Source organism: Phyllopteryx taeniolatus, chromosome 14, assembly GCF_024500385.1.
Source record: "Phyllopteryx taeniolatus isolate TA_2022b chromosome 14, UOR_Ptae_1.2, whole genome shotgun sequence".
NCBI classification, from domain to species: Eukaryota; Metazoa; Chordata; class Actinopteri; order Syngnathiformes; family Syngnathidae; genus Phyllopteryx; species Phyllopteryx taeniolatus.
The window spans coordinates 7,478,986-7,581,095 of record NC_084515.1 but is presented as its reverse complement, the minus strand read 5'-3'; the positions used below and the strand labels follow the sequence as shown (position 1 = coordinate 7,581,095).

The following is a 102,110-nucleotide window of genomic DNA, read 5'->3' as shown; positions in this document are numbered from 1 at the left end:
TTATATGTGCCCTGCGATTGGCTGGCGACCAGTTCAGGGTGTACCCCGCCTCTCACCCGAAGATAGCTGGGATAGGCTCCAACACGCCCGCGACCCTAGTGAGGATAAGCGCTACAGAAAATGAATGGATGGATAGATTTATTCAATGTGGGGGGAAAAAACACCAAAGAGGCCTATCCATCCATTTTCTTCCATTTATCCCGCATAGGGCCTTGGGCAAGCAGCCTGTAATTTAAATATTATAAGAAAAATGCACTGACCTCTAATAAATTTATGTACTCTCTGCAGTTGAGAAAATTCACACCCCTAACCAATACATAAGGAAATATATTATTTACTATGTCAAAATAACTGCTCTGAAAAGGTTAATTAAGAATAATTGAGTCCTAAATCTTTTGCACATTATTGTAAATACATGCACAGCCTTATTTATTTAAATAGGTAAATGCTATTTTGCCACGCAAATAAATGTTGCTGTCCGTCCGGTGATGCCGTGCACGTACTTTGCATGTCCGCGGGGATGCTGTTAGTCGCTCCCCTGTGTAATCCACGTGGGGTCAGCTCAGCGGGGGTAGATGAGAGGTGAAAGGTCACATGACCCCGGAAAAAATATCACAAGAGCCCAAAGCAAGGACGCCAGGATAACAGAAGAGGGAATGGTTATTGGACAACTCATCATTTTTATTGCCGCCTATACACGCAGGAAATCTTTGGCCACATCAGGTGGGTCCGACTCAGGGCTGGGGAGTATACATTGGCAAGAGTCTTGTAATATTTCTTTCATTAATTAAGCTATTAATGCATTTATTTAATTGAAACATATATTGATTTTATTGTAAATAAATATTACATGTACAGTATATGTAAAATAAAAAAATACTTGTAAAAATGTAAATAAATGTAAAGAATATACAACCCAAATTCCAATGAAGTTGGGACGTTGTGTTAAACATAAATAAAAACAGAATACAATGATTTGCAAATCATGTTCAACCTATATTTAATTGAATACACTACAAAGACAAGATATTGAATGTTCAAACTGATCAACTTCAATCTTTTTAGCAAATAATCATTAACTTAGAATTTTATGCCTGCAAAACATTCCAAAAAAGCTGGGACAGGGTCATGTTTACCACTGTATTACATCACCGTTTCTTTTAACAACATTCAATAAACGTTTGGGAACTGAGGACACTAATTGTTGAAGCTTTGTAGGTGGAATTATTTTCCATCCTTGCTTGATGTACAGTTTCAGCTGTTCAACAGTCCGGGGTCTCTGTTGTCGTATTTTACGCTTCATAATGCGCCACACATTTTCAATGGGAGACAGGTCTGGACTGCAGGCAGGGCAGTCTAGTACCCGCAGTCTTTTACGATGAAGCCACGCTGTCGTAACACGTGCCGAATGTGGTTTGGCATTGTCTTGCTGAAATAAGCAGGGGCATCCGTGAAAAAGACGTTGCTTGGATGGCAGCATATGTTTCTCCAAAACCTGTATGTACCTTTCAGCATTAATGGTGCCTTCACAGATGTGTAAGTTACCCATGCCATTGGCACTAACACAGCCCCATACCATCACAGATGCTGGCTTTTGAACTTTGTGTCCATAACAGTCCGGATGGTTCTTTTCCTCTTTGGCCCGGAGGACACGACGTCCGCAATTTCCAAAAACAATTTCAAATGTAGACTCGTCGGACCACAGAACACTTTTCCACTTTGCATCAGTCCATTTTAGATGAGCTCGGGCCCAGAGAAGCCGGCAGTGTTTCTCGGTGTTGTTGATAAATGGCTTTTGCTTTGCATAGTAGAGTTTTAAGTTGCACTTACAGATGTAGCGCTGAACTGTATTTGCTGACATTGGTTTTCTGAAGTGTTCCTGAGCCCACGTGGTGATATCCTTTACACATTGATGTCGGTTTTTGATGCAGTGAGGGATCGAAGGTCACGGGCATTCAATGTTGGTTTTCGGCCTTGCCGCTTACATGCAGTGATTTCTCCAGATTCTCTGAACCTTTTGATGAGATTATGGACCGTAGATGATGAAATCCCTAAATTAGTTGCAATTGTACGTTGAGGAACATTGCCCTTAAACTGTTCGACTATTTTCTCACGCATTTGTTCACAAAGAGGTGAACCTCGCCCCATCTTTGCTTGTGAATGACTGAGCAATTCAGGGAAGCTCCTTTTATACCCAATCATGGCACCCACCTGTTCCCAATTAGCCTGTTCACCTGTGGGATGTTCCACACAGGTGTTTGATGAGCATTCCTCAACTTTCTCAGTCTTTTTTGCCACCTGTCCCAGCTTTTTGGAACGTATTGCAGCCATAAAATCCTCAGTTCATGATTATTTGCTAAAAACAATAGTTTATCAGTTTGAATGTTAAATATCTTGTCTTTGTAGTGTATTCAATTAAATATAGGTTGAACATGATTTGCAAATCATTGTATTCTGTTTTTATTTATGTTTAACACAACGTCCCAACTTCATTGGAATTGGGGTTGTATATATCGATGGCAGTTTGGCAAATAGTAATCAGTTCTTCAAAAAAAGAGGCTTCAAACTGTTTATTACCACTCCCAGTTGAAATTTACTGTCAATCCAAACATAAAACAAAGAGAATTACACATTGGGTCTTCAAAACAGCCACATAGCTTTGCCAGTGCTAAAAAAAATAATGACAACAAAACGCTGTGGTTTTATAACCCTTTAAGCAACAGATATATGAGCACAACAACAACAACAAATGCTATTTTTCCACTGTCTAAAGTAGTTTAAATCAATCTTTTAAATTGTTAAATTCTTAATTATGCAATCAGATCTCTTTGCTTCATGAAAATGTATTTCACAATTAATTGTATCGTGCATTTGTACATTTTATTTCATGGGGATGCACATGGCACAGATTCAGTGGTTTGGCCCATCCGTGTAGAGCCAATGGTGGAACTTCTCCTGCCATAAATCTCAGCTGAATGGGAGATTTGATGGCTAAGCTCTATATTGTAATTCTGTACATGTCTACTGTAGTTATCAGAACTGGGGAAAGCTGTGTTAAAAAGGTAAATGAGTGGAACGATGACCTCTTCGTTCGCTCCTCCATCCCTCAGCCTGCCCACCATTACCTCATTTTCCTCTCACTTCTCCTCCTCCTGCCTCTCTCCTTCCCATGTCCTTGTCTCCCATGTGCCACTATCCATCCCCTCACCCCAGCAACACCAACACCCACCATGCCTCCCTTTACCTGCTTTGCTCATGGAGCCCTGCCCCCACCTATTGTCTTCTCTGCCACGCAGTCCCTCAAATTAATGTAGCGATATTGACAAGTCACTGGCCTAGTAAGCATTGATCATCAGGAGGGAGAGAGAAAACGTGCTAGGGGTGAGGCCCAAGTGCCCCTCACAGGCGGAACGCTTTCCACACTGTCAGTCTGCCATTTAAACGACTGTAATCATCCAGAAGAAGACGACACTCCATCAGTTGATTTAGCGCTGTTAGATTCTCCTCCCTGATTCGGAGAGCGGTGGCGATGAAGGCGGGGGAAATGACAAAAGCACACCTTCAGCATGAATTAGGCGCCCAAGTATTGCACTCGGGCAGCCTTTGTGCTCCACTCCATCCAGTGTAAACAGGTTAAGGTGCTGCTAACAATGTGCAAAGGCGCCAGTTGTTCAATACGCCAATTACATAGATGAGGGTATGGAAAGGGCAAATGATAGCCAATCAGCGAAGTGCTTTTACTGTCTTCGCGCAAGAGCTGACCCCGTGACCCTGTTCCCTGACCCTCGGGCCAAAGGTTAGAGGTCAGAGGACAGTGCCACGTGCTGGCCGGAGAGCGCTGCCATGGTTACAGCTCGGCCCGAACAAAATCGTCAAGGTTTAGGGATCAAGAGAAGAAAGATCATTGACACTGCACCGACCAGTGATGCTACACTACCCAGTTCAAATTCATTACTGAATATTTGGAACTTTTTTCTGTATTTTTATTTTATTTTTTATTTCATGCTACTTCATTTTACCGCAAATATGCTACACTTTTATCCAATGGATTACGATTAGACATCCTTACACAATGCCATTATAATTAAAGCCCACTTGTGGTGGACTCAATTTGGTGCATCTCAATAAATGAGAATATAGTAAAAGGGAAAACATTTGTTTCATTAGTTCAGTTCAAAAACTAAATCTCATATCGTATATTCTTTAGCTCCATTACACACAGAGTGAAATGTTTTGATTTTATATGTTTAATTTGGATTATATATTAAAGCTAATGAAAACCCCAAAATCACGATCTCAAGAAATTAGAATATTACATAAGACACAATCAAAAAATGTTTGTATAGAAATTAGTTGGGAATTGGTCTTCTGAGAGTCTTCTGCAAATATAAAAGAAATAAAGAGTTTGACTTGTTGAATTGAACTCCAAAATTGATTCTAAATTGACCACCAAACACATTCCCACTTTGAAATTAAGGATTTCCTGATAATAATGATAATTTTAAAAAAATCTCTGGTTTGATATTCTATTCCCCCCCCCCCTCCCACCCCCCACATTTCCTACGCCATATTTTGCAATAATATATCGTTAACTAAAAACTGACATGTTTCAACATTAAAGCTGTGCTGCAGAATTAATACAGCATGTTTTAAATGAGTATACATTTATAATACAAAACAGTAAATGTAGATAAAACATAATACTTTTAAGGCCATATTTGAGCACAGCTATGCCAATTAATTTTAGCTTTTTGTGGTATTTTCAGAATTTAGCACCAATTTTTAACCCATGTAAAATGTCTTAGAGGGTCTCTAAAGCCCTCTAAAAAATAAAATGTGCATACAGTATATTCAGTCATACTGATAGCACCACCTTGTGGTGGTTGCACAATTGTTTGGTGAAGGGAGTTATTTCTATTTCTGTGTTTACTTATATTATTATGAGTGTGATTAATGCGGTATTTTCAACAACATAGCCATTCATCAATTTTCTATAATAGCGCATGTCCTCGTGCAGGTAGCGGGTGAGCTGGAGCCTATCCTAGCTGACTTTGGCTGAGAGGCGCAGTTATTCACACATATTCATTTTAATTTCATTTGTAATGTATTATCTGACATATAACCCCATTGAGCGTCAGCCTCACAGTTCTGAGGAGCCGGGTTCAATCCCCGGCCCAGCCTGTGTGGATTTTGCATGTTCTCCCCGTTCCTGCGTGGGTTTTCTCCGGGCACTCCGGTTTCCTCCCACATCCCAAAAACATGCATTAATTGGAGACTCTAAATTGCCCGTAGGTGTGACTGTGAGTGTGAATGGTTGTTTGTTTGTATGTGCCCGGCGATTGGCTGGCAACCAGTTCAGGGTGTACCCCGCCTCCTTCCCGATGATAGCTGGGATAGGCTACAGTACGCCCACGACCCTAGTGAGGAGAAGCGGTTCAGAAAATGGATGGATGGATAACCCCTCAAGGGGAATTATGCTGCTGAATATATTTGGTGTTAGACACCACACACCATGAGCTCACACGCCTTACAGCTCCTTTAGCCTGTGTCTTTGTACAGTTGTTTGAAAGTACTGTTTTACATTTGTAGCGGACATGCCACGCAAAAGATGCCACCCGGCACCCCAGCCTCACACTGCCGCCGCTCCCCGCCGACGTAGACTCCAGAGTCACACGCAGAAACTAAACGGATTAACATAAAAAAATATCTTCAACAAGACACAGACATTTACTTTGCCATGCCGATTAATATTTTAAGAAATTTACATGAATGCCACTAGTGACTGTATTGCTGCAAACTTGAATGTCTAACGTCAAATCTGTTGTTAACTGAACCAGATGAAATGTTTCACCCCACACCACAAATGTCACATGAAAATAGTAATGTTCTCCACACCACACAACATTTGAAACATTCATTACAGGTACGAAAGAGGATGCGCGTGGACCAATGCAGGGTGAGGAAATGGTCTCGTTATCTTAAATCCAATAATTAATATTTTTATTCCACTGGTTTTAAACCACAAAATAATCCTAGAATGGACAAATAACACCAAAGGGCAGTCCAGCCCCTCGGTGTTTGCGAAGGTGTAAGAAAAGGGGTGGGGGGGGGTAAAATCCACCTTTATGACCCGCTCCGGCCGTAAAAGGGGCCGGAGCTGAGAAGTTGAAGAGTTGAGAAGTTTTTGGAGTCTCGGTGGAGAAGTCTTCCTTTGGTCACACCGACCAACTCGCCGACACCGGGCCAGGCAGGACCCCCACCTCACTGAGGTGGCAAGGACACATCGGACGATCCCCGGCTGCAGCGCTTCCTGCAAGCGCTCCAAGCCACCCTGCTTGGGGGCCCGAACTCAGTCTGAGGGTACGGAGGCGGACGCAACACGCCCGCTCCGAACATTACCCGAGAGACGTCCTGCCTGAGAACTTGTTGGCCTCCTGCTTCTCCGCCCTTTTTTTTCCTCTTCCTCCCATCGAATCCACCTGTTCCCAGTGTGGACCGGGCCGACCGAACACTCGGGAGCCTGACTCGCCTGCCTCAAACGTGTTCCCTACACGTAAGTCCAACATTGCGGTCTACTAAAAGTACGGATTAGTGCCTATTTGGGTTTATATTTGTCATGGTCTGTGTTTTGGTTTGGGTTATATTTAGTTTTGTTCAATGTTTTCCTGTGTTCCATGTTTGTCGTGTGCTCATTAGGTTGTTGTGTCCACCTGTTCTCGTCTACTTTGTGTCGACCAATCAGCTCTCTCTAGCCACTTGTGTCTTGTCCAGGTGTTCCTCGTTGTCTCGTCAATTTGTTTGTATTTAGTTCCCTGGTTTCTTTCAGTTCTTGTCGGTTCATTGTCGTTGTCACATGTCTTGCCATGTCATAGTCGCCAGTTGTTTAGTCACCAGTTGTTTTAATCATTGTGATTAAAAATTATTATTTTGAGATTCCTGCACTCCTGCCTTGCCTCCCTGCTTCCCTGCAATTGGGTCCACCATGTTCTTGCCTTACGTTCCTCGCCTTCGCCCTAACCACGTACGTGACAATATTAACGAGACCAGGAGCCCTCAGCTATACGCATTCACTACATTCTGCTCATCTCACGTCACAAATCACTTCCTTTGCCAATGTTCGTAGATTGTTTTGTGTATTTCTGTGTTTTATCCTGTAGAAACCCCTTTTTATTATTAAAATTTCTATAAAATTCACCACTTGCATTGATTATGTGTGTGTTGGGGCTCGGAACGAAACCTCTAGAAAGTCTAGAACTCAAAGTTCCTAAAATGTAGCCACCTTCCGATAAGAGACTAATTATAAAGGTTTGTCGTCATTTCGCCTCAAGTTAAACTTGTAAAAATATGACATTGTGCCCCTCATATATATCAAATATCTTGATTTATAACGCTGTAATTTAAAATTACGATAACCCGGAAGTGACGCAGGCGCCGCTTCCAACTCATCGTTTCCTTCTAAATTAAGCACAATTTTTACCAATACCATAAACGCTACACATTGTATTACAGGTTTCTCAACTATCTTAACTGTCTTTCCACTCAGGTTTCCCCTTGGGACAATAGATTACAGTGGTGCCTTGACTTGTGTGTTGAATTTGTCCCATGACCACGCTCGATAACTCGAAAACACTCGTATCTTAAATCATCTTTCCCAATTGAAATGCATGGTACGCCATGAACTCATACCAACCCAACAAAAATACACTGACAATTATTTTGTAATGGGTTTTAATAATAAAAATAACACTCTACAGTATTGTACTTTATAAAAATATATAGAATGCAAAGAATTAAACAGAGTGTGCGCTTCATGCTTCAAAGCCCATTGACATTGTGCTCCTTCTGGTGTGGTGTGTGCACCTTGGCCACCAGGGGGAAGTATAATACAGACATAAATAATACATGAAGAAGAGTTTCACAACTAATTGACTCAGTATACTGCAGTAATAGTCTACGTTTTTTTTTTTTTTTTGTAGGTGATAACGAACATAGCTCGTAAGTATTGATACATTGCCTCTCTTCATGTGTTACTATGCCGTTTGTGTTCAAAAAGCCATTGTGTACAGGGGTATATCTACCGCAACATTGATGCTAGTTTTGTTATCCTGTCTATACCAATTTGCATTGTATGTTAGCATTAAGCTAGCATACGTTCGTAAATTATGTTACATACCAGGGTTTGGAATTAGCTTAGATGTAGCGAGAATGTATACATATTCTTTAATAAGATGATGTTATATTATTGCTAACTGTAATTGTTATATGAATAAGTTATTACAGGAAAATCCATTGTACCCTGTAAGACATTATGTGTGTACTAGCATATGATTTTTTTTCAAATATTATTGATACATTGATAATGAAATTGAGATTGTGGTAGGGTCAGATACATTTGTACTTTTTTCTATTCCTTTTTGAGCATGTAAATGATTAATTAGGTATGTATAAGCAGGTAATTCCTTTTGTTTTGTGTTGCTTTTTGTCTTTTCTTTGACTAGGTACTGATTTTTGTTGTTGTTTTCATTTGTGTTTTTGTTGTTTTTATTTCCATAAATTTGCTTTGTACTTTTTTACATATAGTAATTGTTTTATTTTTATAAATGTCCAATATACAGCTCTGGTAAATCGCATATTTAGACATCATTTATCTTTATCAGTGGTGAAACTAAATCGTGCTCTGAAGGAGGAAGAATTCAAGATGAGGTTTTATGGGAAGATTTGGGGTTTCTAGAGGATGTCTTATTTTATAACTCCATTTCACACCATGCCTATCTTTGCATGACCTTTATTTATTTTCATTGACAAATAAACTTAGTTATTCCTCCAGGGCACAGGTGCCAAACTGGTGGCATCATTTTATGTGGCCCGCGAAAGCAAATCATATGTGTCGACATTGGTGTCTTTACTTGTATAATGTAGAGCTATTGCAAGCATTTTGTAACCAATCACCTTGTTTTAAATAAATGTATTAATAGTTGACATTTTTTTATTGGCTTCTGATTTTAAAACTAGTTATCCTTCAATCTGTTGTGTATATGTCATTATATGAGACAATATTTTATATGGGTTCACAGTCATAATGGAAGGCATAATTACAATGTGGCCCGCGACAAAAATGAGTTGGGCGCCCCTGCTCTCGGGGATATGTCATTTGAGCTTTAGTTTTAGCACCTTAGCTGTCTATTTTTTCTTTAGCCTTCATTCCTCTTGTATATTTTTACAGCTCTCAAATAAGTCACCCAACCAGCAGCGAGAACCGCAGCTCCTATCAATGTTGAACTCTTGAGCTCTTTGAACTCTCCTTATCGTCCCGTTGCATGCTGACTGAATAGGTCAATATGCAGTACAGTAAAAAAAAAAAAAAAAAAAAAAAGGGAAAAAAAGTACTGCAGTGGTAAAAGCTGAACTCAAGTTTTGCCACTTCTTGCAGGGGAGCGCAGCCTCTGCCTGGAGATCCTGCAAGCACTTTTTGTCTCATTCAAAAATGTCTTCTGAAACGTGTAAAGATTTCGACCGGGCAATGGTTTTCCTGGGAGACTACGGCCGCTTCCAAATTCAAATTATGGTTTTGCTGAGTTTAACGGCAATTCCGTGCGGCTACATGGGAGTGCTGGCTGTGTTCGTCGCGGACACGCCGGCTCACCGCTGCAGGACCTGGCTCAACTCTACGCTTCGCGACCCTCACGGCGTGGATTCTTTCCACGGGACCGGACCCGACAGCTGTTATCGGTACAAGGTGGACACCAACCGGAGCGAGCCGGGCGAACCGAGCAACGGCACGGATCGATGCGTGGATGGATGGCTCTTCAGCACGGAGAGATACACCATCGTGTCTGAGGTAAACGCGCAATGCATAAGACATCATGTAGAATATGTCATATAATAAATATATGCGCACGCAGCGCCGTCAAGTTATCAAAGAGTGCAAAGTGTCTCTTTTGGCGCCGGTTGCCCAAGTATTTCCATTGTCTTCCAATCTGTGAATGCGCTGACGAGTGACGAATTATTCGGAAGAATGGCCATGTTTGAGAGCCACGACCGTGATCGATCATTGTTAGTGAGGGGCACAGTTTGTTTCAGAGATTAGAGGGGGGGGGGGGAGATTAGCCAAGTGAGGCTATACTCAAATCTTGATTGTATAGTACTAAAATTAAGAAGTAGAATTGTTTTTTAATTTTCTTTCTTCTTCTTCTTCCTTAGTTTTTTCATATTAGATGAAGAATCTTTGAACGCCAGAGGCGGCGGTTTTTAGGTCTGCACAAGAGACAACGTATTCACCACAAATCTTTTTTTTCCAAAAAGTCTCTTAAGTAAGGCTTTATATGGGGAATATCTTGCTTCGCCGAATCCGCTGTTGCTCCCTGGTTCACTTCCTATCATTGCTGTCCCTGTTTTCTTTTCGCCTAAAACAATCACTCTGTTTTTTTTGTGCCAATTTTGCCCTTTCCCGACCAAACACGTCAAACACCAGACAATCTTATGTCTTAAAAGATTATCCGATAAAATTAGGTCTGACGTGTGTCAAGAATGTATTCGTCACAATTTTAGGGTCCGAATCATTTCGGGGCCGACGATCTTAAATAATAAACGCGTTCAATATTTACAACTAAAAGTCTTCATGTGTGTGGGGGAAAGCCGACTTCTCCTGAGTCATGACGCGGTGAATTGTGACAATCAAGCGCCCTGACTCAACAACAGTAAAAGACCGTACGTTAAAAACAAGCATGTTTTACACAATGTCACAGAAGAAGTGTGTGGTGTTCTTTGTGGAGATTATCAGAGCGCACCACACACACACACACACGCACACACACGCACAATACACACAGTCACGCAATATGGGCAAAACTGTTAAATGTCAGATTTTTTTAATCTTCATGTGTAGGGTCTGTCACAGATGAATAATCTTTTAAGATTCGAAAATCCTTACTTGTGTACTAGGCTTTCAATTCATCTCAATTCATCAAGATCTCAAACCCTGTTGATTTGACCGCTCTCTAATTAAGTGTTGTTGTTCTTGTTGTTGTTTTTTCTCTAACTCTTATCATCTCTCAGCATTCATAGGAAGTTTCGAAAGGAATCACAAGTATTTTTATCGTGATAACATCTAACAACCTTGCTTGTCATCCTGTGATTCACAGTGGGAGCTGGTGTGTGAAAATGCATGGAAGGTTCCCTTCTCTACTTCTATGTTCTTTGTCGGAGTCCTGTTTGGATCCCTCGTCGGTGGTCAACTCTCAGACCGGCAAGTTTTGCTGCATTGTGACATTTTAGCTTAAATCGCAATTTGAAATTGAACTAACTTTTGTTTATCTCACAATGCATATAAATCATTGAGTTTATAAACTGTTCCTAGCCCCCCACCCCCAAAAAAGAGGTGGCGGACTCAAGGCACATGACTTGACTCAAGTCTGACTTGTGAATTTTAGGACTTTTTTGATTATATTTTAAAGGTTTGACTTGACTTTGACTTTGGTATTCATGAGACGTGACTTAAGTGGAGTACACACATAACGACAATCAAGACAAACTGAGCCTTTTTCCACCCTTGAGATCAAAGTCGCTAAAGGCCGCAATTCTCCGATGTCTCTGAAAGATTTTCCTGACTGATTATCATGTCATGTGGGGTGTATTAAGAGTGATTTTTCTTTCCTAATCTGCTCTTGGAGTCATAGCTCATTGAATCAATGTTGCTGATGATGGTCTGCAGCTAAAATCCTAGTTGCTTGCACGTAATTGCTTCAAAGGTTTCCACACAGGTGAAGGAATATGTGAGGAATTGCAGCAAATATTTGATGGCTACCAGATCTAGAGAAAAGTAGACATCATCATCTGTGACAATGTTGCCAACATGAAAAAAATATTCACTACATGTTCACCAGGACATGGAGATGAGGAAGGTGATCTCGATGATTGTGATGTTTGGAATGACCTTGCTTTTGAAGATCGGGAGAAGGAAGACAATTCCTTCAATGCAAAAACCAAAACCAGACTCTTCAATTTGTGATAGGAGATGATGAATCAATTCAGCTCTTGCCAAAGCCTCTTAGTTTAGCTCCTTGTGCTATACTGTATAAGCGCATCTTCAAAAGAGTAACATGAAGACAGTGTGAGGTTTTAACTTGTGTTACAACACGCTGCAATTCTACATGGAGACAACTTACGAGGTCTCACAAATGTTCCAAGAATGGTGCCACAAATGATAGCTTTCAAAACCAAATGACAAACTACAAAGTTTTCTCCTTCGAAGTAACCCCACGCAGTCTAATGCACTTCTCTGCCACACCTTCATGCACTCTAAGAAGAATTCTTCCTGGATCATCCGCACCTCCATCATCACTGCCATCTTGATGTCGTCCACGTCTCCCAAACAGGTCCCCTTGATGTGACCCACTTGAGCTTGGGAAAGAGTTCGGATGAGTAGGGAGGCTGCCCCAGCATGGCGATGTGCTTCTTGGCCAGGAGCTGTCAGATGCTCTCCTCTTCTAGAATGAAGGAAACCCTGTAGGATCTGTAGGACGTGCTGGTTGATCATCGGGCTCATGTTGAAGAGAAACTCTTAGTTTAGGTTTGAAGTACACAATATCTTTTGTGACACCAAGCCTGAAACTTTTATGACACACCTCGTCCATTTGTGCTCAAATGCTATCACCTCAACCTGTCTGCAGTTCTTGAAAATGTGGGGAGGGCGATACAAAGAGAAGACATTCACTGCTCGAGATTAGAGTCAGATCAGGAAACTAGTGGATGTCCTTAGTCTTTTTGAAGCCACAGACCCAGGGCCGACTCGCGCATTTGGAGAAATAGGCAATTGCTAAAAGGCGCCGTGGCTTCAGGGGGCACCTCAAAATCTGAAAAAAGTACACCTTTAATATATAACGCGATCTGTAATGGTATTAAAAGTAGTTATTACTCTTAGCATGTACAATGAAAATTCAAAATGAATATTACTACAAATGACAATATTTGAGAGAGTCACTGATGGTGTAGTGGTACACTCGCCTGACTTTGGTGTGGGCAGCGTGGGTTCAGTTCCCACTCAGTGACGGTGTGAATGTGAGTAAGAATGGTTGTCTGTGTCTATATGTCTCCTGCGACTGACCGGTTCAGGGTGTGGTCTGCCTTTCGCCCAAAGTCCGCTGGGATAGGCTCCGGTGCCCCGTGACCCTAACCAGGATAAATGGTGTTGAAAATGGATGGATGGATATTCAAGAGAGTGCTCCATCCATCCATTTTCCAAAAAAGTCTTTGTTTTGAGTCATGCACGCTGCACACCTGGCAACTCACCACTACGCAATGATGAGTGCAGATTGCCCACCTCGTGAAGCACATGCAGTGGAGGGTGGAGATCCTAAAATGATTGCATTTGAATTGAGTTTTTGATCAAATCAGGAAAATGAGAATGAAAACATGCAGCTCAAAAACAAGAGGCACTCCAACTCCAAATGTATCATCATCCATCACTCTGAAACTGCAGATGCAAGTAAGCTGCGCTAACTTCACCATTTAGCTATTTGGTTGCTGATCAAACAATCCTCATTTCAGTTATGCAGTGAATTGACAAGACATTAAGATAGACAATTGAACGTGTAAACGATCCAATTAAAGAATAAGTTTGTGAATGTATTAGCATAGACGTATCCGTAGACACAACATTGGTCGGTCGCTATGCTATGTGATATTTATGCTATGTTTGTTTTGACGAATTCGCCAGTAAACTAATGCAAGGTAATGGACGAAACTTCATAACGCGACAACATACAAAAGGGCACAAATAATATATGTAATTTTAAAATCTATTTATTATATAAGTTTACTCCCTATAAAGAATATTTCCATATTTATCATCACAGTGACAGCATTACTACACTGGTAGTTGCAAACACTCATGCAAATGTTAGAATTTTTTTTTTTTTCTAAAAAAGTACACTGAAGATTTTATTTCTTATTCATCTTTCCTATCTAGGCGGCATGGTGAACGAGTGTTTAGCACATCTGCCTTACAGTTCTGAGGACCGGGGTTCAATCCCCGGCCCCGGCTGTGTGGAGTTAGCATGAAGTGATGTCAGCCCCAAGTGTGAATGTTTTTAAGTTCAGGTTAAAAACTCTTTCTTTTTTCTCATGCTTTTTAGAGCATTTCCACTTTTACAAGATATTTCTTGCACTTTACACTGTTTTCTCTTTATTCTAAATGTTTCTTAGCTGTTTTTTTCTCTGTTTTTAAATGATTTTAATCATGTAAAGCATGTTGAGTTACCTTGTGTATGAAAGGCGCTATATAAATAAATATGTTTTGCTTTGCTTTGCTAAAACATTATTTGAAACCTCCATCCATTTTCTCAGCCGCTTCTCCTCACTAGGGTCGCAGGCGTGCTGGAGCCTATCCCAGCTGTCATCGGGCAGGAGGGGTGGTACACCCTGAACTGGTTGCCAGCCAATCGCAGGGCACATACAAACAAACAACCATCCGCACTCACATTCACACCTACAAGCAATTTAGAGTCACCAATTAATGCATGTTTTTGGGATGTGGGAGGAAACCAGAGTGCCCGGAGAAAACCCACGCAGGCACGGGGAGAACATGCAAACTCCACACAGGCGGGACTGGGGATTGAACCCGGGTCCTCAGAACTGTGAGGCTGACGCTCTAACCAGTCGTCCACCGTGCCGGCTATTTGAAAAATGCTGAAAACAATTTGTATCTCTTATATAATAATAATGAATTAGAGTGCATGGTATTTTCATATTTATATGTTGTGTCATGTTTGTTGACTTTGTGTACAGGTTTGGAAGAAAGCGAGTGCTTTTTTTCTCCATTGCCTTACAGTCTGTCACCACCTTGATCCAGGCCACCTCTGTCAACTGGGTCATGTTCTGTGCTCTTAACTGCCTGAGAGGAGTGGGCCATGTGTCCACCTACATTTCATCACTGGTTCTGGGTAAGACGAGGCATCTGTGGTGCACACAACATCCGGCTTTTCTCTCTCTGCCTGTGATAGTTAACGTTATATCAGTGGTGGGTCGTCGAGGTCGGAATGGCCTTCCTTGCTGGCCTAAGCCCTATCAGAAGCATTGACCCATATTTACAACTTAAATTGTTCCATAAAATTGTATTTTGTTTTGTTCCCAGCAGTTTATTCTTTTATTTGTAGCATTTCTCTTGGCTGCACTGCTTCCAGTATTTTGTATGTGGATGATAGATTTTTTGGGTCCAATCAGATGTCTGATTCTGTGTTGCCATGTCAACCTAATCTGCCCAGTGCCTTCAGAATCAGTAGTGCTGGCCCGTCTAACTTAAACCATTACCAATGGGACTGTTTCTTAAACCAATCTGATTTCGAATTCGGCAGACTGGGCCAACTAGCTGGCTCACAATAGCATCAACATTTTTCCATCCTCTGACTTATTAGTCAGACCAAGCAGTTTACTGGAATGTAAACAAATGAACTAATATGATACAGCTCAAATTTAATAAAAGTTAAATACATCCATTCATCCATTTTCTGAGCCGCTTCTCCTCACTAGGGTCGCGGGCGTGCTGGAGCCTATCCCAGCTGTCATCGGGCAGGAGGCGGGGTACACCCTGAACTGGTTGCCAGCCAATCGCAGGGCACATACAAACAAACAACCATCCGCACTCACATTCACACCTATAGGCAATTTAGAGTCTCCAATTAATGCATGTTTTTGGGATGTGGGAGGAAACCGGAGTGCCCGGAGAAAACCCACGCAGGTACGGGGAGAACATGCAAACTCCACACAGGCGGGGCCGGGGATTGAACCCGTCAGCCTCAGAACTGTGAGGCTGACGCTCTAACCAGTCTAACCGTGCCGCCCAAGTTAAATACATATTTGTGTTAAATGTGAAAGAGATATTGTATACTTGCTGTTTACATGTAAATGTGCTTTTATAATGATAATAAAGTATGTTCTTCTTATAAACTTTGCTCTAATCCTTTCCTGGTTTTAAGTAATTCATAATACCAAGGGAAAAGCCACAAAAACACTTAAATGTAATGAAAATTCATTCGGATTTAGCAATTTCATGAAGCATCAGCCTGCTCTTCAAAAGTATTGGTATTGGTATCGGCAATCCAGGCTTTGTATTTGATACCAAATCTTGCAGTACCGCATACCACGAGTGTCTTCCCTTCTGTCTAATATTAAATAAGTACTGCACTTGGCTGCTTTACTTTTTTGTTTTGTTTTGCTTTTGTTTCACGTACTCTTTTTACCTATCAGGAGTGTCTTGATTGTGCTTAAAGAGCCATTTAATTCCTCACAATAGGCTGGAAAGAGCAATTAACTAGATGTTACTTCTAAGGGTTTACTTTCAATGTTTAGTTAAAAAAAATGTCAAGGGATTGTCAGGGACTCATGTTCCATCTTTCTATCTTTGTCAGGGTCTGAGATGCTGTGTGAGTCTGCCAGAATAACTTACTCTCTACTGGGCCAATGTCTTGCTTTTAGCATCGGGTATGCCCTGTTGCCACTCTTTGCCTACTTCATTCGAGGCTGGAGGCTATTGCTGGTTGCTTGCGCTATCCCAGGCCTCCTCTTCATTCCTACTTGGAGGTAATATGCTGACAATAATAAGTATCCAAACTTTGGTTTGATCTTACATGCACAATACTACTACTACTACTACTACTAACAATAATAATAATAATAATAAATAATGATAATAATAATAATAATAATAATAATAACAATAGCATTGTTAAATTATTATATGGCGGTGCCTTGAGATATGAGCTTAATTCAGTCGACTTCCTCGCTCTTAAATAAAAAAAATTTGTATCCCGAATAATCTTTCCCCATTGAAATGAATGGAAATCCCATTATTCCGTTGCAGCCTCCCTCAAAAAAAAAAAACAATTATTGTAATGTGTTTTTTAATCAGTAAAATAACAGTATATTATTGTACTTAATAAAAACATGTAGTAATTGCATAATTAAATAGAATGTAAAGAATTAAACAGTTTGGGCATTATACTTAATTACATAAATGCAGCTCCTTCTGGGGGGTGCGACTTGGCCACCGTAGGTCGTAAAATACAGTCATGCAGACACAAACGAAGAAGACTTTCACATCTACTCTATGTGACTCAGTAGCTGCCGTAAAATAATTCACTATTTGCCAAAGTGCTACTCATTGTGAACTGAGTTGAGTTCACTACCACCATTAAGTACTCGTATCTCAAGTTTGCATGCCGTATTGAAAAAAAAACGTCATCATTCTGGTCACTTGTATCTCAAGGCACCACTGTAATTCAAAGGGTTGTGTGCAGCTAGACAGGGCTTCATTTTCCTTTCCTTGGACTGTATAAATTCAATGATTCATACGGCACACTAAATAATCCAAATTCGCTTAATTGGTCTGAAAATGATTATTCATGCACTCGAAATAATGTATTTTTGTTCACCTTTTTATGCCAGGGACATACTGTATAGTGACAGTCAGAACAATAAGTCCGCTTCCATTAAATGGCAGATGTCCAAGTAACCTGTGTATCCACCTGTTTCCATCCATACATCTGTATAATAGCTTTGTGTTCAACAAAAGGGACCCAGATTTTACACTGTGTAAGTGAATTTGCAACTAAATTGAGAGGTGATAGAATTATTTCAGTATTTATACTTTTTGCCATAAGATTTTGATAATGTAGAGGTACATCTTAATAAATTAGAATAGTGTCAAAAGCTTAATTTAGTTAGGTAGTTCAAGTAAAAAAGTGAGACTCATATGATAGAGATGCACTACACACTCACAGAGTGAAGTATTTCATGATTTTTTGATGTCTAATTTTGATGATTATAGTTTACAAGCAAACGAAAACCCCCAATCTACCATCTCTAGAAACTAGAATATTACGTAATAAACAATCAAGAAACAATGAAAATTTGTTTTATGTACAATGTAGGTAGGAATTTGCACTGTATTTTCACAAATGTTTCATGAATCTATATATGAATACTGAAATAAACTGACTTGTATACCTTATTGTAATTTGTTGAGATGTACCAGTAATATATGTGCTGCAGCTCAAAAAAGAAACACTGTATTAATTTGTATTAGCCATTCCAGTTCTGCTATTTACATTATGCAAAACGATGTGTTCAATCACCTTCAGGGTTATTCCTGAGTCACCTCGCTGGCTTTTGCAGAGAGGCCGGGTGAAGGAGGCTGACATGGTTATGCGGCAAGCTGCCAAAATGAACAGAATCCAGGCATCTGAAATCATGTTTAGCCCTGGTGAGGGCTCGGAATTACTGGTGTGTATAATTTTCATTCTCAAGCGCTGTCTTTATGAATGAAATAGGCACCAAAGCGGCACATTCGTGCTTGATAATGAGATATTGCTCCATATGAAAAATGACTGCTCTGTGTCTTTTTATGGCATGTGTGTGATCCAGCAAAAACCAAGTGAAGATAAGCAGATGTATACATTTATGGACCTGATAAGCACCGCTAACCTGAGGAACATTACAGGTCTTGGTGTTTTTATATGGTAATTTAAAACTTCCATACCCTTTTCAATTTTGTTTTAAAATATTTCCAACCATTACTTATTTGTATGATGAATAGATAGAAGCCCTCTTCACTGTTAAAGAATCAATAGTTTTTATATATGGACCGGCCATAACATTAGGTACACTTGCAAACAGGTACAATAAGAGCGGCAACAAATGTTCTGCCTTGACAAAGATAATAATGCTCAGTTTTGATTTACAATGCAAGATGGTTAGTAATTTAACAATATGATTATTGGTGGTTGTAGTTGTAGTTTGCAGTGTTGTAGAACATTGCATTATAATCACAGCCGTTTCTAATAGTTTGGTTAAGCCAAATGCCACAACAACCACAATAATAACCATCTTGTTAAATGATTATCTCTCATCATAAGTGAACATTATTGTCTTTGTAAAGGTGGAAAGTTTGATTCCACCATTTAGACCTCTGTAAGGGACTATTAAAATGTTGTACCGAATCCTAAAATGAACAGGGAGCCTGTGGCCAAAATGTTCTGGCTGGTCGGTCGGTACATGGGCATATTTATGTAAAATAACACATCTGTAAAATTGTCTCTTGTATCCTCATCCTGTCTTGCCTCTGTATTTCTGCAGGTTGACAATCATCATGGTGTTTTATGGGCTGTCTCTCAATACGAGTAACCTGAAAGGCAACATTTACCTTAACTGCCTCATTTCAGCAGCCACTGATACAGTGGCAAATGTTTCCACTTGGCTCTTGATTAACAGAGTTCCACGGCCCGCACTGCTCTTCTTCACACTGATGTTCTCTGGAATAACACTCCTTGTCGTTAAGATTGTCCCGGGGGGTTTGTATTTCATATAAACGTTGTGCAATCCTTTTGATGATATAATACTGTTTGCAAAGCTGGGTGTTGTTTGTTCCTTTTGTTTGCTCTTTTTCTGCAGACATGAATACCACATTTCAGGTTTTGGTTCTCGTAGGGAAGTTAGGTGTGTCTGTGGCTTACAGCTTTACCTTTGTGTTTTTCACCGAGCTGTACCCCACCGTGGTCAGGAACACAGGCTTGGGTATTTTGTCCACAGCAGGATGCATAGGCACCATCGTCTGTCCTTATGTCATCTACATAGGCAAGTGTCTCTTTCAGTTCCCTTGCATTGTAGAAAATAGTAATAACAGTGCATACAAAACTTGAATACGTCCCTAAATTGTCCAAACCACCGCAGAAACAAGAGATTTAAAAGAAGGGCAACATTTAATTTATGATGTAGAATTAAAAAGACAGAGTGTTAACGTTACTGTTACGGTACAATCTTTGTTTGACAGTGGTGCCATGTACCATACTTAAAGTCCCCGTAAATTAAAAATAAATGTCTTCTAAATTTGACACACCACAGAGAAGAGTGTCGTTGACAACACTGCCAAATTTGAATGATTTAAAAAAATCGGCAAGTATATACAATCAGACTTCAAAATGGTGAAAAAATCAAGCCGTTCCCCCCGTCTCAAGCGCTGTGGGCAGAACTCACAGCTGGCAACGAGGCGCTCTAAAGCGGCCATGGGTTGGACTCCGCCAAGGCTGCCCTTTGTCACCGATTCTGTTCATAACTTTTCTGGACAGAATTTCAAGGCACAGCCGAGGCGTAGAGGGGGTCCGGTTTGGTGGCCTCAGTATTACATCTCTGCGTTTTGCAGATGATGTGGTTCTGTTGGCTTCATCAAGCCATGATCTCCAACTCTCACTGGAGCAGTTCGCAACCGAGTGTGAAGCGGCTGGGATGAGAATCAGAACCTCCAAATCTAAGACCATGGTCCTCAGTCGGAAAAGGGTGGCCTGCCCTCTCCAGGTCAGGGATGAAATCCTGCCCCTAGTGGCGGAGTTCAAGTATCTTGGGGTCTTGTTCACGAGTGAGGGAAGAATGGAACGGGAGATCGACAGGCGGATCGGTGCAGCGTCTGCAGTGATGCGGACTTTGTATCGGTCCGTTGTGGTAAAGAAGGAGCTAAGCCGAAAGGCGACGCTCTCAATTTACCGGTCGATCTACGTTCCTACCCTCACCTATGGTCACGAGCTGTGGCTCGTGACCGAAAGAACAAGATCCCGGATACAAGCGGCCGAAATGAGTTCCTCCGCAGGGTGTCCGGGATCTCCCTAAGAGATAGGGTGAGAAGTTCGGTCATCCGGGAGGATCTCAGAGTAGAGTCGCTGCTCCTCCACATTGAGAGGAGCCAGATGAGGTGGCTGGGGCATCTGATTCGGATGCCTCCTGGACGCCTCTCCTGGTGAGGTGTTCCGGGCATGTCCCACCGGGAGGAGACCCCAAGGACAACCCAGGACACGCTGGAGAGACTATATCTTTCGGCTGGCCTGGGAACGCCTCGGGATCCCCCCGGAAGAGCTGGATGAAATGGCTGGGGAGAGGGACGTCTGGGCGTCCTTGCTAAAGCTACTCCCCCCACGACCCGACCTCGGATAAGCGGTAGAAAATGGATGGATTGAGGAAGTAGGTACAGGAGTTGAAGGAGTACTTTCATTTGTGTTTTTACACAAGTATCTGTACTTCTATTTAAGCAGAGAGTGTATTTTGCCACACAAAACAATGCGCTATCCTTCAAGAGATCTAAGTAATGTTTATGTAATGTCTAATGTTTATACTAATCCACCACATCGTAGCACATCGTAGCACATGCTTCATGTTGTTTATCCTAATATTGTATGTTATTCATCATAAAACAATGGTGTGCTTTTTGTTTTCCTTTCTTTTTTCATTTACAGGGATTTACAGCAAGATTCTCCCTTATATTATTTTTGGTTCAGTCAGCATCATAGCTGCTATTTTGAGTTTGTTGCTTCCAGACACAAGAAACTGCAAAATTCCTGATCTTATCAGTGAAACCAAACCTATTCAATGGTATGTTGCTGCCTCTGTTATATGAATACTGATTAACAGAAATACATGTCCCCTCTTGCCGCAGCAATGTAGGAGTTTCCAGTAGTATAACTTTGTGCCACTAAGACAAACATTGAGACGTAAAGGGCCTTGCCAAATTGGTTTGTGGTCTTGGTTACACGGGATTTATTAAAATCTTGTCAAATATACATAAATGATCATAACGATTCTCTCTTTTTTCATTCAAAGCTATTGCACGCCAAAGAAATGCCCTTGCCTGCAACCCTCCAAGCAACAGGCCGCTAAGAGTGATGCAACAGCGCCCTCTGTTGACATTTAAGTTATATCAATATTACCAATAAAAAAGTTGTGTTTACACTCCATTGTCTTTAACACATTAAATTTTTTTTTATCAAAGTCGTTGTATAATGTGTGGATTAAATGTTACTTATTTTATTTATGTTGCTTACTACACCTGAATTTTGGGTTTCGGTTTTATTTTTTATTTTTTTGGTTTGTTTTTTGTTTTTTTGTCGTTGTTGTTTATTGTACAATGGAAACACCCCGAAGATCTGGAGTTCTTCGGGGTTTGAAATATTGTGGCCGACTGGTTAGACTGCCTCATAGTTCTGAGGATCCGAGTTCAAATCCGGCCTCGCGTTTGCATGTTCTCCCCATGCCTGCGTGGGTTTTCTCCGGGTATTCCGGTTTCCTCCCACATTCCAAAAACATGCAAGGTAGGTTAATTGAATACTCTAAATTGCCCATAGGTGTGAGTGTGAATGATTGTTTGTCTATATGTATGGAATCAGATCTGGCCAAAAAGAATCACACAAAACGTATTCAAAACAAAACAAAACTTGTTCAAAACAAAACAAAGTATCTAACAAAACTTCTTGAATTACAAGCAACAAATAAGACATTGAGATAACGTAACCCAAGCAACAACAAAAATAATGTTAATACTTCCATGAAAAGGCGGCACGGTGGCCGACTGGTTAGAGCGTCAGCCTCACAGTTCTGAGGTGCGGGGTTCAATCCCCGTCCCCGCCTGTGTGGAGTTTGCATGTTCTCCCCGTGCCTGCGTGGGTTTTCTCCGGGCACTCCGGTTTCCTCCCACATCCCAAAAACATGCATTAATTGGAGACTCTAAATTGCCCGTAGGCATGACTGTGAGTGTGAATGGTTGTTAGTTTCTATGTGCCCTGCGATTGGCTGGCAACCAGTTCAGGGTGTACCCCGCCTTCTGCCCGATGACAGCTGGGATAGGCTCCAGCACGCCCGCGACCCTAGTGAGGAGAAGCGGCTCAGAAAATGGATGGATGGACTTCCATGAAAATATTTTTTGCTTGCGATGACGATATTCGCGTGTACGCTCCCTGAATTTTTGCTCACGTTTCAATCTTTGCGCGTACGTTGCCTGACTTTCTCCGTTTCCTTTTTGGCATAAACCCCATGGGTGGGCGGGCTTTATGAGGAATGCGTCCTCGTTGGCTAATTTGTTTTGAGTGACAGCGAATGCCCCGAATGTTCTTCTTTTTTTTTTTTTCTTGTCTCACTCAGCAGAGCCAGCGACAAGAAAGCGAGATTCCATTTTCGAACACCTTAAGGAAGCGTAAGTATCTAACATGTTGTCAATGCTGTACTAGAAAGAAGTGATGTTGTAACATTATGCTAGTAACATGTCAGAAGCGCACAGCCACAGTTTATCAACAATTTAGCAGCTAATAACAGTTAGCTATATTGCTAACGTTAGCTACCATACTGACTCGCCTGCACTGTATACAATATGGTCATTGGCCATATTTCTTTCTCAATTTATGATGACCTGAGAATTACATTACTGAATAAAATAAAACACTTATGACCAGTACGGCTTAAAGACTGACTTAGCATAAAAGGGAAGCACAAATCCTAAATAACTTGATTATATACAATATCTACTTATATAGTTATCCAGTCTTTCTTACTAGGTGTTGACAAAATGCTAATAATTAAATATTAAGACAGTTTTCCTTTCCAAAATCTCATGGTTTATTTCAATATTAAGTTTCTATTCATTTAAAATGTTTTCCCCTCTGAAATAATTTAGTGTGTGCAGCAAACAACTCTAATGCATGGATAAATCTTGGTCAACTAAGACGTCCATCAACCTACTGTTAAGTAAAATCACATCTGTTTCTTTTATGTGTCCCACAGTCTTAATTTAAAATTTCTCCACATGTAACAGCTGAAGATGATGTATTCAATGTCCCTAGAGTGATAAAGTGGTTGACTGGACAGTAACACCAGCATCTTCTAAATGCAGACTGACAAACTTTTAGAATAACTGTCTACTTTGACCGTTAATCCAACAATAAAGTCACAATACATTGTGTTTGTTATATATTCAATTGCAAAATAAAAAACGTTATCCAACGCATGCAAGTTCATGTCAAGCTAGACACGATTATGACCATCCAGACAGGAAGTCAGACAAGAAAATACACAGAGCTTTGAGTCAATTTTAACGTAAAATGTATAAATTGCTATTTAATTAGCATCACTTACCATATCAAAACAGGTACAGAATGAACAACAAATTAGCTTTGGAAAAATTACCTTGAAAGAAAATCTTGAACATTTATACTACTTGAAACTTAATACTGGATCATGTACACATATACCTTATTGAAAAAAACAACAACACATTTCCCAATTCTACAATTTTAATATTTCATTTTGTCTTTACTCAGTCTTCGCATAAGATCGGTCAATGTGATGGGATTTATGAATCCATGAAGGACATTGTCGACACCACCAGCCCATCATCTGGGTCAGCATCAGCGCTGTGATCCTGGAGAAGTTGCTCCATTGACTAAAAGGTTAATTAGATTAGACCAATGAAAACTGTTCAAATAAACCAAGGCTTGAAGCCGGGACCATTCACTATGAATTGTTTGGACATATAGTGGACTGTTTGCTAATTCTCACAGGAGAAGCAACTGACTGGGGAAGACTACACTGGAAGCGAGCCCAAGACGGAAGTTAAAGGAGAGTACAGTGTAGGCTTGGGAATTATCCATTTTTAATACCTTCTTATCTTTTCCTCATTTTACCACAGCATACTACTCCTGTTCCTAATAGTAATCATTTACAAAATAAACACACACATATACAGTATACATACATGTACATATTTCCTTCAAAACTAAAGTATTTCAGAGGGCAAAACATTTGATAGGAATCCAAACTTAATATTGAAATAAACCCTAAGATTATAGACAGGAAAACTGTCTGTGATTTTTTTTTTTTTTATTATTATTTTTTTTTTTGTCAACACTGAGTAAGAAAGACTGGCTTTCCAAGTATATATTGTAAATAATCAAGCTTTTGCAATTTATTATTGTTTATTAATTATTGTAATTAATAAATTATATATATATATATATAATTTATTATTATTTAGGATTAGTGCTTCCCTTTTATGCTAAGTCTGTCTTTAAACAGTACTGATTATGTTTAATTTTATTCAGTTATGAAATTCTCAGGCGGCACGGTGGACGAATGGTTAGAGTGCCTGCGTGGGGTTTTCTCCGGACACTACGGTTCCCAAAAACCGGCATGATAGGTTGATTGACAACTCTAAATTGCCCATAGGTGTGAATGTGAGTGCGAATGGTTGTTTGTTTGTATGTGCCCTGCAATTGGCTGGCAACCAGTTCAGGGTGTACCCCGCCTCCTGCCCGATGATAGCTGGGATAGGCTCCAGCACGCCCGGCGACCCTAGTGAGGTGAAGCAGCTCAGAAAATGGATGGATGAAATTCTCAGGTCATCATACACTGAGAAAGAAATGTGGCCAGTGGCCATATACAGTACGGACGAGTCAGCATGGTAGTTAACGTTAGCAATAAAGCTAACGGTTCCTAAAGTTTATTGAAAATTTAATCTTGCTTTCTTGTTGCTGGCTCTGCGGAGTGTGACACGAAAAAAAGATCACATCCGGGGACATTATATGGCACTCAAAACAAATGAGCCAATGAGGACGCCTTCCTCATAAAGCCCGCCCATCCGTGGGGTTTGTACCAAAAAGTAAACGCAGAAAGTCAGGCAACGATTGGAACGTGAGCAAAAAGTTTGTTTGTTTGTTAGTTTTTGTTTTTTTTTATGTGATTTTATAAATTTGGTTTGATTACTTTTGGGACAAATCTGATTGGCTGGCAACTAGTTCAGGGTGTACCCGAAGATAGCTGGGATAGGCTCCAGGACGCCCGCGACCCTCGTGAGTATAACCAGTACTGAAAATGAATGGATGGATTTTGCCGCGTTATAGATCTGCATTACCGACGTGTAGACTGAACGGTGCAGCATTGAGCCATCACTTCCTCTTCATCATTATGAGGAAGACTCACCTACCACCAAGGAGAAAGGTCAAGTATTTAAACATACAAAACACCTTCCATTACATCATAACGTTTGTCTTCCTATTTTATTATTTAGCACATGAACGTCATTGTAATTTGTAAGGCACTCCTTGTTCATTAACATGTAAAAATAAACAAAAATATTTGTACCCTGTTTCCTACAGTGAACCTTTGACGTTATTGTTAAATACCACTAAATGCACAGCAGTCTGACTTTTCTTCCTCTTCCGGGGATGACCAGTTGAGGAAGACTGACAATAGTTATTCTGGAGCATGAAAAATGACAATGCACATGGTATTCTGTGCAGGCAGTTGGATGGAATTTTACCCACACCGACACTGATCCCCCCCAGCCCCACCTCGCAAAAAGAAAACAAATAAATAATAACAAAACAACACCAAAAACTACCACTACCACACGCAATGAATGTTATGAAAGTAATTCCCAACCAATGAGCTGTGAAAGATCATCAGGTGTGCCATGAGAAAGTAGCCAATTTCTCTTAATTGGTCAGAAAATTCGTATTTATTCACTATAAATACTGTAGAAAGATCTTTGTTCATCTTTTTGTTTATCTTTTTCTTTTTATCTCTGTTCATCAGACAGAACAATTTAATGCCCGTCCACTAGATGGCAGAAAGTAGCAGTAACTTGTGCATCCACTTTTTTGCCATTGACACATCAGAATAATAGCTTTGTGTTCAACTAAATATAGGCCCAGATTTCACACAAGTAAATATGTGAGTAAACTGAGACAAAAACACCATTATTCCAGTATGTATACAGTACTTTTTGTGACATCTTTGTTTGGAGCAGTGCGATGAGATTTTTCTAATGTAAAAGATGTGCCTTGGCTCAATAAAAGTTGGGAATCACTGCTGCAAAGTTGCCATGCCCAACGGCAAAGTTTAAATATGGCAGGCAAGCGTGAAATAAAATCTTTTGTGTGCTGCCTTTTTCTGAAAATGTGTCTGCGCGTGAGTTCAGAATTTTGCTGTATTGTGACATAACAGTGATACTACTCAACATAATACTCGCCCTCACACCTTGTTTCTCCACCAATGACTTGGCAGCTAGGCTGGATGAAGATCCGCTATTTTTATGCGACAGACAGACTACACGAAAATGTCAAGGCCAAAAGGGACACAACGTTAATTTCTGATAAACGGTGATTGATCTGTGAAGTTATGGATGCTGTAGTGGTGAGAAGGGGTAGTTGTGTCATGAGCCACATACACAGAGCCTCACTCTAACTGGCTAGTAAAACTTGGTGATGAAGCGCAGTAGACTCAGGGCTCAAGAAGTAGCACTACCTCTTATTGTTATGGTAACAATAGTCAGATTCAGTGTTGGCCCACCAGTAGAGGGGGGAAATGTGAGCAGTGTATGAATCAGGACCTCCCCCTCAAAAGCAGCTGGTGATGAAGTGATGAACCTAAAATCCATGTTTTTTGTGAGAAGAAGCCAAAGTTCCACGCAAACATGGGTAGAACATGCAAACTCAGGAACACAGGAAGGCTAATGCCCAAATTCAAACCCCAAACTTCAGAACGCTGAGGCAGATGTACTAACCACAAGCTCACCATGCTGCTCCTGCTCCACCTAATAGTGTCCATGACATTTGCCATGCAGGTGTACCCTTTACAAGGTCTATCTTTCTTTTGAATGAAGACTGCAATGTTTTCTTATGCTTAAAGGTGAAAATTATGCTTTCAGTCATGCCCATTTGAACAGAGAGGGAGACCAGATTAGTGCAAATCTCTTTCCAATACTTGATAATCAATGAGCGCAAAGCACTGCTTCAAAACTTGACAGTCAGAGTAATGAAAAGAAATTTCTCACACACACAAAGAAGGCCTTGAGCCGCAACAAAGACACACAGTGTTGCAGTGTGGCGGCTATCTGAGCAATGTTGACGCATAGGGAGGGGGGTTGACTACTGCAGCAGAAAAACAGCTTCGTCTGCATTCATTAATATGCAAATATGCAAATTAGAGGGTAATTAAGATTGGGCGTTCGTCAGTGGCTCTTTGATTGCTAATGAATTGCAAACTACAGGGAGGGGAGCAGGGCGATGATAAGCTAAAAAAAAAAAAAAAAAAAAGAACAAGCGGATGCAGTGCCTTTTTTTCCTCACTCGTCACAACAGAATCTTTTGTCTCAACTGAACAAACAAACGACACAAGTAGTCAAATGATTCCTAAAACATACTTTGTTGAAAACGTATTCAGGAGAGAGGTGTTATGGGTTTGTGCCAAGACAATTAAGCCTGTACACACTGACAATAAAAACCTCGAGGCACCACAGGAAGGTGGAGTGGCTCATTAGAAGCGATGTAGCTGACCCCTGTGGCGAGGGATGTTCAGGTACATTGGCAGGAGGTTTGTGTAGCTCAGACTAGCTTCTTTTTCGTGCTGTTCACACAAACACGGGGCCTAAAGTTCACACATGAGCACACGCACACTGCTGTTATTGCTCTTGGGTTTGTGCCTTGACATTTGTACACTTTGTGCAGACTCAGACAATGTGAAATAAAAACATTGCGCAGAACGGAGGAGGCTAGAGTCGTGTCATTCCCAAATCAGGGTTGTAAGTACCATTGGTAGGAAGTAAGTAAATATAAATTCCAGGGACGGTTTCTGATATGGGCAAGATGGGCAGCCGCCTGGGACGGCATTCTCTGGGGGGCGACACTCTAGCCACCCTTCCCATGATGATCGGCTGGGAGTTGCGCAATTTTGTAGCGTCGCACAGGGTGCATAATTTGGGCACCTTATTATTTCAAGCAGCAACGCACCGGCAGCTAACTGGACTGGCCCTGAAACAAAAAATGTGCCCTTTTTGCTGCAGGCCATTTTTTTTCTTCAGTCATCAATATTATGATATTGAAAAATTACCCATTCTGTCGTCAAGAGCATTTATTTGAGTCCTTGGGAGAATTGTACATATACTCCCGCCTTGCCACCAGCCCACCTCCTTTTGATAGGGGTGTGTTGACTTTTGTATCCCCTGTAGCACCCCCTTCACCTCCTTTGTTAATAGTTGTATTATTGACTGTGTTGATTGTGTTAACTACACAAAATACACAAGTTAAATACATACTACTGTTTTTTCTTAATTGTGTTAATAATTCTGGTGCTCTTTTTTTGGCTTGAGCTCTTGCCCCCAAAAATCTCTGCCAGGGTGTACTCTCGCCCAAAGTCAGCTGGGATAGGCCCCCGTTCACCCACAGGCCTTTTGAGGATAAGTGGTGTAGAAGATGGATAGAAGTGCAGGAGTTGAATCAGTACTTTTACCAGTCTCTTTTGACACAAGTATCCATACTTCTACTTAAATATAGCGCGTGAGCACTTTTGCCACCTCTGGAAATCACCTGCCAACCGTAGCATGATGTCTTACTTGTATTTGAGTGCATTTCATGTGTGTTAAGACAGCTGTTATGACAAAATATAGTAGATATTCTTTTATTATATCATCACACAGTTTCTGTGTAATTTTTATTACTTCAATAGTTCTTTGTTCTTGGACTTTCAAATGTACCTAGTAGTTTAATTGTTTTGGGGTTTTTTTTCCCCTTCCCTCATCCTGTCTCTGTGGCTCTACAAGCCTCCCTTTTCTCTCAAGGTCAAGATAACTGTGAATAGGCCTTTCTTCCTTGACTCCCTCCCATTTTAGTTTAAATGTGCGTTTGTTCTTCCGTGTTCTTCAGAGTTGGGGAGAGGCGCGAAGCAAACTGCGAGTTCCTCTCTGACTGAAGATTTCATTAAAATGGCAAAAGACAAGATTGTTTCCTGATTTATTTCCAAAACACAGCGCTGTATTTTTTTTTCCACAGGAAACAGGAAACCACAAGTCATAACAGGATGCCCTTGGTTTCCATACTGTACCTGATGCGTGGGTAGCTGCATGGGGGTAACCCATTTACAAACTCATGGTGCTTGTGTAAGATGAGGCCGTGAATGTGAACTTGTGGGTGGAGTGTGGTGTTAGGAAAATGGAGTTCCACCCTACACATCGATTTTTTTTTTTTGTCTTCAATGTATGTGTGTGCGTGTCTCACTCACTGCACACTACAACATATAATTTGTCCTAGTTTCCGAAAGGCAGCAAACCAAGTGTCGTTTGATGTCTGTGTAGTGCGGCAATATCATCACCTCAAATGCAAACACACGCTCTGTGTTTCCCCCAAGTGCACTGTGGGAGCTGCACCGAGAATCTGTAACATGAGACACGTTTTGTCATACTGACGTTGATCAGCTCACGTCAAATTCCTGTTGAAAATATGTCTAAGGGTTAGTATATTGCCCTCATTCTCTTTATGCAATTAAATGCACCTACTGTAACTTTAAGAGGACCAGTTGTGTGTATGCCTGCTTCATGTACTTGGTTATGAAATTATTTTAGTTCTAAATAATATAACTTCAGTTTAGGACCACAATTAATGTCTTACAGGTGTGCATGTGCACAACAAGTGTCGAGCATGTGTGTGTGTTATGTTAGTGCGTGGACGGCTGAGTTTTCTCGTAAAAGGCCAGCGCAGATGTTGCGGTCGTTTCACCGCAAACCAGTTGAGGTTTTCTCTTTTCACAAGTCTCAACACAAATGGTGACATTAAGTGCAGGTCTTGTTGATGCACAAACTACATACTATTTAATTATGTTATTACTATATGTTTGTATATACTACAATAGTATACAATGTTCCGACACTGCAAAAACTGGGTTTAAAAAAGAAAGAAAGAAAAAAGTAATGACATTAGGAGTATACAACTTAATTTCTTTTTGTACAAGTATCTGTACATCTACTTAGGTACTGAGTGTGAGTACTTTTGTCACCTCTGCTGTTCATTATCATTATGTTCTTTGCTGATTGGTTGGGGGGAAAGCGCATGGTTCTGCTGTCTTATAACGAAGCATGTGGTGTCCATATTGACTCATGTTGCCCTGTAAAGACTTAAAAGGAATGGCTGCTGCTGCCACTCCAAATGGAATGGAAATGTTTTAACCATTATTTCAATTCAGACTTGTTTTTACTCCACATGCTTTTTTATGTCTATGTCACATTGTTACATATCTTAATACAATGTAATGACTACATTTTTGGTGCACTAGTAGAACAACTTGTGTCTTAGTAGTAACATTTTTTAACATATGACATTTCTGCACACTAGTAAGACAATTTTGGAATACTAGTAGGACAACTACATGTTACTAATGAGGCAAAACTGTGTACTAGTAGACATCTGCTAGATGTTAACTAGTCAAACATTATAATGTCACTAGTACTACTAGTAGCATACAGTTGTCATCTAGTAGGACAATTACGTTACTAGTGAGGCAAAACTGCACTAGTTGACATCGGTGCAGCACTAGTGCTACTCATGAAGTGCTAGATGTTAACCAGTAGAATTTTGTCACGAGTGATACTAGGAGTAAACAGTTGTAATGGAAAATGACATCTTACTAGTGAGACAAAACTATGCAGTCGCTGACATCTGTGCTTCTATTGAAGCGATAGATGTTAGCGAGTGGAACTTTAGAATGTCACTAGTAGTACTAATATCATGTAATTGTCAAATAGTAGGTCAGCTACATGTTACTAGTGAGGAAAAACTGCATTAGCTGATGTCTCTGTGTTACTATAACTAGTAGGATTTTCATTATTAGTCCAGGGATCACCGCAGTTGTCAAGTAGTATGACAACATGTTACTAGTGGGGCAAAACTGTGCACTCGTTGACTTCTGTGCGTGCTACTAGTCCTACTAGAGAAGCACTACATGTTAACTATTAACATTGTATAATGTCACTAGTAGTACTAGTTGCTCACAGTTGTCAACTATTAGGCCAACTACATGTCGACCGTGAGCCAAACCTGTGCACTAGTTGACATCTGTGCAGCACTAGAACTACTCACAAAGCACTAGATGTCAACTAGGAGAATTTTGTCATTTGTGATGCTGGTAGCACACGAGTAGTCAACTAGTAGGACAATTACATAATACATATTACAAAAAAATGCTCAAACGGGTGTTACTTGTGCAACTCAGTTTACTATCAAGATTTAATTGCGCACTATGGTAGGTCAGAAGTGCCACTCGAAGTGGAAAAAAAAAAAAACATTTCTCATAAAACAGTCCTTCCACTAGTTCGATGAATTGTCTTACTAGTGAGGACAAAGAGCGTACGAGTACATGGATGCCAAGGTTCTCGTCTAAATGCTGCTTACTTTCCGTTCAGACACTGTTTAAGAGCTGAGAAAATGATCGCGCTGGCTGGCTGGCAACCTGGAGGAAAAACAACACTGGCCGGAGGTTGACGTTGAAACATATTTGGGCGTACCGCCTGTCAATCAAATTTGGCCGCATCCAATTGGTCGTCTTCTCCGATATTATCATTCCATCTTCTACACTGGTCCACTCTGTTGGGCTCTTCGCCTCATCCGCCCCTCGACATAGATCCGCGCGATTTGCCAGTCCAAACCTCCCGTTCGACGTCTCGAGACAAAATTAGACATAGTATCCGGAATTTTGGATCATTTTAGCATTAATAAGCATCTATACAAACGCGTTTTTTTGTCGTTTATTCGTTTTGGATGAAATTGGACACCGCTGATGTTTCTGGATGCGTCAATGTCCTCCTGTGGGCCGAGCCGCGGAGGGATATATCGTTGGAAGCGACAATGTGGAGGCTGTTAAAATGTCTACTTGGAAAATGAAGTAGCTACAATTTCAGTGATATTAAGAGAGACCTAGTCATTCTTGAGTTATGGTTCGTGTCAGAGACGGCTTTTCAGTTTCGTGACGAAGACAGCAAGCGAGGCGGCGGACTATTTCAAGCTTGGCTTTCCTCATCTTCCTCAAACCCGTAGTCCGGAGGAGCACGGAGAGGGGGGGGAGGATCCAATCCATAACTTTGTGTTTTCTCTTCTCCGGTGCTTGAATTTCTCTTTGTTGGATGCTGCAAAACTGAGCCAAGGTAAAGATGCCTGCTAAAACATTCTCCTAACACGTCTGTGGGGGTTCAACAAGACTTGCCTGTCACTGTGCTGTCGGAAGAATAGTTAAGTTTTAAACGCACCCCCCTAAGTTGCATTTTCCCTGGGAAAACAGAAGGTCTGTTTTACGTGCTAAGTGAGCTTTTGGTCTTTTTACCACCACGATATTTGCGTTACGTCTCGAGAAAAGTCTTCTTTGTTTGACTTGAGTAGGCTCAACGTTACAGCGTATTAGCATGTCGAGTTAGCCCCCCCCCCCCCCCCCTACACTTACATTGATGTCTGTGCTAGAATGTCGCGTAACACCAGTAAAATAGTACCTCTAAATTCTATTTGCACACCCTTTTCAACAGTAGAATACTTTTTTTTTTACAGGTGTGTTTAAAACCCGAATATTATTTGTGTATTCGCCACGCTTCGAAACACTGTTGAAACTTTGCTGACCGGCTCTTTGTGTCGAGCCCCCTCGCTGTACGCAGTGGGGCCAGGAAGGCAACAGGTTTGGACTACTTGACTAATCTCGGATGTTTGGAGATGTTTACGATATAAATGTAGCATACAAACACAATACTGTGCAAATAAAGTAAACACAGTAGCTGCATGTGGTGGTGTTGGTGGGGGGTACACTTGTTCCTTGCAAACTTCATTGGGCAGACTGGTGTGGGGGTTCTCAAGCGTAAGCAACTTCCATTTGTTAGGAGGGACTAACTCCCCCATTTTGACCTCAGACCACAGAAGACTCGAATATTCTCTATTTACATTTGGACTTGACGTAATTGCATATTACACATTGTGCACTGTTTATACAAATCCATAATGTACTTACTGTTCAGTTATGACTTGAATGTGCAATAGCTTGCATACATATTTCATACACTTCGTACTGGGTGTGTCATAACTGTAGATCATGATACATTACTGTCATTATTCTACTTCCCTCTTGCACTAGTTGTAGAAATACTAGGAATGCACCAATACCACTTTTTTCAGACAGTATTTACATTTGATTATCGTGTACCAATACTTAATAATGCCATGATGTCTTGTAATTTTGGTGGAATTTTTTTTTTAATGTTCAAAAACCTGAACTTTTATTCAACGTGCCATAGGTTTCTCTCAGATATAACACTATTTATACAACTGACCAACTATTGTTCAAAACACTTATTGAAGATGGCACAGGCTTTGCACTAATGTACTGTAACACTCGTTTTAGACACAATCAAATATTGTTATAAAATACCAACTTTTATTTAGGGATTTCCGATACCACTTTTTATTTTCATTTTTCAAACTGAGACCAGCACAAGTATTCACTCTTGAGTCCTCACGGATACTGAGTACTGATACCAATATTACTTTTTATACATAATTTCAATTACCATAATGACACATAATTGTGAACAAAGACCTAACATATCTGCATCACAGTTCTGAGGACACGGGTTCAAATCTGGCCTCGCCTGTGTGGAGTTTGCATGTTCCCCCCATGCCTGCGTGGGTTTTCTCCGGGTACTCCGGTTTCCTCCCACATTCCCAAAACATGCATGGTAGGTTGACTGTGGACTCTAAATTGTCTGTAGGTGTGAATGCGTGTGCGAATGGTTGTTTGTCTATTTGTGCCCTGCGATCGGCTGGCGACCAGTTCAGGGTTTACCCCGCCTCGTGCCTGAAGTCAGCTGAGATAGGCGTCAGCACATCTGCAATCTTAGTCAGGATAAGCGGTTCAGTAAATAGATAGTTGGATGGACCTTTCCTTCTTTCTGATACACATGATGATTCGCCGATGTGTCAGACTGTCACAGTGTAGAGTCAACTACTGGCAATTAGGACTTACTCAATGTCAGATTTTTTTGCCTCAAGTATCGGCACCTTGAAATAAGGCCAGTATCTGCCCAATATCTGGTATTGGTACTTGCCAATACAAGCAAGGTCGCTGTCGATTCCTACTTAACTATAATCAAATAAACAGACTGTACAAATTAAAGAATAACCTCATCATAGACAAAGAGGCCATCCTGTATTTGAAATGCCTTTGGTTTAGCTGCACCCATGTCTTCTAAAAATAGTTTTTAAAAGAAAGTTGTAATGTTATGAGAACAGAGTCATCATGTTACTTTTTAAAGAAAGTTGTAGTGTTCCCATATTAAATTCCTAACATCACAAGAAAAAAAAAACATAATGTTAAGAAATGGATGTCAAAATCCCCACGTAAACGTATACAATATATCATTAGCCTAATAGCATACCAGTAGTTCCCTAAGTCATATTTCAGCGTTTACTGTAAACAACAAAACACAGAAAAAAAATCAACAAACAAGAAGAGTCCAGTTGCCTCGATTCAACCTTTGGGGATTACGGTTACCCGGATTATTCAGAATCTACACAAAGATGTAAGAACCCCCATCCCACAAATTTTAACAAGGACATTGGTATTTTTTTACTGCTATTGTGACAGTAAGTTAAAAATGACAAGGCAATTATGCACACGCGGCACGGTGGATGACTGGTTATAGCGTCAGCCTCACAGTTCTGAGGACCCGGGTTCAATCCCCGGCCCCGCCTGTGTGGAGTTTGCATGTTCTCCCCGTGCCTGCGTGGGCTTTCTCCGGGCACTCCGGTTTCCTCCCACATCCCAAAAACATGCATTAATTGGAGACTCTAAATTGCCCGTAGGCATGACTGTGAGTGCGAATGGTTGTTTGTTTCGATGTGCCCTGCGATTGGCTGGCAACCAGTTCAGGGTGTACCCCGCCTCCTGCCCGATGACAGCTGGGATAGGCTCCAGCACGCCCGCGACCCTAGTGAGGAGAAGCGGCTCAGAGAATGGATGGATGGAATTATGCACACAAAAAAAGATCCTTTGGATTTATTTAATTGAACCTGTACATTGGTTGCACATGATTAAAATTTGGTAATGCAATTTTTTTTTCCTATTTTCCCTTCTCAAAGATTACGTCCTGTAAATTAAAAGGACTGGTTTTCAGTGTGTTATTATTATGTGCATTTAACAGGAAGCAGTTTGGCACATAGTGAAATATTCTTCAAACTGTTTATTACTACTCCCAGCTGAAGTTGACTGTCTAATTAAACAAAACACAGGGAATTACATGTGTGTTTATTAAAACAACCACCTACTTTTAATGTCCACTAGTTCAATGCATTTACATACAATGTAAAATTCCATAGACAGGCTAACTAATAGCATCTCTGTGGTGGTGCTTTGAGTTATGAGCGTGGTCACGGACTGAATAAAACTTGTATGTTAAGGCACCACTGTACTAAATAGTCTGACTTGACAAGATCCTTAACAGTTCTCATCCTAAGCAAAGTATACATTTCTAATAGTAATACTATGATTTGATTTTTGTGAATTTACAGGTTTTTGTCAAATTATCCAGTCTTTATTCTTGTTAAATCGTAAATTTCTTCAGTTGTTTTTACAGATGTAAATAAAAAACAAAAATATCAAATTTTCAGTGTTGCCCTAATTCTTCCTTTGTAGCCTACATTGTTTCATTTAAAAAGCTGATTCATGCACTGCTGGTATATTTTCCTGATTCCAGTATGGTTACTGCTTGCAAGTAAATAAGAACTCTGGCCAAATACAAAACACGCAAATGTTTTCATTATGATTTCCTGCTTTTGTTAAGACACAATGTGTTTCTTTTTATGTTCTAAGGCTATGATTTATACTCTTAAATAAGTTTCTGTCAACAGCAATGATAAACCAGAGCACCATGTAGTAGTTCATCCATCCATTTTCTGTACTGCTTATCCTTACTAGTGACGCGGGCATGCTGGCGCCCATCTCAGCTGACTACGGGCAAGACACTGGGTACACCCTGAACTGGTCGCCAGCCAATCGCAGGGCACGTATAGACATACAGTCATTCACACTCTCATACACACTTATGGGCAATTTAGAGTCATCAGTTAACCTACCGTGAATGTATTTGGAATGTGGAAGGAAACCAGAGTACCCGAAGAAAACCCACACAGGCACGGGGAGAACTTGCAAACTCCAAACAAGTGAGGCCCGATTTGAGCCGGCGTTGTCAGAACTGTGAGGCAGATGTGCTAAACAGTCGCTACCGTGCCACCATGTAGTAGTCATTGTTTTGGAAAAAAAATAATAAATCCTTGCTGCGATTGAAGCATCAGATTCTCATAACGCCCTTATCATGCTTCATACCTGCCAGTGTGAATGTATCAGCCTTTGTAGCTATCACAGGCACAACTGGATAAAATCTCATATTTTATGTTGAGCAACACAGTAAAGGATTTGTAGGAGATGGCTCAAGATATGATAATAAACATTACTGTAACTGTTTAATTCCCTCCAGCTGATATTGACTGCAATGTCATTTGCAGATGCAAAGATAAACTGACCAAGGTTAGAGATTAACCGAGAGAATGCATTTGCTTTGCCGAAGACAAGTTGCACGGTCCTGTATGTGCTTGAAGATGTTTTGCCCAGCTTGTTTTGTGAAATATAATACAATGACAAGGTTCCGGCTACACTCTTGTTAGATTTTCCCCTATCAATAATCTGATAGTGGGAGGCAAGAGTGTGTTACTTGAATATTAATTATTTCTGATGACATACTGGACTGTGCCATGATTGGAAAGATAACATGAAGATCAGCCTGTTTAAAGATCCATGACAAGAAAATTGAATCAGTTTGTAGAATGTATTTTTCAACTGTTCGATCTATTTTTGAGAGCTTGGATGTATTGAAATTGTTTTGACATTGTGAAGGAATTGTATATATTGTCATTATTGTAATTAATAATTTTATGGAAAGGTATTTTCACAAATTACACGTTAAGATCAGCAGCTGCAGTAATGCAATATACCCAACTTTATGAGGAAAGTGGCAATGACATTCAGTTATAATTCAGTTTAGAGTGGAAAGTGAAATAATGTAATAATATCAATTTAGGTATTTCAACATTTTGTGTTGCTAAATTACTTGAATATGGTTTAGCTATATATATCATTTCCACAAATTTCCCACACATTTGGCGTTTACATTTGCAGAACGTTTGATCCCTTGTGTAACTGAACAATATGTAACATTTCCCCAGTGGAACCACTCACTGTAGTACACATCCAATATTCCTTTCATTGCATTGTGGAAATATGACGACAAAACAAAATCCAGACAACACTAAAAACGGCTAATCTGCCATTTAGTTAGTTCCATCAGATGAAAGATTTACCAGTTAGACCTATTGTGTAATTATATCCCAACTTAAAGTGCCAGTTCAAAGAATGTTCAATGAATATTATTTTATAAAAACATTTTATTCAAGTAAATCATACCCCAGTTGTTGTTTGTTGCTTTAATATAAGTTTAGTCAAACACATTTATTCTCTGATTGTTTAAAGGGGCCTCGTGTTTTCTTTACCCTCTGACTGCAGTGGCTTGCTGAGACTGAAAGGGCAAGCGAACAGTAGCCGAGAATGACGACAGTGGGGACAGACAAGGAGCTCAGCGACTTGCTGGATTTTAGCGCGGTAAGACTTCTCTTAAGATATATTAACCCTTGGATAAACATATAGTTTGATATCGGACAATGGTCAAGTCTTCAGGGATTGGTCAATTTGGTTGTTCAGATTTGAAGCATTGCTGAGTTTACTTGATTACACCTGTTGGTTAAACAGTGCTGTTTGCATTCCTTAATTTTACTGTCCACAGCCTAAGTCTGATATTTATGGTATTTATAATGCTGTTTACATGTTCATTCTTGTCTTTTCAGATGTTCGAACTTCCAGTTTCAAATGGCAAGAATAGGCCAACAGTCAGACTGGCCAGCAGTCAGTTTGGGGGGTCAGGTAAGTCCAGAATGAACTTATTTTAGTGTGCACGATCCTACAGGCTTTAGTGACAAACATTCCTTTTCTCTGGGTTTGTTTTTCTTTGGAGAATTTTCTTTTGACATCAACAAAAAAGCTTTGTTTGCTCAATTGTTATTTAGAAGGAAAGCACCTAAATGTCAGTCGAGTCGAAGTAACTTTTTGCCTTGCTGCGGTGGAAATGCCCTTATTGGCTTGTAACATATTAAACTGTGTCCTGGCTGCTGTGGAGTTTATGTAACCAAAACACAGTTCCTGTTCTCTGTGTCATGTAGATGGCTTTCTAAATTGCATATTATTTGATAGAACCCCAACAAGATTGCCACATTATTTTACATTATGTAGATCCCGTGTCATCTTCACTGCATTTCCTCATCCAAACCTTACATTTGTCCTTTCCATCAATCACCTTGTCAGCTGTCGCCATTCAATCAAGAAAGACACAAAGGCAGAGGCGGTGGGGGTTGATGGGAAAAGGTCTATTAATCACCTCTGCTGACTCTGCGAAAAACATTGCACCGTTCTGCTGTCTTGCATCCTACTTATAGGGGTTTTCTTTTCTGTTTACGGGAAACATTGTCACTTTCGTCATTTGTTTACAAAAGAACAGTGTTTTGGGTTCAAAATGTTTCAAGTTTTTAAAAATAGCAGTCTTCGGGTAAACTCTGAACATGGTTGTCTGCGGAAAAACAGAAGACATTTTTAAGGGACATCACATCGCCTACTACTGGTCTTCTGTTTATATTACAGCGTTTTCAGCTGTTTTTTGCAGGGCCACTATAATACTTGTGACAATATTGTAGTCTGTACTTGAATGTTTTTTAACAGTACAAAGAAAAGCGATACTGGTTTTACTAGATTAGTCTGTTGTAAACATAACGAGTCATAAAACTTTCAGTTTTCGACACTCCTACACAGTTTGATAAGACCAGATTGTTCCCTTTTACTATGGCAGTGATTCTCTAATTGTGGTATGGGTACCACTAGTGGGACACGGAAAATCACTGAATTAAACATTTAAGCTGTGTAATATTTCAGTCATTTAAACTTTTTATTTTTTATTTTATTTTATTTTATTGTTTGTAATCCAATACAGCACAATTGTTAAGTATAGTTCAGTTGTATTTCACTTTTAAGTAAATTTGTTTTCACACATTCATTTAGGTGCAATTTTTATTTAACTTACCGTATGTGAAATACTTTTTAACAAAATAATTTAATTATAACTTTCCCTTTATTTAAGTGTGTTATTATTATTATTATATTTATTAATATTCATAATAATTTTGAATAAACCTTTTAGTAGACTTAACACCGATCTGATCGGTATCGACCGATAATTAGCATTTTATGCTGATCGGCTTTAATGTCATTCGCCGAGCCGATCAATGATGTCAATGCCAATGGGGAAAAACGTGTGTTGGTGGTCACCGGTGCTCGGGAGAGGACGTTCCTCTATTCACGTCAGGGTCAGGCTCCCTTGCAGGTTCTTTTGTGAAGACGAGATGCACGCTCACAACATACAAGAAAGAGGCATGTCGATCTTAGCAATACATTTCTCCCATGACATGACAATGGCACACCATCCTACATATGTTAGTTGTCCCCACCGTTAGCTGTTTACCTTTTATAAATCATTGGTCGGTCAAGTGGTCGAACAACGGTGTTCAAAGTTTTCACAGAACAAACTTAACATTTTTCATTCAATTGTTTATTATAGCACAGCAACTCTGCAATTTTGGTCTGTTCAAGTGGTCCTGGTCCAATGAGGCTTTCATTGGTTGACAAAACCAAGGATAGCTGGTGTAATGCAGTCCAGTGCAATTTTTCCCAAGAATTATTAGTTTTGTCTTTTTAAGTTCTTAACAACAAGAGTAATACATCACATTTATCTAGTGCTTGTTAATGTATTGTTGAGACTAACTGCATATGTTTAATACTTCATCGTGCACAATATGCTTTGACAAACAAGCAGTACTGATGCAGTTGCAGTTCAGGAGTCATTTCAGAATAATATTCCACAGTCATGTGTGATTTATGCCTGAAGTATAACTGCAAACAGTCTTTCACTTTTTCTTACATATGGCCACCATGTTGATGTTTAGGGTGTGTGGAGGTTCAACTTCTGTGGCTGTGACTTCAGTTAGAAACCCTAAACCACTATGTGAATTTCTTGTCTTCTTGTCCTATTTAAGTAACCACCCAGTTAAAGTAATTCCAGTACACTTTCATTTTTTGCTCTCTGGAAACTGAGAACATTGGAATATATTTTTAGACTCTTTATGAGACTGAAATGCAGAAGTGTGAATTGTTCTATGAGTTGAAATTTAAACCTGTGTCTGTGGATGCTTCATATATAGATTAGGTATTGTCAGTTCACAGTACGTACTGAATTTAAAATGTCTAAGCTTGACGATACAAAGCAAACGAGATGTAGTCGATACGTTGGGGGAGTACACAGGGCTGTTTTCGAAGTCTCTGGGGACTCACGGGTTAAAGCAACCAGGTCTGTGTTACTGAACATTGTTCAATATTTCATTAACAGCCTTAAGTCTCTTGAGATTTGACATGGATATGACTTTATGCTTTGTGTCTGTGTGACTCACTTTGCAGCGGGAAGGAAGAAGGTGTGTGTAGACACATTGAAGTATAAGTGCCCGTGGCAATGTTCCTGTTATGACTAAATCATGTCTGCAAGTCTGGTCAATGTATGGCAGAGTTGTACTCCTGAAGCCAATGAGTCAGGCTGGTTGGCTGTTTAGTATCTCTTCCTATATAATTATAGACTAGCCATGCCTGAAGGGACGTTGCATGCTTGGAGGAGTTCCGCATCAGTGTAAAAAAAAAAAAGGTCTGATGTTACTCATCTTTTGTGCAATTTTCTTTGCAGTTCAATTGATAGTCGGTACCTATTGCAATTTTCTCCCTTTGCATCCGAATGAAAACTCATTTATGGGCCTATACAATATATTAGGGATGCACAGATACCACTTTTTTCAGACCACGTACAAGTACCGTAATTTCTCGTGTATAATACGCACCCATGTATAAAACGCACCCCTAAAGTTGACCTCAAAATTCTGGAAAACCCTTCTACGCATGTATAATGCATTTTTACAATGGATGATTTTGCTTATACCCATTTGATCAAAACATGAAGTACCGCAATTTCTCGTGTATAGAGCGCCCTGAAGTATAATGCGCACCCCATAAGTTTACCTAAAAAAGCAGGAAAACCCTTCTACCTATGTAAAATGCGCACCATCGATTTGCTCCTATCCATATGCTCAAAACATTACGAATTACCTATATTTTTATTCTGGTAGGTTATGCAAGATGGCGCCTACCCGTGTGGCCGCCTCGGTTACGCGCTCTCTAGTATTGTTTTTGTGTTTTTCGTTCGTCTTTGGAGACATTACACAACTCACTTACACAAGTGGAGACTTGCTAAGCATTAAGGAGACTACTCCGGACTTTCTTTCACCAACTTTCGCAAATCCGCTCAGTTTTTTCCCTGAGTTACTCACCGGAGCAGCGACCGCAGTCTTTGGCGCATGGAGGCGGAGGCGACGCCACAGCGGGAAGCGAGCAAGCATCCAGGTGAAACTCCATAAGAGAGGATACAGACTGGCGTTTCCGCCCATCCACCTCGCGAATCTACGCTCCCTACCCAACAAAATGGAGGAGCTTCATCTTCTGATAAAGACCAGTGAAGACGTCGGACGTTCCGCCGCCATGTGCTTTACGGAGACTTGGCTTTGTGACACTGTACCCGATAGCGGCGTCATGCTTCCCGGCTTCCATCTTCACAGGGCAGACCGCGACATGGAATCATCGGGGAAAACAAAAGGCGGCGGGATATGCTTCTATATCAACGAAAAATGGTGTACGGACGTCACGGAGCTCAGCACACACTGCACCCCGCATTTGGAGTCGCTGTTTTTTAACTGTAAGCCTTTCTACTGGCTTCGCGGGTTCGCATCATTCATTCTGGCTGGTGTGTACATTCCGCCTCAAGCTAACATGAACGCCGCACTGCTAATGCTCGCCTAACAAGTAAACGAAATTGAAAAAAAAAACACCCGGACTCACCCCTCATTATTCTTGGGGACTTTAACAAAGCTAAACTCAACCATGAACTCCCTAAATACAAGCAGCACATCGGCTGTCCCACCAGGGAAAATAACATTTTAGACCACTGTTATACTACGCTAAATATACAGACACTGTCACATCCTATATCAGTTTCTGTGAAGAGGTTTGTGTACCAACAAAGTCATTTCGCACATTCAATAACAACAAGCTGTGGTTCACTGCCAAACTTAAGCAACTTCGCCAAGCTAAGGAGGACGCATACCAAAGCGGAGACGAGGCCCTGTATAATCTAGCTAGAAACCAGCTGACTAAAGAAATTAACATTGGAAAGAGGAACTATGCAGCAAAGTCGAAAAAACAGTTTAGCGCTAACGACTCTAAATCAGTCTGGCATGCATTACAATCGCTGACCAATTACAAGCGACGATCCCCCCAAGCTGAGAACAATAGGACACTAGCCAACGACTTGAATACCTTCTACTGCAGATTTGAAAAGGACACTTTCACACCCCACACCCACCCAGCCGCACCACCGACCACAATCACACCTCTGACTTCTGCGTTGACCATCCACGAACAGGATGTGAGACGCTTCTTCAAACAACAAAAGATTAACAAAGCGGCAGGCCCGGACCAAGTGTCCCCATCCTGCTTCAAAGTCTGCGCGGACCAGCTCGCTCCAGTCTTCACACAGATCTTCACTAAATCTCTGGAACTGTGCGAAGTACCATCCTGTTTCAAACGCTCCACCATCATCCCAGTCCCCAAGAAAACTACAATCTCAGGTCTGAATGACTACAGGACTGTCGCCCTGACATCTGTGGTCATGAAGTCCTTTGAACGTCTCGTGCTGGGCCACATCAAGAGCGTCACAGGTCCCTTGCTGGACCCCCTGCAGTTTGCCTACCGAGCAAACAGGTCTGCGGATGATGCAGTCAACATGGAACTGCACTTCATCCTAGATCACCTCGACAGTGCAGGGACCTACGCGAGGATCCTGTTCGTGGACTTCAGCTCAGCGTTCAACACCATCATCCTTGAATTCCTTTCCTCCAAGCTTCTCCAGCTCAGCGTCTCGCCTGCCATCTGCCAGTGGATTTACAGCTTCCTGACGGGCAGGACACAGCAGGTGAGGCTGGGAGAGACCACCTCATCCACACGCAACATCAGCACTGGGGCACCCCAAGGTTGTGTCCTCTCTCTCTACACGAACGACTGCACCTCAACGCACCCGGCTGTCAAACTCCTGAAGTTTGCAGAAGACACCACTGTCATCGGCTTCATCAACGGTGACGAGTCTGCATATCGACAGGAAGTGGAGCGGCTGGAGCTGTGGTGTGGCTGACACAACCTGGAGCTGAACACAAGACAAGACTGTAGAGATGATCGTGGGCTTAAGGAGGCATCCTTCACCACAGCTGCCCCTCACGCTGTCCAGCTGCCTTGTGTCAACCGTCGAGACCTTCAAGTTCCTGGGAATTACAGTCACTCAGGACCCGAAGTGGGCGATCAACATCAACTCCGTCCTCAAAAAGGCCCAGCAGAGGATGTACTTACTGCGGCTTCTGAGAAAGCACGGCCTGCCACAGGAGCTGCTGAGGCATTTCTACACAGCGGTCATCAAATCAGTCCTGTGTTCTTCCATCACAGTCTGGTTTGGTGCTGCTACAAAAAAGGACAAACTCTGACTGCAACGGACAATCAAAACTGCTGAAAGGATTGTCAGTACACCCCTACCCACCCTTGACGACTTGCACGCTGCCAGAACTAAGACAAGAGCGTGCAAAATCCTCTCAGACCCTCCACATCCCGGTCACCGGCTCTTCCGGCTCCTGCCCTCAGGTAGGCACTACCGATCAATGCAAACTAGAACTAGCAGGCAGACATTCCAACAGCTTCTTCCCTCTTGCAATCAACTTCTTAAACAGCTAACTTACAATTCATTGCAACATCCTGCCAACTTCTTTTGTCTGAGTTTGTTGTCACATTTCTGTCGGGCCAATTATATACTACTCGTGCACTCAATGTAGTAGTCTCGCCACACTGGGCAGCCGTGGCCCAATGGTTAAGATCGTCGCCTGCCACCGTGGGGGACCTAGGTTCAAGACGACTGGACCATCTGCCAACATCCCCCGGACTCACGGCTGTGGTGTCCTTGAGCAAGACACTGATACCCCGAAATGCTCCCCGGGCGCTTCAGCTGCCCCCTGCTCCAGTGTGTTCCACTAACATGTGTATGTGTTCACTGTGATGGGTTAAATGCAGAGAACAAGTTCCGTGTGCATGCATGCATGTTCATGACAATAAAACGTGATTCTTCTTCTTCTTCTTCTATTTCCATATCTGTTGTTGACCAATACTGGCCACTCATGCCAGAGTAGCATCTGCCCCATTTGCACACTGACTGAGGAGTATCTGCAACATTTGCACAATCAACATTGTCCCAGATTATCGCACTACTCGTCACTTTAAACTGCATACACTCCTTGAAGTCTCAGCGCCCTTTGCACAATGGTCATTGCACCGGACTATTGGGAGATTAGTCATTCGAACTGTTCTAAGTGCTAGAGGACTCTGCATCTTTCTGCACAATTGTCCAAAAATAAATTGTACCAGCATTACCAGATAACTAGCAACCCTTTATTGCTGAGTGACTGTTTTTCTCAATGTCTTTATGTCTCAAAAGTGTTCTCTGTCAATTGACTGTCTGTTGTCGTACTAGAGCGACTCCAACTACCGGAGACAAATTCCCTCTGTGTTTGTTTTTGGACATAACTAAGGATGATTCTGGTTATGATATTTTTATTCTGATAAATGTTTCAAAGAATTATTCTGATAAGTTTTTCAAAGAATTGTCTGAAATGAATAATAATAAAAATAATACCCGGTAATAATAATAATAATAATCTTTGTGCATGTGCTGATGTAACGAAAAATAAGTGGGCCCTGCTTGATGTAAAAAAATAAAAATAAAAAATAAAAAACTTACCGGTCCTACATTGCCAACTGCAGTGAATGCATGAGTCCCCGAAGTCATCCACACATTCCATTCCTTCCGCAGGTGCTTTTTAAAAGGACGATTGCACGATTTGTCCATTACCTGCAACTGCGAGGTCATGCCACCAGGAATGATCACCAAGTCAGTTTTATTTTCTTTTAGGATTTGTTTGATGGCTGACATGAGATGGCACCAAGAGGCATGCAACATCAGCATTTTGTGGGAGAGTCGCTTGTGGTTACACCAGCCTAAACTAATCCAGTCCTTAGTAAGCGCCTCATCCATCCACCCTTTTCGGTGGCCTCTCACTATGACGCCCGTTGGCCACTGGCATTTCTTGGGAAGAGTTTTTCGTTTATAGATTATGTATGGCTTCATCTTAGTCTCATCTCCATACGCGCCCAACATTACAGTAAAGTGGGTTTTTTCGTTCCCAGTAGACTTTATCCTCACTGTTTTTCCACTTTTCTGATCGGTTATTTGAGTGCTTGGCAGATCAAAGGTGAGGGGTGTTTGATCGGCATTTGCTATGCAGCCAATTTCGTATTCTCGCTACTTTCTCAGCCAAATGATGAACTGCTGGTATTTCGTCAATTTATCCTCATGATCGGCTGAAAGACGTGCAGTTGTTGTTCTGCGCCTAACATAGAGGTTGTGGCTCCTCATAAATAAGTATCACCAGTTCGCGGATGCCCTGAAGTCTTGGTTACCTTTATTCCTCATTATTGTCATGAAGTTCTACAGTGCTGATAGTGCAGCCACTTGCCCTCCGTTTGGCTACAATCTGCAGCAGCTCTTCCTCCATCTCTGGGAACTGCGCGACTTTCCCACGTTCCAAAGCCCTTGCATGTGCTTTTTGCTGGAAGATTTTCTCCTTCATTTTCCTCCACAATCTCACGTTCGATTCACCCACTTTGAACTGCCGCGTTGCTTCACGGTTTCCCACGTCTTCGGCACCGGTGATTTCTTTTAAAAGCGGCTGCGTAACAACCCCTTTTTGTCGACATTTTCCATCTTAGCTGAAGTTAAAACAAACTCATTGGTAGTCGTTTCTGGTGTTTAGTGCAGTAGAAACAAATATGCTACGCTAACGATAGTGACATGGCCAACTGCCACAAGCAGCTCAGGAATCTCAGATTGGTGGCGCACATTACCGTAATATATATAAATGTGGAACACTAGACATTGCATATCATATTGGAATGTAAGTGTACACATTTTTCACAACCCTTAGGTACCTGCATACAACTATACAGTGTGATTTTCTTTTTCTTTTTTTTTAATTAATACCTATATATAATGCACTCTATCGACTTTGAAAATATTTTTCGAAAGATTTGAGAAATTACGGTATTGTCTGTATTTTGTTAGTTTTTTCAAAGAATTATTCTGAAGTCAAGCATTTTATTTGAACATGTAATACTTTATTTTTATTTACTTGTTTGTATTTTGAAATTCACAGCCCTACTTTTATTTAGTAAATGCGAAAACACACAGTTGTGCTCATATATTTGATTACCCAGGCAGAATTTGTAAGATGGGTAAAACTCTTGAAAGAAAACATGAAGGACCAGGCGTAACACATTTAATTTTATTTTAATTGAATTCAAATTAAACTGTCAAGCATTTCAGAAAAGCATTGTCATCAAACAAAACATAACCGTAAAGAAATTAATGATGGTTGTTGTTCAGTCATCAGTCGTATTTATTTAAAAAAAATAATAATAATTAAATATAAATAAATATAAATACAAAAATATTTCACAAAGTCTGCCAGGGTATGTAAACTTATGAGCACAGCTGTACATATATGCAGTCATACGTATCCCTTTCATATTAGAATGAAAGTGTATGCTACACCTTTTTCATAACCTCTAGGTGGCGGTGGTTTATTAGAATGACAGTGCATACCTGTCGCATAACCTATAGGTGGCGGTGGAATATTGGAATGAAAGTACAGCTTTTTCATAACCTCTAGATGGCGGCATACATTTATAAAATGGGAAAGTTTTTTCATTTTCCCCTATACCCATGTATAATATGCACTATTGACTTGACAATTTTTTGGGGGGGGGATGCGCATTCTACACTCACTGATACTGAGTACCGTTACTTGATAATGCCAATATGTCTTGCAACTGTGATGAAAATGGGTTTTATTTTTTAAATGTGAAATGTAAATATTTCCTATTAAAAGGGCCAGGAAATCCATCCATCCATCCATTTTCCGTACTGCTTATCCTCACTAGGGTCACGGTCGTGCTGAAGCCTATCCCAGCTGACTCCGGGTGACAGGCAGTGTACACCCTGAACTGGTCGCCAGCCAATCGCAGGGCACATATAAACAAACAACCACTCGAGTCACATTCACACCTACGGCCAATTTAGAGTCTTCAATTAACCTACCATCCATGTTTTTGGGATGTGGGAGAAAACCGGGGTAACTGGATTAAATCCACGCAGGCACGGGGAGAGCATGCAAACTCCACACAAGGGAGGCCGGATTCGAACCCGGGCCCTCAGAACTGTGAGGCAGATGTGCTAACCAGTCGCCCACCCTGCTGCCGGGGAAGAAAGTATATTTATTCTTCTCTCTGCTTCTTTTCATTAAAAGTTCATTAAAATCTCAAAACTCGGCACTGTATTGTGCAAAATAGTGCAAAAAAATGCATATAACATTTCTGATATAACTATTTAATATACTAATGTAGTTTTGACCTTTATAAGCTCTTTGTCCTAGTTGACGTACTACTGTGCTGAATAGATGGACCTCATCTTGATAAATGACGTGACATTCACGGCAAAGTGCGCATGTCACACGGCTGTTCCGATTAAATGTAGTGCACATGTATATACCCGATCAGGATAGATCACATCACATGTAAACATTTGACCAGAGATCTTCAATCCAAATGAGATCAGTCAGAATGACAAAAATGTCTCCATGTAAACCTGGCTACTGTCTGGTTGGTCCGTTGAAGACAAGCAGAGAAGACAAAGAAGCAGAGAGAAGAATAAATATACCTGTCAATCAAATATACGTTGACGTTCGCTGTAGTAGATCATGTCACATGTAACCAGTTGACCAGAGATCTTCAATCAAAATAAGTTCAATTGGAATGACAAAAATGTCCCTATGTAAACCCGGCTACTGCATGATTGATCCATTGAAGATGAGCCCTACACATGTCAATCAAATATACGTTGACATTTGCTGTAGTCAACTACTGGCTGAATAATGTGTGCCACTGAGGTTATGCTTAATAAGCAGGTAATGTTCCTGCGATTTCGCCGCAGTGGAGCGAGTTGCTTAGCTCCTTAGCTTGCTAGCTCATTAGCTATCGGGCTAGTGAACATAACAAACAGTTGACTTTCCCTTTAGTGTCTGTTGTGTATGTTTACGCGCTGCACATTGAGCAAGGCTGTGGATGTGGAGTATTGGACGGAGCCAACAACGGCAAGAGTGTACCAGTCCGCTGGCGTTCCATGAGCCCACTATCGGCTAATGACACAGCCGTACAAGACTGTCGGCTCACTTTGTGATCCGCAGTCTGGCTCACCACAACAATGACAATTAATCGAGTCCAGAAAAACTAACGTGCCCATATTATTTATTGATTGTTAAGTCGATATTGTAATTATCGTGACAGGCCTACTTCAGGTGATCTGTGCTTCTCCCCTGTCGCATACGTTTTACAACATTCCATGAGATCACATCCATAGTTTGGTGTGTGATTGCTTTGGTGAGAAATTAAGTGACTGAAATATCTCTCAACCTTGACAACAGTGCCTTTATATAGACAAATATTGTGCCTAAATTCAACTTATTAATTCTGGATGGTATACCTTGTCTAAAGGCCATCTTTTTATCTCCACTACAGTGAATTCTATCTAATCTCTTGTTTCTGGCCTTGGCATCATCAGGTCACAACAGAACCACACGCTTTTTCTTGAATGTCGCCTGACATCTTAAGTCACAGTCAGCTATAGAAAAGACGCATTCTTCTTCCTCATGTATTCCACTGGTGTTGTGTGCGTGTATGTGTGTGTGTATAGATCACTGTTGTCACAGCAGCCCTCAGCACTGTGGACCCATCATTCTGTTATACTGCTGATCCTGTCATGATTCTAGACCGCCTCCACACCCCCCATCATCATCGCGCTCTGCTTTTTAATTAGACAACAAAACAAAAATATGAATATTCATAGAGGTACGCTTCATTAATATGCACAATTATGCAAATGAGTCCACAATTAAGGTTGAGCTTTCCCCAAGAGATTCTACGTTGTGGTTCAAGAAGAGATTGAATGAAATAGGACAGGCATGGACCGACCTTTAAAATCAGTCGTTTCAAACATATTTATCTCTGAGTGCCAGAGAGTTCTGTTCAGGCATAACATGTGTCACTTATATAAGATTTAGACCTTGTTGGACTATTAATGGGTGTTGTTGGGAAAATGTAAAGACATGGAGTGGGTCTGTGAAGAAAATAGGGAATCATTCTGGGACTCTCATATTGGGTGTTAATTATTCAACCTTCCTACAGCGCTCACCCATGTGACAACACTGTCTCCACACTGTCTGTCTCTAACATAGAGCTTTCCAGTAAAGGTTTCAGCAGCTTCAGTAATCTCTTCAAAAGCAGATCACCATCCTTTAAACATGGATTTATTGCAGTATATAGCAAAGACAAGATGCCTTTCATAGTTGTTGTGCTTGTTACAGTATGTAGTGGTCTGTTCCTAACCTGTTTCTCTATATTACAGGTGTTGATGAGAGGAATGGCTCCAATCCTTGGGGGTCAGGAGAGCAGAGCAGTCCATCGTCGTTCAGCCAGGGGAGGGTACGAGCAAACTTTACTTACTGCATTGATCCTGGTCACCTAGCTGTCCGCACTTTCTCAGTTTGCCTGATGAAATGTTCATTATGTGTTTTGATGCTGAGGGGAAGATCATGTAATCAGCTGATTGGTATTGAGTGTCAAAAAGATCAGATTTTTTAAAATTTCCTAATTTTTTAAAGGTCACGTAATGATGAAATCTTGAGCTACAAAGATATTGCCAAATTAAATAGCAATAGATTGGGTTTATACGACACAATGTAACGTTTTGGGTTTATGTGGTGGCATGAAAAAGACCACAGGAATGCTGGGATTTATTTGGGATTTATTTGTTTACTTGGTTTGAACCACTGTTGCACTAGACTTAAAGCCATATAAAAAAAAGTATCATGTTGCGAGTCTTTAATTTAAAAAAAAATTAAACAATTTTGTATGTGCTCTCTTTTTTCGTAATGCTTTGCCAAGGTATTGAATTGGCCCAAAAATAGTTAACAGTTAGTTAAAAATAGTTAAATGTAAATAACACTTATTAAAGTAACCATGTGTTCTAAATATAATTCACAGTATGGATTAGGTTTTCTTTGGTGTTGAGATTATTTGGATGTGGTGGCTGATTTACTACATAACAGTCTCCTGTGAGTCATTTGCACTAGAAGGACACCAGATGGCAAGTTATTTCAACTACTTATAGATAGGATATATAATAAGATAGCAATAGTGCACAATAATAATTCAGTTACCATGCTCATTACTGTGATTTAGGTCAAGTTTATTTAATCAGTTTTCGCATTAGGTAGACCTAGATTGTGCTTGCATCCGCTTGAGTATTGGAATGCAGAGAAATTCAAGTGGGATCTATTGTGGTAGCCTGTGACTAGGCATTTGTGGTTGAATTTATTTTATACCTAAAGTTTGCACTGCCTCCCCCTATAGTGTTTTGGCGAAGAAGGCGTTTACAGTGACCTAACTGGCGTGTCACCTGGCACAGTGTTTGGTACAGGAATTGCTGGTAAGTGTGAATTGAATGTAACAGCTAAAGAAGCACCTACATGCAGCTGTTTTCACCCCCTAAAAAAATATCTGGACATTTTCCCCTCACATTATACACAGTCGCTGCAATGTACATCTTTATGGATTAATTTCATGTTTGTCTGCCATTTACACACAGGCAGCACTTAAGGGAACACCATAATCATGCTCAGGTGGTGATGGATGAAGGCAGTAAGATAATCAGAGAGGCTGTGTGTTCAATATGAAGGTGGGCGTTTTTGCGGGGTCGAATAGGGTGTTAGGGTTATAAAGGGCACCCATGCACAAACAAGCCTCTCCCTTGGGATTACATTGGCCTATAGCTCTCCACTGTTTAACTGTCAGGGGAGGGGGGTAGACAGGCACAATTGCCCCTGAACCATTTATAATGGCTCAATTTGTTGTTGTTTTGCTCTCCACAGTCATAAATACCGCACATCATACACAATCCGCTCGGCAGATGCGAGGCGTTCATATGCAGACGGGGCAGTCACCAGGCTTGGATTTAATGTTGACATTAATGCCTACTTTTCACCATCATGGCCTAATTTCATTTTGTGTTCTTCCAACAGGGAAGGCTGACAGAGGCCCATACACATCATTTGCAACACAGGTAAATCTGTTAGAAAGACAAATGCTGGAAGTTGTGCGAGCAAACCTTTCCTCTTCACACTTTAAGAAATTATTCACCAATTTTCTAATGTTGAACATGAACCTTTATTTGTTTTACATGAACCTTTATTTTCCTTTGTCACCCATTGTAGCCGGGCTTTCTACCCAATGAGATAGCCATGCCAAGTCCTGATGCCCTGTCCCCCTCTGGTTTGAAGCCCACTTCCCAGTTTTATTCCTCGTATGAGGGCAACAACCCTCGCAGACGACCCGCACAAGACCCCATTGGTAAGACTTGAAAAGACTTTTTCAAATACAATACGTCACATCTCAGGGAGAGTCTGTATCCTAATCTCAATTGAAGTGCCTGTGTATCATCACTTCTCCTCTTAATATTTTTAAAGTACAAGTAACTTCTCACTTCTGTTTTCTCAAGTAAAGCAAAACACTGCAGGTGCCCTGGGTGATTAGTCACATCAGATACTGAAAGAATATTATTCTAATTAGGTGCCAATCAGTTGAGGATATGAAACAGGATGAACCTCTCATATCACAGTTATAGCCACCAAAATTATCAGTTACCAGTATTATCATATTGCTAAAATAAATGTAAAAAAAGAAAATCACAGGTTCTGTAGATGCACCGAAAACATTGCAACAAATTTTGTTTCGAATATATACTATATCAGCAACTCTGTTAGCTTTGTTTCATGCATGCAAGACTCCACAACATTTACGTAAAGTGACTAAGATGAAAATGATATACAGTATCTAACTAACAGCAAACTTGCCTTGGTGTACAATTTTGGGGTCGTAATAAGTCAAACAAATTGAAAAACCCTTTCCTTTTCAATCAGTAGTCAAATGTCAGAGGGATTTGCATATAAAATAAGGCCTGCGTTAATTAAAAGCATCTACAGTGTATGTGACTGTATAGTCAGTGTTTCTTATAGTTCATATGTGAAAGCTTGTACTGTTTGACCCTATATGTGCCTCTCTGTCTGTTTTCTTCCCGTCAGAAGCCCAGCCAAAAAAGATCCGGAAGGTGCCCCCCGGCCTGCCCTCCTCGGTAAGTGCTAACATCCAGAATTGTATCTCAGTTAATCCATGGGAGTCCATGTTCTCAGATCCGTCCCTTTTCATGTTCCATTTAGCATCTCTGCGGCTTGCAAAACGGTCCAAATGCAGCAATGCAGTATATTCAGCTTGCACAGCTGCATATCTGCACCAGTCATTTAAAGAAGGAAAAGAGGGGAAAAGCCACTCATTGAGCCAGTCGCTCATTTGTAGTGTATTTATAGTGTGCCATACTTTTGGGCCCTTCTCCTTTGTGACCACATTTCCTCCCCTCCGCCAGGCACATTTCTGAGGGAAACTCAAACTCATTTTTCCCCTCCCAGTCTCGCTCTGTGATCACCCGATTTCCTCCCCTTCTCCGTTTCTTCACCACCATACCCCCCCCACCCAGGGCCTATAGCCTCAAACTCGACAGCTCCTCCCACTCGCCACCGCAAACAACAGCTCTCCCCTTTCTCTCTCTCCCTCCCCCACCCCTCCATCCCAGCTGCCAGTGGAGTTGGCCGCCATCCAGGATTCGACAGATGGTTCAGTAATTAGGAGTGCATCTCTCCTTCCCTCTTCTACACTACACTCCTTTTCCTCTCCTTTTTCTTCCTGCTTAATCAAATTACAGAAGAAAACTCCAGTCCAGTTGGAGTTCAGTTTGACTTGCATCAACTGTCATTTTGATTGAGAAGGCTGTTGGTAACTTAATTCTTTTGGGTCGGTAGAACTTCCAACCGCAACTTCTTTTCTGTGATCTATGGGTGGTGTGTGTTAAAATATCCAAAGCATTCTGAGACTGTTTCTGTTGGACAGTGTGATACCTAAGAAAGCCATGATGGCAGAGAGAGAGCCAGTATAAGCAGTTGTAATCAAGTTGTGAAATCAAACATTTAAGTTATTTTTTCTGTTGCTATCAATAATTACTCTGTGGCATCATGGATGTATTTAAAAGAAAAGCAACTAATCATCCCTCCCCATGTGGTGTAGAAGACTTCCTTCATCACTTGATATGCTGTGTTAAATTTTCCTTTTCTGAGTTTGTTGATTGTTTTTAGGTTTGTGCCTCAGGCGAGGATTTTAACAGGGACAATGCTGCATACTCTACTTCCAAAGCAGGAAGCATTTACACGCCCCCATTCTCCATGCAAGGTTAGTTCAATCAAGAGTGGCACAACAAGCTCTACTTGTTCACTGTGTTTAAGTAACAAAAAAAAGTGTGTGGCCAAAATGTTTGCTCAGTTACATATTCTACAAACATACTGTCTATTTAGGAAGTAACTTCCTAATGGGGTGACTCAAGGTGCTTTGCCATGTGCATGGTGCATCACGGTCGGATGAAGTCATCACCTTAATGTGACATGTCTCATATGTGCTTTTTATTGTCTTTTCATCTCCTGTGGCTGGTTATCCCTCACCCCTCTTGTGCCCCCCTACCCCCGCTCCCTCCTCTGTCTCTGGATGCCCCCTGACAGAAGGCCTCCACCCGCCTTCCGATTCATGGGGTTCTGCTGGGTCGATGGTTCAACCTGGTTATCCTTCCATGCTGGGTAACTCCACCCATCTGAGCCAGCATGGTCCCTTTACTGCCATCAACCCCCAAGACAGACTGGTGAGCCTTCACAGTCTATTTGGACTTCTTGCATTATATTTTTTACCCTCTTGTGCTTTTGAGCTGCTTGATCTGTTGAAATTCTTTGGTCTCTTGCTCCCCAGAAACGGCAACCGCTGCCCCTCTCACCGCAAAACTACCCCCTACATGGCAGTGAGGTGAACGGGACCCATCCTGCTGGCTTCCACTCTGGCTCAAACAGCTACGGCGTCCCCAATCACACACCGCCTATTGCTGGTACTAATACTATTATGGATAAAACTCAAAGCTCAAACCCAAAGCTTTATGACATCATATTGGAGACTTGGCACTCAGAGCATGTATTGATCAGGAAAAACCTTTCCCCTCTTATTAAGCCAATCGGGGGACAGTACCTGGAAGTTCTGGTGATGAAATTGGAAAAGCACTTGCTTCTGTAAGTTGTGCAAAGATACACGTTGAAGTTAAAGCTTTTTCAAATTGCAATTCCTTATTGGTCTTCTGTGGCTGCATTTCATCATACTGAAAGCAGAAATATTTGTGTACAGATCTATCCTTCAGACCCAAACAGTAATGGGTACTCTTCGTCCCCATCTACGCCCTCCGGCTCTCCTCAGGCTGCATCAGGTTAGTGAGACGTTTTCAGAATGAACTCTAAACTATGTTAAAGAAATGACTGCATTCATCATGAGATTTGTAGCCCCGTGATAGTAGAATCTACCGTTCAAAATGTAATTTATTGGAATTTTCAAATTATAGCGCAGACAGTGGTACTCTTCTCTCCAAACACGACACAACATAAGAACTTAACCTTCAAATGATCTCTTAGACAAGCTCACCATCCAAATATAACTTATGAGAGAGGAAGGGAAAGTACATTAAAAATAAAAAGAGGGAGGGGTCACTTCCCTATTTGTATTTACATTTGGTGCAGGAGTGACATCAGACACATGAAATACTGTGAGTGGCAGAAGATGAAAGAGGAAAATGTCAATACTTAAATACTTAATACATGTTTAATTTTCCTCGCTAACATTTAGAGAAAATTATTTCATAAAACAAAGAGTTATCCAATGAGAATCCATAGCTGACTTCCTTGATGAGTATTTTTAATTGAATAAACACTTTAGATTTCTCCACAGGAGCTGTCTCCCAGTGGACAAGGTCATCTGGACAGGCTACACCTTCACCTAACTTTCATGGTGGGATTCAGGGCATGGTGAGGCCTTCAAAATGATTGTGTTTCTATCTTTGTGACCTACTTCTTAATGCCTGGATCAGACTACAAATTTGGTCTTGTCAGACTACTGGCATAAAATCTTCCCGTATCTCAGGCAGACAGTGGCAACACTCCACGACATGTATTCCGTTACCACCGCATCCCGTCTTTTACAATCACCGGGCCTTATCTTGTCAAATCAAACACTGTCGGTGAGTCAGAACCAGAAAACGTGTCACCGGTCAACGCGACTGGATACACTCGTTACCATGGCGACGATAACAACAATGCGCCACGCCAATGTACTGTATTGTGTCGGGGGGGGGGTATATACCAAAATGAAGAAAAACGTGTGGTTGTCATCACCGGATGTTCATTCAAGGATTGCTTGAGGTATGTTCATGTACTTTGAATACGATACGGCTCACAAGCAGGCAACAAAATGTTATGTAGCCTAGCAAGCTAGTGCTATTACTAACAGTTGAATGTAAGCATGCCAGCGTTGTCGACTCATGCTATAAAGCGTTGGTAAACATTGGTTTGTGTTCGAGAAAATATTTTCACAACAGCGTGCAAGTATGTTGACAACGGCAAGCATAGGAGGCGATCCACCGGTCACAATACGCAATCCTATTGGTCAATGTCAATGTGCGCACTCGGAGCATTGTCGTTGATGTGTCACACTACACGGAAGATATCCAAAAAATCAGACATGCTAGACTTTTCATTTTGGCGTCGTAGGTCCAAATCGTTGGTCGTGTATTATGTCACACTACAAGAAGTTTTGTCGTTCCTGACAAAAAATGTCGGGCCCGATCTGGGAAATCGGCTGTGATAGCTAATCGGGCCAATATCGGGGCTAAAATCCTGTAGTTTTAGCTAGGCATACGTTTTTTTCAAGCATATATGTGGATTATGTCATCGCACTTCATCATAATCTCCTCTCATATTTGTCCACCCCTACCTCTGCAGTCTAATAAACTGGAGGACCGCCTGGACGAAGCTATTCATGTTCTTCAGCGACACGCTAGTGGACAAGGAGGACCTGGACTGGCTGAGATGCAGAGTCTGCTGGCATCTGGTTTGGGCTTATCTTCAGCTTTTAGCAGCGCAGCGCTCGGCCTCACCAGTCGCCTGCCTGGAATGGTGAATTTCATAAACAGAGCTTCAAAAAACATTTATTTTTGAAACACGGTTAACATGCTTTATTATTGTGTCTTAAAGGTCTCCAGTCACCACGAAGACTCTGCTGGCCTGCCCTCTAGTGTAGGACTTGGGCACCACAGTTCCTCATCCACCCTGCAGGGTTCCCAGCCCGAAGGTTTCACCAGTGAGTCTTTGTCCATTTTCTCCTTTATTGTCAAAGAGATCAAGTAAGGTATACCTTTTGTTCCCGTGTTTTTTGATTACAGGTATGGTGAGCAGCCTTAATCGTTCCAGTGACATCAAACGAGAGACTAAGGAGGATGATGAAAACTGCTCCATGACTGACAAGTCAGAGGATGAGAACAAAGAGCTGAAGGCTCTTCAAACAAGGTGCCTTTTTTATAGTATGCCATTTATTGACATTTATCAATACAGGTTTCATAGCAGGTTATTGTGGTTTGGTCAGCAAATATTTTCAAACTTCTATTCATTGTGATTCATCTTTTGTTCTGCTTTGTATGAACTTAGACACTCCAGAGCAGTGTTTCCCAACCTTTATTGAGCCAAGGCACATATTTTCCATTAGAATGCATCTCATGCCACGCCACCCAAAAAAAAAACACAAAAAAAAAACACCAAGTCAATACATACAGTGGAACCTCAATATAAAGGACTAATAGGGGGGTCGTCCAGTATAGCCAATTGTCCGTTACTTTTGAAGCACTTTTTTTGAGGCCATATAGACACATATTACTGTAAGGTACAAAATTATTGTTTTGCTTTTTTTTTTTGTGGCCTAAATGGCCCAGTACAGTACAGTTATCCATCCATCCATTTTCTGAACCGCTTATCCTCACTAGGGTCGTGGGTGTGCTGGCTCTTAACTCAGTTGACTTCGGGCGAGAGGCGGGGTACACTCTGAGCTGGTCGCCACCCAATCGCAGAGCACATATAGACCAACAACCATTCGCACTCATATTTACACCGACGGGCAATTTAGAGTCCTCAATCAACCTACCATGCATGTTTTTGGAATGTGGGAGGAAACCAGAGTACCTAGAGAAAACTGGGGAGGCACGGGGAGAACATAAAACTCTACACAGGGAGGCCAGATTCCTCAGAACTGTGAGACAGATGTGCTAACCAGTCGTCCACTGTGCTGCCTACAAAGTCATTGTAAATACTGTACAGTATAAAAAAAGTTTCACATTTCATCCAAACTTAACACGCCAGTGTGCTTAGTTACTGTTGACATTGTTGACGTCTAGTACTCATTGTAGCTGAGTCGCTTTCATGAACCGCAAGGAATTTGTGTGCTTCCTAGCAGTGTTGCACCAAGTACCGAAACCAGTACCGTAACGAGGTATTTTGACGTCAAAAATAGCATGGTACCAGTTTTTTATAGCGCAGACACCAACCTAATTATTTTTTAGGAAATTACTAAGAATTGGCTAATTCCTTTATTGCATTATTTTTAAAGATTATCCTAATATTTTTGAATGAATAAAAATAAATATAAAAGTATTTGAAGTTGGTTTGTCAGTTTTCATTCAACTGCTTATACTGATGATTTAGATTTTTGCTGTGGTATCATTTCAGTACCAGTATCCAGGTATTTTAGGCTAGTATCAGTCGGAATTTTGGTGGCACTGCTTCATAGTTCCAAATCCGGCGAACGGCTTGACAAAAAAAAAAAAACTGCCTTAGTTGGTACAGGGGGTCGTCTACTGAATGGCTCAGTGGTTCAAATCCTCTGTCTGTCTGTTTTTTTGGGCAAGACGCTGAACCCTAAATTGCCTCCAGGTCAGCCTTGTAAATGAGAAACTGATTTAAATTTTCTTTCCTGGTTAAACAAAGGAAATTATTGTTACTATATCCATCCTTTCTCTGAACCGCTTATCCTCACGAGGGTCGCGAGTGCGTAGGCACCGATCCCAGCTGACTTTGGGCAAAAGGCGGGGTACATACTGAACTGGTCGCCAGCGAATCGCGGTATTGTAATTATTCGGGGTGTCCCGATCCAATCTTTGAGATAGGAAATCGATCCACTGTCAGCAAAAAAAATTTGTCTCGGATCTGACTGTATCTAAAATCTCTGATTTTACCACTCTCATACAAGCAGTCTATTCCATGCTCCGCTCCAGCACTTTTATCCAGCAGTGCCCGGACAGCATGCTGAGCCCACGTGATCACAACAACAGGTTGCTAAGGTGCTAACATAGTAGCAAGGTGTAAGAGTGAATGTTGCTTGCTTAAAGTCGTTTATTGAGACTCCAGTTGAAGTTGACTTTAAAATTAACTCACATCACTAAAGAATTACACCTATTGAATGTTCAAAAACATCACAACCTTCATTTCTTCGTTTATGTCCCCAAAAATCGCGAGCTCAAAGCTGACACACAACGAATGAAAAACACCATTGACGAGCTAACAAAAATTAGCATTGAACTTGTGGAATTTATATCTAAAAAATAATTAATATTGGTACACAAACGCTGTATAACTACATACAAACATGCAATATAACTTTTCTCTCTGGTATATATTCTTCAAACTGTGAAAAACGAGTTAAAATAACAATATCCATTCGTGACTTCTACTTTATTTTTTTACTGCAAGTGTGTATATCATTGTGTGTATCACACTGCCCCTCAGAGGCCAAGACCTGCACAGCAGGAACGGCACTTGTCAATAAAACTGAACTCCAGTTGCATCAAGTTCAAAAGTGTATTGCTGCACATGTGGAAAAAGCAAATGATGTTCCCAGCATAGATTGACAGTTACAAAAAAAAGAATAGATATTTAACTGTGATTGTATTGTATTATTGTATAAATTTGTATTTATTGAAATTATTTTTCATTGTTTTCTAATTTATTTTTAATTTAATCTATTCAAATGTAGTATAAGCTTATGTTTAAGTTAAACAGTGGTTCTGTTGCAATTTAAATACCTTCTTTTCCTTTTGGCTTGTCCAGTTAGGGGTCGCCACAGCGTGTCATCCTTTTCCGTGTGAGCCTATCTCCTGCATCCTCCTCTCGAACACCAACTGCCCTCATGTCTTCCCTCACTACATTTATCAACCTTCTCTTTGGTCTTCCTCTAGCTCTCCTGCCTGGCAGCTCCATCCTCATCACCCTTCTACCAATATACTCACTCTCTCTCCTCTGGACGTGTCCAAAACATCTAAGTCTGCTCTCTCTTACTTTGTCTCCAAAACATCGAACCTTGGCTGTCCCTCTGATGAGCTCATTTCTAATTTTATCCAACCTGGTCACTCCAAGAGCGAACCTCAACATCTTCATTTCCGCCACCTCCAGCTCTGCTTCCTGTTGTCTCTTCAGTGCCACTGTCTCTAATCCGTACATCATGGCTGGCCTCACCACTGTTTTATAAACTTTGCCCTTCATCCTAGCAGAGACTCTTCTGTCACATAACACACCTGACACCTTCCTCCACCCGTTCCAACCTGCTTGGACCCGTTTCTTCACTTCCTGACTACACTCACCATTGCTCTGGACGGTTGACCCCAAGTATTTAAAGTCCTCCACCTCCCTGCTTTCACGGCAGATCACAGTCATCTGCAAACACCATGGTCGACGGTGATTCCAGTCTAACCTCATCTGTCAGCCTATCCATCACCACTGCAAACAGGAAGGGGCTCAGGGCTGATCCCTGATGCAGTCCCACCTCCAGCTTAAACTCATCTGTCACACCTACAGCACACCTCACCACTGTTCTGCTGTTCTCATACATGTCCTGTGTTATTCTAACATATTTCTCTGCCACTCCAGACTTTCACAAGCAGTACCACAGTTCCTCTCGGGGTACTCTGTCATAGGCTTTCTCTAGATCCACAAAGACAGAGTGTAGCTCCTTCTGACCTTCTCTGTACTTTTCCATCAACATCCTCAAGGCAAATAATGCATCTGTGGTACTCTTTCTAGGCATGACACCATAATGTTGCTCACAAATACTCACTTCTGTCCTGAGTCTAGCCGCCACTACTCTTTCCCATAACTTCATTGTGTGGCTCATCAACTTTATTCTTTTATAGTTCCCACAGCTCTGCACATCACCCTTCTTCTTAAAAATGGGCACTAGGACACTTTTGCTTCGTTCCTCAGGCATCTTTTCACCCGCTAGAATTGTTGAACAAGCTGGTCAAAAACTCCACAGCCACCTCTCCTAGATGCTTCCATACCTTCACAGGAATGTCATCAGGACCAACTGCCTTTCCATTTTTCATCCTCTGTAATGCCTTTCTAACTTCCCCCTGACTAATCATTGCCACTTCCTGGTCCACCACACTCTTCTACTCTTCCTTCTCTCTCATTTTCATCTATAGCCTTAATCACCCTAACCTGCTGCACATCCTTTCCATCTCTATCCCTCTGTCTGGCCAACCTGTATTGATCCTTTTCTCCTTTTTCAGTGTCCAACCTGACATACATGTCATCATATGCCTCTTGTTTGGCCTTTGCCACCGCTACTTTTGCCCTGTGTCGCATCTCAATGTATTCCTTTCGCCTCTCCTCGGTCCTCTCAGTGTCCCACTTCTTCTTACCTAGCCTCTTTCCTTGTATGATTTCCTGTACTGTGAGGTTCCACCATCAAGTCTCCTCCTCTCCTTTCCTGCCAGAAGTTGCACCAAGTACTCTCCTGCCTGTCTCTCTGATCACCTTGGCTGTAGTGGTCCAGTCTTCTGGAAGCTCCTCCTGTACACCGAGAGCCTGTCTCACCTCTTCCCAAAAAGCCACACAACATTCTTCCTTTCTCAGCTTCCACCACATGGTTCTCTGCTCTGCCTTTGTCTTCTTAATCTTCCTCCCCACCACCAGAGTCATCTTACACACCACCATCCTATGCTGTCTAGCCACACTCTCCCCTACCACTACCTTACAGTCAGTAACCTCCTTCAGATTACATCAATTGCACAAGATGTAGCCCACTTGCGTGCTTCTACCGCCACTCTTGCAGGTCACCCTATGTTCCTGCCTCTTCTGGGAAAAGTGTTCACTACAGCCATTTCCATCCTTTTTCCAAAGTCTACCACCATCTGTCCCTCCAAGTTCCTTTCCTGGATGCCGAATTTACCCATTATGTCTTCATCACCCCTGTTTCCTTCACCAACATGTCCATTACAATCTGCACCAATCACGACTCTCTCTGTCTGGGATACTCAGAACTACTTCGTCTAGCTCCTTACAGAATTTCTCTTTCATTTCTAGGTCACATCCCATCTGTGCGGCATAGCCGCTAATCACATTATACATAACACCCTCAATTTCAAGTTTCAGCCTCATTACTCGATCTGATACTCTCTTCACCTCCAAGACATTCTTAGCTAGCTCTCCCTTTAAAATAACCCCTACTCCATTTCTCTTCCCATCTACACCATGTTAAAATAATTTAAACCCTGCCCCTAAACTTCTAGCCTTGCTGCCTTTGCACCTGGTCTCCTGGACACACAATATATCAACCTTTCGCCTAATCATAATGTCAACCAACTCCTGAGATTTTCCTGTCATCGTTCCAACATTCAAAGTCCCCACGTTCAATTCTATTCTCTGTGCTTTCCTCTTCTCTTTCTGGCTAAGAACCCGCTTTCCACCTCTCCTTCCTTCCTTGTTGCAATTTAATTTATTTTTTATTGGTTCTATTGAAATTATTTTTCAAGATTTCCTAATATAATTTTTTATTTATTTTATTCAATTGTAATCATTTTTACGTAATGCATTGGTTAATAATAAATGGGTCAGTTTTTCCTTATACCTACTGTTGCTAATTTTTGTTCTCTGTTTGAGTACCGTATTTTCACGACCATAGGGAGCACCGTATTAAAAGACGCAGTCTCAGTTACGGGGTCTATTTCTGTATTTAACACATGCATAAGGCACACCGCATTATTGGACACGGGCATGGTAAAACATACGCCAGCTTAAAAGATACGGTAGCATGCATGCACGCAAAAATAATGTTTTTAAAAAGGCAGAGGGAGCAAAACTGAGTTCGGTTGTACTTTATTGAAGTATTTAACAATGTACTCACCTTATTTTTTGATCAATTCTCATCCACAAATCCATCAAAGTCCTCACCCTCTGTATCCGAAATGAACAGCTGGGCAAGTTCTCAATCAAACACGGCAGGTTCCCTCTCGTCATTGTCAGAGTCAGTCTCGTGTGCGGCTCCTCAGAAATTATCCCGGCTTTTACGAAAGCTCGAACAACGTTAGCCCAAGCATCCACAATCCATTCACATATGGTGGCGTAACTCGCCCGGCGTTGCCTCCCAGTCTTAGTGAAGCTGTGTTCCCCATCTGTCATCCACGCCAGCTTTTCCTTGTAATCCGCCGGAAGTTGCTGTGCCACGGTAGTCCTTGCCCGGATGGCTAAATGGCGCCGTTTCATAAAACGAAAGCACCAAGACGGACCTCCTTGAAATTTTTCGATTTTCATTTCTTCTGCAAGCGCAAGTGAATAAAGTTGAATCGGTACATCTTTAATAATTATTAGCAGTAGTAGTTGTAGTTGCATAGCAATTAATGATTCTGCCTGTCATTATACGTCATTGACATACGGTAGATAGTTGAACAAAGATATATTATTTGTAGTAAATAAATACATTTTGGGCCAATTTAGTGAAATTGGCGACTAGTTCAGGGTATACCCCGCATCTCGCCCAAAATCAGCTGGGATAGGCTCTAGCATACCATAGACCGTAGTGAGGATAAGTGGTTATAGAGAATAGATGGATGGATGGATCATTTCCCATGGTACACCTGATCTCTCACGGCACAATAATTGGGACTCACTGCTTTAGTGGACGGGATGCACAGTGTTTGCAGTAAATTGTTAAAAAGTACAGTCTGCTGTAATATGACATGTTATGTATAATTCTGGCAAATCATATGCAATATACAGGAAATTATGTTCAAAGCAGTACATTAGTACTTTCCGTGTATAACAGCTCTTGTAACAATGTTTATGATTGTCAGAAAGCTACATTTAAGTGTAGCTAAGTTTATGCTTACTCGAACTGTGCCCACAATGTTGTTTCCTTCCCTCCTCATCTGCCATTGACTAGTCTGATTGATGATGATGATGATGACGATGACGATCTACCAGTGGAGATTAAAGCTGGGCGGGAGAAAGTGCGGAGGATGGCAAACAATGCCCGCGAGCGGCTTCGCGTGCGGGACATCAATGAGGCCTTTAAGGAGCTGGGCCGCATGTGTCAGCTCCATCTGAACTATGAGAAACCGCAGACTAAATTGAACGTGCTCCAACAGGCCGTTAACGTTATACTCAACCTGGAGCAGCAAGTCCGAGGTCAGTGGGTGTCCAGGGAGGGAGGAAGGAGGAGGAGGGGAAGGTCCTCTTGACAAGTTAAACTCTTACATGGCTTCATGCTCCTGCTAGACTCACTTAGTTGCAATGAATAATACTGTTCATTCATTACATAAATCACATCAGTGAACATTTAAGCATTCTACACATTGCAGTCCATCCTTAGTCACCTCCAAAGCGAGGACATAGAATAAGGAAATGAAGCTATGTGACTGTTTTTAAACCACCCCCATTCTCTGGTTCTCTTGTGGTAGCACATACTGGATATGTGTGTTTGTTGTGAAGTAGTATATGTCGCCTTGTCTTACATTTGCCCCCCGTTTATTATATCCCTTGAACATTATTTCATGTCTCTGCGCCTCTCTCACCTTACCAGTTAATTAACACATTTGTTACTTTGGCTTTTTACAACTGGCATAGTGGCTTTTGATTTACCATTAAGTGTAAAAAAGCACACAAGCTGGACACAAGTTGTGTGTTTTTCTGTATTAACCTGCCTTAACCTTGATGTGTCGCATGTCCTTGCATCATAACCACGCTCATTATACTGCTTTGTGTTTGACCGCACTTTCTCCATCCACGCAACAGTCCTCCATCTTATTTTTACAGATTGCAACGGTGACCTATTCTTCTTCGCCTCTTCCTGATAAATACGTTGACTTGCGATGTATTTATCATGATGCCGCCGCTCTCTTCTCTATTATGTGCTGTAGTCGGCAGAGAGCTTTATTTCTCACACCCTCATATCTTCTGTCCCTCCGCTGGAAAGTTGTAAGATCCCCTCAACTTCCATCCTGGACCTCAGTGACCCTTCCAGTTAGATTTGTTAATGGATTTAGATGGCAAGTAGGACATGACCTCTAAAAACACATCCATCCGCCTGCTGCTCTCTGGTCCGGCCCACTCCACTAGGATGTTTATTAATCTCACTTGCAGGGAGGAGCTTTGAGCATTTCGAATGGCGAAGTAATGAATACCCTCCAGCAACGTCATGCCGCTGCATCTTTGATAATACAAACATGAGCGTAGGTTAAGCGAGGTTGTGATTTGGGTTTGTTAACCAGCCCTGTCAACCGCTTTCCTCTCGGCTGCAGCGTTGTCACAGTGACCGATGAGAACCTGACGGCCGAAGAGAAGGAGCAGAGGGAGCGCGAGCGGCGCCTAGCTAACAACGCTAGGGAGCGGGTGCGGGTGCGCGACATAAACGAAGCCTTCAGAGAGCTGGGCAGGATGTGTCAGGTTCACCTGCAGAGCGACAAGGCCCAGACCAAGCTTGTCATCTTGCAGCAGGCCGTCCAAGTCATACTGGGCCTGGAGAACCAGGTGCGAGGTAGGTCGGCCAGTCCAGTCTGATGTGACTAGTCTTTTCCAGACAGACAGCTGAGCATATTATGAGAGCCTGGGAACATTTCCTCTTAAAGGTTATGTTCAGCCTCTGTGTATCACCCACTTTCTCTTTTCACGCCTCTATTAACTGGACCAGTAAGGAGGAGAAAGGGAGAATATATGAGGAAGGATAGATATCTGCTTTCTTCTCTTCCTACTTCTTATTTCCTGTCTCCTTGTTTTCCTGTCTTGCGTTTTACCTTCTCATTCCTCTCCTCTGCTCCACTTGTGAGAAGTCACAACTCATTGTTAATCAAGGTTGCCCTAATCGATGTTTATGTGCCTTTTGTAAAGAGCGTAATCTCAACCCAAAGGCCGCCTGCCTCAAGAGAAGAGAGGAGGAGAAAGTGTCGGGCGTGGACCCCCAGATGCAGATGGGCGGAGGTCTCGGAGGTGATGGACACAACCCTATAAGCCATATGTAATTCCAAGGTTTGTTCTCCAGGTGGCCCAATTGCTGATTACAGTGGTGCCTTAACTTGCGAGGGCCCCAACTTGTGGGTTTTACAAGCCGTCGGTTGGTTGAATTTTTTTGTGTGTTTTAAGTCAAAAAATTTTTATTACGAGCGAGCTTCAGATATGCCGCCGCTCAAGTGAAGTGGAAACAAACTTGAGAGACAGTCGCGGATGTGCTTTCAGCTGTTTATTGAACACGACGAACAGTTAAACACACAAATACAAAATAAAAACACTCAAAAGGAGCATGGAGAAGACTTCAGCCCTTTTCACACTGCACTTAGTTTTTGTGATGTTCATCGCGGGGCAGGGCGCAGGACAGCACAAGTGTGTCCATATTTAGCACTTATTGCTAAGTGACCCAACAGGTAGTACCTGGTGCCTTTTACTGCTTGTTTGGATGTAAAATAGTTACAATAGAAACCCCTGGCTTTACTTATAAGTAGGAGGTTGAGGAGGAGATGTGATTACAAGTGAATGGATTAATTGCATTTCATTTCAGTTCATTTCAATGGGGAAAATTGCTTTGATATATGGGTAAATTGAGTTACGAGCTTGGTCCCGAAACAAATTGATCTCATAAGTCAAGGTACCACTGTACATTGTGCTTGTGCAAATTTGCCTAATGTATTTAAAACATTTCTTTTCCAGCTCCTGTTAACTAGCAGATGTTTGAACACGTGGCCTTAACGCAGCTCCATGTGGTTTTTGGAAGGCACACGCCTCATCACTGTCAGAACGGGGCCATAGTGACAAACAAACGTAACAAGCACACTTGTATAGAATGAGAGAAAAAGAGAGAAACGTGCACTCATAGATACATGATTTGACTCAAGGACACTGAGGCCGGGACATTCTTATGATCATGTTTTTGTAAGACATTCTTAAAAAAATGCTTTACATGTTGGGAGCAAACTTGTTCGGATCAAATAGTCCTTTTCTCCTGTGAGCAAAGCAAGGATTTGTATTATTATAATATGTGGCATTCCCACTTACAAAGGTGGTGTTAGATGCATCTCACGATAGATTGACTGAATAGACAGGGCTTGGTTCGTGTCTTTTTTATTATATTATTTCTTTCCCTGGCTGGTGAGGTAATACAGTATGTGGCATGTGATGTTTTTCACCTCCTCATAAACTCTGGATTCTACCTGCCACTGCCATGCAAGTGGAATTGAAAGACTGTCAGAGGGAGTGCCACCACTGAAGAAAGACTACAGAGATAATCCAGTTTCCATATGCAGGGCTTCCGTAGAAATAGAGCATCGAGATGTCATTGTGTTGCGCACACGCTGTCACTTGTGTGTTCATATCAGGCGTTAGCAGCCATCCTGGATGGTCCAGTCACAAGAGGACACTTTGTGTTATTTGAGCAGAGTGAACCTGCAGCATATTTTTATTTGTTACTGTTCTTTCTAAAAGCCATTGCACTTGAATCAGATGGGTAGTCATTTGTTCTTTGCAAACAAAAATACATTGGTGCCTTGAGATACGAGTGACCCATCTTGTTAATTTTTCGAGATATGAGCGGTCATGCGGACGATTTCTTCTTTTGTTTTGCTTCGAATTGCGAGCGCAAAGTTAAGTTACGATCGCTTTATGGTGGAAGTAAAACAAATCAACTTACGTCACAATAAGGAGCAGTTTGGCAGATGGTGAACAATTTAAAACAACCAAACCACTTTGACCTTAAGAACGTCCCCGCTAGCTTAATACTAACATATAATAGAAAACACCATTGACTTGCTAATTATTAGCATCGATAGTTGTGGTGTTATAACCATGCCCATATTTGGAATTGCTGACGTAGAGGCCTACAAGGAAGTCGGGAGGCTTTCCCCGCTGAATAGACCAAACTCGGCAATATGTATTAGTCATTGTTGCAAAAAAAAAGCTTTGGCTTTGCTTATTTTGAGGAGGAGGAGGAGGTGATGCAGCAGCTAAAAAAAAAAAAAAAGGGAATGGCTGCATCCCATACTAATTTCACAGCTGGATCGCAGAGTTTATTTACTTGTTCGTAAGCTATAGCTCCACGGAGAACGCTTTGAGGTGTATTTCAGGCTGAGCAGGGAGCAGTTTGAAAGCCTGCAGAAACATCACCGTATATCATTTTTCTATTGTCCCAAAGCTCGGGACACTGGGACACCACATTTATTATAATTTTCTCCATTTTTCCCCATGCCGTTTACAGTACAATTCTGCCAAAATAGCACTCTCAAATCACTCCGCCAGCAATTCTCCTATTGGAGGAGCTTTCTGACATAGCTGCAACACAGTAGACATTTTTCTATTCGAGTGTGCATTGCGTAACGTCAGCTGCCCTCAGCACTTGCCGCGCCGGGACAAGGCATTCCGTAGTCCCGGCCCCTTAGCACATACACAATGAATGGGAAAGTCGATGGCGGCTTGCGCTTTGCCAAGTGCGGTGTTAAAAGGCCTTTAAGCAACTGATATTTAAACACAGTGCAGCAACACATGTAGACAAGACATTATCACAACACATATTCTTTACCCTTTGCAAAAAAAAAAAAAAAACATTATTGAAGGTTATTGAGTCACTTAGAATAGTGCTGACTCTGTTTGTTTGTATGACCATACTATACTGCCCCCCAGTGGCCAAGGTGGGCACACCTGAAGGAGCAGCTCAATGAATTGGATTGAAGCATTAAATTATGATGTACAAACTTTAATTCTTTAAATTCTATTTAATTTTATTACTGAATGATTTTATAACATATAATATAGAGGGCTATTTTCCTTATTAAAAAAACAACATTAAAATTTCTTTTGGGGGGGGGGGGCTGGAATGCCTTAATGGCATTTCCTTTGATTTCAATGGGGAAAGGTGATAAATTAAACTCGTATCACATAGCGCCACTGTATTCTTTGTTAATATAGCACATGTAGAGCAGATGAAAATGGTTACTTAGGGACCATTTGAATGCCAGTTTTGGAAGTCTCCAGCTGTCCTCTGTGATTGGACCAATCAGGGCACACATTATTTCCAGGTCGTTGACAGCTTCCAATGACATGCTCATCTCACAAAAGGCTTGTGTCGTGGGAAAAAAGTGAGTATTGAAATGTATGGTGAGGTGTAATACTACCCTCTTTTGACTATTAAATTACTCGATTGCCATTGATTGACTTTGTTGCTCTGTGGTGAGCAGTTGTATTTTTTTCCATTTTGAACAACTTCAAAGCCTCTTTGTAACGATCTTCCTTTTGTAGAACAGGTTAATGTTTTGTTGTTTGTAAGATGTTAAGAGTTAGTTTGTTTCTTTTTTTCATTTGGAATGCTCTTTTCTTTTTTGTTTATGTTGTTTAAATTGAACTTTTAGATTGCGGGAACAAAGTGAGGTGTTTTGTGTTGTGCCAGGTGCTTGGAAATGTTAGAAATGACAAATTCTGGCTGTATTGTCACATGTTGTGATAATTATATTTTTTCTTTTGGTTCTGTGCAAACCCGACATCTTTATTTGGATTATTTTGTTTGCGCCAGTTCAATTTGACTTCATTGTAATAGAATTCATCAAAACGAATGCATCAAGGGTGGCCTTAGTCATTTTATTGACTTTGGGAGCTTTGATGATGGTTACTCACCAGTGCCTGATCACTTCTGTTACATGCATATGACTGAAACGTTGCTTAGACTCATGAGTCCAAGAACATCAACAAGAATTTATTGATGTGATAACATTGACACTGAATCCTACTTAAACCTTTTATTTACTGATTTATATTTGAATATGAGTGTGTCCTAGACTGTCATGTACATTGATATGTATGTACAGCTGTATGATGTATCAGCTGGGAAACAAAATTTTGGTTTGCCTTTATGTGTCATTTACAAATTATTACCCGATGGGATAGCCCGTAACTTTATTTTCATTTAAAAAACGAATTGTTCTGATAATGCACAAAAATGGACTTGTCTTTATGTAAAGGATTTTCTACCATGTTCAAGAATGAAAACACAATATTCTTTATTAGAAGACTGTCATCCATAGCAAATGACTTGCTACAGCTCTTTGTCTTCATAAATACTTGAGGGCAATATCTATGTAGGCTTTGTCCTTGAAGTGCCTCCAGTTTCCTATTTTTATATATAAAGTAGATATTGAGAACTGTTGTGTATATAACAGTAATGTAGTAATAAATGTGCCATTTTTAATATCAGACCTCACTGTCATTCATTGTCTTCTAAATCTGACCTAGAAAACACTTAACAGTTATATTTCCATCTTTTATATATGATGGCTTTAAAAAGTCAAGACACCCCTGTACAAATACCAGGTTTTTGTGCTGTAAAAAATGAAACCAAGATGAAGCATTTCCAAACATTCTGCCATTAATGTGACCTATAACCTGTAAAACTCTATTGGAAAAAATATATATATTTTAGACGGGCAAAATAAAAATAAGCATGAGCAACCGAGATGATGTTTCACAAGTGTGCATACTAGAGATGTGGCTGTGTTCTGAACTAACCAATCACATTCAAACACTGGAAGTCGAATGGATGAGTGCATCTGATTCACCCCGAATAAAGTTGAGCTGTGTGGAGTTTGCATGTTCTCCCCGTGCCTGCGTGGGTTTTCTCCGGGCACTCCGGTTTCCTCCCACATCCCAAAAACATGCATGGTAGGTTAATTGACGACTCTAAATTTCCCGTAGGTGTGACTGTGAGTGCGGATGGTTGTTTGCTTTTATGTGCCCTGCGATTGGCTGGCAACCACTTCAGGGTGTACCCCGCCTCCTGCCCGATGATAGCTGGGATAGGCTCCAGCACGCCCGCGACCCAAGTGATGAGAAGCAACTCAAAAAATGGATGGATGTATGTTCTAGTAACGTTTCCTGTCAAAATTCAAATTTATTGAATGTACCTGTATATATACTGTACAATGTTATACTTTAAAGTCTGATAACAGCTAATTGCCCATAATTAGGAGTTATAAAGTAATGTGTGAGTATACTTAATCTATTGCCCATAAGAACACCCTTCACAGCTGCTTATCTAATTATTCCTAACAAGTGGATTATTATATATACCTTTTACGTGTTTAAAACGCCCCAGCCTATATTGGGCCTCCTCTCCTACACGCCGTAGTGCCGTATCTCCACTAGAGGGCAGGAGTAACCTTTTATATATTAGAATCAGAAGGTTACAACGCATGCGCAAAGACTTACTAACCTTAAACGGAAGTTGCTTCCTGCTAGCTGCACCTCCGTGTCAGAAGACACAAAAAGTCACCCAACGATGTTGAGTAAAGTGGTTGGTCAGAAATATGTGTCCGTGGCTAAGTCGTGGTAAGGTTCTGTGTTTTCAACTTTGTTTTAAAGACAAAATAATAATTGTGAAGTTAGCGTTTCGCGGATGGAAGCTCCTTGAATCATCAGCCAGCGGTTAGCAGTTAGCCTCACTGAGGTCATGGATGTATTTACATGTCAGGGAAACTTGTGCCAAAAGACATCAACAAATTATGTTGGGGCTTATTTTATATTCTGAATGTGTATGTTTGTTTTTATCATGTGGCATTGTTAAGGTTAATCAATCAGGTGACTGATGAATTTTAGGTTTGGGCATGGGGCATAGTTTACTTATTTTTACTTTTTCTGGATACAATACATACATTATACATCTATCAAATATTCAGTGATTACACCGTACTGTATGAATATCTTCAAAGTAGGTTAGGACAGTATTAACCAACCTTTATTGAGCCTAGACATGTTTTACATGAGAAAAATCAAAATTTTTCAGTATATATAGTAGATACTTAAACATATTATTGGGTTTTAGTAGTACAGAATATAGAGTATTTTGTCAGAGGTATAACATGGTAAATGTGTTCAATGTTGCCTTTCCAGGATTCCCACACTGGCTGTTTGGGGCACAGTGGGCGGCATAGCTGTGGTCCACTTCACAGACTGGCGAGTCGTTTTGGACTACGTTCCCTACATCAATGGCAAGTTCAAGAAGGACGAATAGTGGCAATCAGGTGAGCACTGAAAACGTTCAATACCTAGGTGTTGTATTAAAAGTGCGTTTGTAGTTAATTCTTCTGTCTGATCATTAAAGCTCTTTTGGTAGTTTGTTTACATCTGGGTCAGGGGATTATGCCAGTGGTCTATGGCATCACGTAGTTCTAAAAAAACATCAGATGAACTTTTATAAGTGAAAATAAAATGTAAAATATGTTGTGATTTTATTTTAAAAGTGGCGTTTTTATTATAGTGTGCATGCTTGTGGACGGTACAAGCGAGCGAAAGCTACGGCTTGTGTTTGCAGTGTTGCCAGTGGAGCGACATTTTCACTATAATCGATTATCAAATTAATCAGCAGCTATTTTGATAACCGATTAATCTTTTAGAGATATTGTTTAAACTACAGTCATCCAAACCCTTGGAATTTCAGGCTCTCAACAGTAGTAAACATTGCCAGATTTCTGTAGTATTCCATGAAATAGATAGAGATAGAATGGATAGAGATTGAAATAGGGCTAGGCAATATGCCTGAAAAATCACAATATAAGTATTTCTCATCAGTCAACATCGATAATTATTGATTTTTTTTTTTTTGGTATGCATTTAGTTTTTCATATTCAAAATAATGACCTGAAGAAAAAAGGGTGAATTTAGATCTTTAACCTTTAAAAAGAGGATTACAACAACTAATACATGTACATTATTTTTTTGTATATTTTTTTAAGAATCCATGTGGTATTTCATACCAGTCCAGTTCTGGAGGACACTGGATCACCCCAGGACTTTTATCAATATTGCTATTATTATTATTATCATCCATTCCATCCATTTTCCGTACCATTTCTCCTCACTAGGGTCGCGGCCGAGCTGGAGCCTATCCCAGCTGACTCTGGGCGAAAAGCGGGGTGCACCCTGAACTGGTCACCAGCCAATCGCAGAGCACATAAAAACAAACAACCTTTTGCACTCTCAGTCACACCTACAGGCATTTTATAGTTTTCAATTAACCTACCATGCACGTTTTTATTATTATTATTATTATAGTAGTATTATAATATCTATAATTATGAGTATACACCTTCAAGGGGGCGGGCGGGCGGCGGTGAGTAGTGTGACAGGAGCGAAGGAAAAGAGAGTAAAGATGCGAATAGCGTGAATTGTGGCCAACCAACAGTAGCTTGTGCTGTTGTGATGTGTTGTGTTGCCTCTGGTGGAATAAAGCGACTGGAATTGCATTGGTGATTCCGTTCATCCTTGACTACTTGCAAGAGCATTGCAATCTGAACAATCGTTGCGGCTGGCTTGACACTGGTCAGATTTTGACGCCTGTGGCTTGACGCTGCTGTACTTTGATGAGAGCAGCTGAGATTAAAATAAATGAGTCGGATTGGCACACTTCGTAGGGACGATAAGCCTGCATAGTTTACAGACAGCATGGGTTGACTGACTCCTGTCGGACTTAAAATATCCATATCCTCTGCCAAACTAATGTTGCCTTCAGTCTTGTCAACAATTTCTTCTTGTGCTGTCGTGCTCACTTTTTATTTTTGTTCGTTACAGTGACATGACATGTTTATAGATTTTATTACACATGCTTTAACAAGAATGTTTAAAAAAAACGAAAAAAATGTAGTTTTCATTACTTGCTGGTGCGCATAAAAAAAATTCATTCACACAAATCCCGATTGTTGCATATGAATAAAATCAGCACAAAGATTTAGTTGTAAATAGTAATTTATCATCTTTTTTAGACCACTTGATAAAATCAGGCAGTGTTTTTTACCAATTAGTGCTATTATCGCCCTCTACTAGAAAAATATATTGTGCGTATTTACCGCAGCATGGTTCCACTTAAGTTTGTGTTAGTGAACTGAACATTGTTTAAAATAAAGTACTTTTGTCTGAACTTCATTACTTAAGACATTGTAGTGGATTCACCAATATCATCACTGAAGACACCTGACAAAGGGAAATGTTTCTCATTTATCTATTGTGACATGCATGTTGTGATCATATTTGTTATTCTTGACAGTTTCTTGATGGATTCTACACAAAACAAGGACTGCTGTAGCTGCAATTTTGCAATGCATACAACTGCCTGCCATCACAGCCTGTACTCTTCATCCCGCTGCTCCAAAAAGGGTTCACAACCACCACCACCATCATCATCATCGGCTGTAATGCACTTGGGGTTCAGCAGTTCCACCTCAACTTGGAAAACATCAGTGGGAAGAATATGAACTTTTTTTCCTACTCCGTGTACTTTCAGTTCAGTTATTTATTTTGATGTCTACATATGTTGAGGTGCGCTTCAAGCCAAACTGTTGTGGAAGGAAGAGTAACAAATAAAAAGGATGTTAGATATCATTTGTTCATTTGAAATGATTCAATTACTATTCTGTGTCTAATTAGAATTGATGTTCAGTATAAGTAATGAGATGTCAATGCTGCCCCAGGTCCTGTTTACACCTTAAATCTCTCTGCTGCTTTATATTTGTTTGAAATGTTTTGACCATACAATACTTTAATAACTTTCTGTTTGCAAGGTGTGTGTAAAGGTTATTTTTTTACCATTTTTAACTTATCCATTACACCAGAGGTTCTAAATGATCCCCACATAATCCTTATGGCAAACCATGGGTACCCCTAAATTCCATAGGAATTAAAAAGTTACCCTTTCATAATGTTACTCTAACAAAGATATCATTTTATGAGAATAAAGTTGTATTTTTTTCAAGAAAAATAAGTGGTAATCTTTACAAGAACAAAGAGGTATTTTGTGGGAATTAAAAATCGCAATTTTACGTGCATAAAGTATTTTTTCCAGATAGTCGTATTACAGTATTATGAAAAAAAGTACTAGTTTAACAAGTGAAATTTAAAAAATATAACTTTATTCTTGTAATATGCCTTGTATTCTGGAAATGATACCTCAGGTCTCTAAAATATATAAATAAATAAGACTGTACTGTATTCTCGAGTGGGGATAGAGCCCTGTATAATTGCGCTAGAAACCAGCTGACTAAAGAAATTAACACCACAAAGAGAAATTATGCAGAAAAGATGTCAAAACACTTTACTGCTAACAACTCTAAATCAGTCTGGTGTGGATTACAATCGCTAAACAACTACAAGCGATCACAATAAAGGACTAGCTTCTTCACACAGATCTTCAATAGATCTCTCGAACTGTGTGAAGTACCATCCTGTTTCAAAACGCTCCACCATCATCACACTCCCCAAGAAACCTGCAATCGCGGGTCTGAATGACTACAGGTCATGACAGGTGTGGTCATGAAGTCTGTCAAACGCCTCGTGTTGGACCACCTCAAGAACGTCACAGGTCCCCTGCTGGACCTCCTGCAGTTTGCCTGCTGAGCAAACAGGTCTGTGGATGATGCAGTCAACATGGCATTGCACTTCATCCTAGAATACCTCGACGGCGCGGGGACCTACGCGAGGATCTTGTTTGTGGACTTCACCTCTGCGTTCAACACCATCATCCCCAAACTCTTCTCCTTCAAGCTTCTCCAGCTCAGCATCTCGCCTGCCATCTGCCAGTGGATTTATTGCTTCCTGACGGGCAGGACACCACAGATGAGGCTGGGGGACACCGCCTCATCCACACACACCACCAGCACTGGGGCGCCCCAGAGAGGATGTGTCCTCTCTCCGCTACTCCTCTCTCTACACAAACGACTGCACCTCAACGCACCCAGCTGTCAAACTCCTGAAGTTTGCAGACAATACTAAAGTCATGGGCCTCATCAAAGACGGTGACGAGTCTGCATATCGACAGGAAGTGGACCGGCTGGAGCTGCGGTGCTGAACACAAGACAAGACTGTAGAGATGATCGTTGACTTCAGGAGGCATCGTTCGCCATAGCTGCCCCTCACGCTGTCCAACTGCCCTGTGTCAACCGTCGTGACCTTCAGGATTCCTGGGACTTACAGTCTCTCAGGACCTGAAGTGGGAGACCAACATCAACTCCATTCTCAAAAAGGCCCAGCAGACGATGTACTACCTGCAGCTTCTGAGGAAGGATAGCTTGCCACAGGAGCTGTTGAGGCAGTTCTACACAGCAATCATCGAATCAGTCCTGTCTTCATCCATCACTGTATGGTTTGGTGCTGCCACAAAAACGGACAATCAAAAGTGCTGAAAAAATTGTCGAGACCCCCCTACCTACCCTTGAGAACCTGCACGCTGCCAGAACTAAGACAAGAGCATGTAAAATCCTCTTGGAGCTTTCACATCCTGGTCATCACTTCTCCAGCTCCTTCCCTCAGGTAGGCGCTATCGAACATTCATTCATTCATTCATTCATCTTCCGTTCCGCCTATCCTCACTAGGGTCGCGGGCGTGCTGGAGCCTATCCCAGCCATCTCCGGGCGAGAGGTGGGGTAAACCCTGAACTGCTTCTTCCCTCTTGCCGTTAACTTCTTAAACAGTTAACTTACAATTCCATTTCAATATGCTGCCTATTTAGTCTTGAGATTGTTGTCACATCTCTGTCGGGCCAATTACACATTGTTCGTGCGCACACAGTAGTAGTTTCGCCACTCTACACTATTTGCATAATCTGTTGTTGACCAATACTGGCCACTCGTGTGCTTGAGAAATATCTGCACCATTTGCACAATTGACACTGTTTCAGGTTATCCCACTACTAGTCACTTTAAACTGCTTACATTTTTGGAAGTCTCTGCGCCATATGCACAATTGTCACTGTACAAGATTATTGCTCTATTAGTCATTTCAAACTGCTCTAAATTGCCAGAGGACTCTGCATCATTTGCACAAATGTCCCAAAAAACAAACCAACAAAAAAACCATTACCAGTATCCTTTCATTGTTTAGTGACTCTCCTTAGTGTGTTTTTATGTTTTTATGTCTCAAAAGTATTTTCTGTCAAATGGTTCTGTTGTCGTACAAGAGCGGCTCCAACTACCGGAGACATATTCCTTGTGCATTTTTGACATACGTGGCAAATAAAGATGATTCTGATTCTGACATAAATATGTATTTTGTTTTAAAAAACAAAACAAAAAAACATATTCCTGGAATAATACCCTATAAAATAAGACTTCATGCAGGATGTCAGATTAATGTGACGATATGTCACAAACATATCAGTTGTTAGCATGCCACTTTCAGAATCACTGATATATTTTAAACAATGATTCTCAAAATGTGGTTTGAGTACCACTAGTGGTATGCGAGCAAGGGGTATGCAAAAGAATCACTGAATTAAAGGTTCCGGCTGCATAATTTTACAATGGTGTGAATATTCAGTACATTTCAATTGTATTTAACTTTTAAGTACATACTTTTGCATTAAATATTTATAAATGTTTTGTTTTTAACAAATAGGTCAGATTTAAGTAAACTTTTGTGTGATATATTTTAATTTAATGTTGGTCATGATGGTGGTGCTTTGAGAGCAAAGTATTTTTTAGGTGGCACTGGGTGTCAAAGTTTGAGAACCACTTATGCATCAAATTACTTGTCTATTTTCGTTTTTAAAATTTATTTATTTATTTATTTTTTTAAATAATAACACAATTTATTTATGCGGATCCCCAAGCTGCGGCTCGAGGACCCCCAGGAATTCCCCAATTTGTGCACCGCTCACTTCGTCTTGTCACCATGGTAACTTCCGCACTAGTTCAAGTGAGTCCCGCGGATGGATTACAGTGCAATTGAGGGAGGTGACGTGTTCGGCGGAGTGATCTTTGCTGGTAAAGGTCCTGACTGGAATGGTGATCGATAAACAAATCTCACGGTGCAAATTCATGACAGCGATAGCATAGCAGCTAGTTGACATTTGCCACTTTTTAAAGAGCCGGCTTCGACTCCACACGGACGCTTGAGAGTATGGAACGGAAAAGGTAGGAATTGGCCGTTTTTACACCGGAGGGAGTTTTTACAATGAAAGTTTGTTCGGCAGGAAATGCACTCTCGTCTACGTACATGCGTCCTTTCAAATGTACTAGTTTTCCCAACTCTAGTGTTGGCTCTAACCAAATCATTGTTTCTAATTGTTTGTAGCTTTATTAACGTTACTTAGCACAAATTTTAGTCGTACAGTAATCTGGGCGATGTGCCATCGCCGCTAGCTTGATTAGCTAGCTAAGTTTCATTGTTTACACACGCTTGACTGGGGGGGGGGGCGACCGACCTCGGCTCCTTGGAACAAAACACCAAGTCTCATTGAGAATGTCTTTTTAGGCCTTTAGGTGCGAATACGCTTGGACATTTGTTGCTCGGCGCAGAGCTGGGTCATCCCATTATCGAGCCATGTGTTTTTATCTTAATTGGTGTTAGATTCTCGCGATTTGCATGCGCCCAAAACAACACTGTGATTATATGTGGATAAGTACATGTTATTTATAAAGTAAATTGTAACATGTTAGTGGTTTTGTCGCCCGAGCAACGTTTTTCAGTCAAGATGAGCAACATGAGCAGCCATTGCGATGCTTTCGCTTGATGAACAGTGTGTGGGCGTGGACGTGTTTGATTGACGTCTCCACTCACCTGTCATGTGAAAGCTGACACACAATTTAAATTTGTATTATGTATGAAAAAGCTGACACACAATGATACTGCCTGACATTTGGCTGTGAATTAATCAGGTGGCAAAAGTACTCACATACTGTACTTAAGTGGAAGTAATAATAGTAAGACAAACTTAACGTAGCACCTTTTTTTAAAAAAAAAAAAAAATAATAATAATTTACTAAGTGCTTTTTCATGAGAAAAGCATGCATAAAACCACGGGCTTAGTTGTTTCTAACTTTAATAATACAATATAAAGAGCATTTTCATAGTAGTGGCTTGTTGCAATGTAAATAAATAAATGGTCTGATTTGACATCCCTGTTCATACTGTATTTCAATATGTCATTATTTGTTAATGGATAAAAGCAAGTGATTACATTTCAATTCAGAATAAGTGAATTGGATTGATTTATTAATTTGCATTTTTCTAATTTTGCTTAAAACACACAAAGATAATGTGTCTCCTTTAATGGAGGAGCAATTCAATGTGATAGGATGGTCATTTGCTCATAAAAATTGGCTTACTCCTGTAGAACCCACACACACCACTTCTGAAATGATGGTGACAGCTCACCATAAAATAAAATGACACAATCACAAGTTTATATACACTAACAGACACCAGCTGTCATAGTTGAGCTGTCATATAAAACCGATTGAAGAACGCCAGCAATGCAAATACCCAACAACAGGAACTGAGTGCCTCATTTTAAGTGTGCGTCAAATGTGCGTACAAACATTCCCACGTAAAGTATGGGATACATCAAGTTGGACTCGTGTGTGTAGAAACTTGCATGGATTTACGCGCAGCTCTGACCATGCGTACACACAAAACCTTGTGGTAGAACGGTGAGACTACAAATAGAACGCACTAAGAAGGTCACAGAGTTCAGCAATCTCAAACCGCACACATGTTCCCTCTTTTCTCTACTAATTCAATTTCTATGAGTAATGTTGCAGACAATTTGAATGATTAGTGTTAAGTTATAAAAGGCACACTGAAAAAGAAGTCCTTTTGAAATTGCTTAATTCGAACATGTACAGCACATTAGTTGCACATGATTAAATGTGTTAAACTAAAATATGTTGATTATTTTCGAGGAAGGCGGCACGGTGGACGACTGGTTAGAGCGTCAGCCTCACAGTTCTGAGGACCCGGGTTCAATCCCCGGCCCCGCCTGTGTGGAGTTTGCATGTTCTCCCCGTGCCTGCATGGGTTTTCACCGGGCACTCCGGTTTCCTCCCACATCCCAAAAACATGCATTAATTGGAGACTTTAAATTGCCCGTAGGCATGACTGTGAGTGCGAATGGTTGTTTGTTTCTATGTGCCCTGCGATTGGCTGGCAACCAGTTCAGGGTGTACCCCGCCTCCTGCCCGATGACAGCTTGGATAGGCTCCAGCACGCCCGCGACCCTAGTGAGGAGAAGCGGCTCAGAAAATGGATGGATGGATTTTCAAGGAAACGAGAGGAAAATTACATCGGTTTACGACATTTTAATCATGTGCAACCAAAAATTACTTCCTTTTTTTTCAGTGTAGCTGTGACAGGACAACCTGAAAAGAAAACTTGAAATGCATGCGCCATGGCTTATCTTGCGCTATTGGAGGATTTGGAGAGCCGTGCGCTCCACAGGGAGCACATTTTCAAAGAGCGTGCTGATCTGTTCAGTCAGAGCAAAGAGTGGCTTCTCGGCAGGTACCACTTCCGCAAAAATATATTGACAAATTTATGGGGCCATGATGTGTTTTTGGCACAAAGTTTGATGTCAGACCACCTGCTCTTTTCTCTGATCCAACCAAATTTACAGCAGTGACTACATTCTCCGTCATTTGTTTTTCTTTTTGTTGGTAACACCTACATTAATTGTTCCAAAAGGTATTTTGGGGGTTTGTTTCCACATCTCTGACAATTACCTTAATCTCAGTCAGGTAGAATTTCCTTTTCTTTGCCCTCTTTGCCATGGTTTCCAAAGTCGACCATTTGTACATTATTAGAGGGATTGCTGCTTATTAATTGGAGGCATTTCTGAATGCAAATGAGGCTGAACTTGCGCAAGCGTGGCAGTTTAGAACAGGTGGGAATGAGGATTTATCAACACACATTACTTATTGGTCTGCTTACGACATGTGTCCGCACATTTCATAAATAGATTAATTTTTTTAAACAAAATTTCAGTCATATGAAGTAATTTCGAACTGTTTAACGCACGGTTGATAAATGAGGCTCCAGGAGGGCTGATGTAGGATGGTAAATAATTAAAAATAAAAATAAATAATATAAAAACACCCCAAAAAAATAATAAAATGGAGAGCGAAGAAGACAACATCACATAAAAGCCAGTCTGTAAAAGTGGTTATTTAACAAATGTTACAGAATTTGCATAGCTTATGTCCTCAGGCAGGTGGTTCCAAAGTTGAGGTGCCCTGATGGAGAATGGTCCCCTTTCATTTTAAACCTCGACTTTGGAGCAACCAGAAGGCCCTCACCCGAGGATCTGAGGTGGCTCATAAGTGGTGAGCAGTTCGCTTAAGGAACTCTGAGCCAGACCCGTATGGGCTTCAAAAGTAATCACTAATATCTTAAAATAGATGGAGAATTTTTGAACACCAGCAGCTTGTGGTTTTTAGGCTGGCAAAAGACACAATGCATTCGCCACGCATCATTCAAGCCGACAGCATCAAACAATTCTCCTTAAATAAAGCCATGGATGGGAAATATCTTGTTTCTCCAAATCTCTTCCCCTGCAAACTACAACCACAATAACATGCTGTTAGATTAAGACTTCTCTGGTGGTGCCAATCAAAACAAGCATGATCATCTCACACAATTAAGCCATAAAGCCTTGTGTCATTCCCATTGCTATAATCAATTTTGTGTGTGTTTGTTTCCTCTGCAGTGTACCAGTCAGGCGTGTCCTCTGTAAGCCACAGACAGTGCGAGGTCCAGCCAACAACTTTCACACCGAGGAGGCCAGCCAGTCTCGTGCTGCACATTTAGTTCTTACTAAAGTCCAGCGAAGTGGGCACAAGCACCATGATGTCAACCATCAAATCAGGGTGACAATTAACACATACAGGCTCTACTCCAGATGCTCTTTTAAAAGTGACTTCATCATTGGACAGTGGTCATTTCCAGAGTGGTCCATGCTAAGGCACAATTTAGGAATCAGTATGGTCAAAACAAAACAATGGAAACAGCAGATGCATTTTTTTTTTTTTATAACCCATTTACTGCTATATGCTAATATTCTCCCAGATGTTCATATGGCACACTTAGATTGAGTGAACTGCTTAAATGCACTGCCCTGTTACAACATACATTAGAATTTAGTTTCCAAATCTTCTCACTATTCATCTCATTTGAACACTTACACTGGAGAATTTAAGACATCTGTCACGTTTCAAGTTGCATGGTTATTTTAACGACAACAAACTAACCACAGAAACAACCTTTAATGGCTTATGTACTCTTTTAAGCCTCTTTTTGTGTCAGAGAAAGAGAAACATAAGTATAAATGCTCCTGTAAAAGTCTTTTCTCAAAAAGGCACTCACTAGTGTGCTCTCCTAGCAAAAAAATACTTTACGGTGCCTATAAAAGGTGATCTATAATGTACTCCATCCACCACAGCCAGTTATTGTTTTACTACAGGGAAGAATTTAATTAGGCTGTTTTGACACTGAGCTGGCCCACTGCGCTCATGTTGGCAAGTGTAGCAAGTGGTGAGAGGTAACATGAATTTATTTTTATTGATTGGCCCTACACTGCAGTTAACACTCATAAATTACCATGGCAACACTGCCTAGATATTTCTTACCAATGTATTGTTCCCATTCATGGCTTAGTTTATTAATGTATCAATGGAGCGCACACAGTGTTAACACCTACTTGAAGTTACATTGTACATGTCAAAACGCTACTAAATGTTTCTGTCATTTCAGTTCGTAGTAATTAAAATACAGTGGAGCCTTGACTTACAAATGCCCCAACTTAGGGGTTTTTACAGTTATAAGCCGTCGGTAAGGTTGATTTATTTAGCTTTATCTGACGTATGAGTCAGCTTCAGCCACTCCGCCACTAGATGGTGCAGCAAAATTCAACAACTAGGGCTGCAGCTATCGAAAATTTTTAAAATCAAGTATTCTACCGATTATGCCATTGATTAATCGGATAAAAAAAAATTGGGATTATTAAATACAATGTGCATTTGCAGACAATACTACATTTGAGGGGCAGGTATTATTTTTTATTCGAGATCCATTCTAATGTAATATTTGTGACTTTGTGTGTGTATGGCTTTAAAAGGCATGGCCTGGCCTGGAGAGTGGCGTGGGTGTCGGAATGTGAGTGTAGCGTTTACTAGCTGTTCTAGTTAGCCAGTTAACATCCAACACACGAATACACTACAGAATTAACAGTAATTGCCCTTTATAAAAAACGTTTGTATTCTTTAGATGTGTTTATGAAATTGTAATTCGTTTCAATGGGAACATTAGATTTGACATCAAAGTATATTGAATTACGGCAAGGTCATAAGTCAAGTCCTTTCCTTGCATAAAATTGAATGAACCATTCAACAACATTTGTAGTCATCAGTCACAGTCCTAACAATAAAGAAGCTGTAAATTGGAACAAATTATAATTTTTTTTATTTCCCAAAGTGTCCGTATTTAAGTCTTTGTAATGCTGTTGTGTTCTTTCTAAAGACCAAGCCAGACTTGAACACAACATTGCCAGTTCGACAGACGGCCTCCATCTTCAAGCAGCCAGTGACCAAAGTAACAAATCACCCGAGCAACAAGGTGAAAACAGACCCCCAGAGAGCTGTGGAACAACCAAAACAGGTGAGGCAGAGGACAGCAACATCTCTTATTTTTATCCCCTTATTTCATTGTGGGGAGAAAATAATGCTGCAATCTATCCATGATTCATTGGAGCTATCCTAGGTTGCCAATTTGATGCTTTTTTTTTTTAAAATCCAATATTCAAATGTTTATGTTGTTGTCAAATCTCAATGTTGCTGCTCGTGTGTGTTGCTGCACTTTGTGTGTGATAAAGTAGCACTTGTTTGAAGATTTATAATTACCGTAACCTCTACAGCTGGGGTGACCAGCAAGGTTCCCTATGAGCATCAGGTAGCCCCTGAGGACCACATGCGTAGCCTGCGGGCCTGTTCTCAAATAAGTTCACCAGTGTTGGGACATTGTGATTTCCTAGGAATGGTGTCAGAAATAGAGTATGGCATGTTGATATTTATCTGTTTCATACCTTGTTAAATCATTGTTCATGATTATTGTGATAGATTAGAACTGTCTTTAATAATTAATACATAAAATTAAAGTTTGAGCAAATCTCAGAAACCTGTATTAAATTGGTAGCATTAATCAGAACCCAAGAAGTGGCTCTTCATAAGGGTTAGTGTCCCCTGATCTACTGCTAATATAGGTTAGCCTGTGTATGGCATTTCACATTATATGTTAGCATTGAGCTAATGAACTGTTGCTAGATAAAATATTTATTATTATGGTGTTTAATGTACCGTGATTAAGTCTCTTGTTTTATGTGACAGTTTTACAGTAGAGTTCAGCTGGGGGGGGTGACAAACAACTTTGCATCTTATTTGGAGCGAGAGTCTTGTTCGTTTCCTTCCCCCGTTGGGATGTTATACAACATCTCCCATTTCTTTACAGCAGGCCCAAAGGAATATTTTGAAGTGTTATGAAACGTTTGAGTATGTTTTAATGTTTAAATGTGTTTAAAGCATGTACTAGGGGTAAAATTCTATGAAAATATATGGTCTCGCTATATCATGGATTTTCCCATATGGTGGATGGGTTTGGAACATATCCTCTGTGATAAACTCAAAACTGAATAATAATACACTATGTCATTTTGTCAGATGTGACAAGTTTGTGGTTTGAATCACAGTTGTTCTGGGAGAGGAAGCTGAGTGGGTTAAGTGCCTTTGACATTGCAGATGAGCTGGTGAAAACCATGGATCTTCCCAAAGGCCTACAAGGTAACACGGTTGAAAAAACCACTCGTACAATATGTGTGACACGTTTCTAACAAGCTGCGTCTCTTTCTCTTTTTTTCTCGTCCCCAGGTGTGGGGCCTGCGAGTTCTGACAAAACGCTGCTGTCCGCCATCGCCAGCGCCCTCCACACAAGCCCCGCCCCTGTCACTGGCCAGCTCACGGCGGCTGTGGAGAAAAACCCGGGAGTGTGGCTCAACACGACACAGCCTCTCTGCAAGGCATTTGTGGTGACCGATGAAGATATCAGGTGACCTTGTGACACATACAAATACTTTTTCGGCCGTTAATATGAAATGATACAAAATAGGGAAATAAGGACGACTGGAGAGATGTTAGTCCATTTCTTGAGCACAGTTGTGTTAACCGATGTACAAGGCACCAAACTCTTGCACAGCTACCTCATTTTCTTTTGCCTTGTGTTTTTAGCCAAAATTTGAATTACTAGTGCACTTCAGAATCATCTTTATTTGCCAAGTATGTCAAAAACACACAAGGAATTTGTCTCCGGTAGTTGGAGCTACTCTACTACGACAACGTTTGAGACATAAAAACACAGTCACTGACAATAAAAGGTTACCAGTAATGTGGTAATGCTGGTACAATTATTATTATTATTATTTTTGACAATTGTAAAAAAATATGCTGAGTCCTCTAGCAATTAGAGCAGTTTGAAATGACTAATAGAACAATAGTCTGGTGCAGTGACCATTGTGCAAATGGCGCAGAGACTTCAAGAAATGTATGCAATTTAAAGTGACTAGTAGTGCGATAATCTGGGACAATGTCCATTGTGCAGATATGGCGCAGCTCGAGTGAAGAAATGGCCACAGGTACATACAGTATAAAATTATAAATTTTGAATACAAATCTTTTATTATTGTAAAACACCATACATGCATACTGTATATGCATTATTGGTACAGCTTGGCAGCGACTGGCCAGATCTCTCTTTGTACCCGGAAACATAATTTTTGTTGTTGTGAACATTCATGTGATAAGACATTGCATTTTTGATTGGCACACCTTTTCGTATCACAGCAAAACTAGTGGCCGAGGGTTGGCCACTCGTGAAAAGTACAGTAGTTGCAGAACTCCATACACACAGTTTAGTCGCGTTAGACCGTGTGGCTTGGTGTGCGGCTGGTCTAACCGCCCATGTTATTGACTGCACTCATTAGTCCACGCCCCCTTAAAGGCACACATACAACACTACAGCCGTTCTTGTGACTTACTGCTTGTCCCAATGTACAGTAATTGCACTTTATAAAACTGTTTATTTGCATTCTCATGCTTTGTTTTTATTCACTACAGTTCTGTTTTAGTCATTTAAAGCACGGAACAACAACAACAACAAAAAATAGTGGTGGTTTTTGGTGGCTGGAAAACGCACGTAAGCCAAGGGAGAAAATGCAGTCTGCACACAAGATGGCCGGAGCCGAGCTCTAAACCTCAGAACTTTGAAGCAGATGTGAGAACCACTAGGCCCACTGTGTTGCCAGATTTATTTATTTTTTATAACAATTTTGGGAAATAATGGTTCCAGGCTGATACTCTTGCCATTGTAAAAAAAAAATTATAATAATTAAATGTGTGAAAACAAAACACACAGGTCATTAGAGATTATGTAAAACTATTGTTTTACTCCCAATAATGTGGAATTGGGAATGTTATCACATTTTTCAATATTAGAGGTTCCACTATATTCATTTGTCTAAATTTGTACAAATGACCTGCTTGTTGTAGCAGTTTTCAGTCAACATGAACTAATTCAGTTCACATTTGAGGTGTCATTTTAAATCCTAATTGAGTTCCCTCAATGTCCTTCAGGAAGCAGGAGGACCTTGTACAGAGTGTGAGGAGGCGGCTCGAGGAAGCCCTCATGGCTGATATGTTGGCTCATGTCGAGGACGCCGCTGTGGATGCGGCGCCCAGCACGGTAGAAGAAGATGAAGAAAAGGAGGAGGGGGAGGAGAAGGGGGCTGAGCGGGTGGAAAAGGAGGAGTTATAGCCAAGGTACACAAAATGGCTGTGATGATTCCTGCAGTGCTGACTGATTTTTCTTACATCGTTTACCACAACTTGAACTGAAGTCATCAACTATCCTGGGGATTTTCTGTTTGTTACTTCAACTAAAATAAAACTTTAAGCGGGGGTATTAGCTTAATTTTCAAACTAAAACTGTTGGTTTTTTTGTGTTTGTAAAAACTGAAAAAGGTGCTCTATGTTTCAGCTTTTACCTCCATCAATGTTTAGCAGATGTGTTCGGTGCTGCACACTATTCATCCAGTGTTGTGTTCATAACAGCTGCTAAACAAGCTCAAACAAACCGGGGTGTATGTAAACTGTAAATTATCTCTGTAAATGTCAGTCCATTTGTGAAGAACACATTTTTATTTCCCCACTGTCACAGTAAGTGATGTTTATGCTCAGAAGCATAGAAAAGATTGCAGAATTTCTGCATGCATGCTGTACTCTTTTACATTATGCTGAGAGAGATAATATAGTTTGGTTTTCAAATATTCTTTGTTTACAATAACTTTAGGTCATGTTTTATAATGGCAAGCTATATTGAAAGAAACACTGATACTTAACTACTGTACATGATTCAATATATTGTTTAATAAATGCATCTTTTTTACATTGATGTATTTTATTTGATGGATTGGGGGTTTGAATCTCGGTTCTGGCCTCCTAGCTGGAGTTTGCATGTTTTCCCTGTGCTTGTGTGGGTTTTGTGCAGGTATTCCAAAAACATACATTAGGTTACTTGACTAAATTGTCCATAGGTGTGAATAAGCGTGAGAATGGTTGTTTGTCTATATGTGCCATGTGATTGGCTAGCGACCAATCCAGGATGTACCCCGCCTCTCACTCAGTCAGCTAGAATAGGCTCCAGTTCTTACCCTAATGAGGATGCACATTATAGACAATGGATGGATGGATTAACATGGATATGTGCAATCTCGCTAGCTTTTTATCTCACAGCAGTGTTCAAGTCCCATTTACTGTGGGCGTAACAATGTGCAAAGGCAACATGGTGGATTAGTGGTAAAGTAACTGTCGCCCTAAGGGACCTTTCTATACCCCAGTCTTCTAAAAACATTTGTTCCCCTTTAATCATACTACATAATAGTTTTAATACACTGCAACACACATTGTATTTATGGTTCTGTTGGATCAAATGCTTCAAAAACAAACAAAAAAAGCCGTGTGGAAAGCCTTCTGAGCATTTATTCGTTATCCTGGATATCCATTTTAAGGTCTATGTACTTCTGTCCTCTGTCCTCAGCAGTGAGACAACAGGCTTACTAGTAGGAAGACTACATGTTACTAAAACTGCACTAGATGACAACACTGTGCTACTGGTACTGATAGTAGTGACATTATAAAATTCTCCAAGTTAAATATCTAGTGCTTTACTCCCACTTTTGGCCTACTAGTACGCAATTAGTAAAAGGCTGCTGCACTAGTAGGACTAAGCCCAGTGGGAAAAAAACAGTAAGATGGTCATACTACTAGTGCACCCTTGTCGTTCTACTAGTGTACTGACTTGCCTTACTAGGACAAAGAGCATACTGGTACATGGATCTCAAGGTGGACATCAAGGGTATTGAAAAAATGCTTAAACAGCTTTCCATGAAAGAAAACCATCTTCATGTGATCTTTTGGCCACTTTTGTGTCTACTAGTACACAATTAAACCTTATTAGGAAACTACAGTGCAGCACTAGTAATATCCGTTTGAGCATTTATTCAATATCCAGCTTGCGGTCCATGTACTTTGTTGTCAGTAGTAAAGCAATTCAGTGCACTAGCAGAATGACAGTGTCTTACTAGTATTGTTTTTTCTAGTACTGTCTTTCAGTGGGCGTAGTAGTGTTAGTAGTGCTGCACGAGTAAGATTTAATTGCATACTAGTAAGCTAAGCGTGGCGCAAATAGTGGGGGGAAAAAACAAACCAAAAAACGTTGCTAGTAAAGCAGTACTACTAGTGCGCTGGATTGTCTCGGTGAAGACAAAGAGAAAACTAGTAAGCTCCATAGCTGGATTTCAAGGATCTCGAATAAATGCTAAAGCAGTCAATATAATCCACACGTGCCTTTGAATGATTAAAAAAAACAAAAAACGCTTGTTTTTAAAGGAAACAAATCAAGGCATGGCGGTCCAAGCGACGGACACAATGGTAATGACAGCAGCCGTGGCTTTGCGTGGACGCTCTTCTCCCCATCGCCGCATGTGGCCTTTGAACCCATTGTTGTGTCGCGGCTGACGTCAGTGCCGTCGGAGCGAGCGAGCGAGCGGCATGCGCCTGGCGAGACAAAGGCGGCGGAGAGCTACTAGAGCGGGCTACGCCGGAGAGAGCGAACGGGGTCACGGAGCTCCCAATCCCACTTTGTTTTTTTTTTCTCCCTCCCCACCCAAAGAGCCAACACGGTTTCGGGGGCTGGCGTTTCCCCGACCATGAAAACACTCTCAGGAATACTCAGAGACAGCAACGGGCATCCTCTAACGTTTTGTATTTATATTTTTAGGGGGACAACTCGCATCTTTTAACGCCCCCCCCCCCAGTTTTAGCGTGCTAGGCGGCTAACGTGTTAGCTCTAAAAAGGCTGCTCCTCCCTCCTCCTTGTTCCTCCTCTTCTTTTTCTTCTTCCCGGCTTACTTTCTCATTTGTTCTTGAAGGAACGAGGTGACAGCGAAGCGTGGCGAGAGCGAGTCGACAAAGTGAGGATAAAGTAAGTTCGGACGCTGTGAGTGCATTTAGGAATCAAAGTGTGAGTATGCGTGCGTGAGTGAGTGTGTGTGTTTTTAAAAGGAGTTCCACAGAGGAGCTAGCTTAGCTCCCAAACAAAGGGGTCGGCAACGTGACTGAGTGTGGACGAGCTACACTGCTAACTGTGGCTAGCCGGAGCTAACAACAGCACTTCTGACACTTTTCGTCGCCTTTTTTGTGTTTTTGTTGTAATATTAAAGTAACTCGCGACACGTATCGTCTTGTTGTGTTTGCGTGGGTAGGGGGGGAAGACGCATTTTGCTGTTGTTTCAAGGGAGCACGCTTTCTTTATCCCGACAAAGCTGGATGCTTGGAGTTGTCAGTCACAACAAGACAAAGCAAGGCGCCCAAAAGCTGACACCCACCTCAAAACATCTCATTTCCCCAATCTTTGATTGAATTTATGTCATTTGTTCTTATTTCTCAGCTCACTCCCGACAAGCAGGCATCCGTGATCTGATGTGATATCCACGGAGAGACTATGCCTAGCCCTTTATTCCACCCGGACATAATGGACCACGACGTGGTGATCAGCAGCCAGCACAATGGGGTCGCTCTGCCCCGAGAAACGGACCAGGAGTCCCGGGACGAGGACCACCAGGAGGTGCTCCGCTTCGCCCTGGACCAGCTGTCACTCATGGCCCTGGAGAAGGTGGACTGTGGAGGCGGGCTGGTCGACACACTGGACGGGACCCAGGCTCCCGGCTCGGAGGGCTACGCGGACCTCCAAGTGTCCCGGGACTCGCCGACCTCCTGCTCCCCCTCCCCGGAGTACTACGGCTCGGTCGGCTACCACATGGCCGGCGGCGGCGGCTCGCACCCGATGCTCCACGGGGAACAAAGCTCCTCCGTCCTGTGCAACCGAAAGCGAAGCGTCAACATGACGGAGTGTGTTCCCGTGCCCAGCTCCGAGCATGTGGCCGAGATCGTGGGGAGACAAGGTGAGCCTCTTGCGGCGTTGTTTTGTCGTGAGGGGGAACCCGGTGGTTCTTTGTTTGGGTGCTGGGTAGCGGACAACTTTTGCTTCCAGGCTATTCTCGGTCTGCTTTGCTCTGCGTGTAAACACACAAACGTTAGCAATGCGGCCGTTCCAGCTTTTAAAATGTCATATTTGGTACATCGAGTGTGTGCTTTTCACGCTGTTTTTCGGACAATACTTTGACAGGCTGCAGGAGGGGGAGGGGTGAGACGGGGTCAGACAAAGCAGTCTGGACATGTCTTGCAGCCTGCACCAAACAAAGGGAATGGCGCTAAATGCGCTTTGAATGCATCAGAAGCCGAGAACGGGGGCTCGGATGAGAAGATAGTGTCACCCGCTACTTAAGCGTATGCCTACACGGCGTGTTATTGTGTGAATGTGCGCTTTTTTTTGTGCGGGGGGGGGCAGAAACGGGCCAGACAGTCTCGCAATCACGGCACTGGGCGGTGTTACGCCCTGCACCCAAAAGCTCCGGCTCGCGCCGTCCGTCCGTTACACCGACGCCGCTCGGCTCGCCGCGTTTCCCCGCTTCCTCGCGCAATTTCTCGCCTCCTTTGGCCCCGTCGCGCATACTCGATAGCGGCTGGCGCTTTTTTTCGTCGCCGCTTAGCATGTCGCGGCCGCGGCGTCGTTTCCAGCATTGTTCTCTTTGTTTGAAAAAGCCATGCTTTCGGCTTCCCACAATGACATCACACTCCGCGCCTCCTATTGGTTGCCCGGATGAAGCGTCATCATTTAAAGCCACAGTGCACCAGAGGCCACAACAGTCACTATATTTTCAGCGTGAGGCATGTCCCTTTTAAATGTTAAATCCAAATAGAAAATAACGTTATGTCTCTAACTGCAGTGTTTGAATATGGAAAGCTCTTGCAGCATTTATCTGATGTCCAGCTTCAGGTCTATGTACTAGTACACCATTTGTTCTCATTAGTTAGATGATAGAGCACACTAGTAGAATGACTGTCTTAGTTGTAATGTTTTTTTCCTACTGGTACACGATTAAACCTTACTAGTAAACTACTGTGCTGCACTAGTAACACCAGTCGGAGCATTTATTTGATATACTTGAGGTCCATGTACATCCTTTGTCGTCTGTAGTGAAAAAAATACAACGCTCTAGTAAAAAAGACTGTCTTACGAGTAATGTTACTAGTGCAGCACAGTAGGTGACATTAAGTTTTAATTGCCTACTAGTAGGCCAAAAGTGGCACTAGCTGTGGAAAAAAAAAAAAAAAAACTTTACTAGCGAGACACAGTCATTCTACTAGTGCCCTGAATTGTTTTACTAGTGAGGTCTACTAGTACATGGGTCTTAAGTTGGCTATGGTTTTTTTCTTTCTTTTTTTTGTCAGGCCCATGAGAATTTAAATGATCAAGAGTCATGTAATAGTTGTTGCAGTTAATTGAGCTGTTTTTGTTCCCCTAACACTGGTTAATTTAAATATATCTATTGTTACTTGGTTTATTGTAAACAATGAAATAAAAATATCTTGGTGCAATATTTTTTTACATCCATTTATTGTAATAAATAATTGGTTAGTTACTTATTAAAATACTGAATTTATAAATATGATTTAACTGTGAGAATGAAATTTTATTTTATTAAACTATTTTACATAGAACCCTTTTGAAAAATCCAATGTGGCCCATGAGCCTAAGTTTTCCCACCCATGCACTAGAAAATTAGGTGCCATCTAAAAATACAATATTTTACAACTGAGTGTAATTTAGTACAGTTTAAACCCATCCATCCATCCATCCATCCATTTTCTGAGCCGCTTCTCCTCACTAGGGTCGCGGGCGTGCTGGAGCCTATCCCAGCTGTCATCGGGTAGGAGGCGGGGTACACCCTGAACTGGTTGCCAGCCAATCGCAGGGCACATTCAAACAAACAACCAATCGCAGGGCACATTCAAACAAACAACCAATCGCAGGGCACATTCAAACAAACAACCATTCACACTCACATTCACACCTACGGACAATCATAAAATATCAATGATGTATTGTAAAACAGTGTCAGTCAAAACTGAGAATTATATTCTTCCTCAATGCTTATTTTGTCTTGCTCTTGTATTGGATCTGTTTACACACACTATTGTAGCTTGCTGAGTGACTTCTCCATTATTTTAATGCATTGGGCCATTTTTTTTTTGAGTCACATGCTCCATGACCTACATTGGCCAGAGCAGTCCAGATCTGAAAATGAAAATGGTCAACTCGTCAGTGGTTCTGTGAGTAATATGACATTAATACAAACCATCACATAGCTGTTTATTGTCCCTCTCTCTTTTTTTTATTATTATTATTTTTTAAAGCTTTGTGTTGCGAACCAAACTTAGTCATAAGCAAAATTCTGATACACCTTCGCTGGAGTGAAGCGGGGGAAAAAAATGGAACAATTAAGGTACTGTGATGCTCTCGTACGTGGGGAAGGAGAGCCACAGTCACCGATGCACTTTCAGCTGTTTCTTGACCGTGACGAACAGTCGAATTCACAAATACAAAATGAGAACACTCGCAAGGAGCAGATATGCACACTGAACTATAACGGGCAAACCCGACTCCAGCTCCTGTTGTCACTTACTGCGCCACGCATCCAACACAAATACTACGTGCGTTATTTTCAGTAATTGCACTAAATCCAGTTAATTTTTGTTTTATTCTCTTATATTTGATTGTTTTTAAGCAATATGATGCTATTTTTCTTTATTAAAACCAAAAAATAATATTTGTGGTTTTTGAGGGGCTGTACGGATTAAAAGCATTTCATTTCAATGAGGAAAATTTATTTGATATGATTAAATTGAGTTACAAGCTTGGTCGTGGAATGAATTAAACTCATTAAGACCACTGTATAGTAATAATAATTTCATCTTCCGCTACCCCTAGTGGCCATCCTTGCGTCTGCAGACGTGTAGCCAGTGTACAAAAAAATAACTGCTTTTTTTTAGTTGCACAAACCTTATGTGTTTGTGTTTCTTTTTTGTCATCCAGGTTGTAAGATCAAAGCCTTGCGTGCTAAAACCAACACTTACATAAAGACCCCCGTCCGTGGCGAGGAGCCGGTGTTCATTGTGACGGGGCGCAGGGAGGACGTGGAGATGGCCAAGCGGGAGATCGTCTCTGCAGCCGAGCACTTCTCCATGATACGGGCGTCCCGTTGCAAAGCAGGAGGGTCCGGAGGAGGAGGGGGAAGTGGAGGAGGGGGAGGCTCACTTCCTGGACCACCGCACCTCCCTGGACAAACAACCATTCAGGTATTGCTAACTGCCTTTTATTTAATGTCCTTGACATAAAATTAAAACCTAAAAGTGGTAAAACATGGTAGCGCGTTGCTCCCAAAATGTGGAATGTATTTTTTTATGTAATTTAAGCTAAGAGCTGCCTCTTTAGTTGACATTTTTAAAAAGCTGTTAATACATTTTGTTTAGGGCAGGCATTCCAGTAAGACTAAAACGTTTTAATTTTTATTTATTTGTATGTTTGGTTTGTGTTTTGGGGGGATGACACTGAAATGCAGTATGACCTTCAGGGGAGAATTTAATTTGACCGTCTTTAAAATTTTGTCCAACTTTGCAGTGTTTCAACCCTTTTTTTTTTTTTTGTATGGTGGCAGTGAACTCAACTCACTTCACAAGCAGCAGTTTGCCAAATAGTGAACAATTCTTCAAAAATGACACTTCAAGCTGTTTATTGCCACCAGCAGTTGAAGTTGAGAATTATTATCTTACTGTAAAACGAAACATAAACTAGAGAATTACACTTTGTGTGTTTAAAACATATAATCCGCTATCTTATTGCTAACACATAATGGGAATAGAGTCAGTGTCGAGGTGTTATAACCCTTCAAACAAAGGATATTTGAACACGAACGGTGGAGCAACACATGTAGACAGATAATATAACAATACTTGCGTATATTCTTTATCCCCCTTCAAAGAATGACTAAATATTACTGCGGCTTACAGAGGATCTGAGACCAGCTTCATGTACAGTATATCCATGTCTATTATACTGCCCCCGAGTGGCCAAGGTGCGTACACCAGAAGGAGCAGAGCAATGTCCATTGAACTAACGCAAACGAAATAAGGCAAAAACAGTTTAATTTCTTTACTTTATAATTGTCATTACTGTATGCTTTTAAACAGTACAACATTATAGAGTGCTATTTAAAAACAACGCATTACCAATACATTTTGGGAGATTTTTGTGAATCTTGAAGTTGAATGGCATTTCCATTTATTTAAATGGGGAAAGAATTATTTGAGATAGGGTTTTGAGTCATGGAACGAATTAAACTTGTATCTCAAAGCACCACTGTATCCTATAACAAAGCAGTGACAACAAGTCAAAGCGTGTCCAAAAGCTTTTTTTTAAAGGAAGCACTTTCTGAGTCCTCTGTGTGAAAAGTGCTTTATAAAGGAAGTTTACTCCCGCACTCACTTTGTTGTGTTTGTTGTGGTCCAGGTGCGGGTGCCCTACAGAGTGGTGGGTCTGGTTGTGGGGCCGAAAGGAGCCACCATCAAGCGCATCCAGCAGCAGACCCACACCTACATCGTGACGCCCAGTCGAGAGAAGGACCCCGTGTTTGAGGTGACCGGCATGCCCGAAAACGTGGACCGCGCCAGGGAGGAAATCGAGACTCACATCACACTGAGAACCGGAACCTTCGTCGACCTCCAGGGGGACAACGACTTCCACACCAACGGCACGGATGTCAGCCTGGAGGGCCTGGGCGCCCTTGGCGCCGGCCTGGGGGCATCCTTGTGGTCCCGGGCCACCAACCACCATTCCGCACCCCCGCCGCCTCCGCCCTCTCCGCCGCCTGCCGCCATCCCAATGTCTGTAACCCGCAAGATGTCCTCCTCAGTGTCCTACCACGCGCACAACGGCGGGATGAGCTCCGAAGGCTACGGCGGGGGCCGTAAGGGCAACGAGGGGGCCAGCCCCACCAGCCCCTTCAGCACGGGTTCCAGCAGCGCCGGCGGCGGATTCACTTTTGGGGGCGACTCCACTCCGCTCCCCTCCTCAGACGAACTGGGCTTTGAATTCAGCGCTTCCAACATCTGGGCCCCTTTCGCCAACGGCACTAACAAATCGGGCGGGTCCTCGCACCCGCAGCCGCCTCTTCGTCGCAACAGCAGCGGCCTGAGTGGCGGCGCCATTACGCCGCGGCTGTCCCCGACGCTGCCTCAGGACGCGGGGGCCGGCCCCCTTGAGCACCCGCTGGCCCGCCGCGCCCAGAGCGACCCCCTGAGCACACTCTCTTGGCTGCAGTCTGGCAACGCGGGCGGCGGCGGCTCCGGCTCTGGCTCCTTCTCGGGGGGCTCCAGCTCTAGCTCGGGCGGCTCGTCCACCGGTTACTCCTCCTGCTCGGCGTCCTCGCTGCCCGGCGGTTCGCCCACCGACTCGGAGGGTGGCGTGGGCCTCAGCTCCGGGATGCTCAGCCGGCTGAAAGGCGGGCCGGGCCCCGGCGTGGCGGGCCTGGTTGGCGCGGGACCCGGCGCCAACAGGGACTGCTTCGTGTGCTTCGAGAGCGAGGTGACCGCTGCCCTGGTGCCCTGCGGCCACAACCTCTTTTGCATGGAGTGTGCCGGGCAGATCTGCCAGTCCGCCGAGCCTGAGTGCCCCGTGTGCCACACGCCGACCACGCAGTGCATACGCATCTTCTCTTAATGACGGCGGGAGCGTGCAGCGCGGGAAACGGGGGGAGGAAGGATTCACACTAATACCCTTGAACACTCAGTGGACCATAATAATAATAATAGTAATGCAGCATTTCTAAAGACAATGATGCTGATGAATAATAACAATAATAATAATGACGCTATAGATTTATTTGGAGACAGTCTCTTGGTGGGGAAACTAGTGTCTTATCTCTCTTCAGGCCTTCATTTTGAACCCCTTGCATCTCTTCAGTCTTTGCTTTTGATTCCTTTTGTACTCAGCAGATATTTTTCCATGAAGCTGTCCGACGAGGCCTGCACTTTTCTACTTGCGTCTCTTCATGACCCCCACTTTCTCGCTTTCTCTTTGTCCTTGCGCCCTTCTATGTGACATTAATCCACGGGTGTCAAACTCTCTTTTTAAAAATTTAATTAATTAAAAAAAATTTTTTGTCATGGGCCCCATCATAGTTATGATGTCCATCAGAGGACCATTATGAGGGAAACCATATAAATGTACAGCTCTGGGGCAAAAAATAATAGACCTAAAAAAAAAAGCTTTACCATTTTTGGGTATTTAGAACTTTTTTCATGTTCTGCTAATAAATGCTCTAAGTGTAAATGAAAATATTTGTATTTGGAATTTTGTCAGTAGTTTATAGAATAATGTTCATTTTGCGCAAACGTATACAAGTAGCAAAATTAGAGAAATTGAATTTTGCAGCAGTCTCTTTTTTTCAGAGCTGTATAATTGTCTCATATGCAACAACTTGATGGATACATTTTGAAATCAGAAGTCATTACCCTTTTCAAAAGGGATTTTATTAGTAAAAAAAAAATGCAATTTCTCTTTGTAAGTGAAGACTAATTTCAGTTTGACAAGAAATATAAAGTAGACGCAAAGGATTTTTCTGACATGGCGGGCCCGATCTGGCCCCAGGGCCTTGAGTTTGACACCTGTGACATTAATCCTATTGTTTGGTTGCGCCCGGCGTGTTGTCACCCACCCACCACCTCCACCCACCACCTCCTCCTGCTCCTCCTCTCCTCTTCTGTTGTGGCCTCAAAGACCGAAAGTAGCCATCAAGCGATGCCAAATGTCTGTAGAAGTGAGCACATTGTCTCTACTTGTGGAGCCCAGTCAAACATTTGACAATCCTCCTCAGATACGTGTGTGTGTGTGTGTGTGCGCGCGCGCGAGTGGACTAGTCTATCTCTGTCCGCACAAACCATGATACCCCACTTTTGCATTGTGTTTCTATCGCTTTGAAAAATCCTACGTGTGTGCGTCCGTGCGCGTGTGTGTGTGTGTGTGTGTGTTTTGTCTGCTCCAGTTCACCTCCCCCCACGGCAGTCTCCAAGGCAGGAGCTGACCCATCCACGCCCTCCCCCACTCACACCCACGCACACACACATGCGCGCACACGCACACACCCTCCTAGTCCACTCACATCCTGTCTGTTTCGCTTCCATCGGCTCCTTCAGCCTTTTCTGTGTGCCTGTGAGAGAGTGAGTGCTCGTTCGTCTTTTTTGCTGTGAGTGTGTTTGCGTGTGTGTTGCTGGTAAAGGAGGTTTTTTTTTTGTTTTGTTTCTGTGAGAGAGTATGTTGTAAGTATGACATTGAGAGTGTGTGTGCGCGCACTTGAGTGTTTGTGCTGCTGTGTCGGAGTGTACGTGTTTCTATGAGAGAAGAGTATGAGTGAGAGCATTCTTTGTGATTGTATGCCTGTGTGTGTTCCTGACTGAAAGAGAGGGTGTTAGTGAGAGAAGTATGCGAGTGTGTAATGTGAGAGTGCATTGCTGTCTTGAGTCTTGGTATGTGTGTCCCTGCGAGAGGAGTGTCAAAGAGTGCTTGTGTTTGTGTGAGAGCGTGTGTGTGTAGTGCGAGTGTTTTCATGTGTTGCTATGTGTGAGAGTGGCTATGAATGTGTATACTTTGAGAGTGCGCATGTTTCTGTGAGTCTGTTCCTGTGAGAGTGACTTTTGTGATGTCGCCCATAAACATTTGCTCCAACAAGGAGGTCTTGTTTAAGCAGAGTTCCTTCCATACAAAAAAAACACACACAAGGGGTCATTTGAAGTATTTTCCATGCACTGTTACCCTCCAACCCAACCCCTGCCCCCTTCCCTGCCCGCCTGCCTGTCCATAGGAACACGAACAAACAAAACGCAAACAGCTCTTACTGTTTTCATTCCGGTCTTCCGCCCCAATCTGGCAGCAAAGCTGTGCGGCACTCTGCATCCATACGTGGTGCACAAAATGGACGCCTGTGCATCGTCCTTTATTTTTCTCTCGTTTTATTTCTCCGTGAGTTTGCAGTAACTGCCTCCTTTTTAGTGTTCACAACATTTGTATACGAAATGTGCTCAAGACGCGAAGAAGCCATGACGAACTCGATTCTAATGACAACCGATTCTTTAAGGGCTTCCTGGGTTTTTTTTTTGGTTTTTTTTGTTTTGTTTTATTTTTTAGGCTCACACAGTAGGAAGAATCGACCATCCTTTACGGCAGCTAGTGGCGATCATCCAGGGCTTCCACGCACAATTTATGTTCTAATCCCAGCAAACAGCAGAATGTTTCGCTTGATCTTGGACTGAATTGTCACATGGGATTTAATTAAGTGGGGCTGTTACATGTGTGTGCAAGAAGGAAGTGCGTTCGGAGCCCTTAAAGCCCTTCTTTAAAAACAGGAAATTTAAACGTGTTGTTGTTGTTGAGTCCAGGTGGCCAATGAGAGAATGTTAGGCTTAATGTACAGTACTTTAATTGTTAAAAAAAAAAAGGTACAACTTTTTTCAGATTGACTGCTGATTTTTATTTTTTTAGGCCCAATGTGTTCCCCTACCCCCATTTTCTCACTTAAAGGTTTGAAAACAGGGTTTCCTGAGGCATGCTAGCCTGACCTCTGACCCTTTTTTTTCTGATTAAGGGGGGGGGGGGATGCAAAGAGAAGCCTCTGCAACGAAGGGGGCAGGGCGCGGAGCCAGGGGGGGACTCGTGCAAGCTCCCGCCTGCCCCCCGCTCGCCTATTTTTTATTTTTTATTTTTTTTGCTTTAATTCTCTTTTGTACGCTGAACCAAAATGTAAAACCACGTCAGCAGAAGTACCTGTGTGTGTAAATATTGGAACAATCATCGGCGTCTCGTTTTCGTGAGCAAAATGGCTTCTTTGAAAACGAGAACTTGTATCGTTACTTGTAAGTTAACCATCTGCATGTCATTAGATCATTTTTAAGATTTAAAAAAAACTTTTTACACATTTTATTTTTACAATTGATTTGCTTACCTAAATATCCCAGACAATAATGTGACCGTTTATTAAGATTTTTTTATTTTCATTTTTTTTAATTTTCATTATTTTCTGTGTACTACATATAGGCAATTTATAACAAAATGAGAAAATTATTGAAGAAAATTTTAAAATTGAAATATATTTTATTTGAAAGTTTATGGACCTTTTAACGGAGAGCCGGGAAAAATTGTATCATGATATGATTTGAGCTGGTTTGACGGTTATGAGAAATGTATCAAGAGTTTTATTTTTTATGCTTCTTTAATAAAGTCTTTGGTTTTTGGTTTCATTTTTTTACTGTAAAATGACAACTTGTGTCTTGTCTTTTTTTGGCGCTGTGTGTGCAATTTCTGATGTTGGACATGTACCTTCAGCAGGAACACATTTAAACCATGTCGGCCTTTATTTCAATGTTTGAGGTGATGTGATTGCGCTCTTTAGTTGTTTGTTTTCGCAAAGTAATAGTAGTTACACGTTTTGTGCTATCATTTTGTTGGTCCCTTGAGTGAGGTTAGTACTGGTTAGTGATCACCTTGTTCGCTTCCACAGTGTTAGTGATGCAAAGGACAGTTGCCTTGAACCGAATGACTAGAATTGAAAAGATTTGATACTGAATCATTTAGTACTTTGTCATTCATTTTATGAATAAGCCCTGGGGATCACATTTACTCTAAAATGTTCACACACACACACACATATATATATATATATATATATATATATATACACACACACAGACATAGACACACACACAGATGTACTGCATATATATACACACACGAGTGTATATGTATATATACACACACACTGCTGGATGCAATTGGCGTAATAGTCCAGCAGATAGCGCCACCATATTCACCAATGTATCTGGTAGAGGCACAAATGCAAAAGGAGGGCAAACGTGTGAGCTGGAATGAATTTGAGTCTCACAAAAAAAAGACATTGAGAACTAACTCAAGTTTTGTAATTTTGAAGTGATTTAAAGTGTGTAAGTGTCTGGGAAAAAATCTGAGGGGTTTATATTTTGCCGATTTACATGGCAATGATGACTTCTTCAGGCTACTTGGTTTTTTTTCTTCCAGAAATTGTTTCCTCACATTTTTGTTTATCCCAAACATCTGTCAAATCTATCCATATTTAATGAAAGATGATAAATAACATTAACTCATGTGTTTTCTAAATTGTCTATCCATCTCTGAACCACATGTTCTGGGATGTTTTTATGAGCGGTGAGGCCTGGTTTAATGGGTGCGGTAATAATGGAAATGGGAGTTGGCCCAGTTGATTAATCAGGAAAAGTGCCGAGTGCAATAATGGGCTGCCTCTACAATGGGGAGAAAAAGAAAGGGAACTGTTTGGAATTTTTTAATTTATGCATAATTTAGTCATAAAATGTAGCCTGATCATCTAAATCACAAGAAGGAAAAAAGTCTTTAACTATTACCACACTAGCAATTATATATTTTTATAGAGCATACCATGTAAACATTCACAGGACTGTGTGAAAAAATTAAGGAGACTGTCTATTGTGATTTCTATGAAGATCAGACCACGTTATCACAAATTTAGGCAGAAATGTAAGAAATTCGAAAGGTTCACATACTTTTTCCTCCCACTGTATATATCAAAAATTAAACTAAACATTGATTTAAATCAGTATTTATCGCTGAACTTCAAAATAACAACAACAGAGTTAGCCCACTCTATTTTTCATCCATCCATCCATTTTCTGAGCCGCTTCTCCTCACTAGGGTGACGGGCGTGCTGGAGCCTATCCCAGCTATCTTCGGGCAGGAGGCGGGGTACACCCTGAACTGGTTGCCAGCCAATCGCAGGGCACATACAAACAAACAACCATTCGCACTCACAGTCATGCCTACGGGCAATTTAGAGTCTCCAATTAACCTACCATGCATGTTTTTGGGATGTGGGAGGAAACCGGAGTGCCCGGAGAAAACCCACGCAGGCACGGGGAGAACGTGCAAACTTCACACAGGCAAGGCCGGATTTGAACTCAGGTCCTCAGAACTGTGAGGCAGATCTGCTAACCAGTCATCCACCATAAAAAGATAGATTAAGATAAATAAAGATATAGATAAAGGTCCCTAAAGGTCTTATTATACTGTTGTTGTAGTGCAGAATTCCAATATAGGGGTCAACAGATGTTACTTACAATTGCTATTAATAGATTTTTCAGCTACTTATCTTTACATGGCAGTATGTAACTAAGAACCAATATTTCGTTACTGTACTTGTTTTTCCTCACGTATCTTTACTTAGTTTTCTGACAACTTTTTTACATTTACTCCCTACATTTAAAAATAGACAACTGTACTTTCTGCTCCTTTGTCAAAATACACTACTTTTTTCAACCTCTGTG

General features: G+C 41.4%; 5 protein-coding genes across 15 annotated transcripts; all 5 read left to right on the top strand.

The window, feature by feature from the left end:
- Positions 1–9,329: 9,329 nt before the first annotated feature.
- LOC133489281 (solute carrier family 22 member 21-like) lies at positions 9,330–21,804 on the top strand. The gene is made up of 10 exons (XM_061798193.1): positions 9,330–9,838; positions 11,142–11,245; positions 14,785–14,939; positions 16,404–16,575; positions 18,135–18,276; positions 18,418–18,512; positions 19,129–19,343; positions 19,444–19,626; positions 21,273–21,408; positions 21,637–21,804. The coding sequence occupies exons 1-10, from the start codon at positions 9,485–9,487 to the stop codon at positions 21,725–21,727; spliced, it is 1,647 nt and encodes a 548-aa protein (XP_061654177.1). The 5' UTR covers positions 9,330–9,484; the 3' UTR covers positions 21,728–21,804.
- Positions 21,805–22,929: 1,125 nt separating this feature from the next.
- LOC133488475 (transcription factor E2-alpha-like) lies at positions 22,930–70,607 on the top strand. Of its 10 annotated transcripts, XM_061796361.1 has the most exons (22): positions 24,830–25,491; positions 25,596–25,649; positions 25,722–25,797; positions 38,215–38,310; positions 38,553–38,628; positions 50,510–50,586; positions 51,517–51,592; positions 52,185–52,225; positions 52,377–52,512; positions 53,244–53,293; positions 54,345–54,438; positions 54,762–54,898; positions 55,003–55,135; positions 55,255–55,313; positions 55,426–55,504; positions 56,020–56,096; positions 57,069–57,242; positions 57,321–57,426; positions 57,509–57,632; positions 64,327–64,571; positions 66,270–66,407; positions 67,083–70,607. In XM_061796361.1, the coding sequence occupies exons 4-21, from the start codon at positions 38,257–38,259 to the stop codon at positions 66,398–66,400; spliced, it is 1,869 nt and encodes a 622-aa protein (XP_061652345.1). In that variant the 5' UTR covers positions 24,830–25,491; positions 25,596–25,649; positions 25,722–25,797; positions 38,215–38,256; the 3' UTR covers positions 66,401–66,407; positions 67,083–70,607. The 10 variants fall into 10 exon arrangements, with proteins under 10 accessions (XP_061652347.1, XP_061652345.1, XP_061652344.1 ...); XM_061796363.1 differs by lacking the exons at positions 24,830–25,491; positions 25,596–25,649 and adding an exon at positions 22,930–23,002 and having other exon boundaries at positions 25,701–25,797; XM_061796360.1 differs by having other exon boundaries at positions 24,830–25,649.
- A 974-nt stretch (positions 70,608–71,581) lies between these two features.
- Positions 71,582–74,783, top strand: LOC133488477 (cytochrome b-c1 complex subunit 10). Its single transcript, XM_061796368.1, has 3 exons — positions 71,582–71,738; positions 72,300–72,430; positions 74,449–74,783. Exons 1-2 carry the CDS (start codon positions 71,689–71,691, stop codon positions 72,418–72,420), a joined length of 171 nt encoding a protein of 56 aa, XP_061652352.1. The 5' UTR covers positions 71,582–71,688; the 3' UTR covers positions 72,421–72,430; positions 74,449–74,783.
- Positions 74,784–78,112: 3,329 nt separating this feature from the next.
- Positions 78,113–87,654, top strand: LOC133489235 (methyl-CpG-binding domain protein 3-like). The gene is made up of 6 exons (XM_061798111.1): positions 78,113–78,308; positions 81,878–82,037; positions 83,686–83,823; positions 84,908–84,998; positions 85,086–85,263; positions 86,844–87,654. Exons 1-6 carry the CDS (start codon positions 78,295–78,297, stop codon positions 87,022–87,024), a joined length of 762 nt encoding a protein of 253 aa, XP_061654095.1. The 5' UTR covers positions 78,113–78,294; the 3' UTR covers positions 87,025–87,654.
- A 1,545-nt stretch (positions 87,655–89,199) lies between these two features.
- Positions 89,200–100,041, top strand: LOC133489176 (RNA-binding protein MEX3B). Of its 2 annotated transcripts, none has more exons than XM_061798012.1 (4): positions 89,200–89,790; positions 90,217–90,730; positions 93,766–94,028; positions 95,239–100,041. In XM_061798012.1, exons 2-4 carry the CDS (start codon positions 90,271–90,273, stop codon positions 96,445–96,447), a joined length of 1,932 nt encoding a protein of 643 aa, XP_061653996.1. In that variant the 5' UTR covers positions 89,200–89,790; positions 90,217–90,270; the 3' UTR covers positions 96,448–100,041. The 2 variants fall into 2 exon arrangements, with proteins under 2 accessions (XP_061653996.1, XP_061653995.1); XM_061798011.1 differs by having other exon boundaries at positions 89,201–89,751.
- Positions 100,042–102,110: the final 2,069 nt, after the last annotated feature.

What these genes read in the sequence shown, in the direction of transcription:
- LOC133489281 (XM_061798193.1), top strand. Translation starts at nt 9,485, where the DNA reads ATGTCTTCTGAAACGTGTAAAGATTTCGACCGGGCAATGGTTTTCCTG. An exon ending in CTCTTCATTCCTACTTGGAG is followed by an intron (nt 16,576 to 18,134) that starts GTAATATGCTGA and finishes AATCACCTTCAG; the next exon opens with GGTTATTCCTGAGTCACCTC. An exon ending in GAAACCAAACCTATTCAATG is followed by an intron (nt 21,409 to 21,636) that starts GTATGTTGCTGC and finishes TTTCATTCAAAG; the next exon opens with CTATTGCACGCCAAAGAAAT.
- LOC133488475 (XM_061796363.1), top strand. Translation starts at nt 38,257, where the DNA reads ATGACGACAGTGGGGACAGACAAGGAGCTCAGCGACTTGCTGGATTTT. An exon ending in CTCTCCTCAGGCTGCATCAG is followed by an intron (nt 55,505 to 56,019) that starts GTTAGTGAGACG and finishes ATTTCTCCACAG; the next exon opens with GAGCTGTCTCCCAGTGGACA. An exon ending in CCAGCCCGAAGGTTTCACCA is followed by an intron (nt 57,427 to 57,508) that starts GTGAGTCTTTGT and finishes TTTTGATTACAG; the next exon opens with GTATGGTGAGCAGCCTTAAT.
- LOC133488477 (XM_061796368.1), top strand. Translation starts at nt 71,689, where the DNA reads ATGTTGAGTAAAGTGGTTGGTCAGAAATATGTGTCCGTGGCTAAGTCG. An exon ending in GTGTCCGTGGCTAAGTCGTG is followed by an intron (nt 71,739 to 72,299) that starts GTAAGGTTCTGT and finishes TTGCCTTTCCAG; the next exon opens with GATTCCCACACTGGCTGTTT.
- LOC133489235 (XM_061798111.1), top strand. An exon ending in CTGTGGAACAACCAAAACAG is followed by an intron (nt 83,824 to 84,907) that starts GTGAGGCAGAGG and finishes TTTGAATCACAG; the next exon opens with TTGTTCTGGGAGAGGAAGCT. An exon ending in TCTTCCCAAAGGCCTACAAG is followed by an intron (nt 84,999 to 85,085) that starts GTAACACGGTTG and finishes TCTCGTCCCCAG; the next exon opens with GTGTGGGGCCTGCGAGTTCT.
- LOC133489176 (XM_061798012.1), top strand. Translation starts at nt 90,271, where the DNA reads ATGCCTAGCCCTTTATTCCACCCGGACATAATGGACCACGACGTGGTG. An exon ending in CGAGATCGTGGGGAGACAAG is followed by an intron (nt 90,731 to 93,765) that starts GTGAGCCTCTTG and finishes TTTGTCATCCAG; the next exon opens with GTTGTAAGATCAAAGCCTTG. An exon ending in CTGGACAAACAACCATTCAG is followed by an intron (nt 94,029 to 95,238) that starts GTATTGCTAACT and finishes GTTGTGGTCCAG; the next exon opens with GTGCGGGTGCCCTACAGAGT.